Raw genomic sequence first — 144,179 nt, forward strand, 5'->3', positions numbered from 1 at the left:
AATAGTAGTGTTTTTCTCAAAGTCTGAGCAGTAGAAGAAAATACACACGGAAGTAGTGGATTTCCATGCAGTCTTGAAGAAGTAGTGTTGTCCTTCCAACGGAAAGACAGTGCTGACTCTCGACATGCAGACAAGTAATGGGTCACAACAGAGCAAACCCACAGCAGAGTCATTCGAAGTTTTGAAGAATATTGGTAGGTAGGTCATCACACAGCAGACCCACTGTCCTGGTAGAGATTACGGTATTGGTGGGCCACCAGAGGTGCAGACCCACTGCAGTCCTTGTAGAAATAATGGTAATGCTGGGCCATCAAAGATGCAGACCCACTGCAGTCCTTGTAAAGATAATGGTAATGGTGGGCCATCAAAGATGCAGACCCACTGCAGTCCTTGTAGAGACGCCAGCAGCCATCTGTTGCGACTGTGCAGGTGCACAATCACCATCGAAGAGTCTTGCGGACAATATAGCAAGTCCATAAACCACCACTTGTGCACTCACAAAGTTTTTGAAATTGTCCTTAGAACCAGCAATGCTGTTATCCAGTCCCTTGCTGAATTATTAACACATGTTCAAACACTAACAGTCCCAACTTCTCACATACTGTGCATATATTATGGCCAACAGAAACGTGTGCAGTGAAATGATACTTAATTTGAAGAACTGGTAACAATTACAATTTGATAATATAAAAATACAATAACAAAGGTACAAAATACATCATTAAAGAACATAACAATACAGAGAACATTTGTAGTACAGGCTTTACAAAAGAATCGAAATAACATATACGTCAGTGTTCCAGGAATTATGACATGAGTACATACATAAAAGATCAGAATAACTTTCGAAACACCAACTTCACACATGAACATTAAGACAGAACAGAATAAATAATGTGCAAACATCTTTACAAAGAAAATAACATAGTATTTGAAAAATTCTACAACATAAATCTTATTAGCTAAACACATAAAGACAGGAAAAAGACAAACACACAAGGGTACATAAACATATAGCGGAATAATACAAAAGGAAAGGACAGGGTTTGTTGTACTGCAGTATTTTGCAAACAAAACTTTCTTTACTTCTTGGAGATCTCCCTTCATTCATCATTATTCCCAAAAAGTCCTATCTATACCTCTTTTCTGTATTCTAACCATATTTCTTTCAAAATAATTATGGCTCATTGTACAATACTCATTTTGGCCCAAATATTTTTCATATAACTTCTCAATGCATTTTTTTTCTATTGTCCATAGTCAGTTTCTTATGTAGTCTACCCCCTCTTAAGCTAACTTAAATCTACTGAGCTCAGATGCTAAACTAAGGGACGAGGCAATGCAGCAGCACAAAACAATTAACACAAACAGCAATGATAAAAAATACGAAAGGCGAAGCAAGCAGCATAAATTACAACTAATGTAAGGCACTGTGCAGCAAACAAGAAAAATAAATGTGTAGTAAACTGGCTTAACAGCGTAATACAAAGTCAAATTCAGTAACATTATGCCTGGCAAACAGCAGCAGCAAGTGCTATAAACCTAAACATGACAAAGCTCAAGCAGAAAGAATATTACACTAAAAACAATAATGCAGACAAGGGAAATGTATATTCACATCTTAATGTCTATGTAATTAAAGTGGTGCACCACAAAAACTAATTCTACAACAAATTACCAAGTACTTGAAAAGAAAATTATGAATGCAGTTCCTGTGAAGGTAAATGTCTTTTAGAGCTCTCTCATTTTTTTTTAAAAAAATTATTATTTACTCGATCTGTAGACAGAAAATATTTATATTAGTACATCTATAAAATTTTATAATAACCAATGCAGCAGTGCAGCTAGGCAAAGCAAGGCATCAAACGTCATTCACTAGCCATATGGCATTTCATAATGCAGTAAACAATCTTTCAACTAACAAGACAATAGACATAAAATGTTTCTCATCATTTCAGTAAATATCATAAATTAAGAACTCTACAGTGTAATCATGTTTTCAAGTTTGAGGGTGTTGTATTTGCGATGCTTTCTACAAAGGAATGTCGATAGTGAGGATAATGGCCTCCCCTTTTTTTTTCTACCACCTAATGGCTTTTTCTCAAGGCGGCTGGCATACCTGGCCGCTCACAACGAATTACGTCACGGTCGCTTCCCTTTCTTACCGAAATATTTACGACAGCAGTTTTCGCTACAGTGACATTCTCATATAAAAATTTCACAGGTCGAAAATTTGCATTACAAATGTGTAGAAACAAAATCCTGTAAATATAACAGCGTCCAAAAAATTTTCGCCAGCATTGGGATACATTCACGCATATACACACATTTCATAACTCTTAAAGTACGATTCTTGGTTTCCAACAACCTTTTTCACAAACCAGAGTCACCACTACTCATTATTCCTTACCTTATTCGTCGACACTTCTTCAATATTTCATGATAACAGATACATAGCATACTCAAATAACTCATATAGCATCAGCTTATTGATCATAAACATACCTCAACAGCATAATACACATCGTCGTCATAATAATAACATCATAACAGATCAATCACATCTCAAAATCGTCGTAGCTTTCTGAATATTTTAAACCTACAAAAAAATTCTCTGCTCATTTCAAAAGTGTCATCTACCTCAAATGTACTTTAAAAATCATGATCTCATACCAAATACATCATTCAAAGTTCTCTTAGTATCACAATGGTTCCGAAAAAATATGAACAGTTCACAAAGTACAGACAAAATACAATTTCGTAAGTGTGAAGTTACCCAACTGTGTAATTACGTAAACATCTGTCACTGATGTAGTAAAAAAAAATGTTTGTCTCTCTCAGTTAAATGATCAGATAGCTGTGTAATTCTGTCTTAGAGAAATATGGTACCGGTGTGTAAAGTTGTATAAGCAAATACCATATTAGCTAGGGCTCCTTGTGCTTGCCAAACACATGGTACACAAAGTAGGCGTGTACCCCCCTGAGGATAAATGTAATTATATCCTCAAGTGTTACAGATTACAGCAATGGAATGAAATGTATCACAGAAAACTTTCTTTGTAATTCAAAAATCTTCAAAAATAAATGGTTTAAGTACAAAATTGATCACTCAAATGCGTGTCCTGTAGCGCTAAATGTGCGTCTTGCTGTAAGATAATTCTGTGGAAGTGTCGTAGTTATCGTCCTGTGTAAGCAAAGTTCTGCTGAAGTCAATGTACTTACCTCATCATAAACGAAAGTGAAATGATTTGCGAATAGATATCGTAGTTATTATGTTTATTGGCGTGATGAAGAAATTACTGTACGGTAACGTATTGTTGTGCCACGAAAAAGGCTGTCTCATTGTTGCTGTACCACAAAAGTTACTACTGAAACATGTTTTACTTTCCAGAATAATTCAGAAAAACTGTGCAGATATAAAACAGAAACACCGCAAAAGCAACATTGTAAATTGTCACTCATTAGTAGCGTCGTGATAAAATCGTGTAGCTGTCACATAAACTAACCACTGTGTCATATGGTATCTCACAGAAAGTACTTTAAATCCAGAATGTATTTTCAAGTAAACCAAAATGTTGCATTAAAATCTCATTAGCAGTACTGGTAAATGTTCTAAGTATGTGAGTCTTATAGTCGTTACGTAATCGTGCAACTAACAAGCAAGAATGTACACACACAATAACACTGTGTTGTCTGTTCGCAATAACAATGCATTCGTAATTTCTGTTTAAATAAGTTCTCTTGGTTCTTGACTGGATATTTAACTTCAAAGATTGTTGCATGGTAACAGTTTCTAAAGCATACTAGTAACGTGAAGTGAAACATTTTATGGCAAAGACAAAGTTAAAAAGCAGATTATCTTTCAATAAACGGTTTTACATGTGAAATGTGGTGTAAACCTTTACTCTTCCTAGTACGCAGAGTTTCAACTTCAACGCAATTATCATGTGGTATACGTCGGATTCTGTAAGGTCCATTGTAAACTAGAAAGAATTTGTGACTCAAGTGTTTCTTCTTATGTGACAATGAATGAGCTTTAATGAGAACTTTGCTTTACCGTGTAGTTTTCTCCTTTTGTCTGCTGCAGATTTTATATTTTTAAGAGCCAAATCAATTATGTCTTTGTGTCGAAGTTTACGTGTATTCGGGAAAGGTACAAGCTCTCTGATTCTGTTCGGTGGTTCTTCATTCTTCAGTACAAGAATAAGTGGTAAAGCAGTGGAATCATGAGGCATTTCATTCAGCACATTTTGAAATAAGTGTAAATATCTGCCCCAATGCTGATGCTTTCTGTGACAATAAAGTCTGCAAAGCTTATTGATTTCTTTCATAATCCGTTCAGACGGGTTACAATGTGGTGAGTACAATGAAATAAAAACAGGTTTGATTTTATGATTCCGAAGCGTGCGTGACCAAACAGCAGATCTGAATTGAGGTCCGTTATCTGAAATGACTTTGCTAACGTGTCGAAGTTCACGTAAGAAATTTTTAACAAAGGCGTTGGATACAGACTCTCCAGTGGCTTTACGTAACGGTGTGAAAGAAACAAATTTTGAAGTAAGTTCAACAGCGACTAGAACGTACGAAAATCCATTAGATGTTCTGACAAGCGGTCCCAAGAGATCAACAGCAGCAAATTCTTTTAATTTAGAAGGAATGATAGGAAACAACAGAGCACGATGTGAGATAGTAGATGGTTTCGCCATTTGACAAAGTTTACAAATAGACAAGACTCTTCGAATTCGCTTTTCCATATTGTTAAAATAACAAGTCGTTCGAAGAATATGATAACATTTTCGTGGACCAAAACGTGCGTAGCTGAAATGAATGTACCAAATGAGCTTATTAACAAAATCGTCAGGAATGCAAAGTACCCATAGCTTGTCATCAACAGTGCAGCGTTTGAACAGTATGTTGTTTCTAACCAGATAATAGTGCCGAATCTGTGTGTGTGTCTTTTCATGCCATTTGCTTTTGATGTCTTTCCAAATCGGATCTTTATCTTGTTCATGAGCAATGTCCATTAAAGATGTGGTGATGAAGTTTTCAAAGGCGACTTTCTGAATGTAAAGAATACTGAAATTTTTCTCGAGGTTGCCTTCTGTGTTACTTTTCTCAAGCCCAGCCGGTGCGCGTGACAGTGCGGCCGCAACAATGTTCTCCTTCCCGGGAATGTAGACTATTGTGAAGTGGAATTCTTGCAGAAACAATGCCCAACGTTTTAACCTGTCATGATTTAATTTTGAAGACATAAGAAATTGTAATGCACGGTGATCACTGTATACTTTTACGTGCTTACCAGAAAGAAAGAAACGGAATTTGTTAAATGCCCAAACGATTGCTAAAGCTTCTAATTCAGTAACGGAATAATTTTTTTCGGATTTTGTTAGCACTCGGCTAGCAAAAGCAATGGTTTTCTGAACAGTAATGTCATTTTCTATGGCTTCTTGAAATAAATGGGCACCAAGACCGACTTTAGAAGAATCCGTGCTAAGGCAGAAATCTTGTGACAGATCTGGATGAGCTTGTATTGGCGCGTTAAGTAGCGATTCTTTCAAAGAATTGAATTCCAACTGTGCTTGTTCGTCCCAGTTCCAAATAGTATTTTTTTCCAGTGAGAGAACAAAGTTTTGGTGTAACAAGAATTTGCATATTCAGAAAACGACGGTAAAAATTTACGAGACCTAGAAATCTGCGGACTTGTCTTTTTGTGGATGGAACTGGAATGGCTCTGATTGCTTCTAACTTTTCAGGATCCGGCTGAATACCTTCAGAAGAAATAATATGTCCCAAAAACCTCACCTTTGACCTACCGAATTCAGACTTTTCCAAGTTAGCTGTAATTCCAGATTCTGCAAAAATACGTAACAAACTGTTGAGGATGCCATTATGTTGTTCCCATGAAGCTTCTGCTATTAGAATATCGTCCACATATAAGGTGATGTGACGTTTTAAGAACTCAGGTAATATGGAATTTAGCCCGCGAATGAATGCTGCTGAAGAAATGTTCAAACCAAAAGGAAGATTCCGAAACTGATAACAAACGCCGAAACAAAGGAAAGCTGTGTATTTTCTACATTCTGGATGAAGTTCGATCTGAGATCAATAGAAGACAACACTTTTACACCATTAAAATTTTGAAGAAGTTCTTCCAACGTTTGCGGCCTGTCTGTTTCAGGAATGATGATAGTATTGATTTGTCTCGAATCTAAGACAAGTCTGATCGATCCATTTTTCTTTTCAACAACATGTAATGGATTGTTGCGTGAGCTTACTGCAGGCTCAATAATGCCCTCATTAAGCATAGATCGTATTTCTGTTCTACCACGGTCCCTATAATGCGCCGGAATTATGTATGGTCTAACACAAAACTTAGTATGCTCACGAACACGAAATTGGTATTGAAATCCCTTGATTGTTCCTGTTTTGTGAGTAAAAACTGTGGAATGTGCTTGTAAAATCTCAAAAAGGTGCTGCCTATCAGTGTCATTACAATTCTCAATTGTTTGAATTTTATTCTGAATTAACTCATTAATTTCAAATATGCCGTCGATATCATCCCTGTCAGTACTTGCAGAGTGATTATTAGTGTCTAGTTCCGTAGAAAATTCCGAACTGTTGTCTAACAGAAGGTAAAGCCGATTAATTTCCTCGTCATGGTTTGAGAGCCAATCTTCAAATTTCAAAGCTATTGACTTACCTTCCTTCTCTAAACTTATTTCCGCATCGTGAAAGTTTAAGATTGCTTTGTATTCATTCAAAAAGTCTACTCCCAATATAATTTCCGTCGACAATAATGGAACAATAAGAAAGTTCATAGAGAAGCTGTGGCTTTGGCAAAGGAATTCTAAATTGGTTTGTTGGCGTACATCTACACTTTTTCCAAAGATTGCACCTTGTAATTTAATCTTACGTAACGGAAGTGTGGGGCAATCGTTCGATTTGTTGCACTTGCTAAAAGCTGTTTCACTAATTACTGAAATTGGACTGCCAGAGTCAAGTACTGCCGTAAATTTTACGTCATTTACTGTAATGTGATTCACAGGATATGCAATGTTATTATGTTTTACGTCGTGTTCCTGGAGTAAGTTGTCCCTAATGTCTTCCATTTTTACGTAATTACTAGCTACGGCAGCTGCGTCGTCAGTTTCATAAGTATGTTTTGTGGCTGCCAGAGGTGTCAGTCATTGCCTATTGTCTCTTTGTTGGCGCGCGTCGTTATTGGGATTTGGAGACCTAACTTCTACAAATTCACCGTAACGAGAGGGCCCTGCCCTGTTTAAATCCCGCCAGTTCTGATGCAATTCAGGTCTGTCGTTACGATCATATCGTCTGTCGTCATGTCGGTAGATTCCATAGTTTCTTTCTTGTCGGTCACGTGGTGGAGAATTTCTCCCTGAGTCGTAACTGCGCGCTGGACCGTTGCATCTAAAGTTATTCTGTCTCCCTTGATAATAATTATTTTGGTTCCTATATTGTCTGTTTCTCTGATTGTCTCTGTGATAGTCATTACTGCGGAGAGGTGATCTTTCCCTGTAATTATTACTACTCTGCCAACGGTTGTCGCACGGGTGGTGTCTGTTTTGGTCACGATTTGCGTTGTAAGAATAGACCTGTCGTGTCCAGTTATTGTTTCTGTCGTCACGGAATTGTGACGGATGTGACCTGCAGTGATTGTTTTCCTGTTTTCGCATCCCGCAACTGTATGTGTCAATTTCTAATTCTTGTAAGAGTCCCTGAAAAGCTTCAATGTCGTCTTTGCAACGTCCTGCCAAAATAATATGTCGTAAATGTTCAGGTAATTTGATTAAGCAAATGCGGATGGGTTCTGAAGGGCTGTGTGGGTTTGAAAGATGTTGATTCTTATGCAACATGTCTTCAAAATATTTGACAAGACTGGAAAATTCAGATTGTTCAAAGTGTTTCATCATCATGATGCTATGTTTCACTCGGTCTTGTGTAGCTTGAGACCAATATGCTGAGAGGAAGGCATGGTAAAACTCTCCTTCACTGTGGCAATCGTGAATGTCCGATCGCATTCCTGCAGCTGGTTCATTCTCTAAGTAGCCACACATAAATTCTAATCTGTGCTCTAATGACCAGTTGGGAGGAAAACAATGAGAGAATTGATGGAGCCACGCTTGTGGATGAATGTCGTTGCCAGAATTCTTAAATGTTTTGAATTTACGTGTAGTAATGAACAGCTTATAGTCAAAGTCATCATGTCGGCGAGTCGCATATCGGTCATTGTTACGTCGTTTCGGCGGTTCCATTTCAAAATTCGGTGCACCTTACCAATATCTTTCATAATTTCCGAAATGCGCTGTGTTATTATTTTGTGGCTGTTCCGTATTTGTATGTCCCTCTTCCCGTATTGGGGGCGCGAGTGTCCTCTGAAATACGTAATTCTTCTATTATCTGTGTCAGCTGATCTTGTACTTCCCGGATTTCTCTTTGGTGTTGCGTATTAATTTGATTCTGATTTTGTTTGAATTTCCTAATTTGTTTGCACTCTTCTATGTCATTCAGATTATCATCTACCTTCGTAGATAAATTAGTGACCTGATCCGAAAGTTCGGCTACTTTCTCCGATAGTGAACGCATTTCCTCAGTGTGTTTTTCTGAACCAAGTTTCAGAGTGTCCATTTGTGTTGAAATCGAATCTACTGTGTCCTTTAAGTTTTCTTGAGTTTTTGCAAGTTGCGTAACCGAATCGGTAGATGCAACTGAGTCAATTTTAGCTTGCAAGGTGTCGTGATTTTCATGAACAATAGTTTGCAGTTCTTTTATGGCTGCTTCGTGATTCTGTAATGCATTTTCATGACGCGAAAAAATGCGTTGGAAATGCTCACAAATTTGTGTTTTTACGTCTTTACAGACTTTTTGACATTTCGATTCGATGTTATGTAACTCAGTAGTTAAATCTTCACGTGTGTGTTCAAGCGTGGTGTCTAACTTTTTAAGATTTTGTTCCACTGTGTCTAACTTTTGAAGCTTTTGCTGTGTTTGTCTCTGATTTTGTTCCATTGTGTCTAACTTTTGAAGATTTTGTTCCATTATGTCTAACTTTTGAAGATTTTGTTCCATTGTGTCTAACTGTAGCTGTGTTTGTCTCTGATTTTGTTTCATTTGTTGCATTAATTGCAATAATAATGTATTAGTGTCTGGAATCTGTTCCTCTATGCTTTTCGGCAGTGCATTTGCACCGGCAACATTCACATTTTGACAAACAGAAAATGTGTCTTGACTTATTTGAGAAAACGGTGAGGACCCAAAACCTGAATCTCCAGTATTTGCGAGATTGTTTCCTGTCATTTCGGATTCCTGAGGCGAGCTGTTGCCGACCGATCGATCGATAATGCTTCCTGTTCACTAATTGTTTCACTGTGTACACCATTGTTTGCAGGCCGCTCCATTTCCCTATGCACAATTACCAAATTACTACTTTGAACATCTGTTAATTCATTACTCGGTGACGCTAACACACTGCTTTCGTTTTCACTGTCATTTCTCAGTTTACTTTGAAGCCTAGTATTACGTTTTTCACACGCCATTATTGTCACAATATTTCACACGATAACACAGAAAAGCACAATTTGAAGAGTAAAATAAAATAACATAGCAATGGAAATAATGTCTACTTAATTGCAAGCGCAGCTGCGAAATACTTGGTGCAAATCTACATGCATGCCACAACTGTTTTACTGTACAACAATGAAAAACTACAACTACAATGGAAACTCTCTCTACAATTACGCGCTAGCAATAAACAAAAGCTACACTAATTACACAAACTACAAGAAAAAAATTAGAAGATTCCAGGGAGTTACCCTCGGCTAAGTGTCGACATATGAAGCGTCCCCTTTTTAAAGAATTATACAAGACTGTGCTTAAACTGACATACAATATTTTTAGCGCAACGTAATCTGACTTTCAAAAATCCCTACAAAAGAATGGGCCTGACTAACATTAAACTATACCTTTCAGAAATCACTTACCTCACAAAAATCTTCATTACTCGAACTACTGCAATACAGCGAGCGCCACTACTGCCAGCTAAATAAAAGATTCAAACTACGGAAGGCACTAACTACTGATAGGGATAGTTAGCAAATGAAAGATATTAATAGAGAACAAACAATGTATTTACCTTAATAGTCATAATATATGTAGCAGTTCATGACAAATTACAAAACTCCGCCATCTCTCTCCCCACATCCACCACTGCTGGCGGCTCACCTCCAACTGCGCAACGCTACGCGCTGTTCACAGCCAGCTGCCTAACACTACAATGGCGAGTACTACAACAATGCAAAGCAGCCACAGACTGCACACAGCACAGCCAGTGATTTTCATACAGAGGTGGCGTTACCAATAAAAAAACCTAAACAGCCTACTTACAACCTGTATCGTGAGTTGTAACTGCATAAACGAAACCCACTGTCCACGTCGTGCCCAGGCACTAACTGTCGCATTCAATAAGCTGCCATCACAGCAACCCTGAGTCAGGCACTTTTGCGCCATCATCTTCCACACGGCAATATCCGCGTCTAGGACAATGATCACCTTTCGAGCAGCCTATGTGCTAGCCAGAGAGTTCTTCGCCACAGGATAATGCGGGAGGAGTATCTTCTTCGCCATCGGCTCCAAAGGGCTGCGTTTAAATCGGCAGGGCAGCCGTGTAGATCATCAGCACAGCAGAGCTATGTTATGACACCTGCTGTGTGTCAGACTGTACCAATAAATCTGCAACTTTCTTCTGATGTTTCAGTAAACGATACACCCGGAACACGCTATACCACTCCACCATCTGTACGAGACAGTCCCACAAGCTACCTGGTTACGTTATGATTAGAGGCACAAATGGCAACCACCTGGTTCCATAGTGCTCACGTCCTCCAACCGTTTGACGATAGTTTTCAGTCGGTGGTCCAGGGTTTAATGCTGGGTGACCCTTTCATCAGCTTTGTCGCTAGCAGACGTCACTGGCTGACACCAGCTGGTGGCACACACGGATCAAGTAAGCCGACCACCACCACCGTCACATCACCACCAACCGTGCCAGCATTCACTGAGAAAGCAGACCACCTTTCAGATATGTCCGTATGCTACCAGCCGTCCGCTACACCTGCTGTTCAGACGCAGGGATAACATGGGACGATGCCAGGCGAAGTCAAGGACGAGGACACATATATCTTAGTGTCGAAGCAGTTTTTCATGTGCGGATGATATTTATCCAAAAGTCAGATGATACGTCCCTACACACATACATTCGCACACCAGTGTGAATAGACGTTTTGTTGCTACTGTCCCCAACGACTTTAGAAATTCTGATGGAATGTTATCTACCCCTTCTACTTTATTTGATATTAGGTCCTCCATAGCTCTCTTAAATTCTGATCCTAAAACTGGATCCCCTATCTCTTCTAAATCGACTCCTGTTTCTTCTTCTTTTACATGAGCAAAGTCTTCCCCCTCATAGAGGCCTTCAATATACTCCCCCCCACCCATCCGCTCTCTCCTCTGCGTTTAACAATGGAATTCTAGTCGGAAGTGACTTGTACTTCTGTATTCCCGAATTTCCCTGAAGATTTTTGTTCTTCCTTCTTTCATCAATAAACTGAAGTATTTCTACTGTTACCCGCGGTTACTTTCTTTGTACCTACGCATTTTGCCATCTTCTGTGTTTGTCCTTTTTAGAGATGTCCATTCCGCCGCAACTGTACTGCCTACTGAGGTATTCCTTATTGCTGTGTCTACATTCTTAGAGAACTTTAAGCGTATCTCGTCATTCCTTAGTACTTCTGCATTTCACTTCTTTGCGTATTGATTCTTCCAGACTAATCTGTTAAACTTCAGCCTACTCTTCGTCACTGCTGCATTGTGATCTGAGTGTATATCTGCTCTTGGGTACGTCTTACAATCCAGCATCTGATTTCGGAATCTCTGTCTGACCATTGTGTAATCTAATTGAAATCCGTCCATATCACTCGGCCTTTTCCAACTATACTTCCTCCTCTTGTGACTCTTGGACCTACTATTCGCTATTACTAGCTGAAATATATTACAGAACTCAATTAGTCTTTCTCCTCTCTCTCATTCCTTGTTCCTAGACCTTATTTTCCCATAACCCTTTCATCTACTCCTTCCCCTACAACTGCATTCCAGTCCCCCACGAGTGTTAGATATTCATCTCCCTTTACGTGCTGTATTACCTTTTCAATAGCTTCATATAATATCTCTATCTCTTTATCTTCAGCTTGCGACATCGGCATTTACACCTGAACTATCGTCGTCGTTGTTAGTTGGCGCCGATTCTGATAAGAACAACCGTGTCACTGAACTGTTCACAGCAACAAACTTTCTGTCCTACCTTGTTATTCACAACGAATCCCACTCCCGACGTACAATTTTCTGCTGCTATTTATGTTACTGTATACTCATATGACCAGAAATCTTTGTCTTCTCTCCATTTCACTTCACTGACCCCTACTTCATCTACACTGAAGCGTGAAAGACACTGGTGTAGGCATGCCTATTCAAGTACGTAGATACGTAAACAGGCAGAATACGTTGCTGCGGTCGGCAACGCCAATATAAGATAACAAGTGTCTGGCGCAGTTGTTAGATCGGTGACTGCTGCTACGATGGCTGGTTATCACGATTTAACTGAGTTTGAAAGTGGTGTTACACTCGGCGCGCGAGCGATGGGGCACAGCATCTCCGAGATAGCGATGAACTGGGGATTTTCCAGTACGACGATTTTACGAATGCACCGTGAATATCAGCAATCTGGTAAAACGTAAAATCTCCTACATCTCTGCGAGCTGAAAAAGACCCTGGAAGAACGGGACCAAAGACGACTGAGGAGAATCGTTCAACGTGACAGAAGTTCAACCCTTTCTCAAATTGCTGCAGATTTCAATTCTGGGCCATCAACACGTGCCAGCGTGCAAACTATTCAACGAAACCTCATCCATATGAGTTTTCGGAGCCGAAGACCCACTCATGTATCCTTGATGATCGTACGACACAAAGTTTTACGCCTCGCCTTGGCCCGTCAACAACGATGTTGGACTGTTGATGGCTAGAAACATGTTGCCTGATCGTACGAGTCTCGTTTCAAAATTGTATAGAGTGGATGGACGTATACTGGTATGAAGACAATCTCATGAATCCATGGACCCAGCATATCAGCAGGGAACTTTCCGAGCTGGTAGAAGGTCTGTTATGGTGTGGGGCGTGTGCAGCTGGAGTGATGTGGGATCCCTGATGCGTCAAGGTACAACTCTCAGAGGCGGCACGTACGTAAGCTTCCTGTCTGATCATCTGCATCCATTCATGTCTGTTGCGTATTCCGACTGACTTGGGCAATTCTAGCGGTACCCCACACGTCCGGAAGTGCTACAGAGTGGACCCAGAAACACTCTTCTGAGTTTAAACACATCCGCTGGCCACCAGACGCCACAGACATGAACATTATTGAGTATATCTGGATTGCCGCGCAACGTGCTGTTCAGAAGTGATCTCCACCTCGTCATACTCTTAGGGATTTATGGACAGCCCTGCAAGGTTCATGGTGTCAGTTCCCTCCAGCACTACTTCAGACATTAGTCGAGTCCATGCCACGTCGTGTTGCGGCACTTCTGCGTGCTCGCGGGGGCCCTACACGATATTAGGCAGATGTAACATTTTATTTGTCTCCTCAGTGTAGATCGAGCCTTTGTATATCCATTTTTAGAGTTTCTAGCTTCCCTACCACGTTCAAGCTTCTGACATTTCACCCCCAGAGTCGTAAAACGTTATCCTTTCCTTCGTTTTACAATCTTTTTCTCATGGTCACTTCCCCATTGACAGTCCCCTTCCGGAGATTCGAGTGGGAGACTATTCCGGAATCCTTTGTCAATGGATAGATCATCATGACACTTTTTCAGTTACGGGGCACATGCCCTGTGGATGCACGTTATGTGCCTTTAATGCAGTGGTTTCCATTGCCTTCTGGATCCTCATGCCATTAGTCGTTGCTGACTCTTTCGCCTTTACGGGCTGTTTCCCATCGCAGCGACAAGAGACTGTCGTTTGTTGACTGAGGCAAGTGCACCCAAGAGTAATGTCGCAGCAGGAGAGAGGGCCGCTTGATGTTCACAGATTTGATCCTGATATTGTCATTTTACCTGTGGACAAGAGCAATGGTATCGTTATTTTGGACAAGTAGGATTACGTTCAAAAGCTAGAGTATTTACTGTCTGTTTAAGCGTGTCACAAAATCGGTGCCGAGCCCACAAAAGGTATTCAAAGAAGGACTAACAGTTCCTGAAGAAAATATCATTTTTAGAAGAGACTATCAAGAGACTTAATTCATATCGTGCTGTTTCCCCTAGATTATATGGCCTCCCTAAGTTCCACAAGAAAGGGGTTCTCCTTCGTCCGATTACGAGTAATATTGGTGTTCCGACAAGTCGTTTAGCAAAACACCTTACTATTCTATTGAATCCTATAGTAGGTCGGTATGAGGACCACGTCAAGAACTCGGCGGATTTCTTAAATCGATCAAAATTCGTTCGAAAGACTGATAATTTAGTACGTTTTGACATGGTCTCTCTGTTCGCTCATGTTCCTCTGTCTGATTCCATACAATTGGTTTAGGTTAGGATTTGTGTTGAATTAACGAACCTTTTTGAATATGTGTTGACTTCCACTTGCTTTTTATTCAATGTCCAGTACTACGAGCAGACAGATGGTGTTGCGATGGGAAGCCCGTTGTCAGCTACTATTACCTACTTGGTGGGAGGATTTCGAGGAACATGTCTTGGAGTCGGTGTATTTGAAAACTGCGCGTGTTTTCGGAATTCTAGACGACACTTTTGTTTAAAATATTTTTGGAAACTTTTTCCAGGAAACAGCGACCTAACAATGTGATAATTTACTTAGTAAACACTGTTGTAATTGCGTGTAAGTTGTTAGTTTTTATTTGCGGATGATCTATCTCCATCTACTACAGACATCATCGTCAGATCTGCATTCCCTGGTGGTGGTAGGAACCACTGGCGTGGAGCGGGCCCGTCTGTGCTGGAGTTGAGAACACCGAGATGGCGCTAGTGTTTACAATGTGTTTAATGTCATCGTTACAGAGTTTCTATGAAAACCGAAGTTTCAAATTCGCTTGCACAGCGCATACTTGCTGCAGTTTTGCCTCGAAAACGACAGTGTGTGGCTCCTGTCCAAATATCGGCTGTTGCCAACGATATCACCCAGCTGCATTACTGTTAAGTGTTTGAACACTGGGAAAAACTCATGTCTGAAATAATGATTTGTTCATACAGAAATACTCGTATGCTACTATTCTCGTACAAGTGCATGACAACAGATTCTTGTTAACTCTTGTTTAAGCCATTTTATTTAATGTGTAAACAGTTTTTTTATGTGTTTGAGAGAAGGGAGTTTGACATTGTTTTCAATAGTGGTGTCAGAAAATGCATGTAATTGAGCACTTCCAAATTATGTTAGTTTGTCGATACCGGCTGTAATTATATTTAATTTTTATTGTGCCAACAACTGAAATTACCATAAAGTGTGACAAGATGTGACGTATTCTTGCTGCATTCAGTTGCTGTGCTATTGTGGAGGATACGATGTTCTGTCAGATGTTTGAATAATGAGAAAGTTTTTAAAAACGTAATAAATCAAGAAATAAAATAGAAGCAGATATGTATCTTTGAGGGATCGTAGCTATAGTGTAATGCTATCATCTGAGTTATTGTATGTTCAAATAGCCAAAGCATTTAAAAGTTGTCAATCCTATCGTCAAAATATTATTTCACTGTAAGACATTAACTCCATCCGTTTTTAAGTTACTGAAAATATTGTTGTTTCTGTGGATGCACCTCGTTTTCTAACACCACAGGTGTATTCACATTTGCTTTGTCATATAATTGCAATTTATTATATTCTAAGACTTGTAAGAAGCCACATTTCAAACAGGTTTACAATTTGCAATTTTTGCTGCACTGTCTGTTTTTCTACTTAGTGACTGACTGTTGTCCAAATGCTGTTTACCTTTGTACTTGGGTGGCCGGGGAGATAAAGGTAACTTTACTGGACCGGTCGGTCGCTGCTCACTGTTTAGTTTCCAGCCGTACAGCAAAATTTCCTTACCTGCTTCCGATTCTAGGTGGTCAAATAGCTCGCCCATATAGCATAGCGCACTCTATCATGGTCACAGAGGCAGCGTAACACAGGTGGAGACTTCAATCGTAATTCAATGAATGGATGCAGCGCCTTGGATTTCAATTTTTGCTGTTGAAATCTTTGTATTCTTGAGTTAGCCCTCATCTCACCATCATCTTCCCATTATATCGGGAGAAGGTACTATGGCACTATTTGGTAAAGGCCTGATTGCTCAACCATGATCAACTATGATGCACCCAATGCAGTGTACCAGGAAACTAACCTCTATGTACTGAGACGCTCCCTGTAGTGTGCTGAGAAAGGCATTAAGCCAAACAGAGTTAACAGTGTGACTGGCTCAGGTGTGGGAAACCATGGGTCGACAGAAAGCTTAGGAACAGGCCAGAATACATATCGAGTTTTGCTTGGAAATAGGATGTCGGTTAAGTACTGGGAATAATCACACTGAGGTGACAAAAGTCATAGGATACCTATTAATATCGTGTCGAACCTCCGTCTGCGGGCGTAGTGTAGCAGCACAACGTGACATGGACTTGCAGAGATGTTGAGCCATGCTACCTCTACAGTCGTCCATAATTGCGAAAGTGTTGCCGGTGCACGATTTTGTGCACGAACAGACCACTCGATTATGCCCACAAATGTTAGATGGGATGCATGTGGGTCTTTCTGGGTCACCAAATCATTCCCTCGAATTGTCCAGAGTGTTCATCAAATCAATTGCAAACAGTTGTGGCCCACTGACATGGCGCATTGTCGTCCATAATAATTCCATTATTGTTTGAGAACATGATGCCCATGAATGGCTGAAAATGGTCTCCAAGTAGCCATTTCCAGTCAACGATCAGTTCAGTTGGACCACAGGACCCAGTCCATTCCACGTAAACACAGCCCACACAATTATGTAGAAACCATCAGCTCGCACAGTGACAACCTGGATCCAAGACTCCCTGTGGTCACCCGAACCCTACCATCAGCTCTTACCAACTGAAATCGGGGTTCATCCAACCATGTCACGGTTTTCCAGTCGTCTAGGGTCCAACCGATATGGTGATGAGCCCAAGAGAGGCGCTGCAGGCGATGTGCTGTTAGCAAAGTCACTCGCACCGGTCGTCTACTGCCATAGCCCATTAACTCCAAAGTTCACCGCAGTGTCCTAATTGATACCTTCGCCGTACGGTCCTCATTGAATTCTGCAGCTACTTACGAAGTTAGCTTGTCTTTAAGCACTGACAACTCTACACAAAAGCCGCTCCTCTCGGTCGATATGTGAAGGCCGTCGGTCACTGCGTTGTCTGTGGTGAGAGGCAATGCCTGATATTCGGTATTCTCGGCACCCTCTTGACACTGTGGACCTCGGAATATTGAATTCTCAAATTATTTTCGAAATGGAACGTTCCATACGTCCAGCTCCAACTACCATTCCGTGTTCAGTGTCTATTAATTCTCATCGTGCGCCATGATCACATCGGAAACCTTTTCACATGAACCACCTGAGTGCAAATGACATTTCCACCAATGCGCTGCTCTTGTATACGTTGTGTACGCAATACTACCGCCATCTGTATATGCTCATATCATTATCAATTTACTGTAACGCAAGTGTTTAAGTAATGTATTAAAGGAACTTCTAGGTCAGACTTCTATTACATGTACTGTGGCAATGTGAATACAAGTTACTTAGTATGTCTAATACTGTACGAAACATAACTATCTTATAATTTGATGCTTTGAACATTAATTGAAGTTTGTACTAGGTAATAGGTAATTTGATGGTAGGAAGGCCCCAGGGCAACATGTAGTGAGTACTAGTTAGCATTCTCATGAAAGTTAGATGTAGGGTATGGTAGAAGTAAACAGTGGCGGTAGATGACATAAACGTGGCAAAAGAGTCGGATTATTAGCATTTCCTGTATTTGCATCATGTGACACTGGCTCAAAGTATCAATGCACTAGGGCACCATACGGATGCAAGAAGAATAAGTGGGTCTAACGGTTAAACTGCTCCAGGTCCCTTAACACACACAAAGCATAATAGCAGATAACATGCCTGCGATATCTGCACTTGCTCAATATTTGACATTACAGGAAAACGAGTCAGCTATTATGAAATACTATAGAAACAAACTAGGGGGAGGGGGGGGGGGCAGGCTGAAAAGCGACTGTGACCCAAGAAGTACGTCCATGGTATGTGAGAGGTTATGAAGTCGAATCGCCGGCCGAAGTGGCCGCGCGGTTCTGGCGCTGCAGTCTGGAACCGCGAGACCGCTACGGTCGCAGGTTCGAGTCCTGCCTCGGGCATGGATGTGTGTGATGTCTTTAGGTTAGTTAGGTTTAACTAGTTCTAAGTTCTAGGGGACTAATGACCTCAGCAGTTGAGTCCCATAGTGCTCAGAGCCATTTGAACCATTTTGAAGTCGAATCACTGGACTAATCTCTTGGGGTAAGAGATAACTGTGAATGAGTTATTAATGCTTTCTTATGATAAGTTGATTCCTCATAAGGGGATTTTATTGTAATTGTGAGTTAAGATTATGAGTATGCTGATTTAGAAAGATGATAAAGTTTTATATGTGCAAGAAGTTTGTTTGCGTGGCCATCCTCCGCAGCAAGCACAGAAATACTAGTTTTGTAAATAAAACCGCATTTTCTTGCTGCAACTTAGTTTATTTTTCCCAGACGCGTTTCCCCATTTTCTTGCTCTAAGGCATCTTCAGTGATATCTATAACTATACAGTTTTGTTATTTTTAGATTGTCAAACCGTTCACGTCGCGGTTTTTATGTAAATAAGTAATTACAGTTTGCTGTGATCTGTTTTTCCTCTCATCTTGTCTGGAGGTGGGATTACCCTTTTATTACCAAAACACTAGTACAATTTTGTATTCTGAACTTTTTCACACTGTTCATCACGTTTCTCCTTCTTTTTTGTGGTGCACTATTATTCTTTTGTCACTACATATAGCTTTTACCAATGTAGATATTATAACTTCAATAAGTGTTTTCTCCTCTGTAGTTAGTTTACCCGCATGTTGCCAACTTCTATGCATGATGCTTAAATCGGTGTACGTGTGTGTGTGTGTGTGTGTGTGTGTGTGTGTGTGTGTGACAGAGAGAGACGGAGAGACCTGAAGCGCATGTATATGTCTTTTTTTTTAGTAGTGTTTGTGTGTGTGTGTGTGTGTGTGTGTGTATGGGGAGAGGGGTTGTAGCTTGTTTTTTAATGTATGTCTGTGGGGGTGGGAGGGTGGGTTGGTGATTTGAGTTTTAGAGTACTGAATACGAATGTAACAGCTGTTAGAGAGTGGGTGAAAGCTTTGGTGACAGCTGATCTGATTTTTGGTTTCAATGTTATGTGGAGGGGTAAATGGCGTTGGGTGTACTATTATTATATTGGGTGATATTATTACATTAATCCTCTGGAAAACCCTGTTGAATGATCTAGTACACCTGTCAAACAAACCATTGTTTACACTAACAGATAAATAATGGAATATCGCTCCCAAAGAGGATTAATATAGTTGAGCCGTGTGTGGGTCGCGTTGAACCCGTTCATAGCTCGGCATCTTGTAACAGCGATAGTGGCGTCTCGTTTTTTTAGTGTGTTCACTGGCGCCACTACGTTTGCTCGCCTTGTCTGTAAACGAGTGGCAGTAGCAGCGCTTATCGATAGTGCGTTCTGTGGTGCCATCTCTGGGGCGGCCTCTAGTATTTCCGGGTCGTCGTGTGTCGAGCTAGTGGGAGTTGGGACGGAGGAGCAGTGAGGTCCGGACAGCCAGTGCTCGTCCGACCGCTGGCGACAAACATACACTGTCTGAGGGAAGGATGTGGCCGCGAGAGTGCACGACCACGTCAAGGACCGAGTTTTAGTTGAATGGAGCGTGAAATTGAAGTAGTTCAACTTTCACTTGCGTGTGTGTGTGTGTGAGTGTGTGTGTGTGTGTGTGTGTGTGTGTGTGTGTGTCCGCCCGTCGAAGTGATCTCATGGCATTTACTTGCCAGTAGACGATTTATATTGGCAACTTTCCCTTGCCTGACTTGAGTGGGGACGACCGTTGGCTGGTCGTTCGATCGATTGTCGCAGCGGACGACGTGCATTTGGTCTTCCGACCACTTATGGCTTTTCTGTGTTTGTGTCTGTGTTTTAGTTCAAATGGTTGAAATGGCTCTGAGCACTATGGGACTTAACTTCTGAGGTCATCACTGCCCTAGAACTTAGAACTACTTAAACCTAACAAACCTAAGGACATCACCCACATCCATTCCCGTGGCAGGATTCCAACCTGACACCGTAGCGGTCGCGCGGTTCCAGACTGTAGCGCCTAGAACCGCTCAGCCACTTCGGCCGGCGACTGGTTTTGGTACTGTGAGTTGTTGGTGGAATTGTTTTCCCGGGTCCGTGTGTACCTTGTGGTTTCGAATGAGCAGTTAGTTTAATGCTATCTGCGTACTGGATTTGGTGAGGAGTGACGAACGATCAGGTCGGTTGGAGGCGCTTCAGCGAGCAGGTCCATGTAGCACGAAGGCAAGCTGGGGCCACTTGCGGCGTGCTGTCACTGCCGGATCGAGGAGGGGTGGCTGCGAGAGCGACGACTTCGTTGCACACCGTACCGTAGACGTTTAAGTTGAATCAAGAGTTAACTGCTAATGCAACCTCGACTATTCTGAGATCTCGCCTTTGGTTGGCGGGTTGTTGCTACCAGGGCTGCTGAACCTGGTGGCAACGAGTGAAGTGTTTCGAGGCGTTGAAATATTGCAGCCGTCTTTCTCTATTTGTTATTCATAATTGAATTCAGTATTGTTCTTATTTGTGAAGTGCAGGCTGGCTGGAGTGGCCAAGCGGTTTAAGGAGCTTCAGTCTGGAACCGCGCGATAGCTACGGTCGCAGGTTCGAATCCTCCCTCAGACATGGATGTGTGTGATGTCCTTAGGTTAGTTAGGTTTACGTAGTTCTAAGTTGTAAGGGACTGATGACCTCAGCTGTTAAGTCCCATAGTGCTCAGAGCCATTTGAACCATTTGAACCAGGGAAGTGCAACGAGCGATATTTTCTGCCTTGTGGCCGCTAACGCCCCCGTTACATGCCATGGAGGTTAGCATACTTTTCCGGCAGTGAACCTTTCCTCGTCGCGTTGATGCTGTCCGACACGGCGTGTAGTTCGACAGCCTCTTGTATTGTACAGTACATATTTTTTTTGGTGGTCTACCTTGGTTCTAGTGTTTTCTTCGGCCTTGGGTGTTTTCTGAAGACGTAGTGCTATCTGTCTCTTCGCCATTGCCTCAAAATATTCCATCGTTGTACCGGTGATCGGACGTTAGGCTAATTGGTTAGTCGGTCGGTCGGCGTTTAAGCTGCCCCTAGTTTGATTTGCCTTTCTATTACGTGAGTACAGCTCTCGGCTGCCTGTCTCACCTTATGTTTGAGTTACCTTCCCAGGCCGACCCTTGGAACACTTGCTGAGAACCGCTTGTCCTGATTCATTAGATTGTGATGTTTGTATTAAGGATATTTGTGATTTTCTGATTATTGTTAGTGTGGCCTTCAGCCGAGCACTAATTTCACTTCTTTGGTGATAAGATCTTCAGCCGTATTACTGTAAGTTTTTCTGAAGCAAACTTGTTTTAAAAGCAAGCTATTTATTTTAAAAGTGCTATTTGGAATTGTTCTTCTCACTTCTAATTCAGGCCTTCAGGCGTTTGTTGTTTGAGGATATTGTTGATGGCCTTCGGCCCTAAAGTTGTGGAAACTTTTTTCTTTGATAAGGCCTTCAGCCGTCATACCGTCAATTGTATTTTTTTTTAAATGATTGCTTTAAAATTTGAGTTTCTTTAAATAAAGTTTACGTATTTGTTGTGCAACCGAGAGTAACCGATTACGGCCCCATCCAAAATCGTAACCTTATCCTGCCGCAGCCTGAGAAATCAGCTCTCCATAGAAATATTACCACCCAACACCTTTTTCACTGACTTATCAATGAACTCCTCCACAGAACATTGAAACCAAAAGTTAAATCAGCTATAACCAAAGCTTTAAACCACTATATAAAAGCTATTACATTCATATTCAATGCCTTACAACTCAAACCACCAGTCCTCACCCACCCCCACAAACACACACAAAAATAAAGAACAAAAAAATCACAACACCTTTCCGCCCTTCCCCCACACAGTTCTTTTAAAAAATTTAAAAACGAACATGTACACACTCTTCATTTCACTCTCTCTCTCTCTCTCTCTCTCTCTCTCTCTCTCTCTCTCTCTCTCTCTCTCATACACAAACACAAACATTCACACACAAGCGTACAGATGTAAATATCATGAATAGAAGTTGACTTTGGACATATACTTCGTTGGATTGGCAACATGTGGGGAAACGAACCACAGAGGAGGAAACACATAATGACGTTACAGGGCTTATGGTGGTAATAGCACAGTGTTGGAACAATATCATAATATAACGGCAAAAGAATAATAGGACACCACAAAAAAGGAGGGAAAACATGGTGAACAGTGTGAAAAAGTTCGGAATACAAAATTGTGGTTGTGTTTTGGAAATAAAGGGGCAATGTGATCTCCAGACCATATGAGCGGAAACGCAGCTCAAAGCAAACTGTAAGTAATTACTTATTTCCATAAAAAACGCGACATGAACTGTTTGATGATCTAAAAATAACAAAACTGTATCGTTATAGATCTCACTGAAGGTGCCTTAGAGCAAGAAAAAGGCGAGACACCCCTGGGAAAAATAAATGAAGTTGCAGCAAGAAAAGGCTGTTTTAATTACAAAACTAGCATTATGTTTGTTATTGATCATGATGATAAAGATGGTGTTAATGATTCTTTGAAGATGTAATTGATTGTGTTCTTTGAATCACGGAACAATGGTTAATTTCCTCGTCAGTACGCCTGAATACGTGACCATAGCATGAATACCATTTACTCCTTTCTTTTGTGGACAGTTTTCCTCATTTGTTATGATTTGTTATGTCGTAGTGATAAGGCAACAGCGTAGTGTTCATAAAGGTAAACGAGTTAGTATATAGTGAAACAACCAGCCGGTATCTTATATGGCATGGTTCGTGTGAGTCAACACCGAGCTGCTACATAACGACATACTTAAGAATTCTTTTTTGTGTTTTCCCTTTTCTTATTAGAGGTCTGTGACGTATACATACTGAGAATATAGGAGATCCAAATATTAGCATGTGTTGCGTTAATGGAGAGTCTTTGAGTCGATAACCCCAGTGAACACCAGGAGAAAAGTCACTAGCGTTCATCTGGAAATGTTGGGTGGGAAAGTCTAACTAGGCCACACTGATAGACTCCTTCTTGATCAAATGGCTCTGAGCACTATGGGACTTAACATCTGTGGTCATCAGTCCCCTAGAACTTAGAACTACTTAAACCTAACAAACCTAAGGATATCACACACATCCATGCCCGAGGCAGGATTCGAACCTGCGACCGTAGCGGTCACGCGGTTCCAGACTGAAGCACCTAAAACCGCATGGCCACACCGGCCGGCTTCTTGTTCTGCATTACCTTATTATGAGATTGAATGACACAGCTGCTTTTCTTTTATTTTTTTTATTTTGGAGTCATCAGTCTTTTGAGTGGTTTGATGGGGCCTGCCACGAATTCCTCTCCTGCGCCAACCTCTTCAGCTCAGAGAAGCACTTGCAACCAACGTCCTCAATTACTTGCTGGATGTATTGCGATCTCTGTCTTTCTCTACGGTTTTTACCCTTCACAGCTCTCTCCAGTACCATGGAAGTCATTCCCTGGTATCTTGACAGATGTCCTATAATCCTGTCCCTTCTTGTCAGTGTGCTAGACACATTCCTCTCCGATTCTGTGCAGAACCTCCTCATTCCTTACTTTATCAGTCCACCTAATTTTCAATACTCGTCTGTAGCACCACATATAAACTGTTCCGATTCTCTTCTGTTCCGGTTTTCCCATAGTCCAAGCTCCACTACCATACAATGGTGTGCTTCAGGCGTACAGAAATCTTTTCCGCAAATTACAGCCTATGTTTGATGCTAGTAGACTTCTCTTGATCAGGAATGCCCTTTTTGCCAGTACTGGTATGTTTTTGATGTCGTTCAAAAAAATGGCTCTGAGCACTATGGGACTCAACTGCTGTGGTCATAAGTCCCCTAGAACTTAGAACTACTTAAACCTAACTAACCTAAGGACAGCACACAACACCCAGCCATCACGAGGCAGAGAAAATCCCTGACCCCGCCGGGAATCGAACCCGGGAACCCGGGCGTGGGAAGCGAGAACGCTACCGCACGACCACGAGATGCGGGCTTTTGATGTCGTCCATGTTCTGTCCGTCATTGGTTATTTTGCTGCCTAGATATTACAGTTCATTTCTTTTCTTTTTCGATTTCTTCACATTTTTCATGTAGCCATTTCGTCTTAGCTTCCCTGCACTTCGTACTCATGTCATTCCTCAGTGACTAATATTTCTATACTCTTGAATTTCCCTGGACATTTTTATACTTCCTTCTTTCATCGAGCAGTTGAAGTATCCATCTCTTACCCATCGTTTCTTTGCATTTACCTTCTTTGTACCTATGTTTTTCTTTCCAACTTACGTGATTGCCCTTTTTAGAGATATCCATTCCGCTTTAACTGTACTGCCTACTCAGCTATTTCTCATTGCTGTATTTATAGCATTAGAGAACTTCAAGCGTATCTCTTCATTCCTTAGTAATTCTGTATCCCACTTCTTTGTGTATTATTTTTCCTGACTGATCTGTCAAACTTCAGCCAACTCTTCATCACTACTGCATTGTGATCTGAGTCTATATCTGCTTCTGGGTATGTACTACAATCCGGTATCTGATTTCGAAATCTCTGTCTCACCATGATGTAATCTAATTGAAATATTCCCGTATCACTCGTCGTTTTCCAAGTATACCTCCTACTCTCGTGGTTCTTGAATGGTTTATTCTCTAATACTGGCTGAAATGTATTACAGAACTCAATTTGTCTTTCTCCTCTCTCGTTCCTTCTGCCAAGCCCATATTCTCCTGTAACCATTTCTTCTCCTCCTTCCTCTACAAATGTGTTCCAGTCCCATACGACTTTTAGATTTTCATCTCACTTTATGTACTGTTTTACCCTCTCAGTATTCTCATATACTTTCTCTATCTCCTCATCTTCTGCTTGCGACGTCGGCTTGTATACCTGAATCATTGTTGTCGCTGATGGTTTGCTGTCGACTCTGATAAGAATAACGTTATCAATGAACAGTTAACAGTTGCTTACCGGATCAAACAGGGCGTGTTGAAGAAAACTAGTGCAGATCAGGACCTGGAAAATCTATGTCTGTCAGGCAGTGAGATCGTGTAAAGGAGAAAGCGACATTGTGAGGTGAAGATTATTCAAGAGTGTTTACCATGGATTCAAGATAGAGAATGTGAAGTTTAAAATCAGTTTTCCATATATTAGCGCTTATGTTTTAGCGAGGTGACAAGCAGGAATCTGGTAGGTCTGATTTTTCCTAGGTAGAGGGAAATGTAATGGCATATATCACAGCCAGTGTCCATGCTGTGCACACGCACTGATTCTGTCACAGCAACAACCTGACAACTCAGTACCCCAGCAGAATGAGGCACTAGCACACCATCCTCTTCTTCAAGGCAACATCCAAAGTCACTGACCACCTTTTGGGAATCTTCTGTGCTAGCCAGAGGGTTCATCTACAGGGAGGCAAGTGACAGTGGTGTACATCATATATGCAGACAGTTGTATTAACCGCAGGCCCGCAGACCATGTACCATGTTATCGGTGTGGCAAGGATACGTAACGATGCCTACCATGTGTCAGTTGCGGCCGCGACACGAATAACGTTCTACTGACGTCCATAATAACTGGTACAGCTAGGATATGTTGTTCTGGAGGCACTGGACTTAGGATGTAGCCAATAATATGCCCCCCACCTCTAGAAGACCATTAGTCAAGTATCCTGCCTCCACCTCATGCTCTGAGTCGTGAACAAAGAGCCTCCTATCATGTCATGTTTCACGCGGCTTCCCCCCGATCGGAGGTTTGAGTCCTCCCTCGGACATGGGTATGTGTGTGTTGTCTTCAGTTAGACTAAGTAGTGTGTAAGCTTAGGGAGCGATGTCCTTAGCAGTTGGTCCCATAAGACCTCACCACAAATTCACAAATTTCCAAAGAGCCTCCCCCATCTCACCCCCCCCCCCCCCCCCCCCCCCGGCCCTGCGGCTCCTTCAAACTGTAGTCCGCCAGCCAGGCATCTGCTGATGTTCTCAAGCCAATGGTTCTCGATTTGACACACTGTCAAGTGCTGCATCACCTGAAGATGTCACGACAGCAGTGGACTGTCCGAAATGCACCAGCCACCGCCGAAGAAGCAACACCTGCCGTGTCAGCGTTCACCGAGTAAGTGGCTCACCTTCAAGCTGTGTGCATATATCAGAGGCTGCTAGGTACATCTGCTGCTCTGAAGCAGCAACGAGATAGGACGATGTCAGGTCGGCTGTGTCCTCAACCAAGGCACGCACACACAGCTGTTCGAGTTTAAGTGATGAAGGTAGTATTGTTCACATCCATTTCTGTCTGCAGCCTGCAGCCTGTATGCCTCGCCTTCATACGCTGCTACATTCAACCTCAGCCACGCGGGGTTGCCATGCGGTCTTAGGTGCCTTACACAGTTCGTGTGACTCCCCCCGTCTGGGGTTTGAGTCATCCCTGAGGAATGGGTGTGTGTGTTCTCGTTAGCGCAAGTTACTTTAAGTTAGATTAAGCAGTCTATAAGCCTAGGGACTGTTAACCTCAGCAGTTTGGTCCCTGGGAAACTTACCAGGAATTTACCAATTTCCAATTCCGTCTCATGGCCGTCACACGAACCGAGGATGCCTCTGATTGCAGTCAAATTTCTGAACACTAAGACCTCCTTCACCACAAACCCACACAGCAGTGCAATGAAACGAACGTACAGTATTGATGGCTGGAAGACACCACCTGGGGTAGTGTGTCCATCGAGTTATAAATCTTTTCAGGTGACGCTTTTTTGGACGACCTGTTTGTCGATGATAATGAAATGATGATGAGGACAACACAACATCCAGTCTCCGATCCGAGAATTTCTCCGAACCCGCGTGCGATCGAACCTGTGTCTACTGCATGACAGTCTCACACGCTGAGTGAGGAGGCGGACATGATTAATGTCTCTTGTTGAAGTAATGTTAGATATACGAGGGCAGTTCAATAAGTAATGCAACACATTTTTTTTTCTCGGCCAATTTTGGTTGAAAAAACCGGAAATTTCTTGTGGAATATTTTCCTGCTTCGTCTCGTATAGTTTCATTGACTTCCGACAGGTGGCAGCGCTGTACGAAGCTGTTAAAATGGCGTCTGTAACGGATGTGCGTTGCAAACAACGGGCAGTGATCAAGTTTCTTTTGGTGGAAAACCAGGACATCTCAGATATTCATAGGCGCTTGCAGAATGTCTACGGTGATCTGGCGGTGGACAAAAGCACGGTGAGTCGTTGGGCAAAGCGTGTGTCATCATCGCCGCAAGATCAAGCAAGACTGTCTGATCTCCCGCGTGCGGGCCGGCCGTGCACAGCTGTGACTCCTGCAATCGGAGCGTGCGAACACACTCGTTCGAGATGATCGACGGGTCACCATCAAACAACTCAGTGCTCAACTTGACATCTCTGTTGGTAGTGCTGTCACAATTGTTCACCAGTTGGGATATTCAAAGGTCTGTTCCCGCTGGGTCCCTCGTTGTCTAACCGAACACCATAAAGAGCAAAGGAGAACCACCCGTACGGAATTGCTTGCTCGTCATGTGGCTGAGGTTGACAATTTCTTGTCAAAGATTGTTACAGGCGATGAAACATGGGTTCATCACTTCGAACCTGAAACAAAACGGCAATCAATGGAGTGGCGCCACACCCACTCCCCTACCAAGAAAAAGTTTAAAGCCATACCCTCAGCCGCTAAAGTCATGGTTACAGTCTTCTGGGACGCTGAAGGGGTTATTCTGTTCGATGTCCTTCCCCATGGTCAAACGATCAACTCTGAAGTGTATTGTGCTACTCTTCAGAAATTGAAGAAACGACTTCAGCGTGTTCGTAGGCACAAAAATCTGAACGAACTTCTTCTTCATGACAACGCAAGACCTCACACAAGTCTTCGCACCCGAGAGGAGCTCACAATACTTCAGTGGACTGTTCTTCCTCATGCACCCTACAGCCCCGATCTCGCACCGTCGGATTTCCATATGTTTGGCCCAATGAAGGACGCAATCCGTGGGAGGCACTACGCGGCTGATGAAGAAGTTATTGATGCAGTACGACGTTGGCTGCGACATCGACCAGTGGAATGGTACCGTGCAGGCATACAGGCCCTCATTTCAAGGTGGCGTAAGGCCGTAGCATTGAATGGAGATTACGTTGAAAAATAGTGTTGTGTAGCTAAAAGATTGGGGAATAACCTGGTGTATTTCAATGCTGAATAAAACAACCCCTGTTTCAGAAAAAAAAATGTGTTGCATTACTTATTGAACTGCCCTCGTAGAAAACAAAGCGGCAATGAAGAGGCATTTCTTATAGTCAGACCTCTGGGTCAACGTCCAGTAGTCCGACAAGGTCAGTGCGTGCTTCGGCTGCCTGCAGGTGCAGTTTCGGAGAAATGGCGACCTCTGCCAACGTTATGTCTGCGTCATCGGAAGGCCGTTGGCCGTCAGAGACGAGATATAAATAGCAGAGCTGTGCGTGCAGTGCTGCGACTGGCTGACCAACGTGAGCCGTGAGCCGTGCGTCACAGCACGGGGGTTCCCTCGCCTGGCGGCAGCGCTCTGTCCTGTTGTGACGTAACAGCAGCTGCTACCGCCACCTGGCCGGCGCAAGGCCGCGACCTTTCCCACCAGGCGGTACACCGGCCTTCCGTCCAGCTTCTTCTCTCTGCTGAATGTCAATGTCACTGCCGGCGTCACTCAAGTAGCATTTCTTGGAAGATCCGACACAGATTACAGTGGAAACAACATTCAGATTAGCAAAAAGAATCTGGTATGAAAAATACCTAGGTCGGCAGGAATGTAAGGAGAATGCTCACAATGCGAAAAAACTGTTTTACATGGGTGTGTAGGTGCGCAGCTTATTTGCGAATCGGAATTTTGGCGTTTCGTCAAAGTCTATGTACTTTGGGGCAGTTGAAAGCATTTTACCGTATTGTGAACGTGTTCTTGTTTTTCCACGTTGTATACCAAGCAACAAGTTCCTCCTGCTTTATTTTTATTCAAATCTAAAAAAAATATTTTGTGATAAGCCTAAACAGATGCACTATTTGGAAAACAAGAACAGGTACGTTGCATGTTCTTGTTATGTAGCTTTGTTATTGTTATCCTAGAATCTCTGTTCTACACTGCAATTTCTCCGACTGTATGCCGTGATCACCACTATCTTGAACGCTTAGGCTTAGGGATAGGTCGGCTTCTTGAAAGGAAATCGCCCTCCCACACTATCTTCCTACATTCTGTTGCCCTACTGGCTCTCTGGAGTCCTCTTGTTACCACTCGTTCAATACGTATTTTGCACTTAAGTTAATTATCCTGCATTCTATCATTTATAATGAAAGGTAACAGTGCACGTCTTAACATTGTTATTTAGTTTCTTATGGAGTAGTATATACCTTGCATCAAATTTTAAAAATATCACCCACGCATTTCGCAGTTTCCCCTTGTTCAATCTGTTTAGTCTCAAGTTCTCGTTGTCTTATGTTTACATAAAATTGCGATAAACTATAAAAATTGATTTTGGTTGATTTTGGGTTTTCCCTCCTAATTACGCTCATTGCTGAAGCATAAATGTTTTGCAGTTCGTTTATTTTCTTCAAAATCTCTCGCAGTAAAATATATTATGCCGTAATTTAGAGTGTGTATGTCTTATTTAATATAAGTATTTATAACTATATTTATCCTGAGTCTTGTTGTCTTGCTTTTGTGCATAACCAGTAGATAGGCACCTTACGACGGCATTATTCTGTCGAAATGCTTCGTGGTCATGTTAAACTATGAATTATGCAGAAAAATGTGATGTTCATGAAATTCTAACGGTGGAGACAAAGCTCAACTAGTTCCAGATAACACTGATAAATTGCGGAAATATTCAGGTTGTGCACTCATAGCCAGTTACCAAATGAAAATAAATTTCTTCATGCTCAGTTAGTTACATTGCAAATCTATGAGTAAACTCTTTACTTGTTATTTTGCGTGGGCACCGGTGTGGCATGAGCATCAGTCTCGATTCACATAACTTTCAGCTACTCTTAGAAAGGGCTCTAAAGTAGCGGTCAACTAAGAGTACCTCGCCACATAGGTCTTCGAACAGTCGTGCATTTAATTAGATACACGAATATGCACTAGGCCTTCATGTTATTCTGGAAATGAAAACAAATCCATTACCCGAATCTAATTTAACGTTTTCAGGAGATTTACGAGCCACACATTCCCATTTCGGGCACTCCCTTTACCTCTCCCAGCAAGCTATGATTTGGATGACAAGAATGGGCCTATACAATGAGCTGGATCGCAAACAGTTGTCTCTACTGTTCAAAACTGAGGATGAAAGATACAAAAAAGCGAAGAAAAAAACTCATTCTGACTTACTTATCGAAGACTGGATCATTATACAGGGTGTAAATTTTAAGTTGACAAACCAGAATAACTCGAGAAATAAGTTTCACGCGAAAAAATGTGTAGGATCCAGAGTTGATTATTTTAGAGGGGAATATTTGCTGGTGCATTTATTAGCCCGCCATCCCAGCCCCCTGGCGGGTGGGGTGGGAGGCAACTTTAAAATTTCAAATAGTATCCCCCATTTTTTATTGCAGAATCAGATTCTATATAGAAAAACTACGTACATTTTGTCTCAAACATTTGTTTTGATTCTTGGTAGTTGGCGCTGTAATTCAAGAAAATCCATATTCTCATTTTTGCATGGAAAACGGCTACAGATAAATAGAAAATACTTATTTACTTCCTAAATATTGATTCGCTAGAACTAAAACTCTCCCTCTCTCCCCACAGGGTGGGATTTGAGAGAGAGGAATTAGAGTTTTACAAATGTTGAGCCAATCCGAATCTGCGGAAAAAATTAATAATTTTTATTTATCCGTAATCATTTTCTACAATAAAATGAGAACATGGAGCCAGCCGCTGTGGCCGAGCGGTTCTAGGTGCTTCAGTCCGGGACCTCACTGTTGCTACCGTCGCAGGTTCGAAACCTGCCTCGGGCATGGATGTGTGTGATGTCCTTAGGTTAGTTATGTTTAAGTAGTTCTAAGCCTAGGAGACTGATGACCTTAGATGTTAAGTCCCATAGTGCTTGGAGCCATTTGAATTTGAGAACATGGATTTTCTTGAATTACAGCGCCAACTACCAAGAATCAAAACAAATGTTGAAAGCAAAATGTACGTAGTTTTTTTTACGTAGAATACGATTCTGCAATAAAAAATAGGGGTTCCTATTTGAAATTTTAAAGTTGCCTCCGGCCCCACCTCCACGGGCTATTTTATCACCAGCACATGTCCTCCTCGAAAATAATCAGTTTTGGATTCCACACGTTTTTTCGTGTGAAGCTTATTTTTCGAGTTATTCTGGGTTGTCACATTAAAATTTACACCCTGTAGGTACCACCAATCCCTCCCCAATGGTGTCAGATGGGCTTATTGTGTTTGTCCTTCTAAGGCGGCGCATCGCTGTGTTTGGTATATTCCATGTTCTTTGGAGTTGCTGAAAGCCAAATGTCCCTGAACTGAAATCAGGCAGACCATAACTGTCACTGTAGTTGATATTTCGAAATCTGAAATGACATACCAACTTGTCTCTGATTGCTATGTGTGTGTACCTCGAAATATTATCTGACGAAACTGATTCTGCCGCCATTATTGTAAAAATTAACAAAATAAGTTAGTTTCCGTCCTTTTGGAGAGTGTTAACTCGCTGGACATAAGCACGGTCAGTATAAAGGAAGACACTTAATTGTGAAACTATGGACCAGATATTTCTGATTGACTGACAAAATGTGATTCTCTTTATAAGATGGATCGATGCTACAGCGTTCAGAACAGATGTTATTGCCGAAGACTTTTTTCTGTCTCTTCAACTTAATCTTTTTAATTACTTTTCTCAAATATCGCCTTTTATCGTCTTCCAGCCCAACTCGTGTTTGCAGGACGGTCTCTGCAACTTATTTATTTAATTTAAGCTTCTCAAATTTCGTTTTTTTTCATCTTCCAATCCCAACGCGTGTTTGCAGTACTGGCTGCTGTGAAATTTCCTGTCTTCGGCCAAATATTCCATCAGGCTGCGAATGAAGAACAAGGAAACCCAATGGAAAATGCTTGGAGGCTCCTTCCAACCCCGTCATTCGCCGGACGACCAAGGAAAAGCTGCTGAGAATCTTCTTCAGGCTACCTGATTATGAGCACTTACATTTATTTCTGGTAAAAATGGTCAAGGCCCCACACAATGCGGAAAAATTTATGTCTGGGTCATATTTCCCTACATTTGACATGTACCTGACGACACATTAATTTGTGGACAACATGCACGTCAAATACCAGCGAATATGAGTACGGAGTGACTTAAAGAGGAACGAGAAGATAAAACTAATCGTGAATGAGAGATAGATGACAAATTAAAATCCACTGGATCAACCTTCAGGAAGTGTTGCCCGTTCGCGAAAGAGGCAGCTAACGGAACCCTCGTCAGACAGGTATCTCATGATTGCTTGTCAATTTGGGATTCTTATCACGTAGGTAACATAGAGGAATCCAGTGGTTACAAAGCCGAGCATCGTGTTTCATGAGGGTTTCTTTAACCTCGAGAGTGCTACAGATATGGCCAATGTACTGCAGTGGCATGTTCTACAAGAGAAGCGCTGTGCATCATAGGATGATTTATGTTTAAAATTCCGAAAGCGTGCGGTCCAAGAACAGTTAGCTAACATTCGCAACTGGAGGGGACGATAGAAGTGACAGTGGTCACACACTCCTCCACACATTGTAAGTTGACGTGAGTTGTACTGATGGTGATGAAGATGAGCTTTAAGCTCCCCTATCTGATGTCACTTTATCTGCTGTATTAAATGAATAATAATAGAATTATTGTTTGTAGGGATAATTCATGAACTGGTGCATTTCTGGATTGCTCTGTATGAGACACATGTTCTTTTTTTAACTCCCTAACAAAATGGTGAGAGCGAGTTCTAGGAAATATTAGTCCTTCGGAAGCCCCATGTCTTTTGAGCCAGATCCCAGAGAATTGACATTGGTGACAGCAGACCTAACAAAAAAAAGAAAAAGGAAAGATGCATTACGTAGGAAGTATCCGGATGGGACAAAGATCGCTGGATCTGACGTATATGCACAGAAAAAAAAAAATGATGCAATTTCAGAAGAACCGGATGATTTATTCAAGAGAAAGAGGTTCACAAATTGAGCAAGACAATAATTGGTTGGTTCACCTCTGCCCCCTACGCAAGCAGTTACTCGGCTTTTTACCGACTGATGAAGTGTTGGATGTTCTCCTGAGGGAATCGTGTCCAATTCTGTCCAACTGGAACTTTATTGACGGAGTACAATTGTATTCACTGAAGAATCCCGCTTCTAAATGAGCCCCGATGGTCGGGGTTCTCATTTCTTTTCATTGCAGGACCCCTCGTCCGAGGCACCCTTATAGCACGTAGATACGTCGACGATATTCTATGTCCTGTTTTGTTACCCTTCATGGAAAGCCATCCTGGGCTTACATTTCAGCAAGAAAATCCCTGTCCACACATGGTGAGAGTTTCTATTGCTTGTCTTCGAGCTTGCCGAACCATACCTTGGCAAGAAAGTTTGCCAAATCTCTCATAGAATGAGAACGTTTGGAGCATTATTGGCAGGTGCTTCCAACCAGCTCGGGATTTTGACAATCTAACGTTCCAGTTGCACATAATTTGGCATGATATCTCTCAGGAGGATACCCGATAACTGGATCAGTCGACGCCAAGGGGCAGAGGTGGTCCAACGCGTTATTCATTTGCTCAGTTGTCGTGAAGCCGTTCCTCTTGAATAAATCATCCAGTTTTTCTAAAGTTGTAATCATTTATTTCTCTGTACATGTATCTCACACTACTGATTTGCACCAATTCAGATAATTCCTTTCTTTCTTCTTTTTTCACTAGAACAGCACTGTCTCACTGGAAGTCAAGACTAAGCGCATTTACATATTTGTGTGTCAACGTCGATAGCTTGGATATCATCTACTGGAAAGAACTTGTCTTTGTACAGACGGGGATATTTCATTGAATGCAGGAAAAAGGAGGGAGGTCGTTTGTGGAACTGTGTTCGTTTCGTTCAAATACTGACGAGCTAGGAGCAGGTCAAAGGGTTTCTCAGTTGAGAACATTCGGGAGGAAATTGCCAGTTCCAGCTTGTTTCCTAAGGGCAGAAGTAACATCCAGTAAATATTAGTCTGAACTCATGGACTGCAGCTATTTTAAATGTGTTTTTACGAATGTCTCCCAGCTGAAGAAGTCAATTAGTCGTGAGTATGTATGTCCATCTCTTAACGTCTGTAACAAGCAACATCACTGACTGTCCCGACAGACAATGCCTCGCCCCTGCGTTGCGCTCTTAACCTTGTACCTCTGAAAATAACTATTAGTTTTAAATTCATTCTAAAGGTCATAGGTTGCAGGAACACTCTGGGGCAACACAGAACTCGTTGACGACTTGAATGACGCACGTGAAAGGACAATTTTTCCACGAAGGAAGGAAGAGGAGCGAGAGAAGTACGTAGACATAGACAAGACAAAGAAGCGCATCTGTCAGCAGACCAACGTCCTTAGGAAATTAAGGTTGGGCCTTAAGCGTTCTGTGACGTCACTAAGGAACAGGGTCAGCCTGGGGAACTGCATGTAATTAGTATGTTTCCTCTACATAGTGTAACTTAACCACGTTTGAAAGAGACACTGCTGATTAAAATAAGAAAAAAATCATACATCAGTGGAATCCAGACATGCAAAACGAGCGCAATCTATAGTCTATTCTTGCATTTTTCTGTCAAGATAAATGTTGTAAATGAGCTTTCAGTTTTCTATGCGGCTCTGAGAAAAGTTTTAAAAGGTAACGAGAGCTATATAACGCTCGTTCTTATTTTGTATTCATCACAGGTTTAAAGGAACTTCAACTAACAGGTGGCCTCTGTCGTTTTCACTCATGAAACTACATATACAAGTGCGTCACTTGTAGAAGGCATTTTAATTAGATAATCAAACTAGAAAACCGTTCAAAATACCTGATGACAACTGAAACTGAGGTTTATCCAAGAACGAAAGACTGACACCCCAGGTAGAGGATATCCAAATTTTTCCAGAACAATTTTCAGCTCCCTGCCATGAGATATCACAGTTAACTCAAATGTGCGCAAAGAAACTGTTATGCAAAATAAGGTCCTCTTTGACACATAGAACCTGTTTTGATCCCATAACAAACTTCTGATTTGACCGGGTGGAAATATTTTGCCAGCGGCCGAGTACCTTCACGGAACACAAGTGCATTTTTAATTACTTTCTTCATTGTGAAATCGTCATTTCGTTGATGACAACTGACTTCGAAAACCTTTAACACCTACTTGCAATTTTATGCAAACAGTTTCTGCTTTGCGATGCCGCTACGTTATTCTGTAAAGTGCCTGTATCTGAACCATTAGAAACAATCGTACATTTATCAGCAACTCAGAAGTGAAGGTGAGGAAAATGAACTCCAACAGTTAGCTGTCATTTCCAGCAATCAGTGTCTAAAGGCATAGTACGATGTCAGCTATTTGAAGTGAACGTCGGACGCTGCAAAGCGTTTCTTACCAGCCGATGAGCATCTAGGATATTTTGGCACGACGTGAGCTATACTCACGCCGTGTAATATGACCACAGAGTGTAGGAAGAAAATGATAACAGCCTTCGATAATTCACCCTTAGTTTTTTTTTTGCAACATTATGCTGAACAGACAACAATGTACCTTTAAATACTTGGCGGTGCGGTTCTAGGCGCTGCAGTCGGGAACCGCGGGACTGCTACGGTCGCAGGTTCGAATCCTGCCTCGGGCATGGATGTGTGTGCAGCCCTTAGGTTAGTTAGGTTTAAGTAGTTCTACGTTCTAGGGGACTGATGACCTAAAGATGTGAAGTCCCATAGTGCTCAGAGCCATTTGAACCATTTTTGAACCTTTAAATACTAAGCAGATATTTTCATTACCTACGCCTCGTTTTCACAATACTCCTTTCAACTTAAGGCCAAATTATATGCAGGCCCGACGAGTGGCGAGGGGAGGGAGGGGCATGGTGGGGGAAGAGTACGAAATTTCCCGGGGCCCAAGCCTCGAAGGAGGCTCAAGAGTCTCAAGGATTCGGATACCCCATGTGGCTCAGGCGGCAAATGTCACACTGCTATCGTAAATTAAATTTTGTATCATGCAGTAAATAAGAGAGCATTACCGCAGCAACAGCATAGTCAAATTTAGATTTTGATTTCCATTTCAGTTCCTCACGCTCATATTATTTGTAAGACATTATTGTTTCGTCAAAGAAACTTGGCCTTCGGAGGTTTATCGTAGGAAACTGAAGATGCAAGTAATGAAAATTTTATAAAATGACTTTTATCTTAATAATATGAATATTTATATATGTGTTTGGAGAGAGAGAGATTGATTTTTGATTGAGATTTTTACTTTAAGTCGTAACTGGTACCTGAATTTTGGTTGCTGCCTCCTTGAATGATCAGCTTCTGCACCAGTTGGTGACGAATTATAATTTGGAGGAAGTTATTGTTCTTTAAGGTTTAAAATAAGACTCTGTTAGTTACTTGGGCGTATTGCGGATAGCTTTGAGCCCAAGGTTTCGTAGCTTTTCATACCTACGGGACCGCTGTTGTAAGTAAATAAGATCAAACAGCAATCTGCTTTTCGTGAGAAAACGAGATTGCTTGGCACACAAACTTCCTTCAAACTATACGTCCTGCTACAACAAAATTGGTCAGTGGAGTTCAGCACCATACTATTGTACAAGAACATAATCCAGTTACTGTAACTGAGAACTTATGAGAGATTGTAACTTATTGAATGAAAACTATAGAAAATGCATTTCTTTTCATGTATTTTAGTGAACTTTGTACAGTTACAATTCTGTCGACTGATAGATGGCGACGACAAGGAAGTTTACCTCCTTTTCCAAAAACCAGATATTTCTATTCTTCACTTCCAGAAAATTTGTGTACCTAAATGTTTGTCAACTCTTACACATATGTTACTCGGTTTTATCACTAAAACACCAATCTTCATTAAATGTAACAGTACGTTCTGAGCGATGGTCTAGCAACACGTCCTCTTTCCGCAAGATACAGATTAACAGTCCTCTTTTTTTTTTAAATAAGTAAATTGTCGTTTTTTTAGAATCCATACTCAAAGATTCACAACTACTATCGTTGCGGGGATTGCGCGCTAAAGCGTTTCTTGCTGACCAGCTGCACTTCACTTCAAGTACTTTCTGAATCACATTTACATTTACGGTATGTACATACATTACTGAGCTTCTCAGAATAAAATCAGGCACAAATTAGTTAAAAAAACCGTGAGGCACACATAAGATTCCAATTTCCGCAAAATATTGGAGTTCTTGAGTCACTATGATGCAGTTCTTGAAAAACACATTATCTATATCAGAGGCTAACAAGAAGCTGGAGAACGTTTACAAGTGCATCACATGTGAAGTGATACTCAGAATGACTTTATCTCTACTTGTGTACATCACGTCAGCAGTGCATTATCGGGACAGAGTGAAAACGAGAAGTATTACACAATTACTGTTTATGCAACTCGTCATTCAAATCATGCTGAACAAGTAAAATATGTTATTTGAATAATGAACTTGTTAAAAAAGAAATAAATGAACGGCATTGGAATTCGTAGTTTAACAGTTAAACAGGAATTGCTATTTCACATTTAATTCCACGAGTAAGAGAGTGTGTTACAGAGGAGTTCAGGCACATTTTCTTCGGCTGAATCGTCGTACAAAATTTTCTCCTTATACTTGTCACCGCCTTATGTGGCGTACAGGCAGCTGAGAGTTATCATGACGCAGATACTTTTTCCGGAGTGATCCAAAATTTTTACAATCCGAACGAAATTTTCGCTCTGCAGCGGAGTCGGCTGATATCAAACTTCTCGGCAGATTAAAAACTTGTGCTGGACCGATATTCGAACTCGAAACCTTTGCCTTTCGCGAGCAAGCGCTCTATCGTTTTTCTTTTTTTTTTCCAGTTTGGTCTATCCAAGTACGCCTCACGACCCCTCCTCACAGCTTTACTTCCGCCAGTACCTAGTTTCCTACCTTCCTAACTTCACAGAAGTTCTCCTCCGAACCTTGCAAGCGCAATCGCTACAGCAGCTGCCCTCGAAAGGCAAAAATCCCGAGTTCGAGTCTCGGTCCACCACACAGTTTTAATCTGCTAGGAAGTTTCATTTTTACAACCTGTTCGCTTGCAGTTCACTAGATGGGATATTCTGAAACGGTGTGTTGGAAGTTCTCTATATTCCATGTTTCATACCAGCCGGAGTGCTCGCGTTTACGCTGTAAGAAGAATTGCAGAATTGCAGACTGCCATTGCTGTAGAAACCCACAGGAAACTAAATTTCTTATCTGAAACACGTGGTACGGGTTTGTTTTGGATTATGGGAGATATTTCAAGTGCTTAATCATGAAATCAATCTGTCTAAAGTTGTTGGTATCAGTTGGCTACAGAACCAACTTACTACAAGCTCGAAATACTACCACTGACATTCAGGTAAGACACCTTGAGAATTTATTATATAACTTGAAATACCGCGCCGGCCGGAGTGGCCGAGTGGTTCTAGGCGCTACAGTATGGAACCGCGCGACCGCTACGGTCGCAGGTTCGAATCCTGCCTCGGGCATGGATATGTCTGATGTCCTTAGGTTAGTTAGGTTTAAGTAGTTCTAAGTTCTAGGGGACTGATGACCTCAGATGTCAAGTCCTATAGTGCTCAGAGTCACTTGAACCATTTTAAAATGCCGTCACGAAAATTGGGACACCATTCTCCCTGCTTCTGAAGTTGTCGCCAGTGCGATTAACGCCGATTATGAATTTCCAGAGGCGTGCACTAAGAAGAGGAACTCTTTTCGTGATGCAAGCAGGTACGAAGCGGTAAATTTAAATTCAAAACATTTATACAAGATAAGTCATTACTAACGTATATGTCGATATGCGCATCTCATGCTTGACTCTGCCTGAATCAAAAAGGTCACTGAGAACTCTGAGTCGAGTTAGAAACTGCCCCACCTCAACTACGAGACAAGAACGACTCTCAGATTAGGCGTCCTTGGCAACCGAATATAATTTGGCAAGACCACTAGATTCGGATGTATTGATTCAAACATTTACTTAACGAAAGGCTTGTAAAACACCGTCGAGAGCGTTTTGTCTTTCAACGAAACTGCAGCGCCCAACATCGGATCTTCATTGTCATGAATTTGATCAAAAGCTACTACAAACTGTGATGATCCGAGGTTGCTTACAGGTTCCACTTGCTCCATTGCGTAGTAACACTCAAAGTCCACACAGGAAGTATTTAGGCTTTGTACAGTGAAGCCTCGGTATGTTTCTCGAAATAATTTTTTTGAAAGCTAGCAATGAGAGAACAAATAGCACCAAATATGACACAAATTTGATACGATATTGCAGTGCCTGTATTATTTACACGAATTACCATGAACTGTTCGTTTGGATATGGATATATGTGCAAAAAAAGGGCACTGCGGCGAACACAGCCGTTATGAAATACATTAAATGTGGTTCGGACAACCATCAGCTGTATAATAGAATGACACCAATGAAAATTTGTGCTGGAGCGGGACTCGAACCCGGATTTCCCGCTTACAGCCAGCGGTCGCCTTACCATCTGGCTATCCAAGCACGACTCACGGCCTGACCCAAACTTCCATACGTCGTGAACCATGTGTCTAAAAGCTGTACTCGTACCTTCGTTATCTTTATTCCCGTCCAGGTGGGACATTTTAATTTAAATTCGCTTGACCGGTATCGGTATGGTTAGAGTTTTAATTATTATCTCTGTACGTTACTACAGTGCCTGTGTTGTTAAGAAGAACGATGACATGTTCTTTCGGACATGGATACAAGTCCGAAGGAACACTGCATCGTACTTGTGAACAACACAGGCACTGTAGTATTGTACTCATCCGCCGAAACCGGGCAAGCGACTTTCAGTCTGTTGAGAGGTCAGACAAACGTGTGGTTCCTGAAGAGCGGCAGCAGCCTTTTCAGTAACTACAGGGGCAGCAATCTTAATGATTAACTGAGCTGGCCTTGTAACATTTACCAAAACGGCCTTGTTGTGCTGGTACTGCGAACAGCTGAAAGCGAGGAGAAACTTCAGCCGTAATTTGTCCTGAGGGTATGCAGCTTTACTGTATTTTACCCTCTTGGGTAAAATGTTCCGGGGGTAAAATAGTCACCCATTCGGATCTCCGGTCGGTGACTACTCAGGAGGACGTCGTTATCAGGAGAAACAAAAGCGGCCTTCTACGGATCGGAGCGTGGATTGTCAGATCACACCATCACACCATAAACTTACCAGGAAAGCAGATAAAGTAAAAATAGGGTTCAACAGAAATTTCGACTAACGAAAACCCCAAGGAATGTTGTATTTAGGAAGCTTTCTAGTCTATACGTTGAAGTGTTTGTGAAATCACTGGAGTGCAGGTCACATAACAGGCAATCCTGCTGACGATGATTATGTATGAACCTTGGCTCAGATTTTCTTCCTTAATGGAAACTATACTTTCTACACGAATCTAGATTCTTGATGACTATTAAAAAATCCACCACGTAGCACATTTTCAATAAATCACGAGAATACTTGGAAATCATGGGAGATCACAAAAGAACTGGATCATATTTGTTGAATGCTCTACTTCGCACACTTCATTCGATTCTTGCTGGTTCAGTACTACTGCCGACTAGGGATGTGCGGTGATGATCCACATTTGTATCGATGTATCAATATCGATTCTCAAGTCCTTGAAAGATAGTAACATCGATGTTAAAGGTAGGATACAGACCATGAGTGTTACCAAAAACACCAGATTCCTTGTAACCGCAACCAACAATGCTTGCCGGCCGGTGTGGCCGTGCGGTTCTAGGCGCTTTAGTCTGGAACGGCGTGACCGCTACGGTCGCAGGTTCGAATGCTGCCTCGGGCATGGATTTTGTGATGTCCTTAGGTTAGTTAGGTTTAACTAGTTCTAAGTTCTAGGGGACTAATGACCTCAGCAGTTGAGTCCCATAGTGCTCAGAGCCATTTGAACCATTTTGAACCAACAATGCTGTTGTCATTTAAATGAGTCTTTTTCAGGTCATGCATCATATCGGCTTCCATTGAGTGGTTAAAGGAGTACAAACAGTATTGGAAGAAGTCATATATTGTGTTTTGCCTACATGCTCAATTTGGTAGCAGAAAACTCTACCGAAAAGACTAACAAACTGTCTTGGGTTGATTACACTTCTGCAAACGAATGAATTGTGACTTGAATAAAGTGTAATAGCAAGTGATGAGCTAAGATAAAAGATCTTAGACTAATTCAAGTATTATCCCTCAGACGAAATTTAACGTTCTAGGTTAATGAAAGATTTTATCAGGCCATTCAGTGATGCTTCATATACACTACTGGCCATTAAAATTGCTACACCAAGAAGAAATGCAGATGATAAACGGGTATTCACTGGACAAATATATTATGCTAGAACTGACATGTGATTACATTTTCACGCAATTTGTGTGCATAGATCCTGAGAAATCAGTACCCAGAACAACCACCTCTGGCCGTAATAACGGCCTCAATACGCCTGGGCATTGAGTCAAAACAGAGCTTGGATGGCGTGTACAGGTACAGCTGTGCATGCAGCTTCAACACGATGCCACAGTTCAACAGTAGTGACTGGCGTATTGTGACAAGCCAGTTGCTCGGCCACCATTGACAGTACTTTTTCAATTGGTGAGAGATCTGAAGAATGTGCTGGCCAGGGCAGCAGTCGAACATTTTCTGTATCCATAAACGCCCATACAGGACATGCAACATGCGGTCGTGCATTATCCTGCTGAAATGTAGGGTTTCGCAGGGATCGAATGGAGGGTAGAGCCACAGGTCGTAACACATCTGAAATGTAACGTCCGCTGTTCAAAGTACCGTCAATGCGAACAAGAGGTGACCGAGAAGTGTAACCAATGGCACCCCATACCATGACGACGGGTGATACGCCAGTATGGCGAAGCTGAATACACGATTCCAATGTGCGTTCACCGCAATGTCGCCAAACTCGGATGAGATCCATAATGATGCTGCAAACCGAACCTGGATTCATCCGAAAAAATGACGTTTTGCCATTCGTCGTTGAGTACACCATCGCGGCGCTCCTGTCTGTGATGCAGCGTCAAGGGTAACCGCAGCGATGGTCTCCGAGCTGATAGTTCTTGCTGCTGCAAACGTCGTAGAACTGTTCGTGCACATGGTTGTTGTCTTTCAAACGTCCCCGTCTGGTGACTCAGGGTTCGAGACGCGGCTGCACGATCCGTTACAACCATGCGGATAAGATGCCTGTCATCTCGACTGCTAGTGACCCGTTGTAGGTGTCGCCACCGGCGCCAACCTTCTGTGAATACTCTGAAAAGCTAATCATTTGCATATCACAGCATTTTCTTTCTGTCGGTTAAATTTCGCGTCTGTAGCACGTCATCTTCGTGGTGTAGTAATTTTAATGGCCAGTAGTGTAGTTAACTGCCCGCTGACAAAGGGGTTGGACAAAAATATGGGGACAAGAAAAACAGAACACATTAATGACCTATCGAAACAGCTCTCAGTCGCCTCGGAATGGATAAATACAGGTCCTATACGGTTTTGAAGGGAATCTTATGCCATTTTTCCTGCAAAATAGTGCCAAGTTCAGATATCGACGATGGAGGTGGATAGCGATCACGCTTCCTTTTCTACAAAGCACATCACAAAGGCTCCATAATACTATCTGGTGACTGTGGTGACCAGGGGAGATGCGACAGTTCATCTTTGTGATCACAAAACCAGTCCTCGACAATGCGAGCTGTGTGAACAGGTGCCCTGTCGTCTTGGCACACAACGTCACCTTCGGGGGACACACATTGTACCATAGTATGGACCGGATCAGCCAAAATGGTATATAATCCTTGTAAGTACTGGGACCTTGCAGCGTAACCACGACGCCCGCGTAATAGTACGATACCACTGTCCAAATCATCACCCAATTTGCGCCATGTTTCACTCTTGGGACTTACAGTTGGCCAGTTGTTGGAAACAGTGTGAATCAAAACTCATTCCACCAAATGCGTTTCGTCCATTGCTCCATAATCCATGTTCCATGGATTCTGCACCATCTTTTTATGTTATAGCCGCATACATCACTGATGAATTGTTTGGAATTCCAGCTCGCCGTGCAGTTCCTTGCTTATAGAGCACCTGTTTCGTTGCTTCGGTGCTGACATAGTTCCCGAGTGCGACATTCAGTTCTGCAGGGACTTTTGGACCTGTCGTTCCCTTGTTTTCCGTCACACGCCTGTCCGATCACTAAATCTATATTTTCGTCAGCATTGTGACTTAGTGGACCATACTTTTCCACTTTACGTACCAGTGATATGAATTTTTGGTACAATGCCTCTTGTAACACCATACACTTGGGCTCCCTTTGTTACGTACGCACCCACCATATGATCAACAACAATTTCCTATGTTCTAATTCACTTAACGCGGACAATATGGACTCACAACTGCACAGAACACTTTTCTGACCGCGACTGACCCTTTCAAAGTGCACTTCAGAGGTGCCGGTCTCAGTCAAATACAACAGCGCAACCTCCAGTCTTGGAATCATACAATGAAGGCTTTCACGACCGGATGGTACTGTTGTTGATAATTCTTGCGGGTTATATGGCCGTGGTCCATAGAATTCTCCTATTCCTAACGTTTCGTCCAATACTACGTTGGACATCTTCAGAGGTATGGCTGGTCCTGCTGAGTCCTGCCGACTCTCCTGAGGACTCAGCAGGACCAGCCATACCTCTGAAGATGTCCAACGTAGTATTGGACGAAACGTTAGGAATGGAAGTATTCCATGGACCACGGCCATATAGCCCGGAAGAATTATCAACAACACTCCAGTCTTGGCTGTCGTCGGCATCTGTTTTCAAATATACATTTCTCTCGGTGTTTCCGTATCGTTTTTACAAACCCCTGTATTCTCGATCTTGCAGTTCGTTGTGACATTCTGTGACCTATAGAAGATGCAACTCGTGAAAGTCGTGTGAAAATGTACTATGCAAGAAACAAAGTAAGTACATTTACTAGTTTGTTGAATATGTAAAGAAAAAATGTTAAACGTGTGTGAATTCCTAAGGGACCAAACTTCTGAGGCCATCGGTCCCTAGACTTACACACTACTTAAGCTAACTTATGCTAAGAACAACTCACACACACCCATGCCCGAGGGAGGACACGGACCTCCGGTGGGAGGGGCCGCGCATCCCGTCACATGGCAACTCAAGCCGCGCGGCCGCTCCGCGCGGCAATATGTAAATAAATTGGATGTAAGGAATAGAGACTATTGGAGAGAACCTGTATGGTAACATCACAACAGAAATTAAAAAAGATGCTGACTAACACGGAACCTATAAACGCATCGACCACATCAAATTTGTTTCATCCTAGATTCAAGAATTTGCTAGATTCTTTAAGCATATTTGAAGACAATCAAAACTATGAAGGATTTGCTAGCTGCTGTTGAAACAACTGTCACAGATGGTGGACACGTTTATACCAAAACATTACTGTAAAACAGAGAGATGAAATTTGACGGAGAATATCACAACAGAAGATTAAACTGCAAACTTGAACTATAGTGGACTTACCACCACAGATCAGTTATTACCATAAGAAATATCGCTTTGTAGATCTTAAGCAATATCTATTGGGAGTATGGAATAACATCAACTGTACAAACTATGCAAAGCTACAAAAATTACACTGAAGAATATGGCTGTATAGCCGCATCCCCAGCTTTCATTTCGAATAAGCAGTGCATGATCTACATCATTGAAACACTGCATAGAAGAGGAAACTTATCTCAAAAATGTTATTTTTACAGTCGGCCGGTTAATAGTTGTGTGTAATGGTAAGTTAATATTGCTGTATTTACTGATTAATAAATAATATATTAGATGTATTTGTATGTTGCTATGTATGCCGTTCTAAACATTCATCGTATAAGACTGATGTTATAAAGGAGGATGTTTTGGAACAGATTATTATGAGCCAATGATCGTTAGATGTCGACGATAAAACGAAATCGACATCGATGGTTTGCGAATATCACCGGTATCTACTACTGCCTCGATGAGATAATGATAGAAATACGACTTATATTACTTTGTGGCCACTGCATCCGAAACACACTGTGTCAGATTCCGATCAGTCTTTCGTAGACATGCGGACTGCGCTCAACAGCCGTAATTACAAGATTTGCGAGTGTCGGCGCACAATTAGAGGTGGAGGCGAGACCATGAAACAGGTGACCTCGACTCGTCCCCCTCCCCCTCTCTCTCGACCCCCCCCCCTCTAACCCCCTCAACACTCGCACGGTGACGCTTCTCGCCTGGCCTTCCTGGCTGTATATATACAGCGCGGTCAGCACCTGGCGTCCACTCCAGTAGCGACTCGACACCAACATGAACGGCGCCTGCTGTGTGTCTGCCGTCTCCCTGCTGCTGGTGGTGGTGATCTTCACAGCCACTGCCGGTGAGTACTGTGCCATGTATAGGAAGAGGCTACGGAACACGGGTACCACGACCTTCTGACAGCACGTGCCGGAGGGGTAGAAGAGAGAGGATGAAAAGCAGTGCGGATATATCTGGGAACAGGAGGGGAGTAGAAAGGGGGAGGTATAGCGTCTGAGGTTTCCTCCACATGATTCATAAAAGTGGTGGTTTCGGACAGGCAGACAGGTTGTTCAGTGCATTATAATAGCACAGCTCGCAGCACCTGAAGAATAAACTGGGTCGTTTGTTCAAACAACGCGAAAAAAATGGATTCAACAATTCGGATGAAGACTCGGAAGTTCAATAGTAACACAGAGATGACGCAGGGCTAGAAAATGTCTGCTCGATAGATGTATGCTCGAGAAAGGAAAGAGAGAAGGTTTGGTTGTTGAAGTTAGGTGGTCACGAGGTTCAGAGAAATATTACGGTACTGAAGTAAGAAAAGGATATGGCTGTAGTTGGTTGGATGAGGGAAGAAATATCCTCCCCATACTGCGTATGTGGCAGGGATATACCAATTGCGTAGACGGCATAGAGGAGAAAAAATAAGTTCAAAAATGTCAAATATAATGTTCAAATGTGTGTGAAATCTTATGGGACTTAACTGCTAGAGTCATCAGTTCCTAAGCTTACACACTACTTAACCTAAATTATCCTAAGGACAAACACACACACCGATGCCCGAGGGAGGACTTGAACCTCCGCCGGAATCAGTCGCACCGTCCATGACTGCAGCGCCTCAGACCGCTTGGGTAATCCTGCGCGGCCCAAAAATGTCATATTATCGCATTGAGCTGCTGGTAAAAATCTTTATTTACACAACCAGTTTCGGTCGACAAACCATCCTCAGCTTCGTAAAGGTATTGGCAAGGAAACGACTTTTAGACTTTATCGTTCCTGTTTGGTAGACTATTTTCCATATTTTTATTCGCTGCATTCAGTTTAGCTTTGGATGTTTCCAGCACCTATTTCACCACATGTTTCAACAAGATTCATGTACACCTAATGTAAGGAACACATTAGTTAGCACAGAAAAACTAGCGGTGAGAGGTATACATGATCTACACCCGCTCTACACGTCGCTTCTGGCGATAAATGAGAAGCTCATATAATAGTCACATGGACGTCATGTAACTGAACGGAAAAGTGGCAGATAGTCTCGCAGATCTTCCTAACGCAGGGGGAATTACGCCTGAGAAAAAGGAATAAGATAAACCTTGAAATGTGAGATGCTGTAGCGGGAGATTACTATCCACGTGTTTGGTAATTATGGCGAGATTTATGCTAGAAACCAACTAACAAAAAACTCAATAACTATTATCATTAAAGAGTATTTGCGCCAGCAAGTAAGCTCAAAATGTAGTGGAATCAATATGGAATCAATATCGCAACACTCTCTCTCTGAAGTGCCCGTATATTTCTCAGTGACAAACAGCTGAAACAAACAAGACACGGCAAAATGAGTGCCGCACTTTAAAAGTAATTCCCTAAAGCAGCGACCATATCCAGTAGTCTTAGAGGCACACGCCTCATCAATATCGTGACCTTCAGAGACGACTTCTGCGGACAGGAATGAGGGAAGGAAACAACTGCATTTCTGTTGAAGGAACAATGCAGCGTTCATCTGATGTCACGTTCGACCTAACCGGGATTCGATCTTCACCTTTTTCGAATATAGACCAAATCTTTAGAACAGTGGGACATCTGTCTAAATAGCGAAGCTACTCTTTTAACGCGAGACGGGAATGTGTTACAAATAAGCACTTTGTTTCCACAACTGCCTAGGGAAGCTAAACAGCTGCTTCAATCACATCTTCAGAGTTCTGTTGGACGTAGCACATTATTATTTTCTGTTAGGGAAGAATTTTTTTGACATATTAAGAAGACGATATACCAGTAACTGGTTTCCTCCTGTTGCTTGTATTACTTGTGCCCACATTCCCCCACGATCGCCTAACTCAAGAGGATTGTTGTTAAAAAAACAATGATATCGGAAACTATAAATAAGACTGAAATGTACACGTGCTTTTACAGCCTCAATAGCTGGACTGGTGAATGTACACGCTTTCCATAATTGATGTAGTGTACCCACACTTTTCTTTCATCTGCATTATTTAGCTCACAAGCCTCAGTGATCTGGGAGGAAAGGCGAGTTTAAATACAGTACCTTCGGAGTATAAACGCCTTCCGAATCTCACGAATTGAGACAAGATGACCCTGGCACGTTCGTCGGCGATCGCGAGGTCAGGCTATGATTTACGTTGATGGTGATATGACGTCATCGGTATTTCTGTAAAGTACGTAGCATACCACTCCGTGCCTGAAACATTAACTTGAGCTCAGCACAACCTCTTCCACTCTGATGGGGATCTTCTCGCGCCGAGTAGTGTTGACACAATGCAGTGCTGAAGGAGTTGTAATCCAATCGAGATTTCGCACAGTACCACAGATACAGCCACGAAAAAGGCAGGTGGCGTTTCGTACTAGTTGCTTCTGTTATGACTGGTGTTATTGACGTACAATCTATCACTCACACCCACGTGAGTAACAAATATTTCCATGTTACAGCGTTGGTAGCTTGCTTTAGCAACTTTTCCGGTTGCTGAGAATTTGCTGATGGAAGCTACGGGTCCTATACTGCCAACCAGGCATCTGCATCTACATCTACATGACTCCTTTGCAGTTTACACTTTAGTGCCAGGCAAAGGGTTCGTCGAACCACTTTTACGCTATTTCTATAGCCTTGTACTCTCGTACAGAGGGCGATAAAAAGGATGACTTAAATTTTTCCGAGTGAGCTCTGTCTCTTATTTTATTATGACTATCAATACACCGTATGTAGGTGGGAACCAACAAAATACTTTCCCACCTGTGGGAGAAAGATGGAGACTGAAATTTCGCTAAAACTTCTAACTGCATCGAAGAACGCCTTTGTTTTAATGATTGCCACCCCAGTTCGCATATTAATCAGTGACACCTCCCCCCTCCCTCTCTGTCTCTCTCTGTCTCTCTCTCTCTCTCTCTCTCTCTCTCGGCCTCTGTCTCTCTCTCTCTCTCTCACTCTCTCCCCCCCCCCCCCATCCCCCCATTTCTCGTTACTACAAAACGCGCTTTCCTTCTATGGACTTTTCCGACATCCACCTTCAATATATCTGGTTAAGATCCCATACCACACAGCAGTGCTCTGGCAGGAATGGACTAGTGTACTGTAGTCAGTTCTTTTGCGGATCTGTTCCATCTTCTAAGCGTGCTGCCATTAAAACGCAGTCTTTGGTCCGTCTTCCCAACGACATTATCTGTGTAAAGTTTTCAGTTTAAGTTGTTCGTAATTTTTCTTCCCAGGTATTTAGTTGAACTGACAGCTTTTAGATTTTTGTGATTTCTCGTGAAACCGAAATTTAACGGATTACTTTTAGTACTCATGTGGATGACCTCATACTTTCCATTAATTAAAGTCAATTGCCACTTTTCGTACCATGGAGATATTCTGATTGAATCATGTAGCAATTGGTTTTGATGTTATTATGACGCTACGAGACGGTAAATCGCAGAGTTATATGCAAACAATCGAAGATATGTGCTCCTGTTTTCTCCTAAATGTAGCTTACTAAGAGAAGAGGGCTTATAACACATCCTCGTGGAACGCAAGATATCCCTTGTTCTTCTCTTCGTCAGTTAATAGTATGACCTTTCTGACGGGAAATAGCGAATCAAGTCGCACAACTGAGGCGATATTTCACACTCACTAAATCTGATGAGAAGACTCTTGCAGCAGCGGTGTTAATAGCCTTTCGGAAATCGAGAAATTTGGTATCAGAATGGAATCTGCCAGATTAAAACTGTGTGTTGGACCGAGACTCGAACTCGGCACCTTTAATTTTCGCGGGGAAGTCCTCTACCAACTGAGCTACTCAAGCAGGACGTTCTAACCCCCTCTTCTCACCTTTACTTTAGACTGTACCTCATCTCCTACATTCCTAACCACAGGAGTTCTCCTGTGAAACTTGCAGGGGAGGTTTAATCTGCAAGGAAGGTTCACATCAGCACCAGAGTGAAAATTTCATTCTGGATACATGGCCCAGTCTGTGGCTAAGCATTGTCTCCGCAATGTCCTTTCTTCCAGGTTTGCTACTTCCGCAAGTTTCTCCGGAGAACTTCTGTGAAGCCTGCAGGGTAGGAGAACAGGTACTGGCTGAAGCAGGGCTATGAGCACCAGTCCACAGTCGTAGTTGGGTAGTCTACATCTACATCCACATTTATACTCCGCAAGCCACCCAACGATGTGTGGCGGAGGGCACTTTACGTGCCACTGCCACTACCTCCCTTTCCTGTTCCAGTCACGTATGGTCCGCGGGAAGAACGACTGCCGGAAAGCATCCGCGCGCGCTCGAATCTGTCTAATTTTACGTTCGTGGTCTCCTCGGGACGCATAAGTAGGGGGAAGCAATATATTTGATACCTCATCCAGAAACGCACCCTCTCGAAACATTGTTACAAGCTTTCTCTACCTCTGTGAATGTAGGTTTACCTTCCTTTAACCTATTTTATAAGAGAAGTCTTAGGGTCAGAATTGCCTCAAGTGTTACTAAATTTCTCCGGCATCCAAACTGATCTTCCCGGAGCCCACCTTATACCAGTTTTTCCATTCTTCTGTAAGGAATTTCTTTCTATAATACTGCCGTCAAGATCATGTTGTTTGTAAAGTTTCTCTATAAACTCCTTCCACCTTTCAGCTTTCCGTTCTTTGCTTAGTACCAGTTTTCCATCTGAGTTCTTGATATTCATACAGATGCTTTTCTTTTCTCCAAAGGCCTCTTTCTACCTATTTGATCCTCTGCAGCCTTCACTATGTCATCTCATACAGCTACCCATTCGTCTTGTACTATATTCCTTTGTTCTACATTTTGACAGTTTTGGAATCAAAATCCGTGATCATTCCGCTGCCCATTTCATTTAACCTGGACAGCAAGCTACACGGCGATGCAGAGCGCTTCTCTTGCAGAGTCTGCCACTTGAGTTTGCTAAACATCTCCGTAGCGCTATCACGCTTACCAAATAGCCGCCCTGTGACGAAACGCGCCACTCTTCTCTGGATCTTCTCTATCTACTCTGTCAACCAGACCTGGTACGGATCCCACACTGATGAGCAATACTCAAGTATAGGTCGAACGAGTGTTTTGTAAGTCACCTCCTTTGTTGATGGACTACATTTTCTAAGGACTCTCCCAATGAATCTCAACCTGGCACCCGCCTTACCAACAATAAATTTTATATGATCATTCCACTTCAAAAATCGTTCCGTACGCATACTCCCAGATATTTTACGGAAGTAACTGCTACCAGTGTTTGTTCCGCTATCATATAATCATACAATAAGGGATCCTTCTTTCTATGGATTAGCAATACATTACATTTGTCTACGCTGCCACTCTCTGCACCAAGTGCCTATCCGCTGCAGATCTTCCTGCAATTTTCTAATGCTGTAAGTAATAGTAAGTTGATAGAGCACCTGCGTGCAAAAGGGAAGGTCCCGAATTCGAGTCTCGGTCCGACACTTACTTTTGATCTGCCAGAAAATATAATATGGAACCTGTCTGAGATCTCTTCTGACAGCGTTCATTACTCCATGAGAATAAAGAGCTTGTTGTGTTGCGCAAGAACGATATTTTCTGAATCCGTGCTGATCGTAGCAACAAACCTCTTCAACAGTTCTTAAAATACTTGGGCTGCGAGTGTTTGGAATTCTCAACTGAAAAAACCTGGGAACAGACATTTCCAATTTCACAGTTTTACGAAACTTGAAACTTTGAAGCGTATTTAAAGGTAAGTGGTCGTACTGTAGAGAGCTTCGGAAGAGATTCAATAGCAACACACTGTCTACATATTCTAATCTACGTTGTTGTTTTCTATATCATATACTACTACGGAGCCTTCATTTTGACTCCTCGTGAGCGTTTACTGGGGAAAGCAGCCATTCATGCGAATTAATGTACATTATCTTTACTGTTGCAGATTCCAGGGCTACGATATGTAGAGTAGAGGAGTGTCCCAACTTCCGGACCATAAGGTACTACGAGGAGCTGGGCTGCGTACGCAGTGATGGCTCCAGCGAATGCTGTGCTACGCGCTTCGACTGCAGTGAGTATCGCACTTGAAAGTGAAGGCGTCGACTCTTAATACAGGTACCCAAAGCATTGTCTGGGGTTGTGTGCGATATCCTTAACAAGAAGAACAAACTGTTTTCTAACCTTCATTAGGGTAGCTTCATTGCGCGAAGATACAACGCTGGTTCCAACGCAGTGGTATAACACAAGTTCAATGTTCAGTTAATCGGCCACACACATAGCTAAAAACTGCCTTTCAGTTTTTCCTCATCTTGTTAGGATTCCAGTTTGTTAAGGTGTAAGCCGGCCGGTGTGGCCGTGCGGTTCTAAGCTCTTCAGTTTGGAACCGCGTGACCGCTGCGGTCGCAGGTTCGAATCCTGCCTCAGGCATGGATGTATGTGATGTCCTTAGGTTAGTTAGGTTTAAGTAGTTCTAAGTTCTAGGGGACTGATGACCACAGATGTTAAGTCCCATAGTGCTGAGAGCCATTTGAGCCATTTTTGTTAAGGTGTAAGCCACAACTTAATTTTGAAGTCAATTAAATAAGTTTCCTGATGAGCAGTTAGCTGATTATGAGGACGAGAAACTCTATCTTGAGTAAAAATACCCTAAGATGTCCTTGAAAACATGTTGACTTCGTCTAAAAAGTTTGTAACGATGAAGCATACCTTTGGAATGTGCAGCACTATAAATAATATTTGGCCGAGCTGTCGTACTTTGCGTAAATTATAAATATCAAATTACTTTCATTTCTATATAGTAATCATCAATTACCACAAGTGAAATGAATTTCTGTTAGCTCCTGTAAAAATAATTAGTCGCTGTAGTCTTCTTAAATGATAACGAGTGTAAATAATTTTCACTTCTTACGGATTTTATACATTGTTAGTAATTATACAAAGGTTCACAACAGATCCTGATAGTAAGACGTCAATACGCACACTGATTCACGCTATCGTTAGATGTCAATCAAAGTAACACAACGACGTACATTCCCAAGAATTACCTAAAATATCTTCATTACGTGATTCAGTTGAGGGCAGAAGCAGGCAACAGTCGACGACAGGATCTTTGTCTATGTGCTGGCCGTCGCTTCATGTGTGGCAGTTTCTAACGCTACCGCTGTGTAGAGTAGAAATACTCTTCCATATAGAATGAGATTTTCACTCTGCAGCGGAGTGTGCGCTGATATGAAACTTCCTGGCAGATTAAAGCTGTGTGCCCGACCGAGACTCGAACTCGGGACCTTCGCCTTTCGCGGGCAAGTGCTCCACCATCTGAGCTACCGAAGCACGACTCACGCCCGGTACTCACAACTTTACTTCTGCCAGTATCTCGTCTCCTACATTCCAAACTTTAAAGAAGCTCTCCTGCGAACTTTGCAGAACTAGCACTCCTGAAAGAAAGGATATAGCGGAGACATGGCTTAGCCACAGCCTGGGGGATGTTTCCAGAATGAGGGCAAAGGTCCAGAGTACGAGTCTCGGTCGGGCACACAGTTTCAATCTGCCAGGAAGTTTCATATCAGCGCACACTCCGCTGCAGAGTGTAAATATCATTCTGGAAACATCCCCCAGGCTGTGGCTAAGCCATGTCTCCGCTATATCCTTTCTTTCAGGAGTGCTAGTTCTGCAAGGTTCGCAGGAGAGCTTCTGTAAAGTTTGGAAGGTAGGAGACGAGATACTGGCAGAAGTAAAGTTGTGAGTACCGGGCGTGAGTCGTGCTTCGGTAGCTCAGATGGTGGAACACTTGCCCGCGAAAGGCAAAGGTCCCGAATTCGAGTCTCGGTCGGGCACACAGTTTTAACCTGCCAGGAAGTTTCACTCTTCCATATAATTTTCGGAACAGAGTTAAAACCACGAACCTGAAGCAATTTCATTAAAAGCTAAAGTCATCGCCATTCGTACTAAGGCAATATTGTGTGAGCTCAAAAAGTGAAATTTCAACTATCTGGATAGATTTCTGGTGAAACGTCACTTAATTATTTTATTTAATATTGTGGGACATTTTGTTCCAACAGATAACGCAGATCAGTTTACCCACATTTTGTTTATGTGAATTCTCAATTACGTTCCTCAATAGAAGTAAATAGTTACAGTCTTGGCTCTCGTAAAACAGATGGTAATATAATAGATACTGAGATATAACGTTATTAGTGACATTCTCAAGTATGGTTCTGAAGCTGGGGTGAAATCTGTTTATGCCTATACGAATGTGGGTATGACGACAGAAAACGATTCTACGCTCACTTAAGCGGTGTCGCCAACACACGCTTGGACAGTGTACCGTGGAGAAAACCGGTTGAAACCCTTCCAGTGGAAGAATCTTTCAGCCAGAGCTTTGGCCAGCAAGGGAGGTCGTGGTATAACCTTCTTGATTGCTTGACTTTGTATCTGCGACTTACGTGAAACTGCAAACCACTGCGCAGTCTCTCCTGGAGTGACTGCGTGTGGCAGTATTAACGGTGATCCATCTGTCGCATAGGGTCCTTGAGGTTGGCAGACATCTTGCAGGTATTCTAGGGGCGCAGCCTGTGTGCCAGCAGCGTAACCTTTCTTTCTCTCGTCATTGTCGTTATAAACTTCACAATAAAACTCTACACGCACTCGTCACTGCCACCTACACAGCTACACACGCTTAAGAGAGAAGATATGCCGGAGATGCCGGGATGTGGGAAGAAACAAAGGGGCCAGGTGCGAGTGGAACTCGTGCTCTAAGGGTTTCCTACAAAATATATACACTACTGGCCATTAAAATTGCTACTCAAGAAGAAATGCAGATGACAAACGGGTATTCATTGGAAAAATATATTATACTAGAACTGACATGTGATTACATTTTCACGCAGTTTGAGTGCACAGATCCTGAGAAATCAGTACCCAGAACAACCACCTCTGGCCGTAATAATGGCCTTGATACGCCTGGGAAATAAGTCAAACAGAGCTTGAATGGTGTGGACAGGTACAGCTGCCCATGCAGCTTCAACACGATACCACAGTCCATCAAGAGTAGTGACTGGCGTATTGTGACTAGCCAGTTGCTCGGCCACTATTGACCAGACGTTTTCGATCGGCGAGAGATCTGGAGAATGTGCTGGTCAGGATAGGAGTCGAACACTTTCTGTATCCAGAAATACCCGTGCAGGACCTGCAACTTGCGGTCGTGCATTATCCTGCTGAAATGTAGGGTTTCGCAGGGATCGAATGAAGGGTAGAGTCACAGGTCATAACATACGTGAAATATAACGTCCACTGTTCAAAGTGCCGTCAGTGCGAACAAGAGGTGACCGAGACGTTTAAACAATGGCACCCCATACCATCATGCCGGGTGATACCCCAGTATGGCGATGACGAATACACGCTTCCAATGTGCGTTCACCGCGATGTCGCCAAACACGGATGCGACCGTCATGATGCTGTAAATAGGACCTGGATTCATCTGAAAAAATGACGTTTTGCCATTCGTGCACCAAGGTTCGTCGTTGAGTACACCGTCGCAGGCGCTCCTGTCTGTGATGCAGCGTCAAGAGTAACCGCAGCCATGGTCTCCGAGCTGATAGTCCATGCTGCTGCAAGCGTCGTCAAACTGTTCGTGCAGATGGTTGTTGTCTTGCAAACGTCCCCATCTGTTGACTCAGGGATCGAGACGTGGCTGCGCGATCCGTTACAGCCATGCGGATAAGATGCCTGTCATCTCGACTGCTAGTGATACGAGGCCGTTGGGATCCAGCACGGCATTCCGTATTACCCTCCTGAACCCACCGATTCCATATTCTGCTAATAGTCATTGGATCTTGACCAACGCGAGCAGCAGTGTCGCGATACGATAAAACGCGTTCACGATAGGCTACAATCCGACCTATATCAAAGTCGGAAACGTGATGGTATGCATTTCACCTCCTTACACGAGGCATCACAACAACGTTTCACCAGGCAACGCCGTCAACTGCCGTTTGTGAATGAGAATTCGGTTGGAAACTTTCCTCATGTCAACACGTTGTAGGTGTCGCCACCGGCGCCAACCTTGTGTGAATGCTCTGAAAAGCTAATCATTTGCGTACCACAGCATCTTCTTCCTATCGGTTAAATTTCGCGTCTGTAGCACGTCATCTTCGTGGTGTAGCAATTTTAATGGCATATATATATATATATATATATATATATATATATATATATATATATATATATCGACGATTTTCGCATGTTATCAATATCGATACTTAACAGACTGACAGACAGACAGTTGGATAACAAACGAGAAAAATACTTCTTTTCATCTAATATAATTACACGTTAACGATTTTTGGGTTTATTCCTTTACTTGTACTGTAAAGCCTTACTCCTTGCCAGATCTGCCAGCATCAAAATATATGACACAAATGGCCATGTATTTTGACTGCATTGGCTAACAAGAATACATTTTTTACACCGCCAATTACCGTAGAAATGAGCATGTGATATATAGTTCAGCTCGACACGCCGACCTGTTCCTGAGAAAAGGGGAAATTATCAGAACGACAGACAGACAGACAGACAGACGGATAACCAATACAAAAATATTACTTTTTCGTGTAATGTAATTTTTGATCATGATCCTTTACTTGTACCGTGATACCGTGATTTCTGAAAATTTCGATACTAGATCAACGAGAAGTACCCATAGGTTTTTACGTGTGAGTTTTCCAATGTTAAAGTATGTGACATAAATGTTTGTATCTTTTGACTCCATTGAGTTCGAAGCTTAACTTTTTCACACGTGAAAAATTTCAACTTGATACCTCTATCCGTACCTGAGAAAAAGGGGTATGAACAGTAGAACCAACAAACAAGCAGACGGAGAGAAAAATGATCCTATAACCGTTCCGTTTTTACCGATTGAGATATGGAACCCTGAAAATTCTGTTCAGTCAGATCGCTCAACTACGCCATGGATTCTTCCATTCAAAACAATACGCATCCCCGTATTTTTGGTGCACGCTAAAGGTGTTAAGCGAACACGTTACACAGTTAGATTGTCTGGTCAATATTTGCACCAAGTAGTAAACAAATCAGCCACAGTAGCATCAACCTCTCGAAGACAGAAGAAGCTGCAATTTGAAAAATGTAATTGTACTCAACAGCTATCACCTAGTCCTACACCATACGTAAAAGTGACAGAAATTTGTTGTTTTGCCAGGTTCTCTTCTGTCGCCGGACAACACAAAGTGCTACTACAGAGGGAAAACCTACGAACCTGGCACAGAAATTGGGGATGACCGGAGAGAGAAGTGCATACCGAGTTGCACGTGCAGAATCGTGCCAGGTGAAAGTAACGGGTAAGTCAGGCTGTTATTTGCCCTGAAAAACTGTAATCGGGCATTTCACGATAATTTCAGCCTCCCAAAACAAGTTAACCAATAGGCATGTAAAGGCATCATGTTATGCGAAAACGTTTCAATTTTGGTTTCTAAGACCTTAAATCGTATCAGTTCGATTCAAAATATCGAATGCAATAAACGACGCTGTTGCAAGTTACCTTCAAAACGTGTAGCAACGCACCCCCACATATTCAATTACATGTCTCAGTGTTGACGCAGTCAACAATTATGATTTGAATCTGGTCGATTTCAATCTTAAAAGACTGACAACCGTAGCATGCTTATAGGAACAAGTGGAAAAATATTAATTGATTGAATGTAATTGTTAGATGTCACACATCGTTAAAGCTGGAGATCTGCGGCCCATATTGCAACTTCTTTCAGTGTTTCTACATTTTCCCCCTTAGCTGCTCTTTCATATGGGAACCAGCAAGTGCAGGAGTCACACCTGCGCACGCATTTACAATTCTCGGAAATTGAACTTCACCATTTACTGTCAGTCTATTTACAATAACACTACTGCTTTCGCTCGTCATCTCGATCTCCTTCTTTTATCTTCATGTGGCTACATGTCGCAATTAAAGTCATAATTACATTTTCTACTCCGGATTCGTTCACATGTTCTTCATTTTTCCTACTACTTCCCAGTTTACTGCTCTACGTTTCGCGCTGTTCAACCCTAAGGTTTCCGATTGTTTTCACCTTGAAAATCCGTATCTGTCTCTCTCTCTCTCTCTCTCTCTCTCTCTCTGGTGCGAAAGGTAAAATTCAAATCAGTGTGTATTGGTCATTATATATATAAATACTGGTTTGTATTTTACATTGCGCACCATTTTACCAAAAGGCTGCAGGCCTTGATTACTCTCATGATTATTTCATTTGTTGTCCAGACAGTCACAAACACCTGATCCATTTGTTTTATTACGTCGTTGTTACTTTGTACTATTTTTTGTCTAATATGTTGGTTGCACATAATGTGGTCAGGCGTTCTTTCACACTTGGTATGTTGAAGCTGTTGGAAAGTGGAGGTAAACAGTAAAATGAGGTAGTCAAGTGAAGTTCGTATAGGTACGTTCCATTAACACGAATCCTATTTCCCTTTCCCAGCTTAATTAATTGAAAATTCATATGGGATAGCTGATAGTCATTTTCAGAATCAAAAGTATAGTGTAAGTTATCAACGGATATTAAACGTCAAAAATTTTGGATGGTAAAGAAGATATTTTATCTGCATTTTCGGTTTTACACCCTCATCCACCTGTTTTATTACTTCATTGTTACTTTGTACCATTTTTTCTGCGATATTATGGTTACAGACAACTGAGTCATGCATTCTTACACACTTGTTCACTTGTTCAGTCGAAACAAGAGTTAAACGGTAAAATTAGATATCGTCAAGTGAAGTTGGTATAACTACGTTTCGTTAACACGAAGCTGAATTAATTCGGAAATTTTTCTAATACTAGGTCCCCTTTCATAGTTAGTCGTCAGTCGTCTGTTACTTATTATCCTGATAAAGCCTATAGGAAAGTATATGATTGAATATGTTCTTTAATAAACTTGCGTACACTGAGCAAATGTATTATTTCTCAAGCGCCGTTATTAAGGGTGGAAGGACGTCAAACGGGCTGTCTTGGAGCAGGAGAGGCACCACAGGACATTTTAATTTTCGCTGTCTATACTTTTACAAATAAATTCATAAAACTTTACCAGCATGACCAGGTAGGATTCAAGATTCACAGTCATAGGAGTGGAAGTTCAAAAACATAATAAAATATTATATTTTTACATGTGAAATTTCATCATTTTTCACTTACTATTGGCTGCATTTGTTGCTATAGGTACACTTTTCTTCATAAGTAAGAGAGATTTTTCGATTAATTTTGCACAGGATACAAACCATATTTACAGGTGCATAAAACTCTAGAGATTATTTAATTTATGAAAAAATTAATGAGCTGTTACATTTTAAATTTCATGTTTATAAAAAACTCAAAATTTGTAGTTAATTATCTCAATTTTTACCACAGTTTTTAATAGATTTGGAAAATTCTGGAGTTTAATACATGGTTTGTGTGCTATGCAAAATTCATCGAAGAATCTCTCTTACTTATGAAAAAAGTGTGCCTATAGCAATAAATGCGGCCAATAGTAAGTGAAAAAATGATTAAATTTCACATGTAAAAGAAATAATATTTTATTATGTTTTTGACCTTCCACTGCTATGACTGTGAATCTTGAATCCTTCCTGATCATGCAGGTAAAGTTTTATGAATTTATTTGTAAAAGTATAGACAGTCAAAATTAAAACGTCCTGTGGTGCCTCTCCTGGTCCAAGTCAGCCCACTTGATGTCCTTGCCCCTTTAAATAATTCGTTGGATCTGAGGAAGTGCATGTGTGTATACCATCCAAACGAACACTTCATTTTCATTGCCGTATTATTTCGTTCACCCTTTGCAACTAGTCAAACACCCTATACGTAATGGTTTGTCATCGGTTCAGTACAAATACGTTAGGGATGAACTGGAAAGTAGAATTTAAAAACCTGAGATGCAAAACCAACAAATAATTCACACACATATACGTGACAGAGGTATGCTCACTCATTGACCTCACTCATTTTCACTGTACTTGGTTCTGGAATTATGAGAAATGAGAAACAGTAGAAAGAGGTAGGAAACGAAGTAGTATGTCTGTGGCCGTTTATTAAAGAGCGTCTGGTGAGAACCAAGTGGTGATATTTAGGTATTTATATTTTGATCAAGTGCTGAAATCAGAATTCGTGCCAGTGCGCGGAAGTCAGAGACAACCGTAGTTTTAAGATGACCCGAGTACAGCAAGTCAATATAGTAGGGTTCAGAAAGCTGCACCGGACGTAAAAGTTTCCATTAGAGCAACTGACGTAAGACACTTGAATTTTGATGGGAGAATCATTACTAAAGGGACTTCTCTCAGTGTCACAGAAGTCCAAAAACTTATTAGTAGGGTTGGTAAACCATCGTGTAGAAGAGAATGTCTTCAGGTTTGGCTAAAGTAGAACCTATATCAGATGGTGATCATCCTTGGCTACTCATAAAATTCATATTGGCTGATTTGATTTTGATGCTGACAATATCTGCTGACTTAGACAGAGGTGTGTTAAATGAAGAAAACTTATGGTGCTTCACAGAAACATCACTCATTCAAATGTCGGAAAGTAAGATAATCTCATGTACTGTCTCGTTGCTGTAATAGATTGTCGCTGAGAACTGCCTGTGACTATGGCGTTATTGTGATCTGTTGGTAGCAGACGCCAAACTGTTATGGTGGATGCGTGTCTTAGTCCCGTGTGGCAGAGCAGCAAAGTGATGTACATCTACATGACCACTGTTGCGGATTCGGTGGTCGAACCTGGGACTCCAGATGGCCGAGCTGAAGCCGGGACCCACTGCGCCGTATTTCGTCAGGAAGCCGAGCAAGTTCAAGAGTGTCAAGGGGCTTTGCTCAGTCATACAGCGGTATCGGGAGCATTGCTTTATTCAGCTAATTCACAGTATTCGATGGATGCAGCGTAGTGTCGGCGTGCCACCTGCAGTGCTGTCCCACGAGTTCAGCCGGCTGAGCAACTCCTGGTATGCCGATGCTGCTGCTGTTGTAATCAAGGCCGCTCAGCTGGAAGTCAGCCGCACTCTGCCCAGTCGCCGCCAGCCTGAGTCGCGTCTTGCGCTGTGCAGCTGCTCGCGATTCCGGAGACTGCTATAGTCCCTGGTCCTCACCGCCCTCCACCCCGTTTGGCCTGCTCTGTCCGACTATGGGACGAAGGTGGATGTATGGTCACCCGTGGCCCTTGGGCCGCCGCTGCTCCCAGGGTAGGACCGGACTCAAACCCGCGCCCTCCTGGATGTGGTGCCACAACTTGCCGCTAGTTGTGCTTCCCGGATGGCAACACCCGCCGCCGCCACTGGCGCTGTGGTAGCGCTGCTGCGCCTCCCTCAGTGTACGCCTCACCGGGGTCCCGGTACGCCAGGTGGGAAGCGAACGTGGGCCGTATACTGGAGTGGAACCGAGCCCCTCCTAGACCCGCTGTAGACCACTGCCACTGTCGTCTTTCAGTGATCTCCAAGTTCCAGGCTGCCATTCGGTTCTGACCCAGTGTTGTGTCCCCGGAGACGGAATATACTCCAAACAAGTACATAGAAACAAAGTACAAGTTTATGTAGAATAGTCATAACATTGCTGCCAGACTGGCCTCTATAAGTGTAGAGCAGCACAGGTCCGTCACAATGCTCGACTGACTTTGCACACTTCTCTGTTCCAAGCTAAAATCACCTGTCTATTTATACTGGGTTTCCCCTCGCTTTTGACGTAATGTCAGATAAATTCGCACATGTCAGCCACTTACAAATCGCCCTCCTGGCTCTGGCCTAGTGCCCTGTCTCATACATCGCAATAACTCAAAGAAACACTGCGGTTTCCTGCCTCGTTGTTGCACCACTCAAAACAAATCGTGCATGCAATACTGTCGTCATAGCCCTGCGCCTGCCAGTGCCACGTTTACATTGCCTGCCCTGCTGGCTGTCGACTGTTACCACACTCTGCCAGCGGCCGAAGATTCCATCGCCCAACCGCGCCTTCATTGACTTTCGATAATATTTCCCTTTCCCTCAACTAGGACTGACACTAGCGCAACACACCTCCCTCCTTTCACACGTCCCGAATCGAGATAAAACAGACATGGCCTGTGGCTGCGTAAACATAACCTGTTCACAAAACTTGCATTCTACAGACTGAAACTAAAGAGAACATCAAAAAATTAACTCTACACCTATACACCGTTTACCCATGCCGTAGGCAACTGATGTGTTGGCACCTCCTCCACTGGTGCTCGTTTCCACATTGTCCACAAAGCTATACTCAAGAAAAATAGAAGAAAGGCACACTCTGTGGCTGAAATGCTCACTGTCATTATCCTGTGGCTCCGATGCTATTGTAACGTTCGAACGTGTTCCAGTACTTTCTTAGCCGAGATAGATCCTTTTTGTGCATTAATAAAGGAATGCAACGTTTCCAAAAACTCTAGGTGTAACGTGGAGTTCAAGTATGTTAGATTCTGCACTGGTAATATCTCTAGAACCCCTTCCAGATAAAACAACATTCTCTGTGATAAAGTTAAAGCTGTTTCACCCGTACATGATGCTGGAAGACGGAAATCCTCCCCCACAATGTCACAAATCGTACCACTTATAATTATTACATCCTTCTGCAGTTGCAACCTCCTTCTTTTATCCGCTCTCTGATTGGTATAACAAGTGACCAACACCCATATCGGCGGAAATTCCGAATATAACCAATGCCTCCCTACCTTCTGGAAGTAGGAATGTATCAATAATTCCTCTTTCTCACAATCTGAGCCATTCGTAATCCCCAGGAACAATCCAACTTCGCATGTACTACTATCAGAAAAAAACTGGTCGATTAGGGCAAATCATCACTCGCCCTACGAAGAAAAGCAACGAAACATACCTGTACCATATCTTTTCCACTACAAGTTACAACTACATCGTAGCCGGCCGAAGTGGTCGTGCGGTTAAAGGCGCTGCAGTCTGGAACCGCAAGACCGCTACGGTCGCAGGTTCGAATCCTGCCTCGGGCATGGATGTTTGTGATGTCCTTAGGTTAGTTAGGTTTAACTAGTTCTACGTTCTAGGGGACTAATGACCTCAGAAGTTGATTCTCATAGTGCTCAGAGCCATTTGAACCATTTGAACTACATCGTACGACATCCTCAAAAATTCCGGACAATTCACTCAGTCTCTATCGAATTCTCTGAACAAATAAAATAGTCTCCCCCATTCTGTGACAATTCGAAAGTTTGTGCATTCAGTTCTCGAATCCTGTCTGAGAAAACCTCCACTGTCTCATTAACTAATGCACGTAACTTTTCACGAAAAAACCTGTTTCTGGAACCTCTGGCGTAACCCACCCTCAAGCTCTGAAAACATCCCCACATTGCTCAACGTTTCATGATACAATATGGACGACTTGGTTTCCCTTATCAAGTGCAACTTCGCCACTCTCAACATTACAACATCCGACAACCCATTGGCCTCAGCCATTGTGATAATGTTATTAAGGAATACCGACATATCCTCAATTGCTTTACCGGAAAGGGGTTAATCAATGCCACGATTGCTGGGTAAAACCGTCTATGACACCCCACGACCTGTTTCCCTTCTCGCAGTGCCTCAAATCTCCTTGCTAATTCTTCATGTTTTTCTTTGTCACTTATACTCGCCTCCGACAATACCCGAATTTGCTCTGTTAGAGAGGCTACAGCTTCCGCTGTAGTCACTGACGCAGCCTCCGCTGCTTGCCTTGTTCCCACCATTCTTGCTTATAACTCCACTGTAGCCATTAATTTCACTCTGCTACTCCTTAAACTTAGTTCTTGCGGTGAATCATCGCCCATCCACATTCTGAACAATTGCGCATCAAATGACCAACTCTCTTACAAATAAAACAATTCTTTGACACTCACTTTGTACACGGTAATCCGTGTCCTGACAGGTTACAAAAATTACATCTCTTAGGCGCTATGTTATCATCTCTCCCATTTCCCCTGAAACCAGATAAATCTACAGACTCCTCCAGCCTTACAAAAGACACCTCTAAAAAGTACATCCTAATTAACAAAAGAATTACACATAAACCATAAATCAAACGTCACTCACCCATCCACATCGTGCTCGTGTGCAGGTGAACAATCCTGCTTTCCTACCTATATTGGTATGGACGAACACCTCTCGAACGACAAGACATAAAAAGAAGTGCATGACCACCCGTCACGAACGCCACCAAACACCTCCATCAACCCTCTACACCGGCACATCTCAATGCTACTTGCTCGACATAAGATGTGGGAGTGAAAATCCAGTACCAGTGTTGCAACTGGCACCACCTCTGACAAAACTGTTGCGTGTTTGGTGGTGAAACCTGGGACTCCAGATGGCCGAGCTGAAGCCGGAACCCACCTCGCCGTACTTTGTCAGGAGGCCGAGCAAGTTCAAGAGCCTTAAGGGGCAGTTTAGAGCGAACATGGCCCGTAGACTGGAGTGGAACCGAGCCCATCCTGGACCTGCTGGAGATTGCTGTCACTTCCCTCTTTCAGGTAGACAGTGTGATCTCCTAGTTCCAGGCTGCTGTTCCATCCCGCCAGAGTGTTGTGTCCCCCGAGGCGGAATATACCCCAAACAAGTACATTGAAACAAAGTACAAGTTAATGTAGAATATTTCTAGCATTGCTGGCAGACTGGCCCCTATAAGCGTACACCAGCACAGGTCCGTCCAGACGCTTGACTGACCTGGCACACTCTGTGTCCCAAGCTAAAATTGCCTGTCTATTTATATTGGTTTTCCCCTCGCTTCTGACGTAGTGTCAGAGAGGCACAGAAACAATTGCAGAGATAAATTCCCACACGTCAGCCACTTACAAATCGCCCTCCTGGCTCTGGCCCAGTGCCCTGCCTCATACATCGCAATAACTTCAAGCAACACTGCGGTTTCCTGCCTTGTTTTGCACCACTCAAAACAAATCGTGCGTGCAATACCGCCGTCGCAGCTCCGCGCCCGCGAGTGTCATGTTTACATTGCCTGACCTGCTGGCTATCGACTGTTACCACACTTTGCCAGCTGCCCCATATTCCATCGTCCAACCCTCACCTTCATTGAGTTTTGATAAAATTTCCCTTTCCTTTGACTAGGACTGACACTAGCAAAAATGGTTCACATGGCTCTGAGCACTATGGAACTTAACATCTATGGTCGTCAGTCCCCTAGAACTTAAAACTACTTGAACCTAACTTACCTAAGGACAGCACACAACACCCAGTCATCGCGAGGCAGAGAAAATCCCTGCCCTCGCCCGGAATCGAACCCGGGATCCCGTGCGTGGGAATTGAGAACGCTACCGCACGACCACGAGCTGCGGACGACTGACTGACACTAGCACAACACACTTTAGTGCCCGCTTGAGGGTTCTTCGAACCACCTTCACACTATTTATCTACCATTCCACTCTAACAGCACATGGGAAATGTAATTACTTAAACCTTCCCGTTCGACTTCTGATTTCCTTGTTCTATTGCGTTTCGCATTTCTGCGCAGGTTTGCGGCAATAAGATATTTCAGCATTCAGAGGAGAAAGTTGGTATCTGAAATGTCGTAAAAAGATCTTACCACACCGAAAACCGCCTTTGTTTAAACCAGGGGTCTCCAAACTACGGCCCGCGGGCCGAAACCGACCCGCGAGGGCCGGCAAACCGGCTCGCGTTAGCTGGCCGGACATCCCCGGTATCCGGCCCGCCAAATATTTGAGGTGGTACCTATACTGCCAGCAATTGAGTTTCGAGGCCTATCGCGGCCAATACACCGCGACATTGGCTCTGCTACTCACTACAAGACTACATAACTACACTTATTGTTGCGCCGCTTGAAATAACAATGCGTTGACACACTCTATCTCTGTTACGTCTTGCAGTAATAGTGTTGCTAACAATGATTTTGAGATTTCGTTAACTTTGCAGGACGCTTTCGTGAAGAATGTGCAGTGACATACTTTTTTGTCCGTGAAATTCGCCAGAATAAAATGCGCCAGAATTTCGGTCAGGTACGTACACCAATCAAAATTATGTAATTAAATAAAACTAGCAGTTCGTTTCAGTGCTAGCTATTCCCACAACCTTAGATTTTTGCGATTTCATCTTTCCTTTAGCCTTACATTACGGTGATGATGGAGTGCTAGGGTGCGTTAATCGCACTAGGTAGATCTTGGCCCTTATGACTTCGTGGAGGAGTCAATGTGGCCTGCGGACTGAAAAGTTTGGAGACCCCTGGTTTAAACGGCTGCGTCGCCAACTCGCCTACTATATCCGCGACTAGCTTAGCCCTATTTCACGGTATTACAAAACTAGCTGCCCTTTCTTTGGGTTTTTTCGATGTCCTCCGTCAATCCTATCTGGTAAGGATCCCATACAGGACAGCAGTATTCCAGGGAGAACGGATAAGCGTAATCTAGGCGATTCCTTTAGCACACATGTTCTGCCAACAAAACACAGTCTTTAGTTCTCCTTCCCCGCAACATTATCTCTGTTATCACTTCCATTTAAGTTGAACACAATCGTAATTCCAAGGTATGTAGTTGATCTGCCTTTAGATTTGCGTGATTTGTCTCGTAACAAAAATTTAACCGATCTCTTTTAATGCTATGTGGATGATCTCACGATTTTCCTTAGTTACAAACAATTGCCACTTTTTGCGCCATGCAGTCATATAATGAATTCGTTTTGATCTTCTGCTGATTTTACTTGATAGTAAATTACGTGATTGGCATGGTATGTGCGAGTAGATAATTTGGAGGGACGAAATTGACTCGCTAATCGGAATTGATTTCAGTCGGGCAAGCTCCTTGAATTCTGATGAGTGCTATTGCAATCTTTGTATAAACGTCGTAGAGTATGAACAACAACTTCACTGAATAACAGCCGGCCGCTGTGGGCGAGCGGTTCTAGGTGCTTCAGTTCGGAACCGCGCTGCTGCTACGGTCGCAGGTTCGAATCCTGCCTCATGCATGGATGTGTGTGATGTCCTTAGGTTAGTTAGGTTTAAGTAGTTCTGAGTCAAGGGACTGATGACCTCAGATGTTAAGTCCCATAGTGCTTAGAGCCATTTGAACTGAATAACAAAGAGCTTTAATAATACAATTGTTTGCAAAACATAAGGGCAAAAGTAACATAGGCTTGTTATGTAATTTCCAAGTAACATCCAAATATATTATATGTATGTACGTATATATGTATGAATATTTGTGTGTGTGTGTGTGTGTGTGTGTGTGTGTGTGTGTCTGTGTGTTTGTGTGTGGATGTGGGTGTTCCACATCTCCCCCTAAACTACTGGACCGATTTCAACCAAACATGATACACATATGCCTTACTGTCGGGCAACAATCGCTGTGGGGAGCCTGAACCACCTGTGTACCACAGTTCAGCAGATATGACGTCAAAACCAATGAGATGCGTGAAAAACTGCCGCATCCTGCATGACGTTTAGATTTATTACTTTTGTGCCACTAACTCTATTTGCAATAAATTTCGCAGACAATATGCACATATCCGCTAAGTGGACCTAGAAAATTATATCATAATACCGCACATAATTCGGCAGGTGTGACGTCATAGAGCCTAAGATGGTTGAAAGACTGTCGCATCGAGCATAGAGTTTAAATTTATTACTTAGTTCTCATGAAGTCTATTCGCAACACATTTTGTAGACGGTATCCAAATATACCACTGAATGGATCTACAAAATTATATCATCGTACGACGCACACTTCAGGAGATATGGCTTCATAAAAATTAAGCACATGGCCAGACGCAGCGTGGCCCTGGCTTGGATGCACAGCTGTAAATAAATACCTGGGAAACTGTGGGTTTCTCTGCTGGTAGCACATGTAGCAACAACTGCCACAGTATACTACAGAACGTAATTGAAAGTAGTGCAAAGTGATACGAACAGAAATTTTCATTCAAAGACGATACTTGCAGTGAAGTCACTGTGATTCTTGACCGTCACATGGACATTACAAAAGGATTGACAAAGTTCCCAATAGGGTGTGTTATTACCACGCACGACAGTGCATGCTCTCTAATGTGCTCAAATGCCAGGCACAATGTTGGTAAGGAGTTCTTGTCTTACACATTGCATTGCTTCACCATCGCTGTTGATGACTGCTAGATGGACGTTGGTGCATGACAGCATGCTGTATTACGTCTGCCTAATGCATCACACACGTGCTCGATGGGATTTCATTTGGCCAATCCAGTCGCCGAATATCACTTTCGCCCAATATCACCTCGTTCCAAGTCTCCTCCATCTTCGCAATTTGATGTGGTCATGTATTTTCATCCATCAAAATAAAGTGGTGGCCTCACGCACCCCGAAAATATGCACATAGAGAACGAGTACAGCATCAGAACAACGTTAACCACTGAGTTTTCCGTATTCAAAGATCTGTGTGTCAGTATGCCCAAGCGAAGTCTCCAACAGCTTAACATCTGAACGTCGCAACTGACCTTGGTGACTGTAGTGGCTGGAGAGAATAGGTCATCAGACTGGACAGATAGGGCTGTAGCGAACGTCTACAAAGCAGACACACCACTGACGTTGAAAAGTGTGGAGCAGGGCGTGGCAGTCGCGCAAACATTTACAACACGTTAACGCAACATGCAAGCAGCCTATCGATGATTGTAGCCAATGGACTCGTAGCCTACGATTACATTTTAAGTTATTTGATTAAATCTATAAACCCTCTTTGTATGGACTGGACGCAGTGCAATTAGTGCTTATTCATATGCGTGGGAGGCACCCTGGTTAAATCTATGGAGGATAAGGTGATGACAAGTTAATGGTTTGACGATTAGAAGCATAGCCTCCTTCCACGGTTGTAAGGCGTCAGACAGACAACCTACAGTTTGAATATAAAACTGATCAGAGTAGGAGACAGCGTTATGCGCTGCAAAAGCAACAATTTTGTGAAAGGTTATAGGTTGTTGAATTAAGGAAATGAGATAGCAGGGACCCCAGGACAGATAGAATTTGAGCGCTGCGGCGATTAATGGCTGCTGACTTGAGATCTGAGGTGTTAACGGCCTTACTGTGATATGAAGTGATAGTTTGAAAACTTGCGAAGCGATGCATTGGTAAACGTGGGAGGGTTTCAAGTAATTATGAGCTCTGTGAAGCGGAAGGAGAACTGCAGGGACATTGGAGGTTTAATGGGATGGAGACCCAAGAAAATGAGTAAAAGAACTGAAACATTACGGATGGGCAAAGTCGTACAGGTAGGATGTGTAGAGTCTTGTACTGCAAGGAATCAAGGGGGAGGATGTTGTTACGAGTGGCCGGTATCTTCTTTCCACAACAAGAATGTACACTTGATTTGTTACAGTTCTTTATTTACATGAACTGGGAGATTTACTTAACCTGAGTGGAGTCCATGTTTTGTGGTACAAGCTCATCAGCGATAGTCCTCTTGCAGATAGTAAAGTACAATTCTGGTTCAGGTAAAATAGTCTCACTGTGGTCACTAATCTGGTCGCTATGTACTGTCGTAGCTTGTGACGAACTGAACCTGCTCTGCAAGTAAACTGACAGACAGCAAACTGGATGTTTGAGTGAGGCCCATCGAACAGCGGCGACGGCCTAAATACTTGCTGTCGATAGGGCATTGGCGGCGTGTTGCTTGTGGGTGTGTCTCTGGCCGCTCTCGTGATAGGTGCGCTTGATACAGCACCTACTAATGGATCTTCTCGCTTCATCTTTGCCGACCGGTATGCTGGCGACACTTTACACCAGCACAGGAAGCTACTGTTGCTTTGCAAAGAAGAATTTTGGAGCGGTTGAGAGGTGGCCCTCCTAGTTAGGCATGAGACGGCTGAGGAACAGAATACTTTAATGGAGATGCTTTAAAGAATTTTACGTCTCTGAACTTCGGTTTTGCTTATCAGAAAAATAATTTCGAAGTCCGAAATGTGTTAGGAGTGAAATTTTATCAAATGAACTACATAATGCTTGTCAGCTTCACATCATTCAGTAAAGCTTTGCTTCACGCAAGCGCAATGGACTATTTATCTTACTGATTTTGCCTATACTTAATGAACATACATTTGTCACAATGTAATAGTATTTGCTCTAACAGAAGCAATGTAGCTATGTTAACAACATTAACCGACCTTCATAACAAAATGAACAATTAATTGAAAAATCCATTTTTTATAAAGATTGTTGTACGTAAAATTGGCTATCGCATTTATAAACGATATCGATCTTGTACATTTTAAGACAGTACTTCTGTTCTATGGTAAGTATATGTCTATGGTAAATAGGCACTTTAACAGTTTCAATCGGCACTCCTTGCATTCGATTACGAATATATTTCCAGTGGCTTCCTGATAATGTCGTTGTGGTCTTCAGTCCGAACTGGTTTGGTGCAGCTCTCCATGCTGCTCTATTCTGCGCGAGCCTCTTCACCTCCAAGTAACTGCTGCAACCAAAGTCCTCCTGAATCTGCTTCCCTCCAATAATAAACTGGTGATGCCTTGATGTCTCAGAATGTGTCCTATCAACGGATCCCTTCTTTTGATCAGGTTGTGGCACAAATTTCTTGCCTTCGCAATTCTATTCAGTACCTCTCATTAGTTACGTGATCTACTCTTATAATCTTCAATAGTCTTCTGCAGCACCAAATTTCGAAATTTTTATTCTCTTTTTGGTCTAAACTATTTATCCTCCACGTTTCACTTCCATATATGACTATACTCCAGACAAATACTTTCAGAAACGACTTCATAGAACTTAAATCTGTATCCGATAGTAACAAAATTTTCTTCTTCAGAAACGCTTTTCTTGTCATTGCCAATCTGCATTTTTATCCTCTCCACTTCGGGCATCATCAGTTATTTTGCTGCCCAAATAGCAAAACTCTTCTACTTCTTTAAATGTCTCGTTTCTTAATCTAATCACTCAGCATCACGTGATATTATTCGACTACGTTACATTATCCTTGTTTTTCTTGTGTTGATGTTCATTTTACATCCTCCTTTCAAGACCTGTCAATTCTGTCCAACTGCTCTTCCAAGTTCTTTGCTTTCTCTGACAGAATTACAATGTCATCGCCAAAACTCAAAAGTTTTTATTTCTCTTACCTGAATCTTAATTCCTCTTCCAAATTTTCCTATGGTTACCTTTACTGGTTTTTCTATGTACATTATAGAATAACATTGGCGATAGGCTACAACCTTGTCTCACTTCCTTCTCAACCACTGCTTCCCTTTCACGTCCCTCGGCTCTCATACTGCCACCTGGAATTTACATAAGTTGTAAATAGTCTTCCGCTCCCCGTATTTCTCTCCTGATACTCTCACAATTTCAAAGAGAGTATTCCAGTCAACATTGTTAAAAGCTTTCTATTTCTATCGCTTGTACCTTGTCCTGCGATTATGCAGGTTCGGCCATGGTTAACCGGATTTAGCATATTGATTTTAAGAGGTGACCGGACGCCCTTCCTGCCGTCACCCCATACCCCACAGGACGGAATTAGTGTACACCAGCTGTCTGCATCGAGTGTAAGTCGTGAAATGGTGTGCACGTCTTTCAAATGTCTGTGGGTCATGTAACTGAGGCGGGACGTGGGGACGAGCCCGGTATGCACCTAGTAGGATGTGGAAAACCGCCTAAAAACCACATGCAGTTTGGCCGGCACCTCGGCCGTCGTCGTTAATCCGCGGGGCGGATTTGATCCGGTGCCGGCGCGCCTGCCCGAGTCCAGGAAGCAGCGCGTTTGCGCTCTCGGCTATCCTGGCAGGTTGTTAAAAAGCTTTCTCTAAGTCTACAAATGCTATAAATGTATATTTTCCTTGCCTTAAACTACCTTCTAGGATACGTCGTTAGGTCATTATTGCCTCACTTATTCCTACATTTCTCCGGAATCCAAACTGATATTCCCTGAGGTCGGCTACTACCATTTTTTGTGAGGAATGCGTATTAGTATTTTGCAACCACGATTTGTTAAACTGTTAGTTCGGTAAGTTTCACACCTGTCAGCAACTGCCTTCTTTGTAACTGGAATTATTACATTCTTCTTGATGTCTGAGAGTATTTCACCTGTCCCATAGATCTTCCACACCAGATGGTGGAGTTTTGTTGTGGCTGACTCTCCCAAGGCTATCAGTAGTTCTGACCGAATATCGTCTACTCCCACGGTAACTTTTCAGAGTCTGTCAAATTCTCCTCGCATTATCGTATCTCCCGTCTCATCTTCATCTACGTCCACTTCCCTTTCTATGACATAACCTTCAAGTTTATATTCCTTGTATAGACCTTCTAGAATGATGGTTTTACCTACGTGTCATCTTCGTTGCTTCCTTTTCCAGAAGCAAAGAATGACTTTCTACAGTAAAAAACGCAGAACTGACAAAGCAGAAAACAATCTTACCAATTACTGAATGAATCGAAAATGAAGTTATAGGAGTATAAAAGACCGATTGTCATTGCAGCGGGAGGGAACAAAGGTCTGACAGTGGCAAGGTGCTGAGGATACAAAACATGAACAAAACACGAACTTTTAACCTCTTTATCTTGTCTCAGAGGCACTGAGTGATATAAACAGTAGTAAACTTTTAAGTTGTACAAAATTCCAGTCATTAATTTGACGTGCAGCTATTTATTCACCATTCAGTATTTGGTACATTCTCAACTGTGATGAAAATTTAAAAATTTGTCCCAGAGGGTCTCAGAGAGCTATTAACATTTAATTGTCTTGCTTGCAAAACAGACGTTAGAAGAACTACCATTTGAGTGACACTTCAAATATTGAAAGAAAAAGTATGAATACGAAAATGTTTGCTTTAACTAGCCTTATAGAGTAAGAAAATGAGTCTTAGCAAGGCTCACATGTTTTAGAACAATAACACACAAAAGAGCAAAAAGGACGCGATTGATTCGTAGGTTTAAGAGTGATCTAAGTTAGCTAAAATAGAACGCATCAGCCAACACAAGATTACCAGAGAGAGCTCAGCCCACGCATTATACAGTTGCTTGATTCGGCTCACATTCTGAAACAAACACAGCGAATACATTCAAACCACGTAACAGAAACAATTTAGAAACTGAACTAGGCTCTTTGACCTTGCCGTAGTTGACTTGAAGCACGGGAAACTGTGGCTGTTTGACGAATGCATGGTCTAAAGTTAACAGTCAATTGCAGATACAAACGTTTTATAACAGTTTAAACACATGAGGATACTGTAGGAAACACATGTAGAATTTTAGAGAATCAGTATTTGCACTTAATCAGGTAATAACGGAACTATAACTGGGTAAAATATTGGCCTTTTCACAGCTGCCTTAACATCAGCTCGGGCGTGTTGCGATTAGCAGGCATATTAATACACATTAAGAAAAAAGGCCAAAAGAAAAGCTGCTGGCGAAAACTAAACAACGCTATAGGCGAGATGCCAAAACAGATTTCAGTGACATGAGCTTAGCAAAGGAATAGAAGTTTTTTCGAATCGTGTGTAACATTTAATCGCACGAAAGACAAGATGGTCACCACTTATTTCTATACCATTCGTTGATTAAATAAGAAATACGGGCAAGACCACATCAACCAAGGTCGCTGAAATGGAAACTATACCATCTCAAAACGTCCAGCCCGCGATCTTGAAGGCAAATGAAAGCAGTGGTTCTTCAAAATGGCGCAGGCACGCTCTTCGTGGTAAACGACTGCCAACCGCAATACGCCGACCAGACCTCCGCTTTCAGCGAGCGACCCCTGTCAGCATCCGGAACAGCCAGAAAGAGCGAGAGGCGTCGCAGAGAATCGGCCGTGTTGGTAAATCTCATCCAAGAACCACAAGGCAACCCTCTTGGAACACCAGGGAAGCCGTCGCTAAGAAACGAATTGCAGAGAAGTTCTACGAGTGGCCAGTGTCGATTTAAGCACGCGCACAGCTCTACAATAAATCTGCTGTTGTGTGTCTATTCCAACCCACTAACCAGCATGGAGCCTGAAAGAAGCAACAGTATAATTAACTAAATATAAATTACTAAGAAATGACAAAATGTTCACATTCCCTATATCACATTGGTTCATTACACAAACCTGTTAGTGGTTGACTTAAACCTTGCGTAGTGTTGGTTTTTGAGTACTTTTTCTAATTTCTAACATCAGACTGTATCTATAAAGCTGATGGATATCAATAAATACAAAAACCCCTTTTTTTTTAATTTCATCCTGTAACACGCTAAAGGCTAATGAATCTCGAAAATGTCAAAAACGAAACTTAACTTTCCTTACAGGAGAGAAGCAACTTTCCTTTGTCCAGGAACTGACTGTGGAATAGTTGGCGTTCCTTCGGGTCGGGAAGCAGAATGCTACATGACAAATGGCCTAGATGCGTGTTGCCCCACTGGAGTACGATGTGGTGAGTGACTAAAATTAAATAAATTCATTATATTCATTACATCCAATGGGGATTTATTAAATTGTTCTACAAGTTAACATTTATTGCTGTCTGTACTAAATATCCCGCAGAACAAGTATGTAGGGGCCATAAAAGAAATAATGCTAGGAATTCCTACACGAGTCACAGGCGCTGTCAGACTCTACTTTACATTTGTCTTCTAGGAAAGGTTTTAGGAAACTCCTCTCCTATCTACTTGTGGTACAATGTCCAAGGACAGGGGTTGACGGGAGAACGTACATTGCAAACGTTTTTCTCGACTGGTCTTTTAATACTGCGCTTGCTGTGTAAAAAATAACAATTTCCCAAGTCGTAAATGTACTTGCAAAAATCTGCAGACAGTGAAAACTTTCATGTTCATCTACATCTACAACGATACTCTGCAAATCACATTTAAGTGCCTGGCAGAAGGTTCATCGAACCACCTTCACAATTCTCTATTATTCCAATCTCGTGTAGCGCGCGGAAAGAACCAACACCTATATCTTTCCGTACGAGCTCTGATTTCCCTTATTTTATCACGGTGATCGTTTCTCCCTATGTAGGTCGGTGTCAACAAAATATTTTCGCATTTGAAGGAGAAATTTGGAGACTGGAATTTCGTGAGAAGATTCTGTCGCAACGAAAAACGCCTTTCTTTTAATGATGTCCAGCCCAAATCCTGTATCATTTCTGTGGCACTCTCTCCCATATTTCGTGATAATACAAAACGTGCTGCCCTTCTTTGAACTTTTTCGATGTACTCCGTCAATCCTATCTGGTAAGGATCCCACACCGCGCAGCAGTATTCTAAAACAGGACGGACAAGCGTAGCGTAGGCAGTCTTCTTAGTAGATCTGTTACATTTTCCAAGTGTCCTGCCAATAAAACGCAGGCTTTGGTTACCCTTCCCCACAACATTTTCTATGTGTCCTTCCAATTTAAGTTGTTCGTAACTGTAATACCTAGGTATTTAGCTGAATTTACGGCTTTTAGATTAGACTGATTTATTGTGTGACCGACGTTTAACTAATTCCTTTTAGCACTCATGTGCATGACCTCACACTTTTAGTTATTTAGGGTATATTGATTATGTAATGATGTTAATTATATAATGGTAAGACGGCCATTGGGAGATGTGTACTCTGACTATAATTTATTGGTTAAGGAATGAAGATCAAAGAAATTTGAGAACGGCTGGAAATTATGGAGATGAGAGCAGGATCACTTAAAATGTGGAGAACTTTTTGAGAGTTTCACAGGGAGCATTAGGCCATGATTAATTGCAATAGAGGAAAAGGACACAGCACAACTAGAATGAGTAGCTTTGAGAAATAGTGAAGGTATCAGAAGATGAATTGAGCTGAAGGACATGGGCCAGTAGAAGTCTTGGAATAAATCATGGGATAATCAGTTTAAGTGACAAAAGGAGAAAATGAGAAGCTGACAAAAGGTAGTACAGATGTCAAAAACATGAGTTTGAGGAAGTGCAAAATCGCTAAGCAGCAATGACGTATGGACAAAAGCAATGTTATAGAAGCATGTATACCTAGGAGCAAGACAGACAATGCCTATACGAAAATTAAAGAGTACTTTGGACGTAAAAGAAGATGCTGCATGCATATCAAGGGCTCGTCTGGCAAGCGTGTACTAAAAAAGAAGGGGAACTTCGAAGATATAAGAAATACATACAAGGGCTATAAAAGAACAATTAACTTCAAGACAGTTTTACAATATGAGAAGATTAAGTAGATGAAAGTAAGAAGAACTTGATAAACAACTGAAAGATTCGATTTGAAACAAGGCCCCTGGACTAGACGACATTCCCTCAGAACTATTCAGTTCCTTGGGAGAGTCAGCCACGGCAAAAGTATTCCATCTGGAGTGTAAGCAACATGAGAAGGTGAAATACCATGAGGCTTCTTGGAGGATGTAATAATTCCGATTCCAATGGAAGCAGGTGCTGGCCGTTATGGATATTACCGGACTACCGGTTTAGTAGGTCTTGGTGGCAAAATACCGACACCAATGGAAAAACTGTTAGATGATCAGTTTGAGTTCTGCAGAAATACAGGAACCGCAAAGAATTACCTATCCAAGAGGATAGGTTAAAGTAAGGCTAACCTACGTTTGATGGAAACATTTTGACAAAGTTGACCTGAATACATTCTTTGAAAATCTCAAGCTGGCGGGAAAAAATACAGGAAGCGGAATGATGTCTACAGCTTGTACAGAGTTAAGAATGAGTCGACTGACATGAAAGGGAAGCAGTAGCTGAGATAGGTGTCAGATGTTATTCAATCTGTCTTAGCAGCAATGTACCGATTATTACACAGCCGGAACTGTAAAAATTACAAACAAAAAAACTTTGTGTTCAGAAATCTGAATCGCATGAAATAAATTTTCGTGAATTGGGTATAACCTGATGAAGATAAAGATAAGAAATATAATTCCATCCATGTTAATAACTGGAAGCAGAATGGGATATATACCGATAACAGCAAAAATACTGTTGTAGATACGAAAAATGCACCATATACAATGATACATATTGTCACAATAAAAGAGCAAAATTTTATTCTATTTTTTGTGCTGTCTCCTTAAACTTGAGGACAGGGTGGATACCTGTCGGCATAAGGGAAAATTTCTTGTTGATAAATGACATAAACTTGCCATAGAATTACTTGGTTTCAAGGAAGGAAATGAGAAAAAGTTTTGCTTCGTGGGTTTTTCTTTCCACGCTATTAATACCGTTTATGCTTATATGGTTCAAGAGATTAGTCAGGTATCTGCTGTATACCACTCTTTCATACTGCACTGATCAAATCTGGAGAACTGTCATGGTCTTTACCAGACCAGAAGTGTGACAAATGTGTCATTTACGTTGTTGGTACAATCTACTGCGATAAACACCCCCCAACCCGTTTTTGAAACCATTTTACAATTCAATATATACTATAGCATGACCGGCTTGCAGCACGCAAACTACAATGCCCAAGACAGAGCTTCCAAGAGACTGGTCATCAAGGGGTATACATGAGGTTACACGGAAGAGATTCACGTTCACCTGATAATGAACTCAACAGAGTAACTTTACGTCCGCTTGCCGCTCTAGTATCGCTGTGTAAAACGAAAGCATTCAGGAGTGTCGCAACAGTGTACGTATGTAACCAGGAAATGAGGTAATTTAGAATAGCCTTATACTCTACCGAGGAATATTCCTGTATCTGTCTGTTAAAATAATATAACTTTTACAGTGAATGATACCGACATTCCTCCGGCCGAGTGTTCATACAAGGGGAAGACATTCCGAGAAGATCAGAGAATAGATGGAACTTACTCTGAGTGCAAGAAATGTGTCTGCCAAAAAGGATTTGACGGTAAGTGACTGCCTTCCATCATGCAGACTTCCATCTGCCTTCATACCGAACGACCTAATGTTGATTAAACATAAACAGCCAACAAATGAATTCAACAGTGTTGTGTACCGTCGATGTGACACGTTGATTGTGTTTCGAGCAATACTGCCTACGTATGTTTCCTTATTCACTGGTAGTCACAATTTCCCGGTAAACAGGTGCGTTTTTAATAAGTGTTACTTCCATACATGTTAATAATTAAATTTACTCTCACATGTGACGAGTATTTGCGCGTCATCTCTGCTTATATCATTTCATAAAACATTAATGTAACCAAGTAACATCGTGTACTTGTGAACAAGTAGGCTAGCTTGGAAAGTTCACATCCAAAACCGAAAAGCAAACAATTAATATTTGCTGTTAGTCATCACTCTTCAGAGATAAATGAGTTTTTTAAAGGGCGTTATATATTCAAAAGGACAATATTCAATTTTCAACATTTCTTTGCTGTTGGCACGTGACACATGCTAGGCACAGTTCACAGAAATCGTTAACCACTGTGTGACCGATTGTAGAGTCGTCTAGGCACAAACCCGGACGCGTGATATGGCGTGCGCTATCAAGGAGGCGTTGAAAATTGGATATTATCATTTTGAATGGATAACGCACTTTAAAAACATCCAGCATCTCTGAAGAAAGATGAGTTATAGTAAATATTAATTGTATGCTTTCCGTTTTGAATGTGAACATTTTAGGCTAGATTAAACTGTTATGAATATCAATTCAAATACACACACGGAGTTACTGTCTTGCAGCCCAATGGCTGAGAAACCATAGCAACTGAACAACTTGCATCAGTACTCCACGTTTATGTAAAAAATTTCATTCCTTTAGTCAATAATTAATGAGAATTGTTTACTCCCACGAATATCTTGCTCGTTACTCTATATGAAAATGGTGAAAAATAATGGTTGTTTTATACATACATTTTTATTGACCAATATGGATTCGGAATGTGACCTCTTGAAATATTTAAAATGCAGAACATTGTGCAACTCTTTTAAGCCAACATACTCGAAGCTATACTTCAGAGCAAGAATTGTGATAAGTACAGTCAGGGTCTAAAAATATAGCGACTTGTATTTAATTGTTAATGGATTCCCAAAATTTAACCGAATTCTAGCTCTAGCGGTTATCTCTTTAATTTGAGTGTCTAATAAAGTAGAGAAGCGAAATGCAACTATGTGTTTAACAAATGAGGAGCGCCAATTCTTAAATTACAAGATATCCATCTTCCTTTCCGTCTTTCTTTTTAATCTAACGTCGCTTATTATATTGAGTTATCAGACAGAAAATCTATTTCGCATCGTGATGTGATTAAGACCATCTGTTTACACACTAAACGTACAATGTGCATCCAGTGTTGGTGCATGCATCCAATCTACACAGAACATAATTTATACGTGTTCTGCTGGCGTCGTCAGCTCGGACCGCTCGAGATGGCTATAGCAGCGATAACAAATTCGACTTGCATTTTCAAAGACGAAAGTTCTGATCCCCATCTGTCCAATCAGTCACTTCTATAGAATTCCTAAATCACTTACGGTAAATAAAAGGATGGTTCGTCTGAAAAGGATAACGGCAGATTTCATTCCTGTCCATCTACAATGTGAGTTTAGACTTCGACTTTAACGATGCCTTCATTCATGGAAGGTTTAACGCTAACTGCCCTTTCACCGAGACTGAAATTTTAATCCATAAAATTCCAGAAATAGTAAGGCAGGAATACACTAATTGTATTTACGAGGCCGTTCAATAAGCAACGTAACACGTTGGTCTCCGAAATTAAATTGGCTTTATTCAGGATTCCATTACACCAAATTGTTACCCACTCTTTAGGCTACAGAACGCTATTTTTTAACATAATCTCCGTTCAATTCGATGGCCTTACGTCATCATACTTGGAGGACCTGTACGCCAGTATGGTACCACTCTACTGGTCGACGTCAGAGACAACGTCTTGCCGCATAAGTAACCTCCACACCATCCATGTAATGCTTACCGCACATTGCATACTTCGTTGGGACAAATAGATGGAAGTCGGAAGGTGCGAGATTCGGGCTGTGAGGTGGTTGAGGAGGAACAGTCCAATGAAGTTTTGTGAGCTCCTCTCGACTGTGCGGACTAGCGTGAGGCTTTCTTGCTTTGTCACAGGAAAGCAGAAGTACGTTTGCATTTTTTAGGCGACGAACACGCTGAAGTAGCTTCTTAAAATTCTTGAGGGTAGTGCTATACACTTCAGGGTTCATCATTGAACCATGAGGGAGGACACTGAACAGAATAAACCCCCGAAGTCCCAGAAGACCGCTGCCACGACTTTACCGGCTGAGGATGCAGCTTTGAACTTTCTCTACAGGGGAGCGGTCGTGTGCCTCCGCTCTGTGGATTGCTGTTTTGCTTAAAGTTCGAGGTGATGAGCCCATGGTTCATCGCCTGTTACGATGTACGACAAAAAATTGTCACGATTGGTCTTGCAACGCGCAATCATTTCTTTCATTACCCTGTATCGTGTTCTGTTAGACGGAGATGAACCCAGCACATTTGACTACCTATCCTGGTGACAGATCCGTCGATCACCCCGAATGAGAGTGTCCGCACGTTCCAACATTGCAGGAGTCACAGCTGCGCGCCGCCGACCGGCACACAGGAAATCGGACAGGTTTCCACGATTTTGTTGCGATGTTGACACACACCTCGCCCAACGACTCACCGTGCCTTTTTTCACCACCTTTGTCTCTGTAGACGTTCTGCAGGCGCCTATGAATGCCTGCGATCATCTGGTCTTGCGCCACAAATCAGTGACAGCTCTGTGCTTACGTCACTGACACCATTTTGAAGGCAACCGTAGAGCCGCCACCTCGCGGAACTTCATAAAACTGTGCGGGCTCAAGCGGGAATACTTCAAAATACACTCCTGGAAATTGAAATAAGAACACCGTGAATTCATTGTCCCAGGAAGGGGAAACTTTATTGACACATTCCTGGGGTCAGATACATCACATGATCACACTGACAGAACCACAGGCACATAGACACAGGCAACAGAGCATGCACAATGTCGGCACTAGTACAGTGTATATCCACCTTTCGCAGCAATGCAGGCTGCTATTCTCCCATGGAGACGATCATAGAGATGCTGGATGTAGTCCTGTGGAATGGCTTGCTATGCCATTTCCACCTGGCGCCCCAGTTGGACCAGCGTTCGTGCGGGACGTGCAGACCGCGTGAGACGACGCTTCATCCAGTCCCAAACATGCTCAATGGGGGACAGATCCGGAGATCTTGCTGGCCAGGGTAGTTGACTTACACCTTCTAGAGCACGTTGGGTGGCACGGGATACATGCGGACGTGCATTGTCCTGTTGGAACAGCAAGTTCCCTTGCCGGTCTAGGAATGGTAGAACGATGGGTTCGATGACGGTTTGGATGTACCGTGCACTATTCAGTGTCCCCTCGACGATCACCAGTGGTGTACGGCCAGTGTAGGAGATCGCTCCCCACACCATGATGCCGGGTGTTGGCCCTGTGTGCCTCGGTCGTATGCAGTCCTGATTGTGGCGCTCACCTGCACGGCGCCAAACACGCATACGACCATCATTGGCACCAAGGCAGAAGCGACTCTCATCGCTGAAGACGACACGTCTCCATTCGTCCCTCCATTCACGCCTGTCGCGACACCACTGGAGGCGGGCTGCACGATGTTGGGGCGTGAGCGGAAGACGGCCTAACGGTGTGCGGGACCGTAGCCCAGCTTCATGGAGACGGTTGCAAATGGTCCTCGCTGATACCCCAGGAGCAACAGTGTCCCTAATTTGCTGGGAAGTGGCGGTGCGGTCCCCTACGGCACTGCGTAGGATCCTACGGTCTTGGCGTGCATCCGTGCGTCGCTGCGGTCCGGTCCCAGGTCGACGGGCACGTGCACCTTCCGCCGACCACTGGCGACAACATCGATGTACTGTGGAGACCTCACGCCCCACGTGTTGAGCATTTCGGCGGTACGTCCACCCGGCCTCCCGCATGCCCACTATACGCCCTCGCTCAAAGTCCGTCAACTGCACATACGGTTCACGTCCACGCTGTCGCGGCATGCTACCAGTGTTAAAGACTGCGATGGAGATCCGTATGCCACGGCAAACTGGCTGACACTGACGGCGGCGGTGCACAAATGCTGCGCAGCTAGCGCCATTCGACGGCCAACACCGCGGTTCCTGGTGTGTCCGCTGTGCCGTGCGTGTGATCATTGCTTGTACAGCCCTCTCGCAGTGTCCGGAGCAAGTATGGTGGGTCTGACACACCGGTGTCAATGTGTTCTTTTTTCCATTTCCAGGAGTGTATACCACAACAATTCCCGATTTTTTTTTTACCTAAGCTGTCCGAGAAAAAATTTATTGCATTATTTATTGAACGACCCTCGTAAAAACAGTGATAAAAATGCCAAGCCTCCAAATATATAAACAGGATATTCTACTAGGTTCGTCTGAAAAGCACGGCGAATGGTCTCAGAAAATAAAGGAGATAAGAGTTACAAACAAAAGATCTCTTCCGGCCTTCGAAGTAATCACCAGTAACGACAACACACTACTGACGTTGGTTGTAAAGTTGTTGTAAACTGTAAGCAAACGCTGTCCAGAAACTATGCAGCACTAAATGACGTGCTTCTCATCGTCTTTCCCACCTGTCTCGGGTAGAAATTCACGGTCCCTTAACGTCTTGCTGTCGAAAAAGACGATCAACATCGTCTTAAGCTCGGATTTCCTCAGCCAATGTTTTTCTTCATGGTGGGGAATACGATGAACACCATGCCATCGACTGTCGCTTGATCTCCGGATCCTATTCGCAACAGGAAATCTCATCTCCTGCAACGATGCGGATATTCAACAGCGCGCGACCGCGCTGCTTCCAACGACAGCACTAGAAGCGTTCGCTAATATTTCGCTAATATTCTCCAACAGCTTTACAATCAATTTCCGATGTGTGTTGTAGCTAAAGGTGATTATTGTGAAGGCCAGTGAGCGTATTTTGTTTGTAACTCTAGCTTCCTTTATGAGACTATTCGCCGAACGTTCCAGACGTACATTGTCGGGTGTTGTGTGTGTGTACGTGGAGGGTTGCTAGTCTTAGCAAATATTTTGAATACAGTTACTGTATTGCAGTCTTTACACTGACGGAAAAAATCGCAACAGCAAAAAGAAATTACTGTAGAACAATGAAATTTCGGGGATACATTTGTCTAGGTAAAATGTTCAAGTGAATGACACTGTAACACGGCAGGCTAATGTAAGCGCGAGAGAAGCCGTTACAAATCTAAAGAGCTGGTACGTCAATAACCGGTGCAACTGGTAGAGTATTAAATGCAAGCATGCGAACGTCCATGCACGATGTTTTACAGGTGCCGAATGTCAGTTTGTGGGATGGATTCCTTGCTTCTTGACTTCATCAGGCAATACAGGAGCTTTTACCTGTAGTTTCGAACAAAACGCTACGGAGATGTTTCGGAAACTCAAATGGGAGTCCATAGTGGGAAGGTGACTTTCTTTCTGTTGAGAAAATTTTTGCGGATGAAGCTGCAGTCCGTTAATGTCCGATATGTGCTCGATTGGAGACAGGTGATCGAGCAGCCCAAGGCAACGTGTTGGCTTACAACAGTGGTATGTGGGCGCGCGTTATCCTGTTGGAAAATACCCCTGGGAATGCTGTTTATAAATGGCAGCACAACATTCGAATCACCAGACTGATTCACAAATTTGCAGTCAGGGTTCGTCATACGAAATCGCACCCAAGGTGTGGATTCAGTGCGTCTAGCACACGGACAGGTTGGTTGCAGGCTCTCAGCAGGCCTCCTTCTAACCAAAACACGGCCATCACTGGCACCTAGGCAGATTCAGCTTCCACCGAAAAACACAAAGAACCCCCATTCTGCTCTCCAATGAGCCCTCGCTTGACACCAATGAAGTCGCAAAGTCTTGGGTCAATGGAATGTACGATACATGGTGTCTAACTCGGAGATGTACTTGAAATATCCAATTTGAAATCGTTAGTTCTGTCACTGTGGTTCTAACTGCTGCTCAGATTGCTGCTGCGGACGTAACAGGATGCGCCAGAGCCACAATCCGAACACGACGGTCTTCCCTCTCGGTAGTGGCACGTAGTCGTCCGGAAACCGGTCTTCTTGCGGCCGTCATTCTCGTGATCACCGCTGACAGCTGTCATGTACAGTGGCAACATTCCCACCAAGTCTCTCTGCAGTATCGCAGAAGGAACATTCAGTTTTTCGTACCTCCATTGCACGACTACGTTCAAACTCAGTGAGATGTTCATAGTGGTGTCTTTGTCATCTTAAAGCCATTCTGGACTAACATCGACTCACCATACGCAATCTCTAAGATAATTAACGCTCAGGACCGTTACAGTTTGTATTTAAAGCCAACCTGACTTGAATTCTCATAGTGGCGCTGCTAGCGGCCTTCTTATGCGAATGGCCAGACGTTTGAATAGATACCATCTTTCAGGTGCTGAAACACGCCTACCAACTTTCGTTTACGTCGCAAAACTCCTTCTTGGAGCAGTGATTTTTTTTTCGACAGTGTGGATTAAAATTTAAGTATCGCTGAAAAGGAAGTTAGAGACGAACTCGAACCTCGCTTGGGGAAAGGACGGCGAATGAAGTCAGTCGTTTCTTCTTCAAACAAACTGTCCTGGCATTTTCCATAAGTTGTATACGGAATTCAAGGAAATTCCTGGTTGGTCAGATGGGGATTTGAACCGCGTCTTGCCAAATGCATGTCCAGCCTCTCACCGCTCCTATAGCCATCCCGCCCTGTCCGCACTGATGAGCCCAATAGAACTCGTACTGGTTCGGTTCCAAAACGCACGCTCTCTGGACTTATTAATCTTATCAGGACCTCTCTTATATGGACTCCTGAGAATTTAGCTACACTTTTAATGAAGATTTAGAGTAGTTTAGACACTGTATTGATCAAATTAGGAGAAGTCTTAAAAAGGCTCTAACTTCTTCTTATTTACTTTGAGCTTCTGGTTTACTTCTGCTGTTCGGTTAAGACTGTTTATGCATAAGTTACAGCGATTGTCATTTTCTACTTTCATTTAGGTAGTGTCGTACGCACCTTCCACCTTACGCCACCTTGCCAATTATTTTGTAAAATTTGAGATTACCTTACTGCCCGTAATAAATAGAAGCTCTGTTTCATAACGTCCACCCAACGTTGGGATTAAATCACCACACAACTGTCCGTTTAATCCACGCCACATGCAGTCTATTGTGTCCTAAACTAATATGTCTTTTATAGTATCTGCTACATAGCGTCTATTGTCCTGAACTAATATGTCCTTTACAGTATCTGCTAGATAGCGCCTGTCTCTAAGATTGACTGAGATCGCAGGCACTGAACACAAGCACACTCCGGTCTTACGCAAAATAAATATATATAAGTGAGACATAAAAGAGATAAAATATCTACAAATATTATTTATCAAGAGCTGCTGTAACTCTGGGCTGCTGTTTGCTACTGAAGAAGCGCATGTAGGTAGATAGCGCAACCTCGTTATACATAAAACGTCTTCCAACAAACTAGTAAATTTTATGCATGTCGATTTATTATTGACAGCAATTTATAATTTTACAATTCAGGACGTTCTTGTTGGGTAGCTTTCATCATTAAACAGTGCAATCAACAATCAAGCAAATCATCTTTGCCTGTAATACGGAATATCACCACTGAAGACTGTGCAGTTACCTAGCTCGAAATGGCGCAGCTGTAAATAATTTCGACTTCAAGTCGCCTTTATCTGATGGTAGATGCCTCTACAGTTTCACGATACTATCTTCAATAATATGAGTTCGCAGCATCAGAAGAACGAAATTCTTCAATCCTTACCCCTTGTGTCTTTAAATATTGTTAGTTAAATTATAACCGGTAGATCAACGAAGTTTGTCACGTGGCGACTACGTAAAGCCGTGCAGTCGAAATTGGCCAACAAAAAAAAATTCTAATGTGTGTGAAATCTTATGGGACTTAACTGCTAAGGTCATCAGTCCCTAAGCTTACATACTACTTAACCTAAATTATCGTAAGGACAAACACACACACCCATGCCCGAGGGAAGACTCGAACCTCTGCCGGGATCAGCCGCACAGTCCATGACTGCAGCTCCCAAGACCGCTCGGCTAATCCCGCGCGGCTGTCCTCAAAACCCCAAGCGTAAATTTAATTTGAGGTGTATCTGAAGGAGAACTGTTAAAAGGTAAACTGAAAACTGACCTGAAACTATGTAAAACACTTCACTAATATTTGTCTACAGTAGATTAATTGTATCGATGCCCTTCAATAATGTCGGTTGACAGTTGACAGTGTGATTGCAGAAATGTTCGTGCGGCAGCTTCCTACCTGAGACGACTGCAGCAAGATCTCTGGCGCCGACGCTCTGTTGTCTCGCCGATCGCCTGTCCGTCAGAATACACGATAAATAAAAACTCACTAATCCTAACAGAATACGGGGCAAGGTTAAGCGAGTTAATTTAATAGCGAGAACGGAGGTTTCGAAAACAACAGTGGACAATTGCCGAACACCAACACCGACTTGCAGCCCGTCTGTTTATTTTTCACTTCACCAAAAGTAAGTGAGGAGCGCGGCCCTTCCACAGATTCCAATACAGTTTTGAGTGTACCAAACCAGACTATAGTCAGCTCACTGCTCCAAACGAAGACAGTCCGTTTCGCCCGTAATATTCAGTTTATCTCGTAGTTGCAACGTAATATAGCTCACCATCGTTCCTCAACTGTTCCTTCCTAGCGTTATTCACAGATATCAATTTTGCTAAAGGGTCTAAGCTCCTAAAATTACAACAAAATTACATAAATACTTGGAATTAAGATTAGATAATAAGTAAAAACATTGATTATGCGTAATACATCACATTGGATTTGCATACAAAAAATTATTACAGTTTAAAATAAGCAATGTTAACAGTTAGGCAGTTCTAATCCATTATTTCGAAGTTCAGTAAGCCGCTAGTAATGATCGGTTGTATAGTGTAGCAGATTTCTGGAAACTAGACAGTTTATAGCTATCCTCAAAAAGGGGAAACTAATTTCTGCATCTCAGATTCTACGAATAAACATATTTTTCAATGCTGAAGACTCAGCGGTGCTAGGCCTTCCGCCTGAAGTACATGGGAATGTTTTTACTAAAGTAAGCTTTCAGAACAGAGTACTCAAAACAGCATTTGTCTCCAAAGTTAAAGCACAGACATGAAGGTGCTGGTATTGCCAGTAAATATCTTTCAGTTTTCGATGAGTTTTCTAGCGTCATTAAATTCCTAACAAGCTAACGCTCTTTTGCAGGAACCTTGGATGGACCCTGGTGTAAGAAGGAGGTCTGTGAGTATTCCCTCTTTCGCAGACCGTCTGAAATTGCAAAATGTGCTCCGATATTCCGTGAGGATGACAACTGTTGTGCTTACAGATTTCACTGCCGTAAGTATTGCAACTTACTTTGCGGTAATTTCCTGTACTAAAAAATTAACGATTAAGTTTCAAAAGACACTTTATACACGTTTGTAAATGAAGTGCATTTTAATATGATTCAGTGATTCACAGAGTGACCGCTGAAAATGTTTCGCGATTGCTTTGATGCGAGAATTTTACTGTACCCAAGCTGAAGCTTTCGAGATCCGTTGCTTTAACTGCGATTCAGACGCTTTCACTAGACCAAATTAGTTCGGTGTCCCAACCGACAACGGACGCTCGACACTCGGCAACAGTTCTAAGTGAAACTCCCGACAGCACATACCCCCCCCCCTCCCCCCCCCCCCCCCCCCACCAGCCAGATTAAGTGGTAGGATGGCCGAGCGGACAGTCCGTCAAAAACTGGACACAGATCAAGCATGAAAACAGGGAGAAGGTGTACTGACGTGTGAAAAAAAAAGCAAAATAGAAAAAGCAAACCGTCCAGTTTTAAAAAGTCAGTGTCGAGCAAAGCGTAGGAGCGAAGTCGTCGTGGTTCAGTGATCACGGTACTGGACTACAAAACGGACGAGCCGCGTTCGGAACACCTGTGTGCTGATTATTTATTTCACGACATTATGAACTGTCCGTCCGGTTACTAAAATGTGCGTTCTTTTTCTGTAGTGTTGGCAGATGTCATAATATAAAATGGTTGTAGAATGTACCGTAAGTCTAGTGGTAAGAATACTTAACGACGCAAGTAAATGTGAGAGCAGCTGCGGTAGCACATAGTATCTCACATAAATGAAAACAACAAATAATCGGGTGTGCACTGTGTTACAACAAAGAAATTCAAGAATGAAAACTTTCGAAGCGGCGCACTTCAAAAACGTTAAAAACATATGTTTTGACACAGCACAGAAAAACTGTGTGGCTGTGAAACTGTTGCATTAATTTGGTGCAGGTTGTGTGACAAACTGTTGTGTTTACCCCATTTCCTTGGGAGTGATCACATTCACATTCGTACAAACACCTAAATCGGTCAAGGAGGCATATTCCACTCACTTACCAGGCGCAAAAATTAGGTGCATCGGTAAGAGATACCTGTCAAATGACACATGTACTGTCACTAATGCCGTGTATGACACACCAGACGTGTTTTCCGGTGGAGGATTCGGTTGAATTGTCGGCTTGTCATCAAAGATTTCTGGTTCTCATTCGAAAGCCACTTCCTTTCCGTTGCTAATAGAGTAGTTGTACAGAATCAGTTTCCATTACAGGTCCCTTCCTTACACCTTGCTGTTGCAAACGGACGTTACACCACGATACAGACACAAATTTGAATACAGCGAAAAAAAATAGTATTGGCACGAGGGAACTTCGACCACAGTTTGCCCGATTAGTGCCCCGACACAGTCACCCCTTTTATAAACCTCATTTTCTTCGTTATTGGTCGTTGCATTTGTTCGAGGCGGACGTCACATGATACCCGTTCAAGTTCAAAATTCCTCCATTCACTCCGTTTTTATCAAAGATGGCAGCTAATGCTCTAACCGAACACACTGAGCTACCGTGCCAGCTACTACTCAACCACGACGTCACTGCTCTTCTACGCTATTATGTATTGCACAGTGGACGGCCCTTGGACACTGTCTGTATTCTGCATTTTTTTTTTTTTTTTTGCACAGTTCAGTACACTTTCTTCCTGTTTTCATGCTTAATCCATGTTCAGTTTTTGAAGGTCTGTTCAGTGGCCCATCTTACCACTAAATCTGAGGGAGAACGAAGGGGAGGTTCCCTTGTGAAGAGTTCGTTTGTAATTCCGCAGCAACAACTGGCGTTAGCGATTTCGCTAAGAGCCGAAAACCCGGAAGTACATAAATAGGAGAGTATGGCGGCAAAATCCCTGGTTCTTCTTCTGTTTGTTGGGTAAATAGTGGACTCAATCATCTCTGCAGTACTATTTGCTTTAAAGTAATACTACAGAACACGCTCATACCAGGGCAAACAGCAACGCTGAAGAAACCTGTCACCACGATCTTTCACCCTGCTGTAGGGATGCCTCAAGGCTCTGTCCTGTCCTCCCTCCTTTGCAGCAAGTCACCTCAAACATTCAGAAATCATCACCTCCCACCAATCTCCTGCGGTATGCCGACAGCACCGCCTACCTAGCTACGCACCACACCTCCTAATTCTCCCACGCCTCCCTCCAACGCCACTTGTGTCTCCCGGTCGAGTAAGTGGGAAATGCAAGTCACTCCAAGGAAAAGCCAAGTTACTGTCTTTAGTCGCGCAGCTCTGTGATTCTATCGTTCAGTTTTCCACCTCTCCCTCTACAACCAACCCAATTCTTTGCCTAACGTATAATTTAGAACTACATTCTGATATAAAACTCACATGGAATGCTTATCTCCTAGCAGTAGAACACAACGGCCGAAACCTGCTACAAGTTCTAACTACTTGGGACCCACATCATTCTATCATTACCCTCATCCGGCCCATACTAACAATTTCAACACTACCTGGGAGTCTGCCTCCCCTAAATTGTACAAATCCCTTCACACCATGGAATGATACTCCATCTTGTCTTCCAATTGCTCCAGACTTCCCCAACGCACATCCTACGCCAACTTCCACGACTTCTCATGTCGGAGCGCCTTCTCACCCACTACATAAATCGTAAAGCCCATTCTCAGCACTCAGTATTCTATCAACTAATCACCAATACATGTATTCCGCAGCAGCACTAAATACATATACCAGCTTGCACGCACCTTCAGACATTACCCGTTCTCTCCCGCAGGAATTTCAACCAACTCTCAGTACCAGACCTGGTCACACCTCTGCACGTCACACCATCCTACCATTTTCATGAAAACGAACAGATGACACACCCTTACTGTGGGACGCATGCCGCGATATTTGCTACGCTAACAGGTGCCCACACGATTTTGTTTTACAGAAAAATCCTGGGAAAACACATTAGGTCATCAGACAGGGGAAAATGGGTTGCAGAAGATCTACTAGAGGCTGTGAGACTAGTCGAAGAGCAAGGTATAACTAAAAGGAAAGCAGCTCGAATGAAAAATATACCAGAACGAACATTAAGGAGGAGAATTGCTAAGCACAATTTAAAGAAAAAAAAAGATGTGGACTATTATCATACTTGGGTGAAGATGCACAAAGGAAATTAGTTGCCCATGTAAAGAAATTGCAAACATATAGTTCTGCTTCCAGATCATCAGATATCAGGCAAATTGCTTTCGATTTATCTGATCATATGGGATTGAAAAATAAATTCAATCAAGAAAAGAAACGTGTAGGGGAAAATTCGCAATTCTCATTTTTACATAGAACGCAATGCAGGCTTAAGTGTCAGAAAAGCACAAGGGGTGTCTGTTGCCAGAGCGACTGGAGTGAACAGAGACGATGTCAGTTCTTACTTTGATCTATTACCAAAACCATTGTGAGAAAACGGGAGTTTGGATAAACCATATAGTATCTAGCACGTAGACGAAACTCGTCTACAACCAAACAATTAGCGTGGGAAGATTGTGGCGGCAAATGGAGGCAGGTATGTCCATGTTATTACTTCTGCTGAAAATGGAGAGACAATAACACTTATTGATTGCTCTAACGGCAAGGGAAATTTCGTACCACCTAACTGAATTTGCAAAGGGGTAAATAAAAAACAAGACGCTGAAGACAACATGCCCCCAGGATCAAATGTTGTTACGCGAAGAGGATCCGCTTATGTGAACACTGATATTCTGATGGATTTGTTCAAAAACAATTTTCTTCCTATACAGGCACCTGGCCCTGCTATACTTCTGCTAGATGATCATGATGTCCCTCATATTAATTCTGTCATCCTCTTTGGTCCAGCTGTTGGAAACAAAGTGTCGGTAGTTTGTTTGTCTAGTCATACTTTTTACAGCCACTAGGCGATCATTTTTCAAGCCGATAAAATTTTGCTATAAAGAGACTTTTCATTCACGGATTGTATCTAAGGCAAGGAAAATCGGAAGAATTACAAGGCAGCAGTATGGAGAGTTGCTCTTGAGAGCATGGACTCGTGCTGCAATTGTCCAGTTTGGTTTATCCGGATTCAGAGTTACTGGAATTACTACGCTTGATAGAGCAGTAATTGCGAACCATGTCAAGGTTTCAGACTTTAATAATACTGAGACTGAACTGCCAACTATTGAAGATGTCTCTAATCATTTGACTCCAGATCATCCATCAACATCAACGTCTGAAACAAACTTGTTCACAGGACACTCTTCTACTTGCAAACATTGCACAAATTTGGCTACTGTTCGATCAACTGCACACGGCAACTGCAGTGTAAATGACAGCCACTCCTCATGTAGAAACTCCATCAAAATTGCTGGAACAGATTTCACCTGTTCCTGCACTACCTCAGAGAAGTAAATCCAAAAGAAAACGGTCAGTAATGAACGTAAGATGCGACGAGTTTATAGCAACAGAAAGAAAAAAAAATCGCTGAAGAAAAGAAGACAGAGAAAGCTTGTGCACAGAAAAGTGTAGCAGCTAACAGAAGAAAAATTCCCAAAACCAGAGGAAGAAGAGGATGATAATATTTCCCTGCACAATAGTTCCTCTGATGAACTAAATTTTGAAAAAAGAAAAACGAATGAGTAGACTGTCTTGAATTTTATCAAGAAACGTCGTCTGACACTGATTGGATTCAACATGTAGGATTCTCTAGATGGCTTTATGTCTTTTGGAATCGGTCCCCTGTCCCACGCTTCTGCGGCATCTTGCCCGTCATTTAATATTTTCTTTAAACTGACAAGCCGTTGTATATCATGACAATGTTCCTTTTGTTACAAAGGTTTTTCTAATACGATAATTTCTGTCACAATATACGCTGTTCAAACCATCAATCTTGCCGAAGTTTACTGCGATTGAAATGTATGTATATTGATAAAAATAAATTCGAAAAAAAATATGCGGCATCTGTCTCGCGTTTACCTTACACTCAGCTGCTGTTCGGGGTACTGTAGCGTATGTAAAATGATTGTGACAAACATGTATCCAACCTTTTCCATAAGATACATACAAGAAAATATACTTACGATCTGGAACCTATGTCGTACGATGATAAAGTTTCGTAAAAAATAAAGCGTAAACTTTTGTATTAAACATTTACTGAATTTTCCGTCGGTGCTTTACAGAATACTTACAAAAGCGACAAAATGTTTACGTAGGATACATAAGAGAAATATTAAAACAATTACATTAATAAAAAGGGGGGTAAGCAAAGAAAGTTTTCAAGTGGAGATACATATAACAAATGGTGAGAAGTGAAATTTGTTTTTTTTTTTTTTTGACTGAATGTAAAAATTCACTTTGTACGTCATATGGATGGTTCTCTGCTAGAAGACTATCAGCAAAGGTCCAATATTTCTTCTGGAAATTAAATCTGTGTAAGTCGCGCACACTATGTCTGTGTTTGTGACATTCAGTTGTCACCTGAAGATGGATTGAGAAGCCGAAAGCCGCTTGGTGATAAAAAAAAAAATTTTGTAGAACATTAGGAAGTGTTTCCTCTTTAATATTCTTTTTCATTTAGTATGTAAAATGTAGAATATTTCAAGAATAATCAGCAGATGAATTAATTAAAATGCAGAGATCTCTAGGAAAGCTTTTTGGGTGCAACAACGGATTAAATTTATCATTGGATCTTCTTTCTTACAGCTTCAGAAGACGATAACGTGGTGAGAGGCTCAGAATCTACAACAGCGAATCAAGGTCAGTCAGTCTCTTTTTAAAATTTGCTATAATGGTTCGAGTTGCGCTTACATATTACTTCACGTTGCTGTCTTAGCGTAATACAATTGGTCTTCGCCAACAATCACTAACTGCCAAATTCAGTAGCCAACGTTGTAGATTTAAAACTCTCTTTGTTATGATACCAGTTGAAACGTCAAGCAACTGCTTAGTCATCTACGTTAGTGAGTGACTATCTCGGAACAACGATTCTGGTACCATTCGGAGGTTGCCTTTGTAACCGCCTCCATGGGAAACAAAAATTTGGTTTTCATATTACACGTAATTATTAACCGAAATTAAAAGTTTAGAATACCGACATGATCTAGTCATTAAGAGGTGTAATCTCACGTTGGAAGTTTAACACAGTAAGTCAAGTATTGCAGTTAGAAACTGTGCGTTTGTTTTGAGGCAGCGTAAATGACAGCGCACAATTACCGCGACTTTATTCATCCAGTTTCTGGACAATGAGAGTACTTAGCGACATTCAGTAAACTCTTCACATAATTTGAAACATTTAAGAAACTATTCGTCGCTGAAACCCTCCATAAAACGATAGAAAGGAAAAAAAAACCTTACGCCTACCACACTTTCGTTGTTAGCGCAGTAAATCTTCATTGTCAGGCATGACGTTTTAACTGATTGCTTCCTTACAACCAAGTCCATTCGTAAGGTATTTCGCAGACAGTATCCACATATTCCATTGAATTTATCTGCGAAATTATATCATTATACTACACATAGTTCAGGAGATACAACACCAGAAACATTAAGATGCGCGAAAAAACTGACTTTTGGTTAAAATGGAGCGTAAATTTCCCGCACTGTATTCATTCAGTGGATCATAATCAGAGCACTTAGCGACTTCCTAGTAACTTTAAGCATAATTTAAAACTTTCCTAATCTTTTTTCTAAACTTTTTCTCGCTTACATAATTAACATCAAATATTTAATATACTGAGTCATTTGTAAAATAATCAGAGATTTGAACAGGGGTTCGATTCTGTAAACCAATCGAGGGTTTAGCGGTTAATTAGGTTCCACTAAGAATCCGTCCTCATGCTGAGATTTTCGGTTTTTATTTTCTCGCTCTGCATGTCTCTAAGGACATTCTGAGCCTTCGTAAGAATATTAAAAGATAAATCGTTCCTCCATGGTCCGTACAAAAGGGTGTACAGTATTGTTCTAGAATCTGAGGCACTGAAAGATTTCTGAGCATTCCCTTTTTAGTGACATACACTGTTTAAACATGTACGCAAGATTACTGGGTAATGGATGCTGCCATCTGTTGAGGAGTACCTGACGTGAATGAGAGACGATGACGATCCCATCAAAGAGACGCTGTACAAGATGGGAAAAGTGGCCTCCTACATTAGCAACCGTACATCGCTATCCTTAAGCGGCTTAGAGGACGTTCGCGCGAAACCTGTATCTGGATGTCTGGACTGGGGATTTTAAATGGCGCGTCCTCCGCGCCACGTGGCTCGGTTACAACTCCGCTATTACACAGTCAACACACGTAATTGATTCAGACGCGTTACTGATAGGTACTTGAGTGTTTCATAAAATTTCCGACGTGCAGCTGCATAAAATTCACTTCTTCTTCTAATATTTTGGCTGTATACTGTCCAGCCATCTTCACAGTGAACCGACGTGACCAACGCTGCAGCACTTGCTCCATCCTTTTAAACCCGCGGACCGCGCCACTGCGCATGTGGCCACAGATACACAGGGCGCCAGAGACGTTGATTGGCGACAAAGAGGTACAACAGATGTGTGAAATTACATCTACAGCTGCATGGTCAATCCACATGGTGACATCGATGTTTCACTGCGAGCTGCACAGTTGCGTCATCTTTGTGAATTTATTACAGTAAGTGCCGGATTTCATGATTTTCTCAAGCTGAAGCCGCTGTCTCTATTAACTAAATTCGACGCCAACGGAATTAAAATTGCTTCTTTTACTACTGAATCGCAGAATGCTGAAGTCGAGGCTAAAATTTCTACGCTATTGTACACCGCAGAGTGCCCAGTGTCAATACAATGCTCTACCACTGCCGATTTATTAGGTTGTAACGGACGGGTGTACCTGCGGTGCTCTGTGCACCTGTCATGGACTGTATGCGTCGTCTGCCTGATGCATGAACGGCCACACTCACAGAGGATCTTGTAAATCGCAAGCTTACGAAGCATCAAATCATGCTTATCGGAACCCAGGATCGCTTCTGTCTTCGGTGGAGAGTGAAAGCTACTTTCACTTGGGTTTGCTGAGGATCCGACCTATTTTTGACGATAGACTTCCGACGTATGGCACAAAAACCATGGATGTAGAACTTTCCGTGACTCTGCAGTCCTTACGTCCGCTGTTGGTTTCATTCAGTGTGCCTTACGTATCTGCTAAGGAGAATATCTGTTGGCTTGAAAAATCCTTCTCAAGTGTAGAAGCTCGTCCTCCAGATTGCTCTCGTCAGCAATGACATGTGCCGTGTGTACCAGGGCTGGGCTCACTCTGAAGATGGCTGGATGGTACACAGCCCAAATGTTACAAGAAGAAGTGAAATTTATGCGGCTGCACGCCCGAATTAGTGGAACAACCATTGCGCCTAGGAAATATGAAGATGCACGTGAAGCAACTGAGTGTGCACTGAGGGCATGTAATCACATCTGAATATTACGCGGTTACCTCTCGTGATGGCATCATTATAGATGTGCGTAAGGTTCTGAGTATTTACATGTAGTTGTTATTTACCCCGGCAGACGAAATATGGGGTCATCCTCTAATCAGACTAACCACTCTCCATTGTATCTTCTCCAAAAACGTTTCCTAATGACATCATTCTGTATGCTATCTGAATTTTCAGGTACCATATTGATATCGTGTAGGTTATGGAAGAAGATGGCACTGACGTGAGACAGGGAACTCGTACCGTGTTGGACTGAGGCTCAAATACCAGCCTAGCCATCAAGATGTAGGTGAACCGCGATTGCTCTGAATCTCTTTAGACAAATGCAGGGATTGTTCCAGTGAAAGGGCGTGGCCCATTTTCTTCCTCGTCCTTCCACAGTCCGAGCATATGCTCCGTCACTAATAACCTCCTAAGCAACGGGACGTTAAGAAAAAAAAATTCTCCTTCCTTCGCTCCTATAATTTTTTCTCAACGAATGTTTCATGTTGTGTATCGTTGGCTAAAACGGTATGTAATGTAAAACAATTAGTGACGCATGCAGTGGAGGGCTGATATTTGTGGACACAGTAAAATGTCGGTCCTATGGAGAAAGCGTGTGAAAACATTTGTAGATTTAGAAAACTCAGAGAGACTTCCTCTTCGGAAAAGACTTTCGTTCACCGCAGAAGTTATTTGTGCTAACAGGATACCTTTGAGCTCGAACGCTCGAAATAGCACGAAACACTCGATCATAAGAAAACAATGACCTAGGTCATTTCCATGCACAAGTTGCATTCTAGCATGAGTGACAAATTAATAGAGAGACACAAAGTAATATGATAACAATATCGTAGGCGGAAATTATAAATAATTCAGTGACGTCAGTGTATGATTACATTTTCAATCCATAGTGACAAAAATCCTGTGCTTAAAGTAAATTATAATAGCGCAGAAGAGACATATCCAACACACCTGGTAGTGGTTATATTGGTCACCGTTGCGGGATTTTGACGAAGTGGATAAAACAAGTGGGAGAGAACATTGTTCACCCTTCAATTGCTTTCGAATTCAAGCAATCCAACACAAAGTAATATGATAACAATATCGTAGGCGGAAATTATAAATAATTCAGTGACGTCAGTGTATGATTACATTTTCAATCCATAGTGACAAAAATCCTGTGCTTAAAGTAAATTATAATAGCGCAGAAGAGACATATCCAACACACCTGGTAGTGGTTATATTGGTCACCGTTGCGGGATTTTGACGAAGTGGATAAAACAAGTGGGAGAGAACATTGTTCACCCTTCAATTGCTTTCGAATTCAAGCAATCCAACATCAAAAGCCACACTAATAATATTTTTAAACTATGATATTGGTATGTCAGTGTCATAACATGCCTTTCGCCAAGCATAGTGAAACATAGGGGTATATTTTGGCGCAGAAAATTGATTGTAAATCACAAAGTGGAGTTGATGAAATAACAATCATGTTTTCTCTTGTGGTTATCTACATTGTAGTTTTACAAAATCAGCACTCAGTTTATACATATTGCCGAAAGAAGTAAACATCAAGGGGTTGGCAATATTTTGTTGTTTTCGGTGGCAATATATTCAGCATAACATTTTGGTTTGGAAAACTTGCATCTAGAAATGAGTGATCCGTATGGCGTGGTCGAAATCACACAGCAATAAGTTCTTTTAACTTGTTACATGTTCCGCAAGGACTGAAGTTAGGAAACGTTTCATGTGTTCATTATTCATTTTTACACTTTTGCTTGCCTCCCCATGAATGTTTCGTGGGCAGGTTGTTTCAAGTTGGTTTGATATATATGGGCCGGAAGTCCATTGTACCTTTTGAAAACCGATTTAGAGCTTGCTTGCTAGTCTGCCTGTCAGTGTTAAAGCCATGTTAATTGTGTAACTGTGGGTAGAGCTATGTACAGACTGCAACACACTAACTGTAGTTTTCCGTCCTCTGTGAGACGGAGTTGGTGATGAAGACATTTCGTGATAGAATTGACTCTGGTCACTTTTCTCTACATTTTCTTTCTCCACACCCTATTCTGCGTCCACAAACTGTTGTGCATTGTAACGTACACTATTCTCGTCTTCTATGCCCTTAGGCGTGCAAATGCAGCTATGTGTCTGGATGAAATGTCGTATACAGCCTTAAGACTGGCGATAAAAGAAATCGAAGCTTTGAAAATATCTGAGTCATCAATTTTAGACAGTCCTAGTGCCCAAATTTGCAGATGCCGATAGTGAACTGCAGATCGATACTACCTCGCACTATCAAACTGCGATGTTTCATGCTCTTTTATAGTTTATAATAGTGGCAGTCTGTTTCCTTCGAAACTAGCTGCTGCTCGCCTTTTGCTAGGCATGTAATTTAAAATTGATCCACTATATGATTTACTTTTAATGCACTCATAGCGCCTGCTTTGTTTGCTACTGGAATTGAAGGCACGATTCTAATAGTCTTCATAAATGTTCTCTAGTCCGGTATCATCTTTATTTTGTAACAGGAGAGGCCTCGACTATTTGGGTGGAGACAGTTCGTACTCACTTCGACTGGACTGTTCCTTTCGCTCTGGAGATGTACGTCTTGTGCTGTTTGAACAGCTCCCTTCAGGTTGAGATTCTTTCTGTTCTTCGAAATCAGTGTATCTATTCAGCGTAACGTGATTTATTTCTGTGGCGTCCCCATTATAACACCTGATTTATTACGTTATATTATATCCCGATTTCAAATCCACATTCACCATGGCCAAAGTTTTTCCGTAAAATTTGGACCGCATTCTTAGGATTAATTCTCTTCATGATACCCCCGGACAAAGTTTGCACAGTAACCCGCACACTCCTGTTGTTTTTTTGACTGAGTGTTAACATAAGCACGGTTTTGTGGGATTCCGAGCGTACTATGCTAAAGGTGTCCCTTGTAACTATTGCATAGAAGCTGGATTAGGAATGTTATTCACATTAGATGGATTTATAGCAAATGGATAATAATTAGAGGCAGTACAGTGGTACCTTTTACATGTTGCTTTCGATACTGAACGTCCCTTGGGCACTTTTTACCTCTATTAGTGTATGGTAGGCTGTCGCAAAAACTGTCCTAGACGATTTTACTGATTCTTACCTCTTGGTATGAAATCATACGTTTAAATTTTACTGTATTCACTGACGAATCAGTTTGAGTTTTGCAGTTTCTACACGAGCAGACGCACTAGATAGAAGCGATTTATTTCATATCTTTGTGACCAGCACACAAGAAAGTCACTAATTTACAGAAACAACTGAAAATCAGTCGCACCTCCATCACCAGTGTAGACACGTTCATCGCCCATTATGCGTTGGTATTAAGTATTTTTTGTTCTTGATGATGTCTGAAGTGCTGTCTTTATTTGTGCATGCGTGCGTGTCTCTGTGTGTGTGTGTGTGTGTGTGTGTGCGCGCGCGCGCGACTGGAACAACTATGCACGTATGAATGGTAAACAATAATACACTCTCCTCTCCGTTACACTGCAGGTGGCCAGTGCTCTTTCGGAGAGCACGAACTGAACGTCGGCGACGAGCTACTTGTTGGCACTGACGGCTGCGTCAAATGCAGATGCGACGTTCCTCCATTCATAACTTGCACGCAGCGTCCTGAATGCGGCGGTTTCTTCCTTTGATACCTTGTACGCAGTGACCAGATCCTGAATGGGACGCAGAAGGTTTTAGTATTTAGTTTTTAGACGTGTGTAAACGAGATTATGAATTACATGTCATATTTCGAAGAAAAATGTTAAACAATGAAATGTAATTACTGTAACAAGAAAAGTGAACTAATAAATCGTAAATGAAGTACTATATTCCCCTGTCTCAATACCACAGTGACGAAGTCATGCAAGACTATACAGGTTTAGTAAATTAACTATAATTTATAGTTCTTCTAAATGGCTGTGTATGTATGTAACCTCCCCACAGAAATATTTAAATTAAAAATATGAACCAAGTGTAACCTCAACACGGAAATAATAATTAAATGATGAACCATGAACCAAGTGTAACCTCTGCACAATAATAATAATTAAATGAATTTTAAATATTGTAACCTCTGAATAAAATTGGCTCCCATTTATAATCTCTGTGCAGAAATGCATTCACATTTTATGTACCCACAAAATTCTTTTCTCATTTAATGTTAAGTTCGAAACAGAAAAATTCCTAAACACCAAAATAAAAAAAAAAAAATTCAGTAACCTGGTAAATTTTATGACGACAGCAACGCTGCGCCTCGGCCCTGCATTCTGAATAAAAAAAATCAAAAATTCTTACCTCAATAAAAACTGCGAATATATCTGCTCTTACCGAAAAAAGTTTTGGCACAGCTCCGTGCAATGCTGGTCTATGCTTTGTGATTCGTGAAAGGAATAATTATTCATTAGATAAAATCTTTAAATTGAAATGAATGCTTTTTTTAAAAAAATTACTTTATATTATAAAAATTATTATTGGGGCATTTTTTTAAGAAGTTGATGACAGTTAATATACATTACTAGATATGCACAAGGCTGCTTCTTTACCTTCTACAATAATACCCATCCTCCAGAGTCTCGACCAGAGCGGACTCCCGACACGCGCACCCAACTACCGACTACTGAAGACTAAACAAGACTACAGAAGACTACTGCCGACTAGCGACAAGCAACAACTAACTACATACTGCTCTCTGGTCAGAGACTCTCCCATGCCTCGCCCATCGCTGGCAACGCATACGTCTTACATAACCCTCCACTCGGGGAGGGGGGGGGGGGCAAGAATTTGGCAGCGATGGTGAGTCAATTGGACTTGCCATCAGCAACAAATTTTTCTTAATTAACTAAGTTTATAATCACAGAATATATACATATACACTCCTGGAAATTGAAATAAGAACACCGTGAATTCATTGTCCCAGGAAGGGGAAACTTTATTGACACATTCCTGGGGTCAGATACATCACATGATCACACTGACAGAACCACAGGCACATAGACACAGGCAACAGAGCATGCACAATGTCGGCACTAGTACAGTGTATATCCACCTTTCGCAGCAATGCAGGCTGCTATTCTCCCATGGAGACGATCATAGAGCAAGTATGGTGGGTCTGACACACCGGTGTCAATGTGTTCTTTTTTCCATTTCCAGGAGTGTATATAAGTGCAGAATATGAAATAAAATATAGTGCACATGCACTGAGTACAGAACATATCAAGCAATGACAAAATGTATACACAATGAGTACAAAACATTAACAAATGGCAAAAGTGCACACGCACTGTAGTACAGAACATATCAGGAAATCACAAAATGTATAGGCAATGACTACAAATAATATTAACAAATGACTTAAAGTGCACACACACTATAGTTCAGATTATATCAGCAAATCACAAAATGCATACGCAATGAATACAAATCATATTAATAAATGACGTAAAGTGCACACGCACAGCTGCTCAGAATATATCAGGAAATCACAAAATGCATACGGAATGAGTACAAATCATATTAACAAATGACATAAAGTGCACACGCACAGTAGCTCAGAATATATCAGGAAATCACAAAATGTATACGGAATGAGTACAAATCATATTAACAAATGACAAAAAGTGCACACGCACTGTAGTTCAGAATATATACTAACTAATGACATAAAGTGCACATGCACTGTAGTTTTTTTACTATTTTACAAGAACTAGGATAGGAAAGGGAAGGATTGCATCATGGTTGTAGCACATTAGGTTGCACGCAGCTGCACTGAAAGTCCATATCTTTCTACAGAAGCACAACACCAAGTGAGACAACCTGAAGTTCTTTTCCCTGAAGTATTAATCAGTGTAGCCAAGACACTGAAATGTCGTATTAATATTCCATGTTATCATTTTGGTAGTACATTAGGTACACCAAACAGTGGGACCATAATAACATCTCCATTGCTCAAGGTGGTGGACAGCATGTCATGTCAACACCACATTCTTGTACGGTACACCAACGTAGAATTAGTGCAAAAACCAAATATAGTGCTCCATGAGCATGAGAATAGATAGGACAAACGGATATTGCAGTAATTTCTGGTAATTAGGTGAGAAGGTAAAGGACATTAAGTCTTATGCCAGTCATCATTGATAATTACACTAGTCTAACAACTAATTTGAGTAATTCGTGGCACTCATCGCCCAGTTACTGAACATTTCTGCACCATGTATGAAGTATTACAGAAAAATGTTCATAAGTCAACTATTTACAGAGAACATTGGCACTCATTGATCAGTTACAAACCATCAGAAGTCATCATTCAAAACATGAGCTAATGAGTGTAGCATCAAGCTACTGGTATTCACATATATAACATGAAAGTGACATAATACAAATTTAAAGTATAAGAAACAGTGGCATTCGTTGGTCAGCAAGTATTAAATATTACAAAACATTTTTCATCATTCAAGTGACATATGACATATTTAAAAATAATTATTGGCACTCATTGGCCAGTTACAAATCATCAGAATTCATAATTCAAAACAGGAGTTAAAGAGTGTAGCATCAAGCTACTAGTATTCACATATATAGCATGAAAGTGACATAATACAAATTTAAAGTATAAGAAACAGTGGCATTCGTTGGTCAGCAAGTATTAAATATTACAAAACATTTTTCATCATTCAAGTGACATATGACATATTTAAAAATAATAATTGGCACTCAGTGGCCAGTTACAAATCATCAGAAGTCATCAGGCAAAACACGAGCTAATGAGTGTAGCATCAAGCTACTGGTATTCATATATATGGCATGTATGTGACATACTATAAATTTAAAATATAAGAAACAGTGGCATTCATTGGTCAGCAAGTATTGAATATTACAAAACATTTTTCAAGTGACATATGACATATTTAAAAATAATTATTGTCACTCAGTGGCCAGTTACAAACCATCAGAAGTCATCATTCAAAACAGGAGTTAAAGAGTGTAGCATCAAGCTGCTGGTATTCATATATATAGCATGGAAGTGACATAATATAAATTTAAAATATAAGAAACATTGGCATTCATTGGTCAGCAAGTATTGAATTTTACAAAACATTTTTCATCATTCAGGTGACATATAACATATTTAAAATGTAACACTCTGTAGCTATTACTCAAAGTCTGTGAAAAACAATTATTCAGTATTACTCATAACTCTTTTAAATTGGTATCATTGTTTGGGACTGGCAATACATTTTTTCTTGTGCTAGCAATGCATTGCGTTGGGATCGATAATTAATTGCTGGGGCATAACAATATTTGCATTTGACTTATTGCTGCAAATGAAGATGTGTAACATCATTCGTCATGAGTCAGCTGTAGCAAGGTTATGAAACAAATAGAGTATATGTGATCACATTCATGAATGACGCAGGTTTAATGACCAACTGCTTATAGCACATTAATTTCATGAATAATTTCTCCTGCAAAAAATACAAAATGGATTATTAAACTGAAAGAAGAAACGCATATTATGCTGAAAAGTAGTGAACTTCGAATTAACAGGTAATGAAATGTGTATAAAATATATATGTTCTCTAGCTATCCTTTACAAAACCTTCAGTCATCATACCATGCGGCATAAGACATACTGTCAAAACGAACTGCAACAACCACTTAAATAACTACATAGCATAAATACATAAACTTCAACATTATCCTCATCTGCAAAGAAAACTTCATTATCATTACTATCATCACCTGCAAAGAAAAACTTCATTATCCATATCAACATAATTCCATTATTATCTTCACCTATAAAGAAAAACTTTATTATCCATATTAGCATATTCTGCATCACTATTCATCATCATTCATTACCATCTGCAAAAAAGTCACTTCATTATTCATTATACAAGTACTCATAGTATAGAGTTCCTTATTTCTAGCATATTTCATCACTAAAACTAAGATGTGTAGTTTTGTCTGACAGTCTGCATCAATCGCCTCGTATTCTGAAAGAAAAAATTAGTTAAGAGTGCTATCATAAGATGTGTATAGTATATTCTTGTTAATGCTTGTTAATTCTGATCCATTTACTCTTCGTGACGAAGTATTGCATCTTCTTTCGTTCATTGCGAAGGTGAAATTCCCATAATTTATTTCTTTTACACGTTATTTCTTTCTGAAAATGATAAACAATGATTAATGTCTTGCATTTAAATCATATGCCCATTAAATAAAAACTGGTTTCTAGTGGTATAATTAAGCATACAGCATAGCATGACAGAAAACGTAATATGTCAAAAACACAGGTAGAGTGCAGGTGCAAAAATGTACACAGGGTATCACAATGTAGAAGCAAAAAAATGTAAAATAGTCACGATGTTGATATATCACAAGGCAAAATGTCAAAATCAACTGGTGTTTCTTACATTTTAAATATTTCATAATGGATACAAACAAAACAGGAAAACAATCATACATACATGAAGAATGGAAAATGTGCACGGTCTGATGTGTAACGACAAGAAAAGCGACCTGCTAACCTTACCTTGTCGGGCACTTGCCAAGAAAAAATACGATCATCATCAGTAAGTAGTCACATAAATATAATTGCATAAGTGGTCATAAAATGTGTAAGTTCATCTGGAAAAATGTGCACGGCCTGATGTGTAAAGACAAGAAAAGCGACCTGCTAACCTTACCTTGCCGGGCACTTGCCAAGAAAATATACGATAATCATCAGTAAGTGTTCATGTGAATATAATTGCATGAGTGGTCATAAAAAAAATCAGGAAATGGCATTACAGTGTGATAAATCATAAAGTATGTTCATTCAATAAAGGGTTTGATGTTGGAGATATGGTGATTCCCTTTGGTTTTTCTGGTTCTCAGAGTTTCGACGTGTACTACACTGTGGTGAGGAATGCTGTGAATTCGATATGGACCTGCATATAGAAGCTCAAATTTACTACATCTACTTTTTCCTCTATTAGATAAATAATGTCTTCCGTCCAATGTGAAAGTGACGGCGTGTACAAACCTGTTTTTGATGTCTTCTCCGGCGCTCTGCGGCACGTTTGATGTTGTTCAGCGGAATGTCAATTATTTCATGGTGTCGTAGTCGACGAGATGTAGGAAAGGTTGCTAATTCTTTAATTTTGTTAGGTGGTTCAACATTTTTCAGTACAACAGACGGAGATAGCGTAGTAGATTCATTAGGTATGGAATTAATTACATCCTGGAATGAGAGTATGTATGTGTCCCAATCAATATGTTTTTTATGGCAGTATATTCTACACAGTTTACCAATTTCTTTCGTTAATCGTTCACAACGGTTCGAAGAAGAATGGTACCTGGATATATAGATCGGAGAAATGTTTCTAGCTCGTAATATACGTGTCCATATAGCAGATCGAAACTGTGGTCCATTGTCGGAAATTACTTTCAATACATTGCTAAGGTTGCTAATTCTTTAATTTTGTTAGGTGGTTCAACATTTTTCAGTACAACAGACGGAGATAGCGTAGTAGATTCATTAGGTATGGAATTAATTACATCCTGGAATGAGAGTATGTATGTGTCCCAATCAATATGTTTTTTATGGCAGTATATTCTACACAGTTTACCAATTTCTTTCGTTAATCGTTCACAACGGTTCGAAGAAGAATGGTACCTGGATATATAGATCGGAGAAATGTTTCTAGCTCGTAATATACGTGTCCATATAGCAGATCGAAACTGTGGTCCATTGTCGGAAATTACTTTCAATACATGCCCTACATGAAATAGAAAATGTTTTACAAATGCTTTCGAAACAGTTTTAGCAGTAGCTTTGCGTAACGGAGTGAAGGTAACAAATTTTGAAGTGAGTTCAACAGCGACAAAGATGTACAAAAACCTCTATTAGTTCTGGGAATCGGACCAAACAAGTCTACAGCGGCCATGTGTCTCAATTTAACAGGTAGAATGGGATGTAATGGAGGAATATGTGAAGTCGTATCTGACTTAGCTTTCTTGCAGATTTTACATGACGCTAAAACTCGTCGAATACGTTTCTCTATGTTGGTAAAATAACAGTTCTGTCTCAGTATAAGAAAACATTTTCTGGCTCCGTAATGTGCGTAACTTAAATGAGTATACCAGATTAATTTGTTAACAAGCTCGTCAGGAAGGCATAATAACCAATTGTTGCTGTCAGGGTGAGAGCGGCGAAACAGAATGTTATTGCGTACAGTGTAATGGTTTCTAATGGTAACATTATTCCTATCTTGTCAAAGGTGTTTAATTTCTTTCCATACGTTGTCTTTACTCTGCTCTTGTGCTATGTCTTGTAATGACGACGAAATGAAATTTTCAAATGCAACTTGTTGAATGTACATGACGCTGAAATTTGCTATGCAGAAGTTGGTTGCGATGTCTTGCTGATTGTTGCTGAGAGAACGGGATAGTGCGTCTGCTACAATATTTTGTCTACCGGGAATGTGAACAATTGTAAAATTAAATTCCTGCAAATAAAGTTTCCATCTACTTAATCTGTCGTGTGTAAATTTAGCGGAAAGAAAAAACTGTATAGCTCTGTGATCTGTGTAAACGGTAGTGTGTCTTCCATAAAGAAAATGCCGAAATCTCGTAAATGCCCAAACAACACATAATGCTTCAAGTTCTGTAACAGAATAATTGCGTTCAGCAGGTGACAGAATGCGACTCGCAAAGGCACTGTTTTTAATTACTGTAATGCCATCTTCTTCAATTTCCGGAAAAATGTGTTTTTTCTCCTAAAGCGGTGTTAGAACTGTCGGTGGCAATGGAAAAATTTCTAGTAAGATCTGGGTGTGATAAAAGTGGTGCATTCAACAAAGCTTGTTTCAGGTTCACAAATTCAGAATGTGCTTGCTTATCCCAGGACCAAATAGTGTTTTTACCTATGAATTGACATAATCTAGGGGTGTCTAAAGCAGAATAATGAATAAATTTACGAAAAAAGTTAATTAAACCCAAAAAGCTGCGTAGTTGTTTCTTCGTCGTAGGAACAGTAATGTCACGTAAAGCTTGAAGTTTTTCCGGGTCAGGCGCAATGCCCTCTGCTGAAATTACATGTCCAAGAATTTTTATAGAAGTTTTGCCAAAGTGCGATTTACTGAGATTAACTGTGAGTCCTTGTGCACGAAAAGTTCGTAGCGGTTGTTCAAGAACCAAATTGTGTTCAGACCAGTTAGCTTCTGCAATAAGAATGTCGTTTACATACGTTGTGATTCTGTCTTTAAGTTCTGTCGGAAGTATTGTATTCAAACGGCGAATAAATGCTGCTGAAGAAATAGTTAAACCGAACGGTAATTTACAAAATTGATAACAGTCACCAAAACAGAGAAAAGCCGTGTACTTTCTGCAGTCCGGATGGAGTGGAATTTTCCAAAATCCCGATTTCAAATCTAATGTGGAATAAATAGCAGTACCATGAAATTTCTGTAGAAGTTCTTCTAGTGTTTGAGGGCGATCTGTTTCGTTAATAATAATGTCGTTAATGTGACGCGAATCAAGTACGAGGCGAAGTGAACCATCCTTTTTCTTAACAATATGGAGCGGGTTTATGTGCGGACTAACTGCCGGTTCAATAATTCCTTGGTCAAGCATAGCTTGCAATTCGTTCTTAACTTGTTCTCTGTGAATATACGGAATGGGATAGTGTTTGGCTTTAAACGTATCGTGCTGTTTAACTTGAAATTCATACATAAAACCGGACATAGTACCAGGAACGTTGTCAAAAACTGGAGCTTGCTGTAAAAGAATTTTGCGTAGTTGTGTGCGTTCGTCGTCTGTATTTGCACTGCTTTGTTTAACTTTATCCGAAATCATCTGTATCACGTCGTCGTCGGCTTCGTCTGTAGTATTATAGTTGTGTACGTACGTATCTGTTAACAACGTGGAATTACAGTCTACGTTACGTGATGCGGAAACGACCTCTGTACGATTAATTGTTTGTTCTTCCGCAGATAAAGAGTGCTGAAATTCTAAAGCCAGTTGTACATTTTCATCCTTTAACATTAAATAGGAGTTTTGAAAGTCAATAATTGCGTCGTGTTGTACCAGAAAATTCGTACCTAAAATAACGTCTGTCGTCAATAAGGGAACAATCCAAAAATTTGAGTGAAATGTATGACCTGCAACACAAAATGATAAATGTGTCTGTAATTTTACATCTTCTCCTTTACTAGATACTGCTCCTTTTACTTTAGTTTTGCCTAATGGTAACGTAGGATAGGTATTCTCTTTGTTACATTCGTTGAAAGTTTTCTCATTTATGACTGACATAGGAGATCCAGAATCAATTACTGCTGAAAATTTGGATGATCCAATTTTTACTTCGATGACAGGGTGTGAAATGGTTTTTTGAATGACTGGTCTTTCCTGCAAAAGAGTGTCTCGGATGTCGTCAAAAGTAACAACATTTTCGTGAACAACATTCTGCGTGTCAAAAATAGTGCTTGCGTGCTGGAAGATGCGACCTGTACAGTATCTAGTCAAATTCTATCTGACGTGCTATTATTTTTGGGAGGATGCTGTGGAATTTCAACTATTTGTACTGTTCTGTTATTTCTTCCTGAGTATTACGTTCGGGATGATGTCTACTGTCTGGTTCATTCATGATAATATGTTGTTGCGGATGATTTTGCTGCTGATAAGACCGACTGTTATTAAATGTACGCTGAAAATTATGCTCATTATTTTTTACGTCTGTCATGATAGTCATTTCTATACGGTGTATTTCGATAGGAATTGAAATGGTATGTTTTCTGTACGTAGTTATTTCCTTGTTGCTGTGCGTTACTATTTGTTGGAGCTGATGCTATACGCGTAGGCGGCGAAACATTAAAGTTTGGTTGACCTTGTACATTACATTGTTGGTTAGGTATGCTAACCGGCTGATTTTGTTGCTGTTGCGGCGAAAAACCTCTATTGTTACCAAAATGCATTCGCTGTTGCTGATAATTTTGACGATACTGAAAATGCTGTACTTACTGATGATTACAATTTTATCTGTTATTAAAATTACGGCGATAGTTGTCATTTCGGGAGTGTCTAAAGAGAATTGTCACTTTTGGTAAAATTTGTCATATCAGGTTTTCATTACATGTTTCTTAATCATAGATAGATCGATAGTTGAAGAGCTGTTTTGATAGATATAAATGATTGTACAAGAGAAGGCAGCAGTGCAGAAAACTAAAGATGAAACAGCACTGCTACGGCTCGGGGCCCTGTGCACGCTACGGCACATATTCATTAAAGCGTAATGAATCCCCTGAGGTCAATTACGCGCTGCAAATAAATTTTAGCTTCTGCGTTACAGGCAATGCCGGTGAAAATTCAAAAGCAAGTTGTTGTATCCATGCTAATTCTAGTTTCTGCATTACACGAAATGCTGATGAAAATACAAAAGCAAATTGTCGTACCCAGTCCAAAGCGTGACTCTGTGCTCTGTCATTTTTAAATACCTTAGATTTTTCTACAGATAAAAATTGCTCACAATCAACGTTATCGTCTCTGAGTGTGTGAACAGGTTCAGGATTGTGTGAGAATCTATTTGTCTGTGATTGTTCGAAATCTAAGTCACGTACTCTCTGTAAATTACTTAAGTTACACTGGCTGTGTGAGTGTGACAAGTGTTCGGAATGTGGCGTATGCTGTGCCGTGTTAGAGGCTAAAACATTTTTCATTTCTGTTATTTTAATACGTTCGTCAATTTGGCTGATCTGTTGTTCAAATTTCTTATCGACTTCCGTATCCAGAGTGGGTGAAACTTCTGCTGACATTAAATTAAACTCATTGCGTATCTGTGTTGCGTTTTCTGAACATTGTTCAGTGACTGCATTAATTTCATCTCTAAGTGATTCTGTTGTGGCTGCATGTGTATTATTTAATTCTTTTGTAACAGATCTAATTTCTTCACTACTGTTCGTAGTACAAGTCTTAGTATCCTCATGTAATTGTTCTTTAGTATGATGACGTTGCACGGTATCGGCTATAAACTGTTCACTAAGTTGTTTATTCTGTTCATTAAGGTTGTCGTGTTTTTCGTTCGACTGTTTGAAACTTTCATTAATTAGTTCATTAAGTTGTTTGAAATGGTTATCTAGCATTTCATTCCGCTGTTTGACACTTTCACTAAGTTGTTTGATATTTTCACTCTGTTGTAGCAATACTGCCATAATTTGATCCAAGCCAATATTACCTACTCTATTCTCTGTGCTGTTTGATGGCATACCTGCAATTGTCACGTTTTCTGTAACCATTTTGTCACTCTGTAATTCACAAAAAGGTTTGCCAATCGGATGTGCACTATTGGTCACTAAATCGGAATCAAATAAATTTGACGTACTTTGAGTACATTGTTCACTTTCGTTAGAAAATTTGTTCATTACGTAAATTTTGCAAACTGGGTGTGTCAAGCTGGGCAGCGTTCATTGTAACAGAATGTGCCGCGTCATCAATTGTCGATAAATTAACAGAGGACACAATTGAATTTATTTGTGCATCATTAGCATTAAAATCATTACTAGTGGTCGGTAGGCACTGATTGTCTGTACATGGAGGACTATCATTATTACACAAACTGTCGCTAGTATGATCAGTCAAATTATTCGAGTCGGCTATTTCACTCATTACACATCGCGATGTACTGTTAATAGTTTTTCGCGGCATTTTCACTAATCAAAATTAAGCACAAATGAAACAAAGACAAAGCAAAAAAAATGGAACAAACAATTACAAAAAAGAGCAATAAATTGCCGATGATCTGTGAAAGAAGAGTGACAAATTAGTAAATGCGTTGCGCCAGATACAAACTACATTTAAGTAAATAAGAGCAGATATATGACTACTTATCAGAAGATTCACAAAGAAACACGATCCTAGCCGGATGTCGCCAAGTGTAGCCTCCCCACAAAAATATTTAAATTAAAATGTACCATGAACCAAGTGTAACCTCCCCACGGAAATAATAATTAAATGATGAACCATGAACCAAGTGTAACCTCCGCACAATAATAATTAAATGAATTTTAAATATTGTAACCTCTGAATAAAATTGGCTCCCATTTATAATCTCTGTGCAGAAATGCATTCACATTTTATGTACCCACAAAATTCTTTTCTCATTTAATGTTCGAAACAGAAAAATTCCTAAACACCAAAATAACAAAAAAAAATCAGTAACCTGGTAAATTTTATGACGACAGCAACGCTGCGCCTCGGCCCTGCATTCTGAATAAAAAAAATCAAAAATTCTTACCTCAATAAAAACTGCGAATATTTCTGCTCTTATCGAAAAAAGTGTTGGCACAGCTCCGTGCAATGCTGGTCTATGCTTTGTGATTCGTGAAAGGAATAATTATTCATTGGATAAAATCTTTAAATTGAAATGAATGCTTTTTTTGAAAAAAATACTTTATATTATAAAAATTATTATTGTGGCATTTTTTAGGAAATTGATGACAGTTAATATACATTACTAGATATGCGCAAGGCTGCTTCTTTACCTTCTACAATAATACCCATCGTCCAGAGTCTCGACCAGAGCAGACTCCCGACACGCGCCGACACGCGCCGACACGCGCACCCAACTACCGACTACTGAAGACTAAACAAGACTACAGAAGACTACTGCCGACTAGCGACAAGCAACAACTAACTACATACTGCTCTCTGGTCAGAGACTCTCCCATGCCTCGCCCATCGCCGGCAACGCATACGTCTTACATGTAAACAGATAAATCAGGAGCACGTCTTCTAGCGACCGTATATTCTGCATTGACTAACTGAACTATTTTTGTGCAGGCTATCCATTGTGGTGATTACTTGGAATGCGCACATTGCTCTCTGACGTGGTTTACCTTTCCTTCCTCCAAATTATGCATCAGACGCAGCGTGAGAACGTGGACAATTGTGGTTGGTGCTAGTGGAGTTTGGTGTTACATTGGTGGTATTGTGGACCTGGCTGGCAACAACTTGAAGTCCAACCCAGAGCTGTCACTTAGTCTACTGCGTGTAGCCATTTGCAGGGATATTAAGCGGAACGATCACAGGCGCTGAACTGTAGGTAAAGCGGACGGCAGACCTCCGTTCTCCATAAGGATACTGGGAGATTTTGTCTTTTGCATACTGACTGCAAAGCTCTTGTACGTACCACCATAAAATTTCTAAGTGTGTGGGACATGAATCAAATGGGGGTAACGGGGGTTATAATGGATGTCGACAAAGAGTGATGGCATGAACCGTCAGATTTGCTTGACTCATTGATGAATGTCCCAGAAATGTTGAAAAACATGGATCGGCAGGCTCTTGAAGATAGCCACTTGAAGATAGGCACCAGTTGTCCTACGAAGGTCTACTTACAAAGTTTGAAGATCCAGAATTACTTGACGAAACTAGAAGTGTTTTTCATTCCCCTACATTTCGTTCCCGTGATGGTCGTGAAGGCAACATTAGACAAATGATAGCACGTACATTTAAGATGCCATTCTTCACAAGTTCAATAATCGATTGTGACTGGAAGAAATTCTAACACGTGATAGGATGCATAGTACCCTCTTCCGTCCACTGTACTGCGGTTCGCAATGTTTTTATGGATACGTAGATGTAGAGAAGGGATCACAGAAGTTTACGCCCCTCCTCCGTCCCCCCATTTGATTAAGGGAACGCAGTCAGTCTTAGAGCCACAGTGGAGTGGACTACACTACATGGGCAGATCCTGACTTCACCCGCCAAACGCTGGCAATAGGAAATTTCTGCAGCGCAAGAATTAGAAACGCCGTCCACCGAATGCTAGGCGACCCTGACGTGTGTCAGCATCCGCGACATTGCAAGTAAAATGAAAACATCTAAAAGCGCTCAAAACTCGCATTTTCGAGCGACAGTATACTTGAAGAGAGATTTTCACGATGTGATATTCTGCTGACGCAGTAAGAGAAAACGCTGCCTGCCTCATTATGAAATGTGACTTCATTCCGTCTTCAGACAGTGGAAAACGCAATATTCTTCTGTCGTATATGGAAGACCTGATGGAACACAGTCACAGCCGTGTACTCACAAAGGGACCGTGCCTACTCGTCATCACCGATTTCGTCCAGGGTCGACCACAAATGGAAGTGACAGAAAAGGATATGTATTCGCAGCTATGAATATGAACCACCTCCGGCAGTGTATTCGAATGACGAAAACGAAAATTTCTGCCGGACCAGGACTCTAATCGGGATATCCACGCTTTACCTGGGCGGTCGCCGTAACCGTTTCCTCTTATCTTTTTTTCTTTGCAAAAGAGGAGTGGGACTCTATCCAGTGACCCAAACATTACGAACAATTTTTTAAGGCATTGGGTCGCGGGGCAGAGCGAGCAGGGGTCGTCTATCGAGGCTTGGCCGCGGTTTCCCCATCGCAGCTACGTGAAAAGGAGAGGGGCGAGGGTTCGGCCTAAGACGAATAGTCTAAACGCTGTCCAGAAGCAGGATTTTATTTTATATTTATTCATTGATTTATTTATTTTATTTTTGCCTCTATATATACGACGTCACATTATGGCATGAAGAAAGAAAGGAAAAGTGAGGTCCGACTTCCGATAGGAAGAAAATAAACACCCACTCCGCTAGTAATGGCAGCCAGACGCAGGCTTCCGCATGTCGTCAGCCACGTGTCACAGCCTGCACTCGTACGTTCCGTATATTCCCGTGCACGAAGGACGTTTTTATTGAGGATCAAGGACCTGCTACTGGCAAATGAGTGCGAAATAAAAGCGCTGTCTTAGTGAGAAGTACGATGCATGCATGATTGCATGTCTGAAGAAACATTTCATCGTACTTCGTACTACCACAGGCGCTGATATTTCGCATTGGAAAGTGACAGAAGTGGGAGCTGCAGATGGGAAAGAATTTAGAAAAATTTACATTTCCCGCGCAACTGAGGCGAGGTATGAGCTTTTTTTGGTGGCATAGCTCATAGGCAGCGGTTGGCGCAGCGGAAAGGATGTGGAAATGTAATGCGAAGGTCGTGGGTGGGTTAGAGTCCCTACGCCCAAAGTGTCTCTTTTTAATATTTACGTTACGTACACTGCCAATAAATCTAAACAATGACCGCTATAGTATTGGAACAAGGCAATACCATTCCAATGCCGGTACAATTCCAAAGTGCCGTTATCCATGATGGCGGCCATGACGTCAGAGACACCCCCCCTCCCCGCCCCCCCCTCCCGCCTACATATACGCGCTAAGCATAGCCTTTCGTAAATGTTTTCATAACACCGCCACCATTCCAAAGCACCGTTATTCAACAACAACAAGGTCGCACCCAGTGTATCCACCACGTGGTGCGTGTCAAGTTCCTATTGCCGTGGCGCGGTGCGAGAGAGAGAGATAGCGTCATCTCTCTGTCACACCCCCGCGCCTACATATACGCGCTAGGCAGGACCTATATAAATCAGTGCACGGTCCACCTCACTCTCACACTGCTCGTATACTTCGTTCGACCAGTACTTGTCACGTCTTCGTAATTAAACGTGCAAAAATGAAGCGTTGACGATCCGCCAGTGGATGCAGCAGCAGCAGCAGCAGCAAACGTGCTTATGTGGGCGAAGTTCCCTCGTGGTTCTCGTCTGCTGTCCCGCTCGTCGTCAGCTGGCCAGTCGCCGCCACAAAGTGTAAATGCACTCACTAAGGATACGATATTTTATACGTGATAACTTGTTGCCTAAACCACTTCCTCTTACGTCATCACGTACAATACATTACAATTGTTTTACAAAAGACATTTCTTAAACAAAATTTTCAAAACAAAATTATAAAAACAAGCATGATGGTCTTTTCCTGTGGATAAAATAAACGTTTATTAATTTAGTCATCCCATCACCATATGGTCTCTAACTACTAATTTCTCTATTACTACTATCTACAGCTGACGTCAACATGCTACTACTACATACCGTTACCTTTTATAGTAAATTCCTTTCCCTGGCGTCGCTCAGTTGCTGCTATTATCTGTGAACAATGAAAAACATTTGTTGCACGTTATTGTAGGTTACTGCAACTCCGAATTTCTCCGATACCCCTTTGATGTTGTGCTTGTTTGACTGGTTATGGCATTGGTCTTCCGCTCCTAGCCTGCTCCTGTCTCTAACGGTAGGCTCGATTCAACGTCATGCTTATCTGTTGAACAAAACAAGAGTTAGGTTTGCACGTTACAGCAAGTAAAAATCAGTGATAGTGGTCAAGGTTCATGGCCGGACTTCAGAGCATCTATCTTTTGTGGCGAACTTCTTTATCTTCCTTTACACTGAATGGCGTGTTGTTTTAGTGTCTCTGCTTAACTCAAATAGTTAAGCCCAGACCCGGCTACCGTCGCTAATACGTCTCTACAACACTCCTACGGCGCAAATCATCAATAAGGTCTGTCGCTCGTGCTATTTCGTGCGACCAGCCAACTGATTTACGCCTTTCTATGACAGCTCAAAACTCGCCTTTTCACACAACATCCTCATCGCTCCGATTACGAATTATCCATTTTTGGAGCGTCCCTATCGCCTAATTGCGATTGACTGGCCACCGGAAAATCGTTTTGATCGCCGTACTCACACTAGCAACACAACTGAGAAAACAGGTGCGTATCGAACACTACTGCGTCGGACAGACCACCTCATAATTATCACCCGAAACACCCACTTTCGCCATACGCCGATAATGCAACGGGTGGGTCCTGAACACTACCGCGTCGGACATCACACCCTGCACTCGTCTCAAGAAACACAACACATTCGGTGGGACGTAATGTCCACCTACCACATCACAACACGTTCAAAACACCCCAAATCCATCCACCACAGATCCAGATTTTGTCTAAAAGTTCTCCTGTTCAATAGCCATGCCATAAAATTTTGTATAGGAAGTTATCTACATAATACAACCCCTTCTGTAATTAATCTAATACCTCTAAATATCGTTTATGTCATAGCTGAAACAAGTTTTCTATACTAAGCGACCCAGTGGTCCCCATACAACAAAATTTAATATCAAACACATAATATACACACAATCCATACGAAAACAAGACAAGCACATAAAAATAGCAAAATAAATACACACAACATAAAACAAATAATCACAAAACACAAATAAAACACTGCCTATACTAATACAACTAAACATCGCCAACAAATCACAAAAATCTGATCTAATTACACACTACTTTGTTCCCGGCCACGTTCTTCCGCTGCCGAGTGTGCCGCCCTAGTTATTGTTGTCTGTTTTGCGCAGTTTGCGTACGGCCAGGGTTCGCCGGACGTATTTCGATTATTTGTACAGTTTCTGGATTGCGGTCTTCGCTCGCTCTCCACTTCTGCACTGGTTGATCCCTTCCATTTTGATTGGCTGGGTTCCAGTTATTATTACCCTGGTTCCACCTACGTTCCTGTGGCGGAAAATTTTGTCGTCTATTATCGCGCCACTGTGGGTTGTTTCCCCTATTGTTACCGTTACCGCCATAGTTATTCCTCATCTGGTTTCTGTTTCTCTCTATATTCGCGTCTTGGCCTTCCTCATGCGGTTCCCTTTGCTTCTTCTTCTCACGGACCTGCTGCTCGTTATAGGCAAACTCCAGTTCCCTAAGAACGCCCTTAAATGCTTCTACGTCATTTCCGCATCCGCCAGCTAGCGTCTGCTGATATGTAAGTGGCAACTCCATATAGCATACGCGTATAATCTCCCCAGGGCTGCACGATTCGTCGAGATACTGATTCTTTCAGCACTGTAATTTTTCCTCCTATCTATGTAATTATGTAGTTATGTAGTTCTCAATTCGTTCGAGCAATCAATCATTCATAATAGGAAACACAATCATAACTCAGTCACTCAAAAGATTCAGAAATTTTACTTGTTAGAATGAAATCAGGCGATGATTCTTCTTCTCTGTAGGCTCGTGCTTTGCGGCAGTCTGCTAATCTGTACAAATAAAATGCCTCGTAATTTTGGGAGCGTTCTATAATCAGTTGGGAAACCTCAGATCAAGCGGATATTTGGCTTTGATGAAGTTTAACCTTCCGAAGAAGTAATGGAGCTCTTGGATTATTAAATGCAGGTTCGTATCCAGTCTTTCGGAAGTTCTCTTCTGATTAACAACTACGCAATATATCGATGAATATCATTAATTCTAAAAATGTCAAATACACACCTTTTTGTGTGAAGGAGCAATATATATATTTCATTTTATTCGTACAATTTCGTATCAGTTATCTATTGTCATAAATCCCAATATTCAGATTACAATTCTTCAAAGAATGCTCAGGCTAATCGACACGAAGATAATCTCGGAAGCTTTTTTTCTAACAACCACCAGAGAGAGTACTACAGAGAATAATTATGCGCTCATGGCATAGCTATTGTATGAAACTACTTTGCGCATGGATTCTGCGAGTATGGAGATAGAAAATTAGCAAACGTCATTCAAGGGTAGAATAGTATCAGAACAATTCATCGAATATAGAGAGATATTACAGCATGTTCTCAAAACATTTCACAACACTTCGGAAACCTGAGCTCTCGAAGTCGCGTGTCATAAGGATTTCCTGTGTAATTCTGTTTTGGGTCTCCTTTGACCAATATCTGCTCATAAATGCGTCGTGACACTCTTGGTACGTTCTGAAACCTTTAGCAACACTACGCATACTTTCCGCTGATGCACCTTCCAAGTGCCCACACACAAAGTCAAGTTTGTACATTAACGGCCACTGTGGTGGTAACGTTAGATCAAACTGTCCAATGAACGTTTTTGGATGTAACGTATTATTATCACCCTTATAGTTCCGGAACTTGCGTAGCGACAGAAAGTGTTTATAATCAAACTGCCTAGTTTCATCTTTCTGCGGTGGCGTTTCGATGTTTTCATAAACTACCTCCGTGTGCGCCTCCTGGATATCCTGTGGCTCTTGCAAGTGCGAGGTGGATCGCCTCAGCGGGTAGCAATTGCTTGCGCCAGTTGTTCTGGTACTGAACTCCGCCTCCGGCAAATCACTTATCACACGCGGTACCTCCGTACGTGTGAGTCGCGGTTCATAGCTGCCCTGACGTTCTAACGGTCTGATTTCCAGCATTCGTGCTTCATTATCACGTCGGTTCACAGCTCCTGTGACAGATACTGTGTCCCGTTGCCGTACTTCCGAGGTTACCTCTTCCGTGGATACCGTCTGAATATCGGCTCCAGTTTGTCCTGTATTTGTAGAAGTTCTGTCGACTGACAGTGCCTCTACCCCGCTCTCGATTTGTCGTTTAACTTCGGCAAATTCTGCCATCAGTGGTGCCTCTCCGGCTTCCTCCTTCCTGCTCGACACGGTTTCTTCAATCTTTTTCACTCGTGTCTGCAGCTTATTTATAACAGTTTTGCCGACCTTAGTCGTGTTCTCTGTGACCTCCTTCGTTTCTCTCGCTATTCTCTTGGCTCTCCGCGCAATTAATTTCGCCTCATTGGCGGTTCTTTTCGCTTCGGCTATCTCTCGCTCTAACTTATCGCGCAACGCCATTACTTCATCCTTCACACCGCATATTTCACGCTTTATGATGGCAAGCTGCGCCCGGATTTCCTTTCTACACTCCTATATGCTGCTCTGTGTTTCTTCGCTGATTCTTTCCAGACTAGCTTGCCTCTCCTTTCTACACTTTTCAATTATTTCCTGCATCACCTTCGTACTAGCGTCTATCTTCTGCATCATACGCTCCAAGAATCCAGCGATACCTGAACCGTCAGCCGCCAAGCCTCCCCTTTCCGCATGATAACTACTGTCATGACTTGCAGGTGATCCCCTGCTCATTCTTTCGTCTCCTGTCGAATAAAGTCCAAACCCTACTCGGTACGACTATTCTGTTCCGATCCTCCTGTACGTAACCCATTCATGCTTCTCGTGGGCGACGTTTGCCCCCGCGGTGACACACTGCCGAACTCGCGCGTGAGTATCACCAGTTCAATGGGCCTGATTGCACCTTTTGAACTCGCCAATGGCCCACCAATCCCTGCATCATGCCCCATGTTGGCCGGTGACGCCATTCGCTCTGTTCGTTCCCGAAATTAGCTGTTTTCTCTTTCGAATTCCGCTGCCGCTAATTCGTGTAAGCTGTCGCTGCTTCCTCTCTTGACTGCCATTCTGTCAACCCCTGTTGCGCCCTGAACTGTCTCTATTAAGCGCGCCTTAGCTCACGTAATCAGCTATGTTTCCTTACCCACTAACGTTATACACTAACAAAAGTTTACACACAAAATACGCATTATAATCATTGACTCCCAATATCTCTACAAACAGGTTACCCAACAAATCTTCCCGATCTCTGCGGATCCTATTCCTAACCAATTACTCTCATTATTTCCCTAAGCCAAAATATTTATTCAATCTGTGACAAAACACAGAACACGAAACAACACAGTAATCCCAACAACAACAAATTAACGACGCGCCAGCAGTACATAGAAACAATGAAACAAATACACAGCATAAATACACAAACACAAATATAAAGAATTTACCGCTCACAAATAACTGTCGCCGTGATTACTGATCAGAAGATTACAGCTGTTTACACATCCTAGGCAGGGTCTGCCACGTGGAAGGGGTTTCTTTCAATAAAATGCTGATTAGGGACCCTAGGCAGGTCAGCCAAATGTCGGGGGCTTTAACATGAATGCTTTTACTTGTTCACTTTGCCTACTGGATCGGGTCGCTGGGTCTGGCTGAAGGCCTGTTATGAGACCCAACCTGCTAATTAAAACTGCCCCTTTACTAATTTTGATTAATATTTAATAATTAAATAGTGTTCAGGGAACTGATCACTACTAAACAAACAAGGATAGCATTGAACACATTTATTTAACGATAATCTTCCTAACATCAAAGTGAACAGAAACACCTTTATAATTGATAAAATGAAGCTAGTAATGGCAATGACCCTTAAATTCCAGAACTAACACTTAAGGTCGGATAACACATCTGTACTTGTTATTTTCTACTCTCTCACCTTGTCAGACGGCATAAAATACTTCAGACAAACCTATTTCAATTTTCAGTATGAGCGTGGCTGGAAAACTGAGCTCTGGTAATCACAGGCATGCGTAATATCGGATTAAATGCCGAAGCTGAGCATCACGTCACCAAATGCAGCATCGTGGACAGTTCAGCAAGCTGCCGATGGCGTCTGCGTCGTCGAGGAGCCTCAATTGCAACAAAATGAATTTATTTTCGCGAACAGGCCTCCTGTTCGTAAACTCCTATTCAAAAGCTAATTCTGCTTTCTTTCCAATCGTCTCGCACTCGTTAAGACGGGACTCACCAGCCCAAAGGCGGAATCCAGTAACGTCTTTAATAAAGTATGGCTCAATGAAATTGCTCTGCTCCTGTCTGCTTCCTGTGAGACAGTAGTTCCAACCGTAATTAGCGGAATCAGCCTGTCTCTAACAGTAAAACATGGCAGTACCCCTAACTGAATACTAGTTTCAGTTGCAGCTGGCAGACTTATTCAAAGTTCTGCACAGCACACAGGAAAGAATTTACTCTCCTACAGCAGAGCCGAAAGCACGACGTGCGCTCGCTACAGTAGCTAAGACGCTTCTCTCGATAACAGCTCCAAAAGCTTCCCTCTGCAAAAATCAGCACCCCTACGCTATTTTTCGAGCTGGCCAATCCCGTGGCTCTAGACCAGTACAGTTCGCTCCCACTATTATTTCCTGGCTTCTTCCAGCCAATTAAAACATTCTGCTCCTTACTGCGCCTAGAATGTTCTGGAACAAACTGAAACTCCGTTCAAAATTGAACCCACCAATCGTGTCTCTCTGTTCGCCCTCGCGCGGGAAAAGGTCATTGCACAAGCTTAACCGCGTTTCTTAGAAAGCCCCAGAAAACGTTAAGATTCGTGGGAAGGCTCCCTTAGGCGCCAGCTCATCTCGACATAGTGGCATCGGCGTAACGTCCAGCGCCAACGAGGCGCCGTCCCTCGAAGCCCTGCCTGTGTTGTCCGCGTAATGGGTGCCTACCTGCTCCGGCGGCGCGCCTCCCCCAGTGGGACGCTTTCGCATGCCGACTCGTAATGGTCGGTTGTAAACATCCGCACCCCTCTGCCCTGCATTTGAGCGGTGCCGCTCGTCTGCTCCAACCAAACTCCGTGAAAATATTACCCGAACCCTGACTTCATGCAACATGCGAATTTCTTGAAGTTAATACGCATCTTATGCCGTCTGATACTCCCTATATTAGTTACAATAGGCTCATTGCCTGATAAATAACATTATAACCGGTATCTAACTCGTCTTTGCAACAATTATTATATTACAGGAAGGTGCAAAATACTGCTACCTCACAATACCACAGTGCCCTGTGTGGTTAGCCGCTACGATTTCCCACCCATCCCCCCCATTGTCTATCGTGGATTCTTATTGACGCATGTTACTACCCAACAAATTAAATTATACGTTATTACCTTGACAAGGGCACCTGTACGAAAAGAGAGGTACAAGTGAACGCTGACGGCACTACGCTGAAGTGATTACCAAATTTGCAAACGTGAAATGTAGGAAGAGAGAGGCTTAGGCACCGCGACGACAATGGAATGCTTCCAGGACCGGGGGAAGACTGCAGAGGTAAGCACCCAGTTGAAGAAGGCCGCCAGGTGGACGACCGCCGACCAGGGCAGATGCTTCAGGATCCTGCCCGTGATTTCATCCTTGCCAGGAGCGTTAGATGTCGGAAGTTGCCAGATGTCTTCGTGGACTTCCTCTGGGGTGATGCAGGGGACATGGCCTTCATCTTCGGCATCGTCGGTTCGAAGGAGGGCAGCGACGTCTCTATGGATGCTGTCAACACGCTGGGGGGGCCACTCGATCCTGCAGGGGGCGAAAATTCTGCTCAAACACGTCCGCGATCATGTTGGCTTTGTCCGCTGGGCTGTACGCCGTCCTGCCATCGACGGAGAGGGGCGGCGTCCTGGAGCGCCGGTTCGTCAATTGACGGAGGGACTGCCAGCCTAAAGGATCCGGCGTGAATTACCGAAGTTTGCTCGCCCAGAGCAGGTTGCAGTGGTCAGCAATTCCTGCTTTAATATCGCGACGTAACTGGTTGATCCTCCTCTTCAAGCCAACATCACGAGTGATCCGTCATTCCCGATTTAACCTGTTTCTAGTGCGGATCATGTCGAGGATATGTCGCGGCAGATCAGGCGTCCGAAGAGCGGGAGGCCTCGGAGGTGGGGTGGAGACATGCAGCGCGTCACTGATGGCATCCGTAAGGCGGTCAATTGTGTCTTCAACAACATCCTCGTCGTCGGCCATGACGGAGACGGCGTAGTCCACATGGTCGCGGAATCGATTCCAGTTAGTTCTGCGAAGTTGAGGCGTCCTGGGGTATGTGCCGGGACGACCCGCAGACGAAATAACACTGGCAGTGTTTAGCTCGTGAATCAGTTCGGCGTCGAGGAATTGCGGGAGGCCCTTGGTGATGGCTATATCAATCACGTCCGGTCTGCCAGACGACGGGTAGCACGCAGGCTCCTCGGGTCTGTAGGCATAGGCGTTGACTTCTTCGAAAGCCTGGAGGAGTCGGCGGCCGCTATTGTTGGTGTTCAGCGAATTCCAGGCAGCAAGCTTTGAATTCAGATCCCCGACAATGAAGAGCTTCTCAGGATGGCGGAGGAGAGCCCGAGCATCTGCCAGGCCCAAGACACGGCGCGGACTGCGGTACACCGAGATAAATGTGATGGGCCCTGTATGGGTGTCGACAAGGATCGCCGTCGCTTCGATGAATTGCGTGGAGGGCGGCCGGACAACATAGTGCTTGATGGAACGTTTGACGAAGATACCGGTGCCTCCGCCCCAAGTCGGTCTGTCCGTTCGATAGCAGCAATAATTAGGAATATTGCTCCGTATGTCTGGTTTAAGAAACGTTTCATTGACCACGCAGATGTCAATATTATGGTCAGTCAGGAAGTGCTGAAGATCTCGCAGGTCGTGTGCCAGATTGTACGCATTGTATGCAACGATGCGGACGTCGTCCAGTCGAGGCACTCTAGCCATGACGTGGCGCAGCTGAAGCATCCTGAGTTGCCTGGACGGCTCTGTAGATCTTCGATTCCACGGTGGAGGCGATGAGCGCTGCCAGTTGCGCAAGCTGTTTTGTGACTTCTGTCAGCGTAGATGTGACTTGGGTAAGGAGCCCAATCTGCGTCTTTAGCTCCGATGGCATGGGAGGCTGCGCAGTCGCAGCCGGAGGCGTGTGGGAAGCAGGTGGCAGAGGTCCCTGTGCGTCCGCGTTCATTGATGGAGCTGGGGGGGGGGGGGGGGGGCGGTCGCCACACGGCATCTACCTTGCGGACACTCTCCCGAAGTTTAGCCGAGCGCCGTTCCATCAGAGTCGGCCAAGTCCTCTTGTCCATATTCGGCGGGGGCTGACGGCGGCGACGACGCTCCGCAGGCAGAGTAGTCTCCTGGATTGGGGGAAGACCACGCTGGCGTCTGCTCTCCTGTTTGTGTTTACTGCAGGAGCGGTAATTCACTGGATGTGCCCCAAAACACAGGCTACAGATGGGCGGGTCTTACAATTTGCGGGTGCATTCCTTGCTGGTGTGTCCGTCGCCACACCGCACACACATGGGAGGCATAGTGCACAGCAGGGAAACGTGCCCAAATCCCTGACAGCGGAAGCATTGTACAGGGCCTCTCGATTTCCGCAGTTTCTCAATCGTCACACACAGGTTGTAAAACCGTGTGACTTGAAATACTGCTCGGTGGGTAGGCGTATCAGGCAAGATAACCACCCTGTGGCCAGTCAGTTGATTGGTGCCCGGCATCCTGTGAAAGTCCACGCGCGTGGCAACGAAACCCACGGACTCAAGCTCTTCCTTGACGTCTTCATTTTGCAGGGACTTCGGGACTTTCTTGATCAGAACCTTGATAGTCGGTGGTCGGATAGCTGGAAACGTGTTGTTAGGGATGCATCACGTCCCAACTTCTCCATGACAAGGACGTAGTCGTCAGTCGCTGACAGACTGAGTTTCAGCGTGTCCTCGCCGGTTTGCTTGAGGTGGAAAGGCTGTGTACAATGCTGCCGGAGCCAGTCACGAAACTGCTTATAGTCACCCATAAAGTGCATCACTATGGGCGGCACCTTCTGCTGAACTGGTGGCGGCTGTTGGTCGGCGTTATTCATTTCAGCGTCGTGGTCGCCTCTTTGCTGTCGCGCCTCTTGAGACGCGCTTCTTCATCCATCACGCTGCCTTTGTCGGTCCATTAAAGAAGCGGCTGCTTCGTCCAATGTTGCCCCAGTGCCCTGCAGTGGCTCGAAAGCATTGGAGACAGGGAGCTCCCTAGCGACGATAAGGCGTTGCCGCCGTGCCTGGCGCTTCTTCGGTGGTTGTTGAAACCCATCCTCCCGTGCGTCCCACCTCGAGGAACGACTTGCTGGGGAACGATCTCGGAGGGCCCCTCTAGAACCATCTTCTAGTTGGTGTTGGCGTTCACGCGCATCTACTAAGCTGCTAGCGTCGGAATACGAAGAAAATTCCATATCGGCGTCCGTGTGCTGCTCTGCACATTCGGTACTACCCCTCGGGGCAGGTTGGTCAGTCATGGGCGCGCCAGCTGACGGCGGGGCGGCCGCCGGAGCAAGCCCCACCGGACCGCGGCCGGCCGGCGCAGGCGCTGCCTTCATCGAAGCGGCGGTCGCGCGATCGCAGAGTCGCGTGTCCGTGCAGCTCGACATCACTAACTCGACTGGTGCTGTCCGATACTGATTCCATTGTGGAACGAGTCCATGCCTTAGACGTACCCTCTGAGGTCCCCGCCGACTCTGGTGCTCTGCCCGTGGTGTGCGCCGACCAATAGCAACGGCTGTAGCGTTTTCTTCTAGCTGCGGCTGTTCCGGACGCTGTGCGCGTACTTTGCGGCTATTATCCGTTGTCAATATAGCTGGATTAAGTTCTGAATGGCGTCCACCCTGTGCTAGACATTTTATCTGACGATTGTCATCATTCGAGTCCTTCAGTGTATTCTACAAAAATGAATACTCTCTCGAGATGTTCAAAAGGCGCTGCGCCCTGTTTCGCCACCGGGGGTTCCTGAAGAGATACAAGAAGAAACGCAGAAGGTTGCACATTTGCCATATGTTGGGCCGATATCTACCAAAATCAGCAGAATTCTCCTCAAACATAACCCTGAAAGCGTGTTCCATCCATCCACCAAGATTAAGGATCTGTAAGGCAGTGTGAAGGATGACCTGCATCTACAAAAACCGGGCGTTTACCACTTACCATGAGAATGTGGGATGGCATACATCGGCCAAACGACCAGGACAGCTGACATCAGGTACAGACAGCACCTAAGGCACACCAGACTGAGACAAGCGACCAAACCAGCGACTGCCGAGCGTTATTTAGAACTCAATCATTCTATGAAGTATAATGATGCCAAGATTTTAACGCAATCATCGAGATACTGGGACAGCATCATCAAAGAATCTAATGAGATAAAAGGCCGCGGAGAATGTCATTAACCAGGACACCGGCTTCCAGCTGAGTTCGGCTTGGAGTCCAGGACTCGATCTTCTGAAGACGCAACGTAGGCAACATCGAGACACCAGGGGACACAAGTAGAGAGATGGAATGAGGGATAACAGACCAGTACATGTAACAAAGGTCGTACGTGAAGAGGTACCTCATTCAACAGACACAATATCTGAGGGCGTTATTCCGAGTCTAGCGACAGTTGGAGCAGAATCGATCTGAAATGAGACTTCAGTCGCTCCTGGGGAACAAGAACTTCGAACGAAACGTCTAACACGGCAAACCACGGTAACAGGTCTCAATTCACATGAAGGACTCAAATGACGACAGTCGGCAGATAAAACGTCTAGCAGAACTTGGACGTCATTCAGAACTTAATTCATCTATATTGACAGCGGATAATAGTCACAAAGTATGCACACAGCGTTCGGAACATCCGCGGGTAGAAGAAAACGCTACAGCCGTTGGTATTGGTCGACGCACACCGCGGACAGAGCACCAGAATCGGCGGGGACCGCAGAGGGAACGCCTAAGGCATAAATACCGGACTTGTTCCACACTGAAATCAGTATCGGACAGCACCTGAAGAAGAGTGCAAGTTAAGCAGTTGAAATATGGTGCAGGAAAGACGCGAATAACCGGCAGAAACGAGATTAACATGACAACACCTCGCCGGGAAAGCCTGAAGAATTAATAGTAATCTCATTTGTCTGGTGTGATGAAGACTGACTTGTAGGAGAAGAAATTTCGTCCGCTACCTAAGCCGTGGAGGAGTCAAAGAAATCCATAATTGTACGGCGAGATTATCATCCAGTATTAAAGTGATTCCCCCACAAACACACTCGTCAGTGCTATCCTGCGATGTCTGTTTTCATAGTAGGCTGAGGAATTTGATCAAAAATGTTCATTACTGCTCTTACATCACCGACAGAAAAAGAAGAAATCACATTTCGAGAACAATGCCACAAAATACATACCACTGTATGTTACCAGCTTTCCTTGCCAACATTTATTCACCAAATGCATTAAGTGTTGTTTGCTGTCAAATTTTCCGCTGAGAGAGAACATTATACGAATGTAAACGAAGCTTGTATTTTTATAGAAACATTAAAAGAATAATTTATATATGAAAATGTGGCGTTTACAAAACGTGCCAGATGCCGAGGAAATTAGTGCTGCCTGCTATCACCACAGCAAGTGTCTATCAGCGCTTGTAAAATAATTAAATTTTCACACGAAATTCTCTTGTACGACTTACAATCCCTTCATGGAAATTATGCGTTATCCTAAATTTTCATAGACCTTTTCTTTTGATGCCTTGTATGACCGGTGTGGATATTACCAAACTATCAGTTTAATAAGTCAAGGTGTCAAAATACACACACAGATCTTTCAGGGAGGAATGCAAAAAGTGATAGAAGCCGACCTCGGGGAAGGTCAGTTTGGATTCCAGAGAAATGTAGGAACACGCGAGACAGTACAGACCATACGACTTCTCATAGAAGATAGGTTAAGTAAAAATCTACGGTAATCTACGTTTATAGCATTTGTAGACTTGGAAAAAACTCTTGAAAAGATTGCCTGGAATACTCTCTTTGAAATTATGACGGTAATAGGGGTCCAATACAGGGAGCAAAAGGCTATCTACAACTTGTACAGAAACCATACCACAGTTATAACAGTCGATGGGACGAAAGGGAACCAGTGGTTGAGAAGGGAGTGGGGCAGGGTTGCAACATATCCCTGATGTTACTGAATCTGTACACTGAAAAGTCTGAAAAGAAGACCAAAGAAAAATTCGGAACAGGAATTAAAATTCAGAGAGGAGAAACAAAAACTCTGATGTTTGCCGGTGCCTGTAACTCTGTCAGAGACAGCAAAGGGCTTCGTAGAGTATTTGAACGTAATGTTAAGTGTCCTGAAAGGAGGATATAAGATTAACTTCAAAAAAGCGAAGCACGAATAATAAATAATAGTCGAATTAAAGCAGGTGATGCTGTGGGAATTTCATCAGGTGACGAGACACTAAGAGTATCAGATGAGTTTTGTTAGCTGGCCAGGAAAATACGAGGGTTGGAACTTTAATAGTGGCAACTATTTATTTACAGCTTGTACAATATAATTCGTGTTTCAGTTTTAATGACCTTCAAAGTAGTCACCAGCATTGTGTAGAACCCATTACCAGCGATGTGGAAGTCGTAGGATACTCTTAGCAGTGCCAGTTGTCAGTAACAGCTTGCACTGTACGTGCTTGAGCATTGTCCTGCAAAATGATGATCAGGTCCTGTAGAAAGTGTCATAACTTCTGTCTCTAAGCTGGTCGTAGGTTGCGTTCCAAAAATGAACTGCACAGAGACAGAAGTGATGAGACTTTCTTCAGGGCCTGACCATCGTTTTGGAGGACAATGCTCAAGCACGTACAGTGTTACTGATTTGTTTGACTGATGGGGCTGATAAGTGCCATACCACACAACATCAGTATGTACTCAGAATGACAACGATTCCGATGATCTTCACAGTGATAGCGAATATGGAGCTCCTACTTGTACGCCTTCCTACACTCTGAGGACGCAAAGAAAAAGTCTTGAACAGAATCGTACTGCTCTTGATGGTGGTGGCAAAGCGTTATTGCAAATATTAAACGAAAGATGAAAATGCCAGCTTCGCGTTGCCAATTGTATGCTCACTCCAGTCTCTCGCCCCAATTGAAAAACTTGGTGCTGAGATTAATAAGTTAAGTATTTTCAAACAGTTATTAGCGAAACGTCATTGTCAAATTACTTCAGAACTTGAAGTCAACGCACAAGCAGCTGAAACAGTTTCCTGTCAACTTCGTCATATTCTACAGCTCATCGTCCACAGTCCAGTTTTCCAGAACAGCCGGTGACAAACTAAATTATTTTTCACGTATTGGCGGCGATGATTCATCATCGATTTTGTCAAGTGTATTTGAGACTCAGTACATGAACATTTTCTCTGTCGACATATATAATTTATTTCGAAACATCGACGGCCGGTTATGATGTATACCATCGACAGCGCTACAAAGCGACGAGAATGAAATTCTGTCGGTCGATTTTACGGTTAAGTCTAAAGGTTTGAAATACTTCCAGAATACTCGTCTACTATTAACGCAACACTGAGTAGCTACTGATGAGACCTTTATTAGTCCATAATGTTTTCTATCATCGTTATCCCTCTTCATCGACAGTCTGTGGATCCGGTAACATCACGGAGGATGAAAACCGTACGCGGCGATCTGTGCCACTGTTCCACAGAGTAAAGACGCCGAGGCAAGCCGGCCGCATCCACCCTCCGCAGCAGAGCCCCTTGGCTGAGCCGAAGCAAATTAAATCCGCCTTCCGCCCCGAACTGCTCGCTAAGACGGCGCCGGCCAGCAGATGTTGTGCCGCAATCTGCAGCTACGGCTCTAGATGTGGGGGCGTGGCTCACGACGCCCCTCCACAAAAGAAACTCCCGGTTTTTCTGCTTCTCTTAAATCCTATTATCCTATCTCGTCACTGGAGGTAGCGAAACCGCAACGTAACTCTCTTGAAACTGTGTGCCTAAAACAAGTGGAACTGCGCACGTAGGCATACATCCAGGATTATGATCCACTTCGACCAAGCTGCTGTAACCGGATAAGAGTAACTGATTGACAGCTAATTATTTTTCAAGACAGTAACAAGTAACCGGAGAACGAGATTGGTCGAGTCGCCTCTTTTCTTCGTCATACAATGGAGGCTTTCGCCATACAACTCGAAAGAATTCTCGGCAGCTCTTTTCTTCGTGTTTGACACATCGCTCTGTGGACATCCATTACCACTGACAGAGTACCTGTTGTGAACAGTTTTCGTCAAATGCTTAGTTTGTGCTAACTTTTTATAGAAATGTCTGTAACTAACAGAGAAAGCAGACAGAAAGCGATCACACTATTTCGATGCTACAATGCGAACTCAGCGTCGCAGGTTAACGAGTAACGTACGACGAATTTCAGTGTTGAATTGCCTGGCAGTTTTGACGTGGCCGTATTGGGCGTGCGGGCAGCAGCGAACCGACAACAACGTCTGCTTCTGTGTCCATCTGTCAGTTCTCACATAGCTCATCTGGACTTCGTGGGGTTTACATAACAGTACTAAAGACTTCTTTCCATATAATAAACAGAGTCTTTTCAGAAATATGTAATGCATCACTAAAGCAGGGCATTATTCCATAGGCATTAAAATATGCCATAGTTAAACCGCTCTGCATGAAAGGCGATAGGAGAACTGTTAATAACTAGCAATCCATTTCACTACTGACACATTTTCCTAAATCCTTGAGAAGATTATCTGCTCTAGAATAGTATCCTACCTGGAAACGAGTAATATACTCCCTATATCACACTTTTGATTTCAGAATAGTTGCTCAACTGTGAATGCCATTTACACATACGCCAACTTTTAAAAATATTTTGTAACGAAATACAACCAGCTGGTATTTTCATTGAGCTGTATAGAGCATTTCACAGTGTGAGTCACACTTCTCTCCTGGAGTTGATAGTATAACAAACCAATGACATATCTAAGTAAAAGGTACGCAGAAACTTATTCTTAATAGTTCAGCCAACGTAAAGAGAGCAGATTCTGTTGGCTGAGAAGAAATAACTTATGGCATTAGACAGAGCTCAATCTTAGGTCCACCACCGCTTCTCAAGTATGTAAGCGACGTTCCATCTAATACAAAAAAGCTGACAGTTAGTTTTGTAGGTGACACTAGTATTGTAATCAATACAAACATACAAATAGCAAAAGAAGAAATGTTAAATAACGCTTTTAGAAGTATTATTGAATGGTTTTATGCTAGTAGCCACACTATCAGTTTCATACAGCCCCAAAATATTCAATTCTTCGCATCTAGAGACACTACACTAATGATAAATGGAAATGTCAAAAAAGTTTTGGGTCCATATGTATGAGAATTTAAACTGGAAAAAGCACTTTATAACTAGTGACAGAACTTAGTTGAGCCACATTTGCAATTCGAAGAATTGGAAATATTATGGAGAGACATATTTTGAACGTTTTCATTCAATAGTGTCATATGGACTAACGCTCTGGGGTGACTAACCTTAGGAAACATAGTGTTCATCGCCAAACAACTGGCCGTAAGAATAACGTGTGATCCTCACCAGTAATCATGGTGTCACCTCCTGTTTAAGGAGTTATCCCTTTCTGAATACTGCATAAAAGTATGTTTATTTCCTCATAAAGTTTGTCACAAATAATCCACCGCACATAAAAAGGAACAATGCTGCACATAATTACAATATCAGAAGGAAAAAATTACATGCTTTACTCCATATTAAGCTTGTCTTTAGCACAAAAAACTTGTACAGTGCTGCCACCAAACGTTTTGATCCCCTACCCAACGATATAGTATCTCTGACAGACAGCAACGTTAAACCTGAAGACAATAGATTCTGTTCCACAGAATAATTTCTATTTTTGCACTATGTAAAAGATGATAGTAGGAATTATAGATATGCAGTAGCACAAGAAAAGTAGATAATCAACATGTAACTATATTTAAATGTGAATCAGTAATGTGCCTGTAAAACACTTGTTTCACCTCATTAAGACTAATTGTGCAAATGATCCATGAACGTGAAACGAACTAATTCACTACTCAAGTCTCCGTGCTTGATTCAGAGATCGATTGTGACCAATAGATCTAATACAAATCGTTACCTTCGGATGAAAAATGCTTTGTTCGTCATAACCTAAATTCCAGGCAGATAAATTTGATTCTACTGTAACACAACAGGAAGTATCGAACACTAAGCGAAACTGCTTGAAATTGTGCTTTCCTTTACATATCGATCATTTACTTGTATTTTATTTGTCAACTTTCTTTGTGTGGTTCAAATTTTCGTATTTGGATTCTCTTCTGGAAATAATCCCCGACTTTATTAACACAACAATCTATTATTGAGAGTGACATAAAAGGGCTTCGGAGGATCAAGTAATCCTGGTGAGCCTTTTACGAGAACACTGCTCGCCTTAATTCTGACTTAATTTTCTTTTAGAAAAGCATTTCCGCGCAAATTGATGTATTTCAGTCGAAGCAGGACATCAAAATACCTCGCTTCTGATTAATAGTTTCTATTATTAAACGAATTTTTAATTACAATTTATCAACGAAATCATCGATAAAGGCAAATCGACCATCATCATTTTTTCGGGTCTTTGTCCCACTTCAACATGTTGTTGACCTTGATACTATGGATTTGGCGATGTTAGTGTCAGGGGGTCGGGTGGTAAAAGCATATTAATGATTTCCTTAATACTTTGTGTAAACAAAATCCAACTACGGTTTTGACATATTCTGATCACACGCAATCGTTTGCTATAAATCACGATAACGTACTACTAGATTTTTATTTTCTCGTTTTTCTAGCGATTTTTATATTTTTAGCTAAAAATGCGCTGTGCCACGTGTTGGAACCATCACTGAATACCACTGCTGAAGTAGAGATGTGAGATGGGTCATGTGATAGGAGTGTACGTGGATGTATAGAGAGTAGGAAATGAATTACCTCCAGACAGTCGGACGGTATGGTTGACGCGCTCGACTGCGGCGGTTTACATGAGTCGCCTATGTTCCAGAAGTGACTGTATGGTAGGCAGTCCGAGTACTTCCGGCTGGAAGCAGTGTGACAGACACATACAACGGCATGAGGGCTAAGCGATCTTGCTCTTGGGCGGGACACTGGCAGCCTCATTCGACCATAACTAGCGTAACTGTATGAATAGCAAGACCAGTTTTTGCGATTCCACACAGAATTTCTGACTAACTCCTCTGGTCATGGTTGTTGTTGTTGTTGTTGTCTTCAGTCCTGAGACTGGTTTGATGCAGCTCTCCATGCTACTCTATCCTGTGCAAGCTTCTTCATCTCCCAGTACTTACTGCAACCTACATCCTTCTGAATGTGCTTAGTGTATTCATCTCTTGGTCTCCCTCTACGATTTTTACCCTCCATGCTACCCTCCAATGCTAAATTTGTGATCCCTTGATGCCTCAGAACATGTCCTACCAACCGGTCCCTTCTTCTTGTCAAGTTGTGCCACAAACTCCTCTTCTCCCCACTTCTATTCAGTACCTCCTCATTAGTTACGTGATCTACCTATCTAATCTTCAGCATTCTTCTGTAGCACCACATTTCGAAAGCTTCTATTCTCTTCTTGTCCAAACTATTTATCGTCCATGTTTCACTTCCATACATGGCTACACTCCATACAAATACTTTCAGAAACGACTTCCTGACACTAAAATCTATACTCGATGTTAAAAAATTTCTCTTCTTCAGAAACGCTTTCCTTACCATTGCCAGTCTACATTTAATATCCTCTCTACTTCGACCATCATCAGTATTTTGCTCCCCAAATAGCAAAACTTCTTTACTACTTTAAATGTCTCATTTCCTAATCTAATTCCCTCAGCATCACGCGATTTAATTCGACTAGATTCCATTATCCTCGTTTTGCTTTTGTTGATGTTCATCTTATATCCTCCTTTCAAGACACTATCCATTCCGTTCAACTGCTCTTCCAAGTCCTTTGCTGTCTCTGACAGAATTACAATGTCATCGGCGAACCTCAAAGTTTTTATTTCTTCTCCATGGACTTTAACACCCACTCCGAATTTTTCTTTTGTTTCCTTTACTGCTTGCTCAATATACAGTTTGAATAACATCGGGGATAGGCTACAACCCTGTCTCACTCCCTTCCCAACCACTGCTTCCCTTTCAAGCCCCTCGACTCTTATAAGTGCCATCTGGTTTCTGTACAAATTATAAATAGCCTTTCGCTCCCTGTATTTTACCCCTGCCACCTTTAGAACTTGAAAGAGAGTATTCCAGTCAACATTGTCAAAAGCTTTCTCTAAGTCTACAAATGCTAGAAATGTAGGTTTGCCTTTCCTTAATCTAGCGCCTAAGATAAGTCGTAGGGTCAGTATTGTCTCACGTGTTCCAACATTCCTGCGGAATCCAAACTGATCTTCGCCGAGGTCGGCTTCTACCAGTTTTTCCATTCGTCTGTAAAGAATTCGCGTTAGTATTTTGCAGCAGTGACTTGTTAAACTGATAGTTCGGTAATTTTCACATCTGTCAACACCTGCTTTCTTTGGGGTTGGAATTATTATATTCTTTTTGAAGTCTGTGGGTATTTCGCCTGTCTCATACATCTTGCTAACTAGATGTTAGAGTTTTGTCAGGACTGGCTCTCGCAAGGCCGTCAGTAGTTCCAATGGAACGTTGTCTACTCTCTGGGCCTTGTTTCGATTAGGTCTTTCAGTGCTCTGTCAAACTCTTCACACAGTATCGTATCTCCCATTTCATCTTCATCTACATCCTCTTCCATTTCCATAATATTGTCCTCAAGTACATCGCCCTTGTATAGACCCTCTATATACTCCTTCCACCTTTCTGCTTTCCCTTCTTTGGTTAGAACTGGGTTTCCATCTGAGCTCTTGACATTCATACAAGTGGCACTCTTTTCCCCAAAGGTGTCTTTAATTTTCCTGTAGGCAGTATCTATCTTACCCTTAGTGATATAAGCCTCTACATTCTTACATTTGTCCTCTAGCCATCACTGCTTAGCCATTTTGCACTTCCTGTCGATATAATTTTTGAGACGTTTGTATTCCTTTTCGCCTGCTTCATTTACTGCGTTTTTATATTTTCTCCTTTCATCAGTTAAATGCAATATTTCTTCTGTTACCCAAGGATTTCTATTAGCCCTCGTCTTTTTACCTACTTGATCCTCTGCTGCGTTCACTACTTCATCCCTCAGAGCTACCCATTCTCCTTCTACTGTATTTCTTTCCCCCATTCTTGTCAATTGCTCCCTTATGCTCTCCCTGAAACTCTGCACAACCCCTGGTTTAGTCAGTTTATCCAGTCCGCATCTCTTTAAATTCCCACCTTTTTGCAGTTTCTTCAGTTTTAATCTACAGTTCATAACCAATAGATTGTGGCCAGAGTCAACATCTGCCCCTGGAAATGTCTTACAATTAAAACCTGTTTCCTAAATCTCTGTCTTACCATTATATAATCTGTCTGATGCCTTCTCGTATCTCCAGGATTCTTCCAAGTATACAACCTTCTTTTCTGATTCTTGAACCAAGTGTCAGCTATGATTAAGTTATGTTTTGTGCAAAATTCTACCAGACGGCTTCCTCTTTCATATCTCTCCCCCAATCCATATTCACCCACTATGTTTCCTTCTGTCCCTTTTCCTACTCTCGAATTCCAGTCACCCATGACTGTTAAATTTTCGTCTCCCTTCACTACCTGAATAATTTCTTTTATCTCATCATACATTTCATCAATTTCTTCATCATCTGCAGAGCTACTTGGCATATAAACTCGTACTACTGTAGTAGGCAAGGGCTTCGTGTCTATCTTGGCCACAATAATGCGTTCACTATACTGTTGGTAGTAGCTTACACGCACTCCTACTTTTTTATTCATTATTAAACCTACTCCTGCATTACCTCTATTTGATTTTGTATTTATAACCCTGTATTCACCTGACCAAAAGTCTTGTTCCTCCTGCCACCGAACTTCACTAATTCCCACTATATCTAACTTCAACCTATCCATTCCCCTTTTTAAATTTTCTAACCTACCTGCCCGATTAAGGGATCTGACATTCCACGCTCCGATCCGTAGAACGCCAGTTTCCCTTCTCCTGATAACGACGTCCTCTTGAGTAGTCCCCGCCCGGAGAACCCAATGGGGGACTATTTTACCTCCGGAATATTTTACCCAAGTGGATGCCATCATCATTTAACCATACAGTAAAGCTGCATGCCCTCGGGAAAAATTACGGCTGTAGTTTCCCCTTGCTTTTAGCTGTTCGTAGTACCAGCACAGCAAGGCCGTTTTGGTTAGTGTTGCAAGGCCAGACCAGTCAATCATCCAGACTGTTGCCCCTGCAACTACTGAAAAGGCTGCTGCCCCTCTTCAGGAACCACACGTTTGTCTGGCCTCTCAACAGATACCCCTCCGTTGTGGTTGCACCTACGGTACGGCCATCTGTATCGCTGAGGCACGCAAGCCTCCCCACCAATAGCAAGGTCCATAGTTCATGGTCATGGTCATGGTTATGTTTCCATAATTAGAAGGGTACTAGTTAAGGAAGTCATTTGCTGCGCCACATAAAGGAGGGAACCGCCTTCTTATTTAACGACCTCTGTGTCTTCAAAGACTTGCTGGAAGCATATTTTATTAACTGACCTTACGGCTGTGGAAAAGGTTCAGTAATTTGTTCATATGAGCTACCATGTTTTCTGGGACAATATCATTTGTAAAAAGACGTTTAGTGATTTGCAAGCACTCTAAGTCAGTGTTAATGACTGATTGTGCCCATAAAGCAAAACCTGTTCTGCAGAATTTGGAGGGGAGCTATATCAGAGTAGGTAGGGGCAGACTGGCAGCATCTAGCGGAAATCAGTGCTACAAAAACATCGCAAGTAGACGAGCTTTACGTTTACATACAACACTAAACACCACAATTTCAGTCCACAGCTCGTGGTCGTGCGGTAGCGTTCTCGCTTCCCACGCCCGGGTTCCCGGGTTCGATTCCCGGCGGGGGCAGGGATTTTATCTGCTTCGTGATGACTGGGTGCTGTGTGCTGTCGTGGGATTAGTTAGGTTTAAGTAGTTCTAAGTTCTACGGGACTGATGACCATAGATGTTAAGTCCCATAGTGCTCAGAGCCATTTTTGAACCAGAATTTCAGTCAACGGAACTAAATGCGTCAGTTTACTTTTATTTGATTAACTCCTTCACTGTTGTAGCTTGCTATTAGAATCTTAGTTAACAATGTCATTCATTAATACTTCAGTAGGGAAAATGGCAAGAATCTTTTACTATTCATGTCATTCCTGTATTTCTGGACTTAGCCTCTTCTAGGAGATCGACCGTAACCTTTCAGCGTTGTCGGCAAAAGATTTTGTTAAAAACTCATGTTAATGTGGACTTGTGGTATGACTATAGCAAGCTGTAGTCCGCGACGTGTCAGTTTCATCCGCTAAAACCAAACACGAGGAAGGCAGCGACAGTGTAAGGCAGTTGATACCCAGCCTCTTACCAGGTCCAGAGAGTTTCTGGTGCAGCTTACACTACCCCAATACAGCTGGAACAGAGAGTGCCAACTGGCTACATACAAAGTGTTTTTCTGTCGTAAATAACATTTGCTTTGGGCGATCAGATGTTAAGGTTACCGGACAAAAACTTAGTCGCCCATTCACCCCTATAGAAATTTTTGCAAGTATCGTTCGGACTGCGTAATTCTCGCCCTCCCCCCATAGACTTGATAGCCGCCCGTATTCGCTTAGAAAGTGAGTCGACAAGGTTGTTCAAGTGGGTCGCATCCATCGCTAAACCGCCATTCACTGAGGATTTGATGGCGCTATTCCACCAAATTGAATGGATGTTGATTTTGGCATTTTACCTGCTGTCCCAACACATTCCACGGTTCACTATGTGTCTCAAGTCATGTGATTTTGCTAGCCAGTCGAGATGTAATAGAGTGGGGGAGTATTCATAAAACCAGTCACATATTCTTGCAGCCCGATTAACTTCGCTGTTGTCATCTTTACGTGTATGTGTGAACCTCTTGGGAGATGGCCGACTCCAAATGTTCAATGTATGCAGTTTACATAGCAATGATCTCTACCTAATACATTGGGATGGATTTGCACTCACTTTCAGCAGCAATTCCTATCGTCTACGGAAGTGATTTTGATTCACAAGCAGTGAAACATATTCTGTCCCTCTCAATCAGAAACTCTTCCGACCACCATTCTGACGTATTTCGCGGCCATGTGTGTTGCACATGGTAACGGGTAGTAATTGTAAACATTTTTATTGTACTCTACTTCCATCATTTTGACTTAGCCTCATGCAGTGGCGTGTGTAATTATATAAACTACTCCGCAGTGCTTCAGGCCAGCTCCCACGCTATTACGCTGAGCTAGGGATACCACCACGTTACTGCTGAGCGAGACGCCAACTTTCTGCCACAAACCCGCCAATGGGAGGATTGGGTAACGTGGCAGGTACGAAAGATGGTTGGCGACGTAGCGGCCCCAACAGCTGGTCGCTCTCTTACCTACCAGCTTCCTTAGCCTTTGGACATGTCTGCCAATCCTTCTTATTGTGGCGAAATGCTCTCTCCGTATCATGTGCGATATTGTAAATATTGTACCGCTTAGTGGTAGTTCTTGGGAATAAAACCCATTTTTCCTGAATCCTGCCATTTCTCATTTTACTTGTAGGAAAAACACCCCAGATGTGCACCTGAGCTCCTAATATCATCCTGACATGTACAAAACCACTACCTGTAGACATACTGTACAGTCCGCCGCGAAACACTTGCAAATCCAGCAACATGACACACCGTCTGGCCATGGGTAGGACGAAACGGGAGTACCACTCTTTGCCACTCTGTCACGTCCTTCCATTTATCCATGTTTATGTACAATGTCCGCTTGAAAAACCAATGTCTCACTGACCACTGCTGACATACCCATGTAGAGGCAGTACGCACGCGGTTGAGCAAGTGACTCGATTGCTGCACCATCTGTAAAGGCATCAGCCACTGCGTACTGACGTGGCAAATTTTTTGTGCGGTGAGCTTATAACATAGATTTTGATTTAAATACAAGAAGCATTAGCGAAAGTTACAAGCACCTCCCAGAAGCCTATACCTCGCCAAGTTCCCCCGCCGCCCGGTGTGGCCGAGGGGTTCTAGGCTCTTCAGTCCGGAACCGCGGGACCGCTACGGTCGCAGGTTCGAATCCTGCCTCGGGCATGGATGTGTGTGATGTCCTTAGGTTAGTTAGGTTTAAGTAATTCTAGGGGACTGATGACCTCAGATGTTAAGTCCCATAGTGCTCAGGGCCATTTGAACCAATTTTGAACCCAGTTTCCTCATCACATTTCCTCCTCACTCCCAGATTACTAGAACAACTGTGGGTAAATTAAGAAAGTTCCTGGCGGATTAAAACTGTGTGCTGGACTGAGACTAGAACTCGGGAAGTGGTAGAGCACTTGCCCGCGAAAGGCAAAGGTAACGAGTTCGAGTCTCGGTCCGGCACACAGTTTTAATCTGTGAGGAAGTTTCATGTCAGCGCACACTCCGCTGCAGAGTGAAAATCTCATAGTGGGTAAATTACTTTATTTAACCATAGTTATATTTAATAGTGAGAATCAAGCAATAATTTGTTATAAGTCTTAACACTACGGAATTAGGGAAGAGGTTCAGCTACGTTTCTCTTCAAGTTTGGGTAGCAGTCTCAATAAATCTGGAAGACGTCTGACTGGACCCATGTAAAACAGGTCGTGCTACAGGGGTCTGTACATATTCAACTGCTTTTATATATATATATATATATATATATATATATATATATATATATATATATATATCAATGGTCTTCCAGAAAACATATCAAATGACTCAAAACGTTTCCTCTTTGCTGATGACACAAGCGTTCCCATGAAAAGCCTGAAAAAATTCATTGATGCAACTAATAGCGTAGTCAGTAAATCGACATGTGACTTTCAGAAAAGAGGTTAACGCTTAACTGCAACAAAACGTAATTACATTATATCTCAGATGAAACTCTTGTAAAACTGAGTTTTTACTGTTCCAGGGTGGTCAGGCACTGAAGTCGATCATTTTAAATTCTTATCACTGAAGTTAGTTTTCTTGGAAGTATGACGTTCATGATATAGTGCAGGAACCAAATGCTGCTGTGTTGGCTATGAAATGATCTCAGCTGTCTCTGAGAGTGAGGCACAAAGGCCAGTTTACTCTGCTTACTTTCACACTATTGATTTGTGTGGTGTTAAGTTCCAGGATTACTCTGTGCACTCACCGAGAATGTTTTCAGCCCATAAACTGGCGCTTATCTGCATCGCCAGTTCGCGAAATTTGTGAACGACGTTGTCCAGGTGTCTCGGATTTCTAGCTCTGGCATATCTGTACATACATTCCATCATGGGATTTCTTGTTGACAATGTTGACTGTTTCAGTAGGAATTGCGATGTTCATTTGGCGAACAGTAGACGGTAAAACAATGTGCACTTGGATAACATTTCCTTGAACACTGTACAGAAAGGTGTGCACCATTCATCGGGTTTCATTCTTAATAGTAACCCAGCATAATCGAAAGAAATTGAGTGATAAACAACAACCATTCAAAGTCAAGGTGAAAAGTTTCCTTCTAGGACACCCCTGTTCTGTACAGGAGATCCTCGCAGTATTCCGGAACTCTTCTCTGTGTTTTGTTGCTTATTTGTGTACTCTCCCACAATTTTTTCGTGTTTTTTAACTTCTTTTATTCTTTTCCTTATCAGTTTTTGAATCAGCATTCAGTGAACTCTGCAATAACTCTTTAAGTCTAGTTCGACTGGTCCCACAGAACCTGAAAAATAAATAAACTGTACATGTATTGATAACTTCGCGTGTTAATAAAATAAACCCTCTACATTCTCATAAAGGGCGAAAATTATTCCGTGCAGCTACTGTTGTGACAGTCTTTTGCAATAGTCTGAAAATGAAATCCTTAACAAGAGAAATTCTGTTGTTACCTCGACGCTTTCAGCTAATGAAACAGTTCAGTATTTCCTGCGTCTCACTAATGTGTTACAGAAGACTTATTTCACGAATTACGCAACACACCATTCACATGCTATACCTTTCACCAAGTTATTAACTGAAACAAACACAGTTACGCAACACTGAAGCTGAAAAGGAGAAGTCTCCAAAAAGGAGAACTTTCAAAATTTCTTAGTTTGTTACTGCGAATTCTTCCTTGCAAGCAAATAGATATGTAGTAGTTCTTTAGTATGTCACATGCAGCTAACCGTTAGTAGTACAAAAAATCAGTCAGTTGCTTGAAGCATCACTGTGGGGTGTGTTGATTTTCCTGCATATCAGTTTTCTGAATAGATTAAAGAACTGTCCACATTCGCTCTCGTTCTATTTGTTTGCTGCGCTACACACAGAAGTTCAGTCGCTGAAACAGTAGAGCACGTTCACGTGTAAAATATTCTGTTTCTGAAATCCTCCCCGAGTAATTGAAACGTCTGACCGCGCAGGAATCTTGTCGGGATGTGCAGACCATTCTGGTCGACAGCAAATAGTGCCTCTGCATCTGGATGTGTACTTTGCGAATGCACTTTTCGTTTTTTCGCATCTCAAGGTCAGTGAGATCTGTTGACATAAAGGGTATGCAAATATCACAGCGCGAGTACTGTATGTTTACAATCTCTGTGACAACACTGTGGGTGGAGGAAATGGCAATTGGATTCGACGTTTTTAAGCAAACCAGAAAAATTTCTCTTATTACTTTTCCTGTCCAAACGTCTCCAGATTATTTTCAAAACACAGATTAAATTAGGATCCATTAGTGATTGAATAAATAGGCGAAAAGCAATCTTTTATCTATTGCCATCTGTACCTTAGTTTGTTGTTCATTAGGCTTTGTAAAGCCACCAGCATTTAATTTTAGAAAAGCTCCAATTGGTGTTAACTCCACACACACACAAACACACACACACACACACACACATACACGCATATGCATGGTGTCCCAAAACTGTCGAAGTTATAGTGGCTGGCGCCTGCTACTAGGCCTCCCCTTCAGCAGCAAACGTGACTCTGTATGCTGGCGGGCTGCATGCGGAACGTCTGGCATTGTTGTTTGTTATTCAACGATGGCGACTGATTACCCCTATCGCCAATGGGGAAGATGGAGCTACCTGCTGCGTAGACATTCCATGTCTCGTATGAATGTGGTGATCTCTTGCGTTGGTGGATGACGGTTGTGGATACGAGGTTTCCAGTAGCAATTTATTTTTGTTCTGTATATCGAAAAACGTCAGAGACTTCAGAATTTCCCAGAATAAAAATAAACTGCACAAGTAAACCTGTATCCCGAACCGTCATCTACCAAGGCAACAGAGCATCGCATTTATAGGGGGGAAGGCCTTTCTAAGCAGCAGCTAGCTCCATCTTCTCCACTGGCGATTGTGGCAATCAGTCGCGATCTCTGAATAACGAACACCAACCCGAGACGTTCCATCAAAGGCCCGTGCCCTTGTGGCACTTATAGCTTTGGCACCCTGTAGCGTCGTTGAATAACGTTTCCAGATACGGGTTCCTATCTTCGATTTGTTCCTCAGGACATTCTCTGCAACCTCTCGATGTTTGTTGCTACATTTCTTTGACATCATTTATATAGGGTGAAAAACAATTGCCGCACTTGGCACTCAGCAAGCGATTTCTCATCAAAATTCAATAAAAAAATTATATAGCAGAAAAGATTTGAAAAACGATGCCCTGGCAACGTTGCAACTCCGTCCAGAATGGCCAAAAGCAGGTAGCATGAACTCTGTGCCATACCACAACTGCCCCATTAGATCAGTGAGATGAGGCAACGCTGCAAGTAATGCGTATGAAGACTCATCGACTTTCGGATTGTGTTCACACAAACATTTTTTGAAGTCGAAGCATCAAATTCTATCCAGTTTACACCTTCACAATGTGGTACCTTCTGTTACTGTTACCTTCATTTAAACATTAAGACAGAATGAACTTGTTGTTGTTGTGATCTTTAGTCCAAAGACTGGTTTGATACAGCTCTCTCCATGCTACTTTATCCTGTGCAAGCCTCTTCATCTCCGAGTAAATAGTGCAACCTACATCTCTCCGAATGTGTTTACTGTATTCATCTCTTGTTCTCCCTTTACGCTTATAGCCCCCCACGCTTCCCTCCAGTACTAAACCGGTGATCCATTGATGCCTCAGAATGTGTCCTACCAAACTTCTCTTCACCCAAATTCTATTCAGTACCTTCTCATTAGCTACGTGATCTACCCACCTAATCTTCAACATTCTTTTCTAGCATCACATTTCAAAGGCTTCCATCCTCTATACTGTTTATCGTCCACGTTTCACTTCGACACATGGCTACACTCGAGACAAATACTTTTAGAAAAGACTTCCTGACACTTAAATTTTTATTCGATGTTAACAGATTTCTCTTCTTCAGAAACGCTTTTCTTGCCATTGCCAGTCTACATTTTGCATCCTCACTACTTCGACTATCATGAGTTATTTTGATTCCCAAATAGCAGAATTCATGTACTATTTTAAGAGTGTTATTTGCTAGTCTATTTCCCTCACCATCATCTGATTTAATTCGACTACGTTCCATCAACCTCAATTTGCTTTTGTTGATGTTCATCTTATATCCTCCTTTCAACACACTGTCCATGTTTTTATTCCTTCTCCATGGATTTTAATTTCTACTCCAAATTTTTCTTTTGTTTCCTTTACTGCTTGCTCAATATATAGATTGAATAACATCGGAAATAGGCTTCAACATCATCGCACTCCCTTCTCAACTTTCATGCCCCTCGACTCTCATGACAGTCATCTGATTTCTGTACAAAGTGTAAATAGCCTTTCGCTTCCTGTATTTTATCGCTAAGACCTTTATAACTTATAAGAGAGTACGCCGTGTACCCATGGCCTAGGGGCAGCCGGCACGGTAGCTCAGCGTGTTCGGTCAGAGGGCTGCTCGCCATCTGTAATAAAAAACTGAGTAAAGGAATCAACGATCAACTTTAACGAATGTCTCGTGACGTCCGCCCAGACCAATCGCAACGAGCAATAAAAAGCCGGCACGGTAGCTCAGCGTGTGCGGTCAGAGGATTAGCTGCCCTCTGTAACAAAAAACTGCGTGAATTGATCAACGTAGAACCTAAACGAGCGTCATCGGATGTCCGCCGCGAACAAATACAACGAACAATATACACTCCTGGAAATGGAAAAAAGAACGCATTGACACCGGTGAGTCAGACCCACCATACTTGCTCCGGACACTGCGAGAGGGCTGTACAAGCAATGATCACACGCACGGCACAGCGGACACACCAGGAACCGCGGTGTTGGCCGTCGAATGGCGCTAGCTGCGCAGCATTTGTGCACCGCCGCCGTCAGTCGCAGCCAGTTTGCCGTGGCATACGGAGCTCCATCGCAGTCTTTAACACTGGTAGCATGCCGCGACAGCGTGGACGTGAACCGTATGTGCAGTTGACGGACTTTGAGCGAGGGCGTATAGTGGGCATGCGGGAGGCCGGGTGGACGTACCGCCGAATTGCTCAACACGTGGGGCGTGAGGTCTCCACAGTACATCGATGTTGTCGCCAGTGGTCGGCGGAAGGTGCACGTGCCCGTCGACCTGGGACCGGACCGCAGCGACGCGCGGATGCACGCCAAGACCGTAGGATCCTACGCAGTGCCGTAGGGGACCGCACCGCCACTTCCCAGCAAATTAGGGACACTGTTGCTCCTGGGGTATCGGCGAGGACCATTCGAAACCGTCTCCATGAAGCTGGGCTACGGTCCCGCACACCGTTAGGCCGTCTTCCGCTCACGCCCCAACATCGTGCAGCCCGCCTCCAGTGGTGTCGCGACAGGCGTGAATGGAGGGACGAATGGAGACGTGTCGTCTTCAGCGATGAGAGTCGCTTCTGCCTTGGTGCCAATGATGGTCGT

General features: G+C 42.4%; 1 protein-coding gene across 1 annotated transcript; it reads left to right on the top strand.

The window, feature by feature from the left end:
• Positions 1-46,009: 46,009 nt before the first annotated feature.
• Positions 46,010-99,843, top strand: LOC126458210 (kielin/chordin-like protein). The gene is made up of 8 exons (XM_050095104.1): positions 46,010-46,127; positions 52,160-52,285; positions 57,428-57,566; positions 74,500-74,624; positions 77,900-78,022; positions 87,423-87,554; positions 93,249-93,302; positions 99,518-99,843. The coding sequence occupies exons 1-8, from the start codon at positions 46,058-46,060 to the stop codon at positions 99,661-99,663; spliced, it is 915 nt and encodes a 304-aa protein (XP_049951061.1). The 5' UTR covers positions 46,010-46,057; the 3' UTR covers positions 99,664-99,843.
• The last annotated feature ends 44,336 nt before the right edge of the window (positions 99,844-144,179 follow it).

Source organism: Schistocerca serialis, chromosome 2, assembly GCF_023864345.2.
Source record: "Schistocerca serialis cubense isolate TAMUIC-IGC-003099 chromosome 2, iqSchSeri2.2, whole genome shotgun sequence".
NCBI classification, from domain to species: domain Eukaryota; kingdom Metazoa; phylum Arthropoda; class Insecta; order Orthoptera; family Acrididae; genus Schistocerca; species Schistocerca serialis.

Excerpts from the sequence above, each read along its gene's own strand:
- LOC126458210 (XM_050095104.1), top strand. The coding sequence starts at position 46,058 with ATGAACGGCGCCTGCTGTGTGTCTGCCGTCTCCCTGCTGCTGGTGGTG. Across the intron at positions 52,286-57,427 it reads TGCTACGCGCTTCGACTGCA|GTTCTCTTCTGTCGCCGGAC; the intron begins GTGAGTATCGCA and ends TTGTTTTGCCAG. Across the intron at positions 93,303-99,517 it reads ATCTACAACAGCGAATCAAG|GTGGCCAGTGCTCTTTCGGA; the intron begins GTCAGTCAGTCT and ends GTTACACTGCAG.